Raw genomic sequence first — 144,179 nt, 5'->3', positions numbered from 1 at the left:
GAGAAATGTTATCGTTCGCTATCTTACGCTATCGTGGAAAGATGAGTGCTGTACATGACCAGGATTCCAGCTAAAACTATTAAAACGGCGGTCACGGATCCTAAATTCTCTAATGGAGTGACACATGAATTACGTGCATACATTCGGAATGTGGTGTGGTCGTGAAGCTCCGAATGAAGTCTGCTAAATTTCGGAGCGATTTGAATAATGAAAAATGACATGAATACTCCCTTCTCCTGAAGGCCTGAACATATTTCTCGAAAATCTCCAAACAACGATACAGCCCGTGAACCATCTCATCCATTTCATGGAACTGTCTGCGGATGGAACGAATCGCTCAATGTGAAATTAGACTGTCGCTTCCTGGGAACAATGATAAATGCGGAGCACACGTACAGGCGCGCTTATATACACACACACACACACACACACACACACATGAAGCCCTGCCAAAACGGTGGGCGATGCTCCCATCCCGAAGCAGCGTAATTGAACATTCCTTTTTTTCCCGCCAGGCTACAGAAGTAATAAATCTGATGCAGAATAATTGACGCGTGAGACATAAAAAAAGAATTACCCATAAATTTACACTTTCCCAAACTTCCCCACTTTCGCGGAGACTAAAAATAGGAACACTTGAAAATCACTTACTCGCAGGTCCGTATTTTTAGGGCTGGATGCGCTCCCGAAGAGCTGTTCCAAGAAGGGAATCAGTGTGTATATTTTATCATCTTCGTTGCCCCGTCCAAATTAATTATGTTTGTTTGTTGCTGTTTTCCACTAGGCAATGTTAAACATCACCAGCAACGAGAAAATATTGAGTCCGCGTGATGGTTGAAAATGAAATTTTCCACCGACCACGGCGGCTATTTCCCCGAACATTGGTTCAGTACTCGATGGGAGCCATCTGGTTTGTCGGTCCGCTGGTATCAAGGCAATGATATTTCACTGGAGAGTATCTGTTGCGGGACAGATGTCGAAGGTAGCAACTTCGATAGCAGTGAATCATCTCTCAGGGTTTCGTAATCAGAGCTCTGGGTCTCCCGGTTAGTAGCTCCTCAAGTGGATATTTTTCAAAGCGGACTTGCGGATTGGACAAAAACAGTGGTAATCAATAACCAGCCGAGATTAGGGCACCAATAAGCGGAGTAGATTTAGCTGGAAGATAACAACTCAGACATCTTTTGCTGTGTGAAAAACACGTGTATATATAAGCACTCCCACGAACGCGCCATTGCCTGGGGTGATAATGGCACCGTTATGACTTGGGTTTCTGCCAGTCGTCGATCGTTAGTATCGGTAGCCTATTTTTATCCATTCTTGGGATGCTGCACTGCGAAATGACGACGAGACAAACCTCCTACATCGCCATTCCAGACTTTCTACAGAATTTTTATTTATATGGGCTTCACGTAAACGTAAAACACATCGCTTCCCACTTATTCCACCTGTATTGCTATGCATGTCAACGACGGAGATTGTCTGCTTTGTATTCAATCCCGTTTGAAAGATAAGACAATCTCCTGTCGATGCTCGACATTGTGCATCGATAAACTCTACCTTGGGTGTGAGCAAGACACAATCGATACGATACATGTATATAAATATTTTCCAATAACCCACTCGCGGGGTTTATCTTTCCCACTCAGTGAACCGAGGCGGCGATAGGAAACAAACACAGCCGCCAGCTAGCGGCGTTAACGACAACCAATCAAATGTTGCTGCTTAATCGCGTTCAAAATTGCTCCCGCCAGGACTCGACCAACCGGAACTGGCGGGGGAAAAGGTATCATCATCCCGAGGCAGGATTTGTTGTTCGCGATGACTGAAAAATGGGCCAAATGGTAAAGTGAATTATAAGCCGAGTACCTCTGCGGAAAGAGTTTTCTTTCTATTTCTTTCTATTAGGAATTGTGTTTAGAAGTCAATTTCTCAATAATTTCAAGATAATTTAACAACATGTAAGTGTCTTGAATGATTATTTGAGTTACGAAAATAGTGTCAATCCACCTAGAAGTGCGATGGAAATGTTTATATACAGCCATTCCATGTCAAACCGATATAGTGGCTCTCAGATTTCCGTGAAAAGTGGTAGTTTTGTCCTTTATCGCATTGGACCCGTATTTTTTTATCATTTCCATTTTAGGGTTGCCCAAAAAATATTTTTTCCCCTTTTTTTCCAAAAATGACTTTTTTTAAATTCATTACTTTTGAACTACTGTACCGATTCGGATGATCTACATATCAAATTAAATAGGTAACTATTTCCATTTTAGGGTGGTCCGAAAGTTCATTTTTGAACTAATGCACCGATTCAGATGATGGACATATCAAATTAAAGGCAACTAGCTAGTCTCTTTTAGAAGAATGTTGGATTTTGGTCTCGTAATTATTGATTGTATTTTTTTATAGTTTACATGGTCTCGGGACCAAGGGCGCTATATTTTTTTATATTTTTTCTTGAAAGCTAAGATTTTTTTAGTAACATATCCAAATTTCAGAGATGCGTTATTTTGTGTTATTGAGTTATGATTTATCAAATTCAACCGATGGTCCGAAAAATCAGTTTTCCCTTCTTTTCCAAAAATGACTTTTTTTGAAACTCATAACTTCAAAACTACCGGGTCGACTCAGATGATCGATATACCAATTTGAAGCCACATGAAATACCATATATGCATAAAAATTGGATTCTAGTCTCACAGATGATGTCCAGTCTCATAGGAATATAGAACGAAAACTGAAAACATGTTAACTTTGTAAAATCACTAGAAAACGAAAAAAGCACTTCTCTGATATTCGGATATGTTATGTAAACCTCAGCTTTCAAGAAAAAGTATAAACCTTAGTTCCGAAACCATGTAAGCTATGAAAAACGATTACAATCAATAATTACGAAAACAAAATCTGGATCTTTTCCAAGTGTAATATCTTCCAAAAAAAACTCATTGGCTTTAATTGGATATATCGATCATCTCAATCGGTCCAGTAGTTCAAAAGTAATGAATTATTGAAAAAGGTCATTTTTGACAAAAAAGGACGAAAAGTTGATTTGAACCACCATAAAATGGAAATGGCCACCCTGGTGAAAAAACATAAAAAATACAGGTCTAACATTTTGCGATGAGGAATAAAACAACCAATTTTCATGAAAATCAGACAATCACTATATCGGTTTGGCATGAATCCAATTTTGTGCTTGGCCCATTCTCACCCCCACTCAGTGTAAATATGAGATTATGTCGAAACTATTTCAATTTGAATGGAAATTTTTTTTTGATGTTCAAATAAGTAAGGACTCATCTGGCAAAACTTTTAAGAATAATTCTATCCAATATTAACAATTTTAGTAGTTCTGTATAATGCTGGGCATGAGATTTTTTCTGAGGTATTATTTGATGACTTTTTACACATCAAACTTTGATGAATTATTAAATAATAACTATTTGTACTACAATTAAGTATTATACATTGGAAGTTATGGAAATATGTGTGAGAAATACGAATAATTAAAGGGAATGAAACTCGATTTTCGGACATCGACTAAATAAACGTGTGGTCAGTCTCAAGGCATACTGTACTATCACTCTTATTAATCTTTTCTTCTTATATATATGTGAGAAATCGGAAGAAGCAGCCGTTAACTGCCATAATATAGCGAAGCCTGTGGTTAATTACCACAGTTCGGACACCCAGATCAAAAGATGTTAAGATGTACTCATCTTAACAGTTTTATTCAAACTATAATTTATGGAAAAACTATTACTACAATTCACCGCTCATTTGGCTGCTCCTCTTCTTCCTCGGCATCTTCCCCGATTACTACAATTCACTGCTCATTTGGCTGCTACTCTTCTTCCTCGGCATCTTCACCGATTTCGTCAAGGTCAACGACAGAGCACCAGCGTTTCATCCGGTCGACTGAATATACTGTACGGAACTTCCGTCCAGCGTGGTCGCTTCCTGGAACGTCTCCGATTTGGTAGCGATTATTCTCCAACACATTCGTTACAATAAATGGTACCTTATAACGGGGCTCCAGCTTCCTGCTTCCATCGGGTGTAAACTAATCCTTCTTCACTAAAGCCAGATCATCAACCTTGTACCGCTCTGCGGCCGTCCTCCTCTTATCGAAATATTGCTTCTGTTCTTCTCTCTGCTTCTGCAGGATAGCGGCTTCTTCCATGTTCCGGATCTTTGCTGGTTCATGCCCGACATTTTCTCCTACATCGTGCAAGGCAACAACTAGCTCATTGAACGTATAATCCCTAGGATTGCATGCCAGCACCAGCGATATTGGTGTCACCCTTGTCGTCGAATTCAGCGAATTATTGATCGCCCATTGTACCTGCTAGACACTATCATCCCAATTTCTATTATCTGCGTCAATCATACTGCGCAGCTCCGTCAGAATCGTTTTGTTACTGCGTTCCACCTGGCCGTTACCACGGGGTGTTCCAACAGCAACCTTTAGATGCTCCAACCCGTTATCAATACAATACTTCTGGAATGCCATAGCCGTGAATGCCGTTCCTCTATCCGTGATCACACGAGCAGGCAAACCAAAAATGCACGCAATCTCCTCCATCATATTCAAAACTGGTCCTATTTGCGTCGATTTAACCGCCTTAATGGACCAAGATACACCGTATGGAACGGTATTGGCGTCTTGGGAATGGGATGTAGGAAACCTTCTTCGCGTCCAACCTTTCCTCTATGGAATGCGCACTTCGAACAAGCCGTGATGTATTCCCCTGATATATTTCTTCATCTTCATCTTTACTCCATCCACTAGTCGATAAAGACGATGGTTTTCCCAGAACGTATCACTGTTGCGTTTGGCGGTCTTCGTCCGTCAGTGGATCTCTGCACAGCTTGTCAATAGTCTCGGTCAGTTTTGTATCTTTTCGCTGTAGCTATTTCTGGGTTTCTGTTGAAGGCATCAGCATGCTTCATGCAGCTACCACTTCGATGTTCCAGCCGGAAGTCTTATTCCTGTAGCTTCAGGAAATATCTCGCCACTCGGTGATCCATCTCTCGCTTTCGATAAGCATCACGAACTGTAGAACAACCTGTAATACGGATGACAAAAAATCGTCCAAGCAGATACATACGAAATCGTCCCAAACTTGCCACGAATCGCCAGCATTTCCAGATCATAGCTATGGTCTTTCGCCTCAGTTCCACTGGTTTTCCGACTGAAGAATCCTATCGGCTTGAAACCTCCGTCTGTCTTCATCAGCAAAATTCCCGCTAGTCCACCGCTCGACGCATCGGTATGAAGCTCCAAATCCGCCGATGGGTCGTACAATACCAACAGTGGTCGAGTAGACAACATCCTTTATCTGCTTGAAATCTGCCTGAGATTGATGCACGTCCCAGCTGAACACAACATCTTTCTTCAGCAGTTGATATAGCGGAGATGCTATCAGACTGAAATTTTTAACGAACCGGCGGAAGAATCCCGCTAAACCTAAGAATTGTCGTACTTCATAAACCGTCTTAGGGTTGGGAATTTTTTTCACCGCCAGCGTTTTCGCTTCACCTGGCTTGACTCCCTCGCCAGTGACCTCAAATCCCAGGAACTCTACCTTCCGCATAAAGAAACATTTTTTCCTTAAATTGATTGTGAATCCCTCTCCTCGAAACACGTCTGGCAGAACCACAAATTTGTTGAGCACCTCCAACTCTTCTTGCTCGGCCACGATGAGGTCATCAATATAGACCACCACGACAACGCCGCGCTTACGAGCGTGTTCCACCATTTTATTCACTGCTCGCTGGAAAACAGCACTTCCATTGGCTAAACCGAAAGGCATGCGCAGGAACCGGTAGTGACCTTCCGTTGTCGAGAATGCAGTGTAATTCTGACTCTCTTCATCGAGAGGAATCTGGTAGTATCCACTGTATAAATCTACAGAGATGAACACCTGTGCCCCTTCCAGCTTATTTAAGCCTGTATCTGTATCAGACATTGGAAAACGATTTTTAACTGTCTTAGCGTTAAGCATACGATAATCCACGGCCATCCGGAACTGCTTATTCTTTTTTACGGGACTAATACCACTCGACTGTTAAATGGCGATTCTGTTTCCTGAATGATTCCCGCCTCCAGTAGCTCAATCGTAATCTCTGCAAGCGCTGATTCCTTAATCACTCGTACCACTTCCAAAAATTTCTGTGTGTTCTCCGTGCTCCCTTCACTATTTATCATCTCTTGATCAATGTTACGGTCTTCTGACCAATTTATTTTGTAGATGTTGGCTACTTTATGTTCCTCTTCGAATGAACTAATCGCATCAGTCGAATCTTCAACGTCCCACTCAAAACATGGTTTGTCTTTTCGCTTCACCATCATCAGATCGCCACGTTCGATAATGTCCTTCCCAATAATTATCGGAACATCCTGCGCCCAATCCGGTACTCAAGCCAGCGAAACTTCAAGCTCCAATACAGTGATACCGAGACTGATAGACGGAATTTACGAAAAACTTAACTTGTGTTGTTAGTATTCACAGAATGAATTTGGACCCACGATAACTATTGACATCTCGATTGCTGTTGGGTTCGGCTGGTTGATCGATGCGATGGGGTTCAGACACTGAACAGAGCCATCGCTTTAGGTAACAATAGTAAATCTCCCAGGAAACTACAGGGCGGACTCGATTATATACAGTTTTTGATTTCTTTTCACTGTATATAATCGAATCCTGTATATAGTCGAGTCAAAAAAAATATTTTGTCATGTTTTTTTTGCATGTATTCTTCGTTTTTTGAATATAAAAGAGGCATTTGATTTTTGATTCATCTATATCATTATGTATTCTTCGTTGTTTGAATATAAAAGAGGCATTTGATTTTTGATTCAGTCAGAAAACACCTTTCTCACATGAAAAAAATAAATTTATCTATATTCTCTCAGGAGGTGATAGACGTTTATATGCGACGGAAAAAAATCCTTCTACGCATATGTTCGAATTTCAACAATGACAGAGTTATAGTATAACTTTTTTTTTGTTTCGGACTCTGTTAGCTCAAACTGGCTCTACATTAAAAAGTACGCTATGGAAGACAAGTATGTTGCTTCCATTTGAAAGATGAGAAAATTTAGTACAGGATATAGTAATGGAACTACTAATTTAGTGGATTTTTATAACATTTTGGTAGTGAAAACCTTAAAAGTTAATAATTCTTAATGTGTTATTATTAATTTTATCCTAAAAATATGTATTAAACTAGATGGTTTCTATCAATTAAATTGAAGCTCTCTAACTGCTCTACAATTTGTTCTTTTACACCCAACTTCTATCTTTTCTTATTTAGCTGCAATACCAATATTAACAATTCCTGGTGAAAATTCAAGCAAAATCTTCAAAAATCACTATTTTTATCCCACTGTACATGTTAAAGCCACTTAAATTTCACCTTAACGTCGTAAGGTTTCATTTCTTCTTGAAAGCCATATTTGAATTATAAAAAAAATATTTTTTTCCAAACTGTATATAATCGAAAAATTGTATATATTCGAATCACATATAATCGAGTTTGTATATAATCGAGTCCGACATGTATCACATCCTGATTCCAATTTTGGCATCTGGTCGATGGTTCCGCATAATAAGTCCTTTCAACTACGCTTATAGAAGTCGAGTTACAACGCCATGGGTTATATTCATTAGCGTTACGAGGTTATACAACAGTTCGTATATTCCACTATCCTTCGCGTATATATTTTTCAGAGTAACTTCCATTGAAGCATGTAGCATTTCGCCGAACACTTATGAAAGGATTTTTTCTTCCCCCCAGGATGCTCAATCTTAATAAACAGCAAAAATAAGGGTAGCATCGCTCCCACCCATGGCGCCATTCAATTTATTCAGCATATAATCGAGCGCGCACACACACGCACCCTCGCTTCGATGTGATGCATGCAAATTTTGATGTTATTAATCTGCTCATAGCACACTTTTGCCACAAAATCACTGTCGCCTAACAACGTATTATATGTTTGCTCTCATCTGGGTTCACCTCCCTCTCCCCAAAGCACGCGTGCCTCATCGAAAGCGAAAGGTGGTTCTTAAAAAAAGCTTTTTTTTGCAAGCACACACACACACGTGCACATACTCACGTGAAAACAACCGCAGCATATCATCCGGCATCCGTCCTTCATAAATTTGGATTTAAAAATGGAAACGAGCTTTCCTCTTCAGTATCATTTTTCATCACCGCAGCTGCTATCAGTGGCAGGGGCAATCAACCGGCAGACAGCCACAGACAGGGAACTGATTTCCCGAGGAAAACAAAGCGTCATAAATCGTAATAATTTACGAGCGTGCTCAAGCAGTCCTTTTGTCCACACCGAGAATCTTGTCGCTCGTCCGTCGGAGCTGGGTCACAGCTTCTGCTGGACCGAAGAGCAATTATCTGGTTGTTCGTGCATGCGAAGGACCATGCTGAGGGACTGAGGAAAATAAGTTTCATTTTTTCTCTAATGGAGGAAACACAAAAACGAATGACACACATGAATGATAGCACATTGAGGACATCCAAGAACTGCTGAGAAGGCTGAAGTTGATGCTTTTGGAAATAATTAGTTTTGCAACTTCAAACTAACCTAAATGTGTCACGATGGTATCTTTCGGTCAGTTTGAAAAGTTGCGGAACTGGATGGAAGAGTGGCGTTATAATAGTTTTAAGTTGGGAAACTAATACTGATTACGACATTTTTGGCGGCAAAACATGCTCGATCAATTTCCCATTCATCGATCATTGCCACTTCCTACTTCAGATTAATTTTGTGTACGATCGAAATGATGGAGTATTGTGCGAAGCAGGGCCCGAAATCTTCGAAGATGAAAAATGAAAATCGACTCTCCTCCCAGCTTCGCTTCGAGTACAACTACTTCGGCATTCGCCGTCAACATGATTTGAATTGACTAGAAAATGAATTGACGAGCGTTAAGAGCGAGAATGGCTGATGAACCATTCTAGTCACTGGTTATTCTAATTGACGTGACTAATGAATACAAATCTGCCTCTTCATTCAACCTGACTTCAATCCACTACCCACCCATGACGTGAATCTTGTTACTCGCGTACCCAATCTTATTTTTACGTCCTTATAAAGTGGAAAGAAAACTTGATTTCTGATGCAAAAAGTAGTTATACTATAATTATAGTTATAGTAGTTAATGAACGCTTTATAGTCTACCCACCGTGAACTCGAACCAACGAACTTAGACAGTTATCAGGTATGATAGAAAGGTCCTCGTATTAGTATTAGTAAATAGCGTACATCTTGGGAGGAATTCTAAACAAAAATTTAGTTGAGGGGCTTAGAATGAAAGGGGTGTAAGTGATTTGAGCCCCTCAGTTCACTTTGTCTTCGAGTTCAATTTTGTGAAAAAAACATGCAAAATAACGGGTTCATGTCAACAATATTCACAAATTTTCCAGCACGCTATTTTATATGTATGAGTAATTTTCGTGTACGATACAAAAAAGACCTAGCTTACCTCTAGTATATGTCAAACCACGTTGAACTAAAAAATAGATACATACATACGTGATACATGAGAGCGAGAAACGAATTCATTTTGGGAGGAATCACTTCAACATGCGTTGAGGTCCATTTGACGGGGAAGAATGAAATGCGATAGTCGAGTCGTAGAATGAAATAGCAACTAAACGCCCGAATGACTGATGAGTTATGTTGACGGAGAATCTGCTGGAAGAAGCCAAAACTTATTTCCAATTGAATACGAAGGCTTTCTTCATAGTTCGCTGCGAAGTATATTCGTATTGGAAAACAAAATATGGTGTAGTAATTTTCAATATGAAGCATATATGGGAGAAACAAAACGATGTTCAAAATACGCACGGGTTCCAATGATTTTGATCCAAATTCCTCATGAAATAAACAACAAAAGTTTGTTGACGTAGGACTACGTCTTTCATTTCTATACTGGGGTGTAAGTTCAGTTCAAAATTTCGAAAACGAGAGCGTTACGTCGGAGAACGAGATTTTGAGCGTTAATAGTTCCTAAACAACTGAACAAAATGGTATGATAAACACTTCATTGAAAAGGTAGAATGTCCACGCGCTATATGCTTGTTTTCTGATCCAAAAACATTTTTCAATAGCCCTAAAATTGTTTTCAAAACAGGCTATTGAAATCACACCAATCGGTATATAAGCGAGTGCCGCTCGGAAATCCACTCAGCTACGATCGGTGGAATGGATGGATGTTTCCCTAACTCCGACTTCAGAACCATGGAGCCTGTGGAAATCGGCATAGCAAATTAGATGCAAGCTGCGGGTGCTTTTGTACTCGCTTGCGTTTCTGGAAATTGGGATGTTTCCCTAACACAGGTTTCAAAACCATGGAGGCTGAGGAAATCGACATGGCAAAATTGATGCAAGCTGTGGGTACTTTTGTACTCGCTTGCGTTTCTTGAAATCGGAAGACTTCAAAACCATGGAGCCTGTGGAAATCGGCATAGAAATTTAGATGCAAGCAGTGAGAAATTTCGTACTCGTTTACGTTTTTGCAAATTGGAATGTTTCCCTAACACAGACATCAAAACCATGAAGCCTGGGGAAAGATGCAAACTACGAGTACGTTTGTACTCGCTTGTATTTTTGCAAACCGGGATGTGTTTTCCCAATACAGATTCCGAAACCAAGAAGTTGGGAGAATCGGCATTGCAGATACATTTAAGTCGGCAATCTTTTTATCCCCCCAAACATTTTTACACTCCAGAATTCGTTTTGCTATCACGGTTTACAAAAGCGGGTACAAATGAAACGCATTGGTTCGATTATTCAAGACTGCATTGGAAGATATCCCTTCATGTTGCCAGCTCACTGAACTTCTACGCATACCGTTTGATGGTTAGGCAAAATGTTGATCACTATTTGCTGCGATAACTACTACCATAATGCATGAATTGACTTAAATTGAGATTTGTTTGCAATTGAATTCGTAAATAGTTCATTCACTATTTTAATCAATAATTTAATCAATACACAAAAGATAGCACTGCGCAGCGGTGATATCGTACCCAATGAGGAACATCCAAGGTGGGATTATCGCTAACTGAAGAAATGCAATTGATTACTAAGCTAACGGCAGTCCTACGTCAACCTTGCGGTAATATCATAGGTATAACCCATCCATAGTTTTTTACAATAGATGACAATTGCGAATGAGAGGCCGAAAAGAATATAAACATTCGATACCGAAAGTGATCATGACGTTTTGATTCGCATGCTAACCGGTTCGCTAAGTGCAAACCTAAACGGAATTGATATTAATTGTAGATTTGAAAGATTTCACCCAATTACATTAAATGAACTAAGAACTATTTGCTTTTCTTTAGGAAAAAACGGCTGGAGTGGATAATGTTAATGCTAGAGTTATTTAAGATTGCTTACTAATAAGTCTTTTTTAACTGGGCATGTGCCTCAGGTGTGGAAGGAATCTTTCATAGTTCCTACTCAAAAGGTTGCTGGAATGATTAAAGCCGAAGAGTTTCGTTCCATCAACATGTTGCACACATTAGAGAAAATATTAGAATTAGTTGTGAAAGGCCAGCTGTTGCAATATTTAAATCTCAACGCTTTGCTAATACCAAAACAATCGGGATATCGGGAAGGACATTTCTGTGAAACCGCATTGAACTTGGTGTTAGCAAAATGGAAAGAGAAATTAGAATGTAAAGATACCAGCATTGCTGTTTTCTTGGATCTAAAACGCGCTTTCGAGACAATTTCTAGGCCCTTGTCGTTGAATACGATTAAGCGCTTTGGAATTACGAGTACAGCGTATAAATGGTTTGAAAGTTATTTGTATGACAGAACTCAACGGACTATTTTTAATGATTCAATTTCCAGTCCTGTAGGGAATAATCTTGGAGTACCTCAGAGCAGTGTATTAGGGCCCTTTTATTTATTATGTACATCAACGACATACGACGAGTTTTACGATTTTGTGATATTAACCTTTTTGCAGATGATACTGTGTTATTCATTGCAGCTAATGATTTGAATCAGGTCGTTTTACATTTGAATGGAGATTTGCGTTCTTTAAGTAGATGGTTGAAGTATAAGCAATTGAAGTTGAATATAAATAAAACTAAATTTATGGTAATCTCGCGATATCGTTCTGATGAAAACATCTCAATTGTAATTGATGATGAGACCATTGATCGCTTTTCAGCCAATGATACACAATGAAATTACAGCGTTTGCAGAATAAAATAATGCGGTTGATTCTAAAATGTAATAGATTCACTTCCTCATCTTTGATGCTGGACGCTCTAAAATGGTTATCCGTGAGGCAAAGAATTGTCTATTTAACTATGGTGTTCATTTTTAAAGTAGTTAACGGTTTGCTGCCTCGATATTTATGTGATCGAGTTGAAAGAGGAAGTGACTTTCATAGTTATAACACTAGAAACGCGAATGAATTAAGAACACCTAATTTCTTGTCATGTGCTTCACAAAATTCGTTGTACTTCAAAGGAATAAATGTTCATAACTCGAGGCCAAGACATATTAAATTCGCAACAACACTTACAGAATTTAAGAGGCATTGTATTTCACACGTGAAAGCTGTTTTTAATATACAGTCAACGATTTTTTTAAATTTTATTACGAAGATTTTTATTGACGAAGTTTTATACGAACGGATAATTAATGTGGAAAATTTTTTGTAGTTTGTTTTAATATTTTCAATTAACCTGACGAAGTTTTTTAACGGATTATATTATGTAGACTATTTAATTAACGTAATAGCTAAACGTAAATCGAAGCTCTCTGACCGGGATAAGCGAGAAAAAGCAAGAACAAGTTCGAATGCCTCAAAATCGCATGTGTAACTAAAGCAATATTTCAACTACTCAACTGCTCGGGTGACAATTCGTCAATTTTTGGTAAAAAAAACTCACATAAAGAGGGCTTAAAAGGTGAAAACTCCTCATCTTACACCATCTCACATCGGGAGACGTCTGAGTTTTGCCAAAGCTCACATGAACCGAAAGTGGAACATGTTGTGATGTTGTGACAAAGAATTTTTCCAAATGAATACATTTTGCTATATACCGTAACTAAAAGTTCTTCAATGTATAGGTTATCTCCACTGCCGAAAAAAAGTTCAATTTGGATGGTCCTCATGGTTTCAACGGGTACTGGCGTGATTTACGGAAAAAGGAAGCTGCTGAAGAGCTCAAGGTCGCAATTTCGGAAAAATATCGACAAATCCGTTCAGCAGAATTTGGTAAATAGTATTCCAAAATGAATTTTCAAGGTTATTAGTCGAAATGGTTCGGGATCGATTCCCGTTCTGGCCGGGGGATATTTCGTTAAAGAATTTTTTTTCCGACATGCACTGTGATCACGCGTATTCTAGAGATTACCACTCCAGAAACATTCAAGGTGTGTTATCCGGCAAAGAAATCTCAACTAGGTACCGCTAATAAAATGACGCAAGTAATAGTTACGTTGAGAAGGCCAAAGTTCCACTGGGAACGTTAGTGCCATCCAAGAAGAAGTCGAAATGGCAAGGTTACTAATTATTGACATTTAAATCAGCCGATCATTTTGAATTTTTCATTGATAATACCTATGAATTCTAAAGTGGTCTTATAGAAACTGGACAGCTGAAATTATCATATTTAAGCACAATAAATAAACAAACAACTCTTTTGAACGAAATTGACGTTAAATATACTTTATTCTAAGTATTCAACAATGAATGAATGTATCTTGTTGAAATTCTAAGTGTTTGTGTTGCAACGAAATAGAATCAGGGTGGTCTTATAGAAGTTGGACAGAGTGTAGCTTCACGATAATCACCCCCAAATTCGGAACATAAACATTACACAAGTGACAGATTGAGATGCCATTTTATTTTTGACACTAGATGGCAGAATTGTCACAAGAGAAAAAGTATCTTTTTACCGAGCACGTTATTGTGAGCTTTTGGATGAATTCCAGAGTTATTGCTTGCTTACTCGGAGACTCATTTAGGGTGAATCGGTCCATGTGTCACGTCGAATAAAAACATTGGTCCAAGAAATGAACATCACTGCACGTGAATCACTCCTCGTAGCGTCGATCCAATTGAAAATTTGGACCATTCAAAAGCTTATGTCGATGGATGTCAGTTCGAAAACTTCAAAATCTCCTACATCTCGTTAACTCAACGCCGAGTTAACAAGTTAACAAGAGTTTTTGAAGTTATTTAGAACAGATAAAACGGCACCGAATGAGAATCGCGACAAAAATTGTACTTGTGCCTCGCCTTATATTCCCAGCTGAATGGTTCCAAACACGTAGACGCATGTAGATACTGATTCTTCTATGTAAAACAACATCCGTTGGTGTTTTCCATGAACATTTCAAATCCTATCTTTGGAAAGCAACCGGAGGGACACGCAATAAATATATTTTATTCAAACGAACCATTCCTTTACCTATTCTCGTGAAACGGTGCAATTCCTCTCAAACGCTGAAACCCTCCCATATTTTCTCAGGTTTCTCAGCAGCTCGAAAATTTAATACCGTGAAGTACCCATACACCGCTCAGCTAAGGCAATATTCAACGTTTGTGTACTCTAAAAATTACTGCCTCCGCGTATATAATTTTCTTAAATGTGCTACTTGCTTGGTATTTGTTCTACTACTGATAAGCATACGGATGAGAGCGTTGCTCGGGGGAAATGTTTCGTCAGAGAATTTCGTCACACAAATTGGCAGAACAAATGTATGGAAAAAAAGGAAATTCTTCCAGTTTTCATGAATTTAAACCGTTTAGAGATTAGCGAATTGTAATGTATAGCTTATCAAACAAATCATAGAGAATTTCCGATTCGATTGGTATGCCAATCATGAGAATTCGTTTTCAGTGAAAATTGTTATTAACGTTAACTTTATTTCATAAAAACGTGACCTGTTTTCTGATTTATACGTCAAAAAAATAATTTTTTTTTTATAAATTCGTTTATTTTTACAGGCTCAGTTGCATAAGTTTAAAGGAGCCGAAATCTTAAATATATTTTTAAAACTATATATATGAACAATTTTCTTAAATCTATGGTTAGTAATGTGGGAAACCGATTACTCGCGGTGAACTCGAGATTAGAAGGGTGACATATTTTTCTCGGGAAAAGGATGGGGTATAAGGAAATTATTACAATGTTGATAATCACACACACTCAATTCTTAAATCTATTCGTACATCTATTGTGAATTTACATTTCATTCTCCTGTTTATAGCAAGCGGACCAATTACTCATAAAGGAAGAAATGGAGGGTATAAGGATATAAGGATAATCACACACGAACATCGATAGATTTAAGGAAAACATATATTTGGGACATGTAATCAAGGTCTAACCGAGCCAACACATCTCTCACCGGCACATTGGGCTGCCTTCCTCTAGCCCGAAGGGAGTTCTCTAAATTCGATCTGGCAACAAGATACACCTCACACGACCAAACAACGTGTTCGATGTCGTGGTAGCCTCGGCCACAAACGCAGATATTGCTGCCGGCCAGATTGAAACGAAAGAGTAGCGCGTCTAACGAACAGTGATTGGACATGAGTCGGGAGAAGGTGCGAATAAAGTCCCGACTCAAGTCCAGACTTTTGAACCATGGTTTGAGGCTAACCTTAGGGATAATCGAGTGAAGCCACCGGCCCAATTCACCTTCGTTCCATTTGCGTTGCCAGTTAGCGATGGTATTTTTACGGACTAAAGAGTAAAATTCATTGAAGGCGATTTGACGCTGATAAATATCGCCTTCAATCGCACCTACCTTTGCTAATGAGTCAGCCCTCTCATTACCCGGAATTGAGCAATGAGAAGGGACCCACACAAAGGTAATGACATAACAGCGTCTGGATAAAGCACTCAAATTTTCTCGTATTCTCTCAAGGAAGTACGGCGAGTGCTTTTCCGGCCTCACTGAACGGATAGCTTCGACAGAGCTAAGACTATCCGTTACAATGTAATAGTGTTCAACAGGTCGTGAGGCGACGCTGTCCAGCGCCCAATGAATTGCTGCCAATTCAGCAATATACACTGAGCAAGGATTCTGAAGACTGTGTGAGGTGCTAAAAAATTCGTTGAACACTCCAAATCCTGTGGACTCGTTTATAGTGGACCCATCAGTAAAGTACATATTATCACAATTGATACCCCCATACTTTTCATCGAAGATCGTTGGAGCGATCCTCGATCGTTGGTAATCTGAATATCCATGGATATCTTGCTTCATGTACAGATCAAAATGCACAGAGGAATTGATGTAGTCAGGGAAACAAACACGGTTGGGAATATACGAAGAAGGATCAACCTGCATGGAGATGAATTCATGATATGAACTCATGAATCCGGAGTGAAAATTTAGCTCGATCAGCTGCTCAAAATTTCCGATCACCAATGGGTTCATGACCTTACACCGGATGAAGAACCGAAGAGATAATAAATTGAAGCGATCTTTTAGTGGGAGTAGGCCTGCCAAAACCTCGAGACTCATGGTATGCGTTGAGGGCATACATCCCAACGCGATACGGAGACAAAGATACTGAATTCGCTCGAGTTTAATGAGGTGTGTTTTGGCAGCTGATTGAAAGCAGAAACTGCCATACTCCATCACTGAGAGAATAGTTGTTCGATACAACATTATAAGATCTTCGGGATGGGCTCCCCACCAGGTGCCGGTAATTGTACGGAGAAAGTTTATTCTTTGTTGACATTTTTTACTCAGATACCTAATATGGGCCCCCCAAGTACATTTGGAGTCGAACCAGACCCCAAGATACTTGAATGACATAGCATGAGTGATCGGTTTACCCAAAAGTTGAAGCTTTGGTTTTGCTGGTCTATGCTTCCTAGAAAAAACCACCATCTCTGTTTTCTCCGTGGAGAATTCGATCCCTAGCCCAATGGCCCAGGTTGAAAAATTGTTCAAAGTATCTTGTAAGGGTCCTTGCAGGTCGGATTCGTTTGATCCTACGACAGACACCACTCCATCATCTGCAAGTTGTCTTAGGCTGCAATTTTGTGTAAGGCAATTGTCGATGTCGCTTACATAGAAGTTGTACAAAAGGGGGCTTAAACATGAGCCCTGGGGGAGTCCCATGTAAGAGACCCGACTTACTGCCGAATCTCCGTGAGAAAAGTTCAAATGCTTCTCACAAAGCAAGTTATATAAAATATTATTCAATAGAGGCGGAAGACCCCGAGAGTGTAATTTGTCTGACAAAACCTCTATTGAAACAGAATCAAAGGCCCCCTTTATGTCCAAGAATACTGAAGCCATTTGTTTTTTTCCGGCGTAAGCCATTTGAATTTCTGAAGAAAGCAACGCAAGACAATCATTCGTCCCCTTGCCCCTGCGGAACCCATATTGTGTATCTGAGAGTAGGCCATTCGTTTCAACCCATCGATCAAGGCGAAACAAGATCATTTTCTCCAACAATTTCCGTATACAAGACAGCATTGCTATTGGGCGGTACGAATTGAAGTCGGACGCGGGTTTTCCGGGTTTTTGAATAGCTATAACTCGTACTTGTCTCCAATCATCTGGAACAATATTATTCTCCAGAAACCGATTGAATAAATTCAACAAGCGATGTTTCGCCACATCAGGGAGGTTTTTCAGCAAGTTGAACTTAATTCTATCCGATCCCGGAGCAGAATTGTTACATGAAAGGAGAGCAAGAGAGAATTCTACCATCGAAAACTCGGAATCAAGATCGCACCTATCTTGTGGTATATCTCGAACAATTTTTTGCACAGGAGCGGAATCAGGACAAACCTTCCGTGCAAAATTAAAAATCCATCGATGTGAATATTCTTCGCTTTCATTCGTTGAAGAGCGATTTCTCATGTTTCGAGCCACTTTCCATAATTTTTTCATTGACGTTTCTCGTGACAAACCTCCCACGAAATTTCGCCAATAAGCACGTTTTTTCCCTTTGATTAAGTTTTTAAATTGATCTTCAAGGGCTAAATCCGTTTGAAAATTTTCAGGGGTTCCACGTTTCCGAAAAGCTTTAAATGCATTCGATTTTTCTACATAAAGCTTGGAACATTGGCTATCCCACCATAGATTGGGAGGCCTTCGGGAAATGGTGGAACCTGGGATGGGTTTCGTTTGAGCGCGAACCGCGCTGTCATAGATCAAACGAGAAAGGAAGTTATACTCCTCCAATGGAGGTAAACCATCTCTGGAATTGATGGCTAGAGCAATCGCGTCCGCATATTTTTTCCAGTCAATGTGTCTTGTGAGGTCATATGCCATGTTTATAGATTCAGAAGAATTTGACCCAATGGTGATGGAAATTTTGATTGGCAAGTGATCACTACCGTTGGGGTCCTGGATTACATTCCACTTGCAATCTAACGATAGTGAATTCGAGCAAAGCGAGAGGTCAAGAGCACTTGGGTTAGCAGGAGGTTTAGGTACACGTGTTGTTTCCCCAGTGTTCAAAAGTGTCATATTGAAGCTGTTACAAAGATCATATATCAACAGTGAACGATTGTCGTCGTACTGTTCCCCCCAGGCAGTTCCGTGAGAGTTGAAGTCTCCCAAGATCAATCGTGGCTCAGGAAGGAGTGAGCACATGTCAACAAGTTGCTTGCGGCTAACCGCAGCTCTCGGAGGCCAATACAAGCTGACAATACAGAGGTCTTTTCCTCTGATGTTTGCATGACAAGCAACAGCTTCAATCCCTCCAATAGGTGGAAGGTCAATTCGAAAAAATGAGTGGCACTTATTGATCCCCAATAGCACCCCTCCGTATCTGTCATCACGGTCCAAGCGTATAATATTAAAATCGTGGAAAGAGAGATCATCTCGCGAAGAAAGCCAAGTTTCGGACAGAGCAAAAACATCACAATTGAACTTATGAATTAAAAATTTGAATGTATCCAATTTAGGGATAAGACTACGACAATTCCACTGTAAAACAGTGATATCTCCGACCTCTCTATTTGAATTAGACATCAAGAGAGATAATCATTGCAAGGAGGGGCCATGTTTGCATCAATTGTTGCAAAATTGTCTTTAATACTGGAAGCATTGATATGACAATGGTTCTGATGGAGTCGGAAACATTAAAGCATGTGAAGATTTGAGCCACAAGGTCAGTCAACTTTATAAATCCCGATTGGGAAGTTGAACTTGACGGTAAAATAGGGACAGTTGGGGTTTTTGATGTTCCTTCGAGTGCTGGGTCGTTCGAAGGTGAATTATTCCCACGGAAGCCAGGAGGAACCTGATTTTGCTTGTCCGCTGCACTCGATTTTTTAGGCATGCTAACAGAGGGTATAACCGGAGGGGCTTGTACTTGAACTTTGGGAGTGGTCACATTTTTGCGCCGGGGATTCCCTTGGAAGATGTACGGTGTGCCCTCGTTAGCTGTATCCGCTTCCATTTCGTCAACTGGCAGCGAAGCGAAGACATTGTTTGCGGTTAAAGGTTGTTGCTGTTGGGCCAATGGAGAAGCGCCCTTTAAAATTTCCGCAAAAGTGCGCTTCGAGCGTTCCTTTAAAGAGCGCTTCTGCTTCTCCCAGCGACTCTTGTAAGTTTCACAAGCCGAGAGCACGTGCGGAGTTCCTCCGCAATATGGACACTTTTGCTCAATCGCACTGCAGGATTTGTCCACATGTTGCTCTCCGCAAGTGGCACAGCGCTCCTTGTTGGCGCAGTAAGCTGCTGTGTGACCAACTGACTTGCATTTCAGGCAAGTCATGGGCTTTGGCACGAAGAGTCGCAGCGGTAGCCTCAATTTGTCCACCATAACGTAGTCAGGGAGGGCCGAGCCAGCAAAAGTGACTCTAAACGAGTCGGACGGCGTAAATTTCGATTCTTTCCCTTCCTGGGAGACTTTGCCGAGTTGTCGGCATTCTAAGATTTTAACCTTAATCAAAGGCAGCTTTTTAAATCTGCCATCTCCTTCCATAATTGATTTGCACGTCAGACCCGTTTCGGTTATCACCCCCGAGATTTCTACGTCATGGGAAGGCACGTAGACACGATATTCCAGGGTAAACCTCTGGTCGACGACAATACCGTTTGCGTCTTTCCGATCAGCTACGACAACACGCAGTTTGGTCGGTCTAACCTTCGAAATTTCTGTCACGGAGGAGTATCTTGCCAGATCTTTCATGATCTGAATAACATTAAGTGCTTTTCCGTTTGGCTTAGGCCTGAAGAAAACAACCCACGGACCAGTTCCAGGTGCATCTTCAGGATAGACCTTGACACGTGGAGAGAAGACTACAGGACGAGAAGGAGATGACGAGGATTGAAGGGGATCGGGGACAACAGGATGGGGAGGCGAAATCTGAGCTGTTGTAGGAGCGAGGGGGGTTGGAGAGGAGGTATTTGCAGGTTTTTTAGAGGGGGGCTTGCTAGAGTTAGCAGACTCGTCCCCGGACGAAACATCCTCTGATGTAGGAACGCGTTTAAGTGTCTTCGCTGTTCCTTTATTAGAACTTTTTTCAACCAGAGGGGAGTCATCATCAGAGATCTCCATATCTGGAGATCCTCCCCCTCCTTCTGCCATTCACAATGCACCCCAGTGCTGATGAACTGGCAACCGCTGCTTGCTTCTCAATCGGAGCGCTTGAGCGCTCGGCACTATCACACACCACTAAGAAGTGATGCTCTCCTTCACACTGCTGTAAGTTAGCAGCGAATCGCGCTGGTATTGTGTGCGTGCAACTGACCACCGATGTCCGACTTCGACTGCGATGGCGACAAATCGGCGATAACTGAAAGCCGGCTGGCCTTGCCAGGCTTTGACGATTCAGCCTTTCTCACCAATTCCGAGTTCACACTGCGTTCCACGATATCTCGAACAATTCGAAAACGCGCGAAAAAAGCACACCCGGGCGACAAAAAAAAAATAATAACAGCCAACGGTAACCGAAAACAATGCTTCAACGGAGACGCTCACAGCACACGACCGGTTACTCGAAGCTTATGCCGAAGAATGCGTCAAAAAAATGACGCAAGTAATTCTACGTTGAGACGGCGAAGCCCTTCTAGGAACGTTAGTGCCATTTAAGAAAGAAGAGAGCGTTGCTGTATTCAGCCCACCTATAATGATGGAAAATATTTTGCATCTTTTGGTCCTAATTCCAACCGGCAAAAACGCCATTTTCCTAATTCCGTTAATTGGTGTTCCTAATTTCAATAATCAAATTGTCATAATAATGAATCCTTTTAAATAGCAGATTTGATAATGTTCTATGTTGTAAACAAGTCTAATGAGTCGAAATCAATGAACGAATGTATTACAGTAGTAATAATATGTCGTTTATGTATTAGCAACACAGCTTGGGATGAAGATGCTTTACTGGATTTTCCAATTTTTAATTAACAGCACCATGATCTTACGCATACAATACGTATACAAACCGTTGATCAATGTCGATCGATTGTAGGTTCGTCATTCTATCCACAGCTTTTGATTGTTCTGAAAAAGCTGACGTCCAGCGGCTAAATGATTCGAGTGGAATTTTGTGGAAGATAAACCAGTATTATGCTTTTTCTCCGTGCATAGCAGCAACGTCTCATAAGAGACATGTCACTTATATCAATCTTGAAAGAGAGTAATAGGGAACGATATTTTCTGCTGGACAAGCCAAAAACATCCTTGAAAAAACAAGAACATTTCGGGACATCCAACCCGATCCCGTTCTTGCTGCGCCCCAGCTTCCACTCAAGCTCTACCAGATTTCTTTTGGCACCCCGAATTTGTACGGGTATAGAATCAACGTTGCCGCTAACTACACGGTTGCGTTTCCACAAAACAGTGCAGTGTAAAGGCGCGTCCACATTATGCCGAATGATGCGGATCGGCCTGCACCAGGCGGCATATTCGGTTCGTTATTTAATGTGTCACGAACACACGAAGCACTATGTCGTCAACGCTAATTTACCTCGTTTTGTTTTGGTTCGACTTTCTCGACTTTCCGGACCCACTTGTTTCGGGTTGGGTTCAGTTTGATTCGAGTCGGTTTTCAGCACGTCGGCTTTACCGGGCGGCCAAGGCCGATTGGCGTAATGTGGACGCGTCTTAAGATTCTCGATCGGTCTTAACCAGGGCTCTGCATAGTCATAGTCAACTGAGGATAGTCGGGTGGCTATCTGACTGACTATACCCGTATTCAGTTAGTAATGACTTTTTCACGCAGTCTCTCCGCCAAAACGACTAAACAGCCAGTCGGGCGTTTGGTCGCTATCTCCCTCTACAGACTCGACTATATCATTTCATTCTTCCCAGTCAAATTGTCCTCATTGCATTTTGAAGTGGCTTCCCCCAAAACAAATTCGTTCCTCTCTTTCTCTCTCCCATGTACGTGTGCGTGCATTGATGTTCGAGTTCAACGTGATTTGACATACGCTACAGGTGAGCTAGATTATTTAGTATCGTACACGGAAATTACTCACACGTATAAAATAGGGTGCAGTGTGTGTGCGCGCTATTTTGCACGCTTTTTACTAATACTAACGCGAGGACCTTTATATCATACTTAATAAATGTCTAAGTTCATTGGTTTGAGTTCACTATGGGTAAACAATAAACCGTCCATTGAAAGGGGTAACTTCTTTTTTGCATCAGAAATCATGATTTCGTTCCTCTTTATATGGACGTAAAAATAATATCGCGTACGCGGGTATGAATTAGTATCAGGGGGAAATGGAAGTGTGGATTGAAGTCAGTTGAATGAAGAGGCAGATTTGTATTCATTAGCCGAGTCAGTTAAAATAATCACTGACTGGACTAGTTCACCAGTCTTCCTAGTCATCCATTCGGCTAGTCAATTCATTTTCTAGTCAAGTCACTTTTTGTTGTGGGTGACTGCCGAAGCAGTTCTAGTCGAAGCGAAGCTACTGAGAGTAGAGTCGGTCCTCATTTTTCACCTTCGAAGATTTCGGGCCCTGGTCTTAACTAACCTTTGCCGGGACGTTTATTTTTTTTTTTGGCCGGAACCAGCTCAAACCAGTTTCTTTGTAGGTATAGTACGTACTGCTGTTTCATCCAAATTGAACATCTGTTTCGTAAAATTTCAACGCATTGGCCAGCGCTTCTTCTTCGAAATACTCATGAATTCGTGATACAGGCTCCTGATGTGTTGCTTGGAAATAGCTGCACGATGCTTTGACAATACGCTTGGCACCCGTTTCAATATTCCAGGATGCCGTTCAATGAACCCATTGATCCAATTACGAGCCGGTACCTGTTTTTGTTACTTTCTGAAGATTTTCACTCGTTTACACTTTGTAAATTGATAACAACTGTGGACAATGCTCTTAGCCACTTTGCTAAGGAAAACAACAAAAATGGCGGATGACAGGTCGACGAACTATATTAAATGAAATTTATATCATTAAGCTTAACTAATAATTTATAAGCTTAACAAAATAATTTATCAGAAGAAATAAGATAGCTAGTGTGAGTATTTTATGTCAAGTCGGTGGAATTATGCACTGGCTGATATTAGGGAGCTTCACGGTACATTACAAAAAAAATCGCCAAGTTTCGCGGAACACAACAAGCGCTGTCATCGCATCCATCCTTACAATACAGCGCGTGACGCAGCGGGGAACTTTTCCTGAGAAAGAGAACTCCCGACAAATTGTCTCGGCACCAAGACCGATAAAACTATGACATTAACATCAAGAAAAATCCTCTACGCAAATCCTTGCCAAGTGCAACGATGAAATTGCTGTTGCATTTTTTTGTTATTTATCTATTTTTTCTCTCTATTATAGTGACTTTCACACATTTTGGCTGGTTCGTTACTTTTACTTCTATTTCTGGATGAATATCGGGAGTGAGAATTGAACTCGTGATTTCTAGCGTGAGAGGTATGAATGTTACCACTACGCCAGATCGCCTCCTCTTTGCTATTCATTGCCTATGGCAAGTTTTTTATTCCTGTCGAGGCGGAAATCCCGAGAACCGTCATTCAATCCCTCTCTTCCCACGCGCTCATTTCCTTCATCAGTATCAACGATTATTTACTTCGACATCCTCGTTGGCATGATTTGGTTAATAATGGAGTGATTTACGTACCGCCGTCTCTCTGGTGGGAGGTGGAGAAAAGCGTAAAAGGGGGATTAATCAGAAACGAAATAAACGTAAGAAGCTTTGTTCAGTCCAGTTCAGTTCAGTCTTGAGTAGGAAATTGTATATTTACAAAATTCCATCCTACAATCCGTGAAAACGTATAGAGTTTTTCCCCAGTGATAATAAAAATTAATCTCGTGCTCAGAATATAACCCCCCGGAAAAGAAGCCAGCTTGTGATGTAATAACGTTTGTATTTTTCCGGCTTATATTTCTCAGGTATGCCACTGGAGGTGTACGGCACCTGGTACCCGTACGCGTACCCCTTCAACCAGCTAGCCTGTATCATGACGGGTTTGCTTTCGGAAACGGCCACCAACGCTACGGTCCTAACCATAACGTCGTTCACCGTCGAGCGGTACATTGCGATTTGTCACCCGTTCCGGTAAGTCAATTAGTTGATTTCAGTTGGCCCAAACCAAAACTAATTGTGACATTCCTGTGTCCGTTTCTCCTTCTGTACAACCCCCACAGATCCCACACGATGTCGACGCTATCGCGCGCTGTCAAGTTCGTGATTGCCATCTGGCTGGTAGCGTTCGGATTGGCCACCCCACCGGCGCTCCAATTTGGGGTGGTGGAAAACGGTCCCTCGAGGCTCTGCACGGTGAGTATTGGAAGCTTTGGTGGCGGAACGCTGTCGGACAACGAGAGAATTGACTGCATATCTCACCTACGGTCGGTTAATTAGTGGGTCTATCATGGGCAGTGAACATTGAACGAGTAATTTGCGGAAATAGAAACGCCGGACCACATTTTGCGGTTAAAAAAAGAACGATCCGTGTTATGTTGATCCATCGAAAGACATTTGGCGATAAAAAAAATGAACTGCGAAACAATTCAATGCGACATTATGCTCAATATATTTACTTTTGGATTTACTACATTCATACCAAGAGTGGGGGTAAATTGAGAAATTTAGAAAATATTTAGTTGAGCTCAAACAATCGAACAATTGTTCAAGTTTGAAAATCTATATAGGGTGAATGGTTTTGGTTTGTCCATTTTTTTAAATGCCCTAGTTCAGCGCACCTGTGTCAAACCAGGTATTCAGATGTTTCCAAACATATAAATAGAATTGTCTTTTTCATGATTACAGTAGTTTTATTGGATATTTTTACGGATTCACATGTTTTGAAGGATCATAAAGACCACCTTTTATTGGTGTCAACACGCCCCTCATTTGAGCTAGCTTTCAATGAATCACCAGATGATTATTTGGCACGTATTCAAACCTTTTCTGGATTATAACAATTTCAAACATTGCAAACATTCAGCTCGCGCAGTCCGAAGACATCGGTCGCAAATTTGTTCGCGTCTATTATAAAGTGGAGATTATACCGTTATCAGTTCGTGGCTGGTGAAGTTATTTCGCCCTAACGGGGTTCTCTTTATTGCGCGAGTGAGGAGAGCAGCAATCACTACCAGCGTGAGGAAGAAGACGCGGTGCGTGTGCCGCATCATCGCTGTGTGTGCTTTAGCATCGTCATCGATTCCATCATCGTGTTGTGGTGCGATATACCGTTGCATCTGTGCCGAGCGATTGCCACGCGGTTCGATTGAGACACCGCTTCATTTCATTCGCATTGGTGTGCGATTTAGGTATAATATATATTAGGTTTAGAAATACAAAAAAAATAAGAATTATATTATTTTATATCTGCCGTAATGGCAGAAGGTCAAGTTGACATGGAGATTGAAACTACTGTTTCCTCCTCACTAGCTACAACGGGGGCTGGGAAGTCGCTTAAACGCGTTCCCCCCTCAGAAGATGTCTCTTCAGAGAAAGAGGTAATCTACCTTAACAAGCCCCCCTCAAGAAAATTGGCAAACTTTTCCTCTTCGCCCCCTCAATCTCCCGCTCTCGCTTCCGCTCTACTACCGAACTTGCCTCCCAGCCCTACTGATACCGCTCCCGTTCAACAATCGACCTCGTCCTCCCCCTCAATTGTTTCCTCTCCTCGTGTCAAGGTCTATCCAGACGATGCACTTGGAGCTGGTCCATGGGTTGTTTTTTTCCGGCCTAAACCAAAAGGAAAGGCAATTAATGTCATTCAGGTTTCGAAAGATCTGGCAAGATTATATTCCTCCGTGGTCGAAATCTCTAAGGTTAGACCGAACAAACTGCGTGTTGTCGTGAGTGATCGGAAACACGCGAATGCAATTGTGATCGACGAGAGATTCTCCCTAGAGTATCGCGTCTACGTGCCCTCCCATGACGTAGAAATCTCGGGGGTGGTAACTGAAACTGGTCTGACGTGCGAAATGATAAAAGAAGGAGTTGGTAAATTTAAAAGACTCCCGTTGGTGGGTGTTAAAATTTTGGACAGCCGCCAACTAGGAAAAGTATCCCAAGAAGAGGGAAAAACTAAATTCACGCCGTCAGATTCGTTTCGAGTAACTTTTGCTGGTTCCGCTCTACCTGACTACGTCATGGTGGGCAAATTGAGATTGCCTGTGCGACTCTTCGTGCCAAAGCCCATGACTTGCCAAAAATGCAAGTCAGTTGGTCACACTTCAGATTATTGTGCCAACAAGGAGCGCTGTGCCACTTGCGGAGAGCAACATGAGGGGAAATCCTGCAGTGCGACTGAGCATAAATGTCCATATTGCGGGGGTTCCCCACACGAGCTCTCAGTTTGTGAAACTTACAAGAGTCGCTGGGAGAAACAGAAGCGCTCTTTGAAGGAACGCTCGAAACGCACTTTTGCGGATATTTTAAAGGGCGCTTCTCCACTGGCCCAACAACAACAACCAATCAACACACAAAATGTCTTCGCCACGTTGCCCGTTGACGAAATAGAAGCGGACACAGCTAACGGGGGCACACCGTTCATTTTCCAAGGGAATCCCCGGCGCAAAAATGTGACCACTCCCAAAGTTCAAGGACAAGCCCCTCCGGTGATACCCCCTGTTAGCATGCCTAAAAAATCGAGTGCAGCGGACAAGCAAAATCAGGTTCCTCCTGGTTTCCGTGGGAATAATTCACCTTCGAATGGCCCAGCACTCGAGGGGACATCAAAAACCCCAACTGTCCCTGTTTTTCCGTCCAGTTCAACTTCCCAATCGGGATTTATAAAGTTGTCTGACCTTTTGGACCAAATCTTCAAGTGTTTTAATGTTTCCGACTCCATCAGAACCATTGTCATTTCAATGCTTCCAGTATTAAAGACAATTTTGCAACAATTGATGCAAACATGGCCCCTCCTTGCAATGATTATCTCTCTTGATGTCTAATTTAAATAGAGAGGTCGGAGATATCACTGTTTTACAGTGGAATTGTCGTAGTCTTATCCCTAAATTGGATACATTCAAATTTTTAATTCATAAGTTCAATTGTGATGTTTTTGCTCTGTCCGAAACTTGGCTTTCTTCGCGAGATGATCTCTCTTTCCACAATTTTAATATCATACGCTTGGACCGTGATGACAGATACGGAGGGGTGCTATTGGGTATCAATAAGTGCCACTCATTTTTTCGAATTGACCTTCCACCTATTGGAGGGATCGAAGCTGTTGCTTGTCATGCAAACATCAGAGGCAAAGACCTCTGTATTGTCAGCTTGTATTGGCCTCCGAGAGCTGCGGTTAGCCGCAATCAACTTGTTGACATGTGCTCACTCCTTCCTGAGCCACGATTGATCTTGGGAGACTTCAACTCTCACGGAACTGCCTGGGGGGAACAGTACGACGACAATCGTTCATTGTTGATATATGACCTTTGTAACAGCTTCAATATGACCGTTTTGAACACTGGGGAAACAACACGTGTACCTAAACCTCCTGCTAACCCAAGTGCTCTTGACCTCTCGCTTTGCTCGAATTCACTATCGTTAGATTGCAAGTGGAATGTAATCCAGGACCCCAACGGCAGTGACCACTTGCCAATCAAAATTTCCATCACCATTGGTTCGAATTCTTCTGAATCTATAAACATGGCATATGACCTCACAAGACACATTGACTGGAAAAAATATTCGGACGCAATTGCTCTAGCCATCAATTCCAGAGATGGTTTGCCTCCATTGGAGGAGTATAACTTCATTTCTCGTTTGATCTATGACAGCGCGGTTCGCGCTCAAACGAAACCCATCCCAGGCTCCACTTTTCGTCAAAGGCCTCCCAATCCATGGTGGGATAGCCAATGTTCCAAGCTTTATCAGGATAAATCGAACGCATTTAAAGCTTTTCGGAAACGTGGAACCATTGAGAATTTTCAAACGTATTTGGACCTTGAAAATCAATTCAAAAACTTGATCAAAGGGAAAAAACGTGCTTATTGGCGAAATTTCGTGGGAGGTTTGTCACGAGAAACGTCAATGAAAAAATTATGGAAAGTGGCTCGAAACATGAGAAATCGCTCTTCAACGAATGAAAGCGAAGAATATTCACATCGATGGATTTTTAATTTTGCACGGAAGGTTTGTCCCGATTCCGCTCCCGTGCAGAAAATTGTTCGAGATATACCACAAGATAGGTGCGATCTTGATTCTGAGTTTTCGATGGTAGAATTCTCTCTTGCTCTTCTTTCATGTAACAATTCTGCTCCAGGAACGGATAGAATTAAGTTCAACTTGTTAAAAAACCTCCCTGATGTGGCGAAACATCGCTTGTTGAATTTATTCAATCGGTTTCTGGAGCATAATATTGTTCCAGATGATTGGAGACAAGTGCGAATTATAGCTATTCAAAAACCCGGAAAACCCGCGTCCGACTTCAATTCGTACCGCCCAATAGCAATGCTGTCTTGTATACGGAAATTGTTGGAGAAAATGATCTTGTTTCGCCTTGATCATTGGGTTGAAACGAATGGCTTACTCTCAGATACACAATATGGGTTCCGCAGGGGCAAGGGGACGAATGATTGTCTTGCGTTGCTTTCTTCAGAAATTCAAATGGCTTACGCCGAAAAAAAACAAATGGCTTCAGTATTCTTGGACATAAAGGGGGCCTTTGATTCTGTTTCAATAGAGGTTTTGTCAGACAAATTACACTCTCGGGGTCTGCCGCCTCTGTTGAATAATATGTTATATAACTTGCTTTGTGAGAAACAGTTGAATTTTTCTCACGGGGATTCGACAGTAAATCGGGTCTCCTACATGGGCCTCCCCCAGGGCTCATGTTTAAGCCCCCTTTTGTACAACTTCTATGTAAGCGACATCGACAATTGTCTTACACAAAATTGCAGCCTAAGACAACTTGCAGATGACGGAGTGGTGTCTGTCGTAGGATCAAACGAATCCGACCTGCAAGGACCCTTACAAGATACTTTGAACATTTTTTCAACCTGGGCCATTGGGCTAGGGATCGAATTCTCCACGGAGAAAACAGAGATGGTGGTTTTTTCTAGGAAGCATAGACCTGCAAAACCAAAGCTTCAACTTTTGGGTAAACCGATCACTCATGCTATGTCATTCAAGTATCTTGGGGTCTGGTTCGACTCCAAATGTACTTGGGGGGCCCATATTAGGTATCTGAGTAAAAAATGCCAACAAAGAATAAACTTTCTCCGTACAATTACCGGCACCTGGTGGGGAGCCCATCCCGAAGATCTTATAATGTTGTATCGAACAACTATTCTCTCAGTGATGGAGTATGGCAGTTTCTGTTTTCAATCAGCTGCCAAAACACACTTAATTAAACTCGAGCGAATTCAGTATCTTTGTCTCCGTATTGCGTTGGGATGTATGCCCTCAACGCATACCATGAGTCTCGAGGTTTTGGCAGGCGTACTCCCACTAAAAGATCGCTTCAATTTATTATCTCTTCGGTTCCTCATCCGGTGTAAGGTTATGAACCCATTGGTGATCGGAAATTTTGAGCAGCTTATCGAGCTAAATTTTCATTCAGGATTCATGAGCTCATATCATGAATTCATCTCCATGCAGGTTGATCCTTCTTCGTATACTCCCAACCGTGTTTGTTTTCCTGACTACATCAATTCCTCTGTACATTTTGATCTGTTCATGAAGGAGAAAATCCATGGAATTCCAGATTATCATCGATCGGGGATCATTCCTACGATCTTCAATGCAAAGTATGGGCGTGTCAATTGTGATAATATGTACTTTACTGATGGTTCCTCTATGAATGAGTCCACAGGATTTGGAGTGTTCAACGAAATTTTTAGCACCTCCCACAGTCTTCAGAATCCTTGCTCTGTGTATATTGCTGAATTGGCAGCAATACATTGGGCGCTGGACAGCGTCGCCTCACGACCTGTTGAACACTATTACATTGTAACGGATAGTCTTAGCTCTGTCGAAGCTATCCGTTCAGTGAGGCCGGAAAAGCACTCGCCGTACTTCCTTGAGAGAATACGAGAAATTTTGAGTGCTTTATCCAGACGCTGTTATGTCATTACCTTTGTCTGGGTCCCTTCACATTGCTCAATTCCGGGTAACGAGAGGGCTGACTCATTGGCAAAGGTAGGTGCAATTGAAGGCGATATTTATCAGCGTCAAATCGCTTTCAATGAATTTTATTCTTTAGTCCGTAAAAATACCATCGCTAACTGGCAACGTAAATGGAACGAAGATGAATTGGGCCGGTGGTTTCACTCGATTATCCCTAAGGTTAGCCTCAAACCATGGTTCAAAAGTCTGGACTTAAGTCGGGACTTTATTCGCACCTTCTCTCGACTCATGTCCAATCACTGTTCGTTAGACGCGCTACTCTTTCGTTTTAATCTTGCCGATGGCAATATCTGTGCTTGTGGCCAAGGTTACCACGACATCGAACACGTTGTTTGGTCGTGCGAGGAGTATCTTGTTGCCAGATCGAATTTAGAAAACTCTCTTCGGGCTAGAGGAAGGCAGCCCAATGTGCCGGTGAGAGATGTGTTAGCTGGTTTAGACCTTGATTACATGTCCCAAATATATGTCTTCCTAAAAGCTATCAATCTTCGTGTGTGATTGTCCTTATATCCTTATATTCTCCTTTTCCTTTCCCTTCGCGAGAAATCAAATCCCTTCTTACTAACAATAGAATAAGGTGAAATGTAAATACATGTTAGATATAAGATAGGCTTAAGAATTGAGTATGATGAATGTGAGTGCGAATGTGAGTGTGAACATTGTCAACATATCCTTATATCCCATCCTTTTCCTGAAACAAAATGTCACCCTTCTAAACTCGAGCAAGCCGCGAGTAATCGGTTCTCTACTTCATTAACATTAGAATTAATAAAAAATGTTTATATATACTTGTAACTATACAAATAGGAGTTTGGCTCCTTTAAACTTATGTAACTGAGCCTGTAAAAATAAACGATTTAATAAAAAAAAAAAAACATTGCAAACATCATGCTTGCACACCATTTGTATCAGATTTGTACATCTAAATCATGTAGTTAATGCAACTCAATGCCCTCAATTATGACCATGGACAAAACCGGACAAACCATCATCAGAGGTGGTTAAATCATGATCATAATTTCGCTTTGAAGAAAATCGTTGAAAACATAAAAATTTGGATAATTTGAACGCCTTATAGTATTATTAGCAACTTGAGACTTGGGGCTTTTCAACAAATGACCCATTCTAGCGTAACGTGACAACGGTTGACTCACTAAAAACAGTTTTTTCCCGTTTTCATGTATAAATAATACGATTTCCAAATGGTAAACGATTTTAAAGTGAAATTGAGAAAATTTCCTACAAGAATCTTCAGTTGGAGAATATTTTGCAGTAGAATTCGCTTGTTGCCAACCCAATACTTTTGTGACGTGACAACACCTGTCTTTTTGCGGGTTCCGACTTTTGAACATTATTGTTTTATTTTCAGTTCCGTTTCAAAACATACAAAAAAACTTTGTTCTATGATTTGTCAATGAAAGAAGAACGAAAGAAGATTCCTATATACTCAGTTTTTCGAAAGAACTCGTAAGAACATGCATTTTGACGGCATGCATTTTGTGACGTAACAACGCGCTCTGTGCTAATAAACAGTCTCCACGAAGCGTTGTCACGTCACACAATCAATAAGTTGTATTAAATAAGAATTTCACCGTATTGTATCGAGCTATATACTATTTTTCATGTTTTTATTACACTGAATACCTCTCACATTCCTCTGAGATCTCCCCTTCCCCTTCCAAAGGTCCATCCTATAGGGGAATGTGGTCCTAACGTGACCGGTGATCCTGAACCTACCCCTCTTTGTATCTCAGTAACGGTACATCCTATCGAATTATCAGTAGTACCAAATGAAAGGTGTCGCTGATAATTTGATTGCAAGGTGACCTTTTTCTGGCTCTCTTCATTTTAGCGTTTTAGCGCCATTTTGCGTTTTAATTGCCTCAAAAACAGAGAAGAAACATTTTTGACCTGTATGCAAAATGAGTTCAATGTTCTTTCAGATTGTGAAACATTGCGAATCAAAGCAATTGTAGAAGCTTATGATAGTATGTTCATCAAAATAAACTATATAAATTGAATCTACATGTTACCTGTGATACATTTGGGAAAAGTCGGGGTGGTGCTAAACCGACCTCCAGTTTTTATATCGTGATTGTTTAACACGTTCACTCTGGCGCTTGCCATCAATGGCTAGTACAATCCTGGCTCATCGAGTGGCACTCACTACAGGGGGAACGCAACTTTTAATAAACTTTTTGTATACATCCGCGCACATACTTGTGCAAGGGCGTTTATGTTTGCGTGTTGAAGATGACTTTGACTTTGACGTTGACTTTCATCGTTGATGTTTGCGTGTGTATTTGTATGTGCACTTTCTTTGTATAACTCCACACACGTCGCTCTAAGGCCAAGTTCATGGATATATGCCAACCGTACCATTCACGATCGTATTGTGGGATTTCATGCCATTCCCGATCTTTTATATCCGTTTTTAACGAACCGGAAGTCACCATCCTCGATTCCAAAATGGCATCGGAATACGATATTCGACTTCCGCTGGTAAGCCCATTTCGTATGGGGTTTCCACATCAGCAAACCGGGAGTTGAAATAAGATTATATCGTATATTAAGGAATCTACGTTCATATATTGTTGATAGAACATAGGAGAAAGATGATTTGTATGTTTTGAAACGGAGCTGTAATTAATAAAATTAATCATTAATGTTCAACAGTCCGAAACAGCAAAAAGTCAGGTGTCGCCACGTCACAAAAGTATTTGACTGACAACAAGTCAATATAACTATAAAATATTCTCCAACTGATGATTCTTGTTGGAAATTTTCTCAATTTTACTATAACGTCGTTAAATTTAGTGTGCTTTATTCATAAAAACGCAAAAAAAGTGTTTGTAGTGAGTCAAAATGTTGTTACGTCACACTGGAATGGATCGAATACTATTTATTCGTGACGTGACAACAACTTCCAGAGACAGTTGATACTCCTCTGTTTGTGGACCGATCTCAACCAAATTTTTTGGTTTGTTGACCCTCATTGTTTGCTCAGAGAAACCCAAGTATAGAAATGTTTGAACCTATGTTCATCTGATAAACTAAAAAATGCTCTATTTTTGTGACGTGACAACGATTCAAAATACCTGTTTTTCAAATGCTTGTTTCTCATAAGGTACGAAATGAATCGTAGATCTACCCATGGCTCTTCAAACAAGCATTTAATCACCCATTCAATGGTATATAGACATTGAAGTTTGGTGAAGCATGTGCGGAGATATCTCAAGAAACATAAAAATAGTGAAAACCTAAAATATTTTTAATATATATTTATGTAGTTTTTTAAACTCGTCTCTCTCAAAGTTTGGTGCATAAAAATTAAATTTGTTACAAAAAAAATATGATATAACTAGTGCTTACTCAAATAACGTTTTCAATTTTCTCCTAATACGAGATCTGAAATTTGGTTCTCTGGTGCATAACCTCATGGAATGGGTCAAATCCAAACTTGATTATATGTTTTTTCAAGAAGAGAAATCGATTCACATTTACTAGTTACGTGAAAACACCCTAAATCTAACATCATTTACCCTATATACAAAAATTGATTTCTGTCTGTCTGTCTTTCTGTCTGATTCTTATGGACCTGGATCGGACTGAACTGAACCGATCGGCGTGAATATTTGTATGTAAGGGTTATAGGGTTATACATAAAAGCAGATTATTTGCGTAAGTAATACGTAGACCATTTTTCATTCCAGTATCGCTGATTTAAAACAAAAAATTACTTTTGTTCCTTAAAAGGTACTTTCAGGGTATAACATAAAAAATCATAGCATGAAAAATTAGCATTCCTATAGAATTAACATAATGCAAAAGGTGCTCTGGGGGGAAGACGGTCCACTTTCGATGGGGTAAAAGCGCCATACGTCGTGATATTGAATGATTTTCATATCAAATAAAATACCATCTTTTTGCTCATCTTTTCACATACAAATGCCCCAAAAGTACATAAGGAAGTCGTCGAATAATCTTTCTTATAGATTCCGATAATTTGGTAAATTTTCCACGAATATTTGCAAAGCTCTGCATGTGGAATATTGATGGCCTTTTCAGAAGTTTGTGTGTAGTTTATGAACAACCCTATACATTTAGTACCTTAGACAACACTGTTCCTGTTATTTTTACTAAACTAAACTGTTAGAAAATAACATCGCTCCGTCTTACATGGTCCGTTTTACCCCGCGGGTGGTCCTTATTACCCCGCTAGCGAAATAAAAAGCAAATTTTCTATCATTTGAAAAATTGATGAAAAAACGCGATGAAAAGTTATACAATCAACAGTTACACATTTTTTATTGGTATATTATTAGATACTCAATGATATGTAGTACAACAAATAGGGGAAATCTTGAAGGACGTTTAAATGAAAATTGGTTTTCTTAGGGAAATGGTCTTACCCCGTCCTCCCCTATAGCTTGCTGTATAAAAGCAGCAAACAGTTCGATTTAAGACAGCGAAGCGTAAGCAACAGCAACAAATTAAAGCGGAATTTGAAGGAAAAGCGAAGAACAATTTAGGTGGTCTGATTAGGCTGTATCATTTCATGTATATTTGTATTATAAAGTTAAGTAAAATACAATGTACATAGTATAGGTTTAATCGTGAGTTGTGTTTTGTATCAGAAGAAAAAAGTCCCTATATCTGCCATAGTAAAGTTTCCATGTGAATGGAAAATCCCCGCTGCATCACTGCAATGAAAGCAGTCTGTACCGCGCCCACAGGGGGAAATTGGTTCTCTTGCTGGGCAAGCTGCGTTAAGGCAGCTTTGGAATCGCGCAGCGGGATAAGTCAGTAGTTTTTACAGTCCACAGCATTTAAGATGCTACAGCTAGAAAATAATTAGGCATGCTTATTAACACTAGAAAGACTGAAATTTTATAAATACCTAGATTGCCCAAAAGCAGTCAAAATGACTGCTTTGAGAAAGAATAAATAATATGTAAAGAAATTGGTTTTAAATTAATGTTCAATACTTTTTATATTGTTTACAGTTATATGACAAGTTATTAGTAAATATCAACAATGACAAAAAAATGCATTATTATTTGTACATTTTTCTACAAAGGAAAGTAGGAATCTTTTTATGTGTGAATCTTCTGTAAGCATACTTTTGACATTTTTTATCATTATCATGTGAATTTTTGTTGTAGCAAAGTCGTATTTGACAATTTTAGCGTTTGTTAGAATGGTTTACATCTGATAATTTTGCAGTTGATCTTCGTGCGTCTTCATATTCAGAGGATTCTTTTCTGTTTTGCTGCTTTGTGTTCGGTAAAAAACTGTTCTGCGAATTGGAACAAGAACTCTTTCCGGTTTATTTGGCATATACATTGTAAACCTGTACCTGGCCTATGACGGGAATAATTGTTCATCAATTGTTCTATTTTAGTCGATAGCGAGCATGACTATTTTCAATGAAGATGTCCCATATTTCCGAAACCGAGGCGAATTTATTTGTTTGTAAGCGTCTACTTTATTAGTTATTTTGTTAAAGCGAATAAATCGTAGGATTTGCTAGAACTTTCCTGCGGCCATAATTTTTCTAAAAACATGGAATCCCGCTTTGGTAAGTAGAAATAAACCAGTTTTTTCAGTTTGTTAGTTCCACGTGCATACAAAACCCCAATATATGCATGTATTTCCGGTATTACTGTTGTAATGTAATGTTCTTTCTTGCGCAGCCTGACGACCCTTTCACACCCTTGAAAGTAGATGGTAGCCTTCCAGGAATATTAAGTTCGTCTTATTTTGACCACACTATCGGTTTCGGTCCTCTGAAAGGTGTTTTCAGATGGTTATAGAAAAATAATGAAAACTGTCATTTCAATACAAAGCCAAAGTGTTCATATAAGAAATTCGAGAGTCATTTGATTATCTAAAATTCCCAAGCATTAAAAATGACTACTCTTGGGCAATACAAGTATAACCCATTAGATGTACCGGAAATGAGAGAGGGGGAAGTAATTGCAGTTATGAATAAACTCGTTTATATGTTGTACAAAAAGTCACAACATTCTAAAAAACATGCGTCATTATATACAAAGTTGTTTTTCTAATTGAAATTTAAAAGCAATCAAAATGACTTCCTTGATAAATCTAGTGTTAATTATTTCACATTCCTCAGCATCGGTAGAATGACACAACTCAATCTTAATAAAACTTGATAATCTCAACAGAACAGATCAGAAACAGACTAGGAACGGAAAAAACGGGAGAAATATTTACCAACAAGAATTATGTATAGCTAATAAAGAAGATAGATGTTTCGTTATATAAACAAAGAAATGCAACAATACTGCAACAAGTATAGGACTTCCAGAATTAAGAACTTTGTTTTTTGAAGAAAACATATCAAGTTGTTCGGCAATTTCGTACGACCACTGATGATGACCAAATCGAGATGCTGATCGAAAAAAATCCTCGATATATAAGAATAAATGAGTAGATTCACTATTAATGCTATCCCACCAGCTAAACTAAACGGATATTGCTCCTACAGATTATCATAGGTTTAAGTTCCTGCAAAAATCTCTCAAGAGCAAGAATTTCGACTCTATGGTCAGTATGAAAAAAAATCCTTGAACAGTTTTCGGCGAGACCTTTTCTGAGAGGATATAATTTTTAATCTGCTTGAAAGATGGCGAAATGGCGAATGATTATGGAATAAAACTGTGCATTTAAATTGAATAAATGTATGTCTGCCTATAAAAATGACGCTTTTGTTTTTTCCAAAAATCTACATGAACTTTCCGGACAACATAATATGAGCTATCCTGATTTCATCCTGATTTTTATTTTCCTTCCTGAAAAAAAAAAGTTTTTTTTGAAAATAATAGTTGACAACCCTGGTTATCACACCTCTTCCTTCATTAATCTAAGGCATTGATGAGACTAAAATAAAATCGTGGGGCATGTGATGAAACAACAAACTGTAGATAATGGAAATCCTACGTAGCCCATTTTTGATTTGCATTTTCATAGATAACTCATATTGATGGGATTTTGAAAAAATATATATGGCGCCACTTTGTGGTGGCATCCATTTTGGATTTGTATTTTCCATCAATAACTATATGCTACTGGTCAATCCCTTTCGTTTGATACCCATATTGATGCAGTTTTGAAAAACATATATATGGCGCCATTTTGTGGTGGCGGCCATTTTTGGATTTGCATTTTTCATAAATAACTGTGTTCTACTAGTCAATCCCTTTCGTCAGATACCCGTATTGATGGGGTTTAGGAGAAATATGTAATCCGCCATTTTGTAGCGGGCGCCATTTTGGATTTTCAAGATAATGAAAAACGCAGTTTTATAATGACTGCAGAGATCATGGTGTGTTCCAAATTTCAGATCAGTCGGTCAACAGGAAGTGGGTTAAATTTCTATTAACTATTAATTTCTATCTATTATTACAAAGTTACCCACGTACATACAAACGGGTCTTATAATCCAGTCCGTATTTTTCAAGTTTGGAAACAAAAAAAAAAGTCGGACGGGGCCAAATCTGGAGAATACGGTGGATGAGGCAGCAGGTTGTAGTTCAATTCAACCAATTTGGCCGTGGCGACGACGGAATTTACATTTTTTCCATTTTTCTAAAATCTGCGGACACGCCCGCTTCCACGCACGGTCAAAAAAAAACTTCGAGCCCGATTCGGCTGAAATTTTGACAGTAGCCGTTTACGAGAATGTACTACACGATAAGTAATCTCTCAATCTTGGGTGGAACGAAGTTCGTCGGGTCATCTAGTAGTCTAATAAAATTTTCATTGGCTCACTCAGCGTGTGATGGCAACTGCGTGCGCCACTAGCCATTGCTTCACACCCAATGAGACACGGGCGCTCGTTTCCGGGGAATGTCTCCCAATAATAACCATCATCATCACTCTCGGACCATCTTTTCATTGGCATCACTGTGTAATCCAATGTTGTAACCCCGTACATTCAATTGGCTCCACATGTCTTTAATGGTTGTCGCGTTATTTTGAGAATCGCACCACTAAATACGAGATGGCTTCGCTGTGGTACATAAAGATCCCCCTCCCCTCCAAATCCTGGCGCTTCGTGTTCCACAAATAAGCGAACAAGCTGAGCGAAATGAAGATATGTGGCGATAATCAATTACCCAATAATGTCAAATAAATATCATTTTATCGCTGTTTTATGTTCTGTTTGCTGAGGTAAAACTGCGACAGTGGGTTCCTGGACTCGATGCTGTCCGAGTGGTCACTCATGGCATGGAAAGGGTGGGAAATATAACTTTCCCACATGTTTTAACCCCAGTCGAAGCCACTGCCAGGATGCAGAAGGGAGTGGGGCAGCACGGTTGAAATATGCTCCTGGCAGAAGCAGGGACAGTTTTTGTTCAACTATGGCATAGAAAATTGGGGGATCATGTGTGCGATATAAATGGTGCCAATATTGAACTTGAATCTTTTGAAAAGGTCCAACGAAATTCTCACCCATAGAAACGGTGATTCCATGAGCAAATAATGAAAGTTATGCTTTTTGACATATCACATCAAAAACGAACGCTGGGAACTGTAATTTCCAATTCCTTCTGCGACGCTCAACTGTGTTTGTTTATTTTCTGCTTGTTATCTACTGTTCTAACTATCTGCCCACTCGAACTTGACCTTCATTCTACCGTAGGAATAGAGCTCAGACGTCGAAACAGTGTTGATCCGACGGAATTCTTGTAATTGGCATGAGTTACGTTATTGGAGACTCTTCTATTGAAAGGTGTGTCTGCAAGGCGAAAACATGGTCGGGCGGTAGTTTGTTTATGTTTACGTTTGTTTGTTGACACTGTAGTAGTAGTGGACATGCAATGGAAGCGTAGCTGTCGGTTTCAATTCTCCATCACTGCTGTAAAATATTTATGAAGAGTCAGTCTATAGTTAAGATATTTTTTTTTCTTTTTCAGTTTTGTTAACTGTGAATCACCTCGTTTATCCGGTATCAAATTAATCGAGAAAAAAAACAAGATAATGAAGCAGTTGATTTCTTGAGCCTGATCTGATTTTGTTGTTTGTTGGAAAAGTTAATATTGAACAACAAAATCAGATCAGTTAGATGTTTCTATTAGTGTCTACTACCGATGCGTTTAAATATTCCTATAAATATTCATTCCTTCGGAAGCGGCATAGGTGTCGCTGTTTATTGAACCACGCAAAAATCGATGTGTTAAACGAATTAAAAATCAAAACAACAACTTCATATCATAATGTATGTGCGGAACGAGAGGGCGTTGGATACGATGCGATATTTATGCAGATATTTTCGAGACATCGAAACGCCGGAATGCGAACGAACCGTCAATTCTTTTTGGTCATTATACTTTGTCCACCATCCCTGCACATGCTCGTTTTCTGAAACTGTGAATTCCTTACGGAGTAATTTTATCTTTAGGATAGGGAAAATAATTCTCCACATCTTGTACATTCCCATTGAAGAATCGAATCTTTTTCTCAATTGCTTGATCAGCTCCATGAAAAAACAGCGACAAATATCCTATGAAATGACCTGCCTTTCACTGTCCATTGTTCTGATATATATATATTTTTTTGCTGCTATTCCAAACTAAAAAATCTTGCCGCTTTTCAAATGATTTTCATATTTAATAACATTGGACATTGAAACAACGTAAGATTCCTCGTAGATATTAGGGAGAATGATAAAATAAAAATCTTCCAACGCTTTTCATGTAGCTTTTCATGAATGAGCGTAGAAAGGCCAAATAGAACAAGATTTACGACCACGAATGGAAAGAACATAGAAAAAGTTCGAATAATCGCTCCCACGTTTCTACATACAACTCTACATAGCAAAGGGATGGGAACAATAAAAATCTAATTGCTGCTCTACGATCATAGCGTTGAAAGACCGCTAAACGAAAAGCAATAAATATGTTCTAGGAATTTGCATTGGGAAATTTATGATCATTCTAGGCAGGATCGGCCGCTTATCGGCCCGGGTAGATTATCGGTAGGTGAAAGGGAATATGTAGATTCCCACATGCATTAGGAGGTAGTTTTCGCAACTTAAGGTTCGTATATATAAGCCGAAAATTTACTAAATAAAGCACTTGCATTCGGTGTGTCCCGTTGGACACACTGGAATTTAGAAAACGACTTCGCCTCGATAATTCCTCTTTCCCTTAAAGAACTTGCGAACAACCAAGAGCTCTAGCGAGATACGTGCGATAAGTAGTCCTGAAGTCTACAGCCGACTTCTCCAGTCTAGAGATCTTTCTCTCTTCGATCTCTGCAAGTTCCCTGTTTCATCCCCCTTCGCCCCCCACGATTTTTGGACGCCACACATCTGCTCACTGAATTTCTACGCATTTCTACCATGCGATGATGAGGCAAAATGTTGATAACCTTTTGCTGCGATAACACCTATGGATCAATTAATATCCGTTCCGTTTCAAAACTCAGGGCCCACAATCACAATCATCAGCGATGGATATCGATCCACGATCGAAATAAGATCGATTCATCCATACAACTGCTCCGCACTGCAATCGGGCTGCTTTCCTATTAATAACTGAACAATGATCATATCAACTGTCTCCGCTGTCCGGTTATTTAACTAGATAATGGAAGAACAGAAGGAATACTCTTACGCCTAAATGGCTACTGTGTAATGTGCTAATTATAGTTATGATAAACATGTGACATGTACACGATTAAAACTCGGCACTGTTACAGCCAAAATGCTAATGAGTCTAAAATAAACAAAAGAAATGAAAATAAAACTCATCCGTTCACATGTTTTGTAAGTTCTAGGCATAAGACCAAACGTAAAAGGACTATCACATTACATGAACATGGCATTTGTTCAATCTTTTTACTCACAAAGCAAATATGTTGAATTCAATTGAATCCGGAAATTGTTTCATTCAATCAAAAATTTAATCAATACAAACTAATGATCACTAAGCTAAGGTAGTCCCACGTCACCCTTGCGGTTATGTCATAGATATAACCCTCCCATTTTCCATATGAAATATGATTTTTTAACTATTCCTGTGGTGCAATTCGAAATTTTTTTGCTGTGAAAATATCGAATTATTCAATAACGAAACGGCAAACTGAAAAGATTGGTGAAATCGGTAGCGCTTTGCGCTTTCTATGTTTTTGCAGTACATATTTAGTTTATTCCAGGCTGTAACGGTCTTCCGAATTCAATTTCACCCAACCCCTCAATAGCATGATCCTTAATCTACATTTAAACGGAGCCTGTGAACAGCTGTGGCATTAACATTCAGAACATCAAAGCTTCTGATCGGTATGCACATATGTGTACAACACATACCGGCTATCATCGTGTCATCATCGTTTTTTCCACCTGAAGGGAAATCAAACATTCATACATCGTCAATGCCAGATCGGATGTTGGACCGAATGAAAATATGTTCTGCTCATGATAAAACCGTGGCTACTCATCCACTGGGAACAGGTTGAATGCTGAAATGGATGCCGTTAGTGGGTGGCTTCAGCTTCGGCACTCTTCTGACCAGCGCGCCACCGCTGACCAAGCGATAAAATGCTGTCCTGGGTGGGTGAGCAGCGTTAGCTCTGCAATGCACACATATTTTTGCACCACCATCAATAAAGATCACAATCGTCATATCAGCGGAGTATCCTGCTGCTGTTACGAATTTTATTCGGTTTGTTTAATGTTTGTTTATCAGTGTAATGTTTGTTTATCTTCGGGAACGTTGATTTATCTGCTGTTTGGGAGACACGTGACATTTATGTTGTCTGCTTGCTTTCAAAACTACGCATCATTATTACCGAATGTAACAAATAGTCAGTTCTTTCGATTGTAACTAACAGGAGCTTGTTCTGAAAATTGTGCTTCGAATTTGCGCTCCCAGTGCCACCACGGAACGATATGAAAAAGATACGGAACCTTTAAACTTTATAGTTCATTCGTCTCTAGCCTTGAGAAAGGCCTTTTTGGAAAACTTAACCTGAACTCCGCTCAAGCCTTGAGAAAGGCAGCTTTTGCTCTCGCTCTAAGCACGCCGGCAACCAATGTTGATACGATAACACACCAAACCAGATGACCACCTGAAGCCGAATTCACCACACCGCTCCATTCTGACGTATGAATACGTCTTTCATTTATGTACCGGGGTGTGAGTTCAAAGTTTAAGAAACGAGAGAGTGACGCTTGTAATGCAAGGTTTTAAACGTTAATACCTCTTTACCGGCTGAACGGAGTGGTATGATAATAAAAACCATTCGGAAGACAAAATGTCCAAGAGTTATATGATTGTTGGTTGTTGACCCGAAAACTTGTTTTAATAGCTTTGAAAACAGGCTATCGAAATCATACAAATCAGTATAAAATCTGGCGCCCGCTCAGAAACCCATTTAATTGTTATTACGATGTGAGACGAGAATGGTCACGCTCACACACGAATTATGTCTTCCTCTCCCGATTCCATTTCGTTTCTGTAGCCAAACAGAACATTTAGCGAAAATCGAGGTATCGAAGATAGTTCGTTACCGATGGGTACCATCAACTATGGATTCGATTGTGAAGAATACGAAATGTTTGATATTGTGTAGTGGATATTTCACCATATCCAAGAAATCACATCGATGAAGGCGGCGTTATAAAATTATTTGTGTACGAATACCGCAATCGATCGTCGTTTCCATTTGTTGGGAAGCGGGTATTATTGTTTATTGTGTAATTTCGAGGAGAAATCCATTCCTTCTTCAAGCGTTCCGGTATGGTAAAAACAGTATGATAATCATTTCATACAAAAGATAAAATGTCCAAGAGATATATGGTTGGCACTTATTGACTCGAAATTGTTTCATGAGCTTCAAAATAGCTTTGGAAACAGGCTATTGAAATCACACAAATCCGTATATGAGCTGACGCCCGCTCTGAAATCCATTTAATCGTTATTCCGATGTGAGACGAGGATGGTCACGCCCGCACGCGTGTGCATTATGTTTCTCTCTTCCAATTCCATTTCGTTTCTGCAGTCGAACTGAACGGAGCCACATTGTTTGGAGAAAACAGAAGTTCTATCCACCGATGATTTCGGGGCTTGGGGAAGAGATATTATTTGCGCTGGGTATTTCCAAGGAGGAATCGTTTCCTTCTTTAAGCGTTAATAATTCCTTTAAAGCTAAACGAAGTGGTATGATAATCACTTTATTCTAAAGATGAATGGTCTATGAGTTATATGCTTGTTACTTATTGATTGAAAGCCAACGTTAGTTCTAAGTTCACCTTGCAGTTATATCACAAATATAACTCACTTTTAGTTTTATAGTCCGTATTAGGAGAACATATTTCGACCAGTACAAACGTATGCAAATTGTATTCTCTCGCTCGAGTAAAAAGCCGTTTGTTTGCAGTTTGCTTGTATCGTTACATTGACCGTTACATGTCATGTAATATGCACAAATGTATGAGAAATTAACGCTCTCATTTCAACGCCATTTTCACATACTAGCCATTGAAAAATAATAATTTTCTATGTTGCCATACATTGTTAGAGATTGTCCAAACCGATTGGTGCAAAGCTCTCATGAATTAATCGAAAAATTACTGTAAATATACGCTCTAAATTGGAAGATTTTCCATCCATTCTCTCAATATGTTACTGATAGACGTAATCCAACGTCAAAGAATCAATAAATAGATTAAAATCAATGTGAAAATGTCTTGATAGACCGCAAAGATATTTGTATCAATTGATGGGAAATATTTCTACGCATCTATCACAATTGAAAAAAAAACTTTTATAAACCAACAATTGAATAGTTGTAAATATCAAGCAACTTACTGCTTTATCGTTCTCGAGAATCGCGGAAGTTCTTCAAGAAACTAAACGCCTCGCACAAAGGCTTTGTGCCGCGGGCCGAAATGTGCAGAAACAAGGAAGGAGGCATCTTGACGAACGAACGCGAGGTGATCGAAAGGTGGAGGCAGCACTACGATGAACACCTGAACAGCGCGCAGACAGGAGACCTAGACGGCATTGAGAAGGACTACACCGGTGCAATGAACAACGACGACGTACCACCCCCGACGATGGGTGAAGTTAAGGAGGCCATTAATCAGCTCAAGAACCACAAAGCAGCTGGTAAGGATGGCCTCGTAGCGGAGCTCTTCAAGGGAGGTCCGAGAAAACTTGTAGAGTGTATGCACCGGTTGATAGTCAGGATCTGGGACACAGAACAGCTACCGGAGGAGTGGAAGGACGGGGTAATCTGCCCCATCTATAAAAAAGGCGACAAGTTGGATTGTGGGAACTATCGTGCCATCACAATCCTGAATGGTGCCTACAAAATTTTGTCTCAGATCCTCTTCCGCCGCCTATCGCCAATAGTAAGTAGATTTGTGGGAAGTTATCAGGCCGGATTCATGCCCGGTTGCTCGACGACGGACCAGATTTTTACACTGCGGCAGATCCTCCAAAAGTGCCGCGAGTATCAGGTCCCTACACATCACATCTTCGTCGACTTCAAGGCCGCATATGATACAATCGACCGACGACAGCTATGGAGGATCATGGACGAACACGGCTTTCCCCGTAAGCTGACAAGACTGATTCAGGCAACGATGAACGGTGTGCGGTGCAGTGTGCGGATCTCAGATGAGCTGTCGGAATCATTTGAGACTCACAGGGGACTTCGACAAGGCGATGGAATCTCCTGTCTGCTCTTCAACGTGGCGCTGGAAGGTGTTATGCGGAGAGCGGGCTTCAACATGCGGGGCACGATTTTCAACAAGTCTAGTCAGTTTATCTGCTTCGCCGACGACGTGGACATAATCGGAAGAACACATGCGACGGTAGCCGACTTGTATACCCGACTGAAACACGAAGCAGGGCTGATTGGGCTTGGGATCAATGCGTCTAAGTCTAAATACATGCTAGCTGGAGGGACTGATCGCAACAGAGTTCTTCTTGGTAGTAGTGTTGTGATCGACGGCGACGAGCTCGAGGTGGTAGAGGAATTTGTCTACCTTGGCTCGTTGATAACAACTGACAACAACAACAGCCGTGAAATTCGAAGACGCATTGTCAATGGAAGTCGTGCCTACTATGGGCTCCGCAAATCCTTGAGGTCCAACAAACTCCGACCCCGTACGAAGTGTACCATGTACAAATCCCTAATTCGACCGGTTGTTCTCTATGGGCACGAAGCATGGACGAAGCTTGAAGAGGACTCACAAGCGCTTGGAGTTTTCGAACGCCGAGTGCTCAGAACAATATACGGTAGTGTACAGGAAAGCGGAGTATGGAGAAGGAGAATGAACCACGAACTGGCGCAACTCTACGGCGAACCCAGCATCCAGAAAGTCGCCAAGGCTGGACGAGTGCGATGGGCAGGGCATGTTGCAAGATTGCCGGACAGCAGCCCTGCAAAGATGGTGTTCGCATCGAATCCGGTAGGAACAAGAAGGAGAGGAGCCCAGCGAGCGAGGTGGTTGGACCAGGTGGAGCAGGACTTGGCAAGAATCGGTGCAGCCGGGAGTTGGAGAACTGCAGCCATGGATCGGGACTATTGGCGAAAAATTGTGAAGAAGATCTAATCTCTCAATGGGATGTAGTATCATTATAAATAAAAATAAATAAATTAAAAAAAAATATCAAGCAATACCTAAATGCGCTAAGTCCCACGTTTTGATTGGCTCAATTGGTGTTTCTCACAATTACCATTACCGATCATAAAGAGCGACAAAATTAACAGCGAAATACATTTTCAATGCATCAATACTACTTCGATACAATCGTAACTATCCACCGTGCATACATTATATCCAGGGGCAATAAGAAAAATAAGAAAGCGAAACCACCATATAAACATTAGCTTCACTCTAGTCACTCTAGTCTTTTCCTCAACACCAACTTCGTAGGATATTCAACTAAAAATTTACCTACTAACATAAGATATTTGCAAAATTACAGAAGATTTTCTGAAATACTATAAAAAAACCTTTTCGGCACTTTGTAAAAGTCGATGCAAATATTAAAAAAAAAATCGCCAGAAACGAATGTCATGCCAACTCGTCATACTTGAAAAATTCAAAAATGGATTAGACTACTTTTTGAAAAGGGCTAAAGTTTCTTTTTCTTAATTTTTTACGAAAAATTATAACTCAAAAACTGCAATACCTACGAAATGTTGGTCAGAGAATTAAATGTGGGTTATATATTTTCATAAAAAATTTCATTTTCATAAAAAAATACCGAAAAAAATGAGAGAAAAATTTAAATTTTTTAAATATTTTTTTTCTCAGTGTAATTTCACACTGAGAAAAAAAATATTTAAAAAATTTAAATTTTTCTTTTTCTTTAATTCTCAAAAAAAAATTATATGAATAGCCCTTACAATTTCCAACAAGTCATCCATACATCGGAAGATGGGCACTTTCTTAGGGAAAAAGTTTTTCTAACAGAAACTTTTTTTGAAAGAAAACAACTAATCCTAATTTTGTTTAAAGTCAAGATAGCGATATAACGCATTCGACAAAGTTTTAGATGTTGTTAAAACAAGAACTTTCGTCGAGCACGTCAACTTTCTATCTTATATAGTTTCTGGAATATAAGGCTTTTTATGGAGACTCCTAGAACACTCCTCGTAACATTTACGCAAAGAAATCTCGCGTTCGACATGTTGTTGAAGTGTTGCTAAATAGAAAAAAATGTTCAGAATATGTCATTCGCGATAGTTTACACACTAAAATGTTACGAGCGGAACATTATAGTATTTTTTAATGAAAATTTTAAAAAGTTGTTGCTAGAAAAACTTTTCCCCTGTAAATGCGCCCATCTTCCAACGTATGGATGATTTGTTGGAGATTGCATGGGCTATTCATGTATATTTTATTCGGAATTGAAAAATAAAAATTTTCGAAGCATTTTTTTTCAATAATTTTTTATGTTTAAAATTGTTTCGGTATTATAGTATTTGAGTTCTAAGTTTTTGTAAAAAAAATTAAACTTTGTCTCTTTTCAAAAAGTAGTCTAACCTCTTTTCCAATATATATTGCTGCCAATGGACAGTCGAGTTGGTATGAGATTCGTCCAAAGCAAAGCAAGTTAGCTTTGTACAGAATTCACTGGAGCTTCCAAAACTACCTTTGCGATTCTTATTTATCGAATTATCCATCATCATAGACGAGGGGTTATTTTTCATTCGAACAGAAATATCTCTGCGTGAACGGTCCTACAGGAACGTTCTAGCAATGTTTGATAAGATTAATTGAATTGCGTTAAATTACAAAAAAAAAGAAAGAAATCTATTTTTTATTTCTTCCAGATATTTTTGTCCACTATTTCTACACAGAACCCAGATAAAAATGTGTTTGTAAAATATTCCAAAACATGGAAGATCAAGCATTTTTCATTTCAATTATCACCTAAAAATTTAGACTTCGCACTCTGCTCTTCTATTTTTTTTTTTTTTGTATCAATACCTTTGACACTTAGGGGAGATGGGGGTAAGACGGACATATTAAGGAAAACATCAATTGTATCTTTGGAAACTCATGTTTTTAAAAATTTAAACGCAGTTTCTTACAGTTCAATATACAGGTTTTCGAAATAACTGGCCAAATGTTTTATAAAAATGTGTTTTTCCATATTTTTTACTGAAATTAAAACAAGCCGAAAAGTACAACATTTTTGTCGGTGCGGGTATAATGGACATTCCACCGAAAAAGTACAAACATTTTGTTTTGAAAACAATTTGGTCTTTCTTTCATTAACAGATGGCCACTAATTACGTTTGCAAGTGCAATCAAATATCATGGACGAGTCAGCAGAGCGGTTTTATAACGAAATCCGAATTTGTCATTCCGAATGCCGGAAGCTATTTTAGACATGAGAAAATGAGAAAAATTATAAGCCCTTCTAGATGATTTCAATCTAGCATTTTTGTTAGATTATATTTAAGGCATATTTGAAGACCTCCAAAATTTATCGAGTACATAAACTTGAATTTTCAGTTAGTGTCACTCCAAGTGTCCATCTTTCCCGCCAAGTGTCCGTCTTTCCCGACTCAATCTTATTTTTTCAAATATGCCGGACACATACATTTTCCTGAATTTCTGCCTCAACGACAAATTTTATTATGGAAAGAGACCTAGACTATCATTTTATGGTGAGACAGTTATATATTTTTTTGTAAAATTCACGAAAAAAATCAATTTATATTTAAGGTGTCCGTCTTTACCACCCTTTCCCTAATTTCACGAAAGAATGTCGTTCGTGTCGTCAAAGAAGAAGAACTTGGTGCATTAAATACAGCATATCTACCCACGCGGAGCATCTTGAAACTATCCAAAACATGTTTCCATAAGTATGAGAAAATTCTATTACGAACTGCCACGCTTCGCAGTGAGTCAGGCAATCATTTCCAGAGAAGCAAAACTTTTAATGAAAATCTCCGTCTCCATCTCTCTATCTCATTCCCACTCATCGGTACAGTCTGTATTCAATTCACTGCTTTCAGATCAAAAACCGCCACTTTGCGTACGCCTTCGAAGTGTCCAGCTTCCTGTTCTTCGTCGGCCCAATGACAGTCATCGCGGCTCTCTACGTGCTGATCGGAATCAAACTGCGGAAAAGTAAACTGCTGCAAGTCGTCAAGCGGCAGGGGGCGAGCTGCGGCACCGACTGCTCCGGGGTGGTGACATCCGGTGGGATGGGCAGCTCCCGCGGAGTCACCGGTCAGACACGTGTGATACGAATGCTAGGTGAGTACCGTCCCCCGGATTAGATGCGGGCGAATTTCTGATGCTGATGTTTCAATTTTTTTTTCTTCCACCAGTGGCTGTCGTGACAACGTTCTTCTGCTGCTGGGCTCCCTTCCATGCACAGCGACTGATGGCCGTGTATGGGGCGGTAACAAACACGAACAATGTGTTCTTCTTCAAAATCTACACCATTCTGACGTACATCTCCGGTATATTGTACTATATGTCGACCTGCATCAACCCACTGCTGTACCACATCATGAGCCACAAATTCCGAGATGCATCGAGGGTAAGTGTTACGCTCGTACCGGAGCACAACCGGAAATTATTGTCCACACGCTGAATTATAGATTCGACTTGCAGTTTATGCTGCCATTAGTTCTCTGTTTGTCCTTGTCAACTTGGTTTTCTCTAATGAAACTCAATGCATTTAACTTTGACTCCGAAATACCAACTGGAAATATTTCCATTGACGGAATAAGATCAAACGAATAGTTTAGTGCCATCCATGTCCGATCTTGTTTGTGGCGTAATGAACAATTCATCTTATCAAACTCCCATTCAAAGGGGGAAAACCATTGGCCATTTATTAGTTCTTTGGAAAGGTCAACCGAAAACAAAGGAGACGAACTGTCGTTTTCGAGATTGGAATCCAAATGAGCTCTTCAGTTCATCTCTTGCTGGTGGAAAGTTTTCCCACCACGGAAAGCACAGCTTGGGATCAAAATGTGACGGCGCTTTTTCATCTGTGTCACATTTGTCATGACGGGCAAGCGGCAAAGCAGAAAAAAGTAGCATCAACTGGTTCCAATTTAGTGGCGATGATAAGACGCATTTTCTTGGCGAAATTGTTGCTCGATCAAGATATGCTTGGAACAAATGCTTTGACGCGTGTTGTGTTATTATGTTCAGTCTCCAGATCGCGTCAATATAAATATTCAAATGTCCGGAACAATAGGAAATGATGTGGACAGACCGAGGTGCCGTCAACGCGAATAAATTAGTTTCATTACCCAGAAAGTGATTTCTTTCCGCATTAACCAAAATCCAATCAGAAAAACGAATATTGTTTACATAATATAGACTTTCTATCAATCAATCAATGACACAAGTACATATGCTATAGTTTTTAGTTCTTGCAACCAAACCCCGCTACATTAGCAATAAGAAAAACTGATGAAGGTTAGTCCATTTCCATTAATCGAAATGAAACTTATGCTAGTGTATTAAACGTGTATTTCCCATTGTATACAAAGCGACAAAAAATCCGGACAATATCACGATTGGATAAGAGAAAATAAATAACAGCTGAATTCAATAATGAAACAAACGTAAACAAATGAGCTCCCTGTTCATCAGCGCGGTGACCACAATACCCTGAATTCCGGTCACCGAAAAATGTACGAGCAGGGATACCAACCTTCCTGATTTTTCAGGATGTTCCAGACTTTTTGGCACGTTCGCTGATATTCTGACAAGCACCCGTTTCTTCCTGATTTTTCCAAAATAATCCTACTTTTTTTATTTTTACTTTACCACAATGAAAATCAATTACAATGAGTTGATATTCCAATACTCTCCCTACCAAAGTTTTGTTGGTTGGACATTGTCAGGATATTCTTCTTCGATAGCACTGTCGTAGAAACGTAGGAACGTAGTATTACTTAAGTCGTTTTCAATATTTTTTTCTTTACAATTGGCTACAATTGAATGTATTATTGGCGATCTAACGCAAAACGTAAACGATCGGTGAGATATCTGGATTTTGTTTTTGAACTAAGAAAATGATGATGCGGTAACCTAAAACTCAAAATCAAATCACGTATATTTCACTTCCGGACTTTCCAAGGTAGTTCTCACATGCAGAAACCATGCATTTATCAACTTGTTTTTGATTGTGCTCTCGAATTTTCTTTTCTTGGTTCAACCATGGTCAACTTTTATACAATTTCACTACTGAAAGAGGTAAGAAAATAATATGTTACATATAAACTTGCGCAGAATTAAATTTCTTCCAAGCTCATCGCAATCAAATAATTTTTTAAGACTATAAGATTGTGATTTATGGAGAGAACTACAAACCTTCCATAAACTCACATTGCAAAATTTAAAACCATCATCATTTTCACCGCAGCGCCGCCTAGGTGTAGATTTGTACGTTAGATCGCCAATAGGTTTTGAAAAGAAATATGAACGATTGAAAGATACGGAGAAGTAGGGTACGGCGGGGCTAGTTGATCATTTTTGAATAAATTCGGTTATAACTTTGCAGTACGAAATTTTGCGTTAGAATGTTATGTATCACAATGAAGCTTACCAGAGAATCAATTAGATGACATTTTTCTTTTATTTAACGTCTTTATATTTTAGAATAAATTCACCAACTAACCCCACACACGGAGTAAATTGGTCAATAATTGGCGATCTAACGTACAAATCTACACCTAGGCGGCGCTGCGGTGAAAATGATGATGGTTTTAAATTTTGCCATGTGAGGTTATGGAAGGTTTGTAGTTCTTTCCATGAATTACAATGTTATAATCATAAAAGATTATTTGATTGCGATGAGTTTGTAAGAAATTTAATTCTGCGCAATTTTATATATAACATGTTATTTATTTACCTCTTTCAGTAGAGAAAACTATAAAAATGTTGACAATGGTTGAATTAAAGAAGGAAATTCGAGAGCACAATCAAACACAAGTAGAAAAATGTACGATTCCTGCATGTGAGAACTACCGTGGAAAGCCCGGAAGTAAAATATAGGTGATTTGTTTTTGAGTTTTAGGTTACATTAGCATTATTTTCTTAGTTCAAAAACAAAATCCAGATGTCTCACCGATCGTTTACGTTTTGCGTCAGATCGCCAATAGGCATGTTATTTTCGAGCAAATAATTCCCGTTTTTCCATTAGAAGTTTCCTTCATTATAAATTAGTTAATTAAATCGAAACAAAAACAGTTAACTAATATCATGTAGGAAGTAAAAAAAAACAATTTATAAAAATTTCAAATTATCATCGCTGAAAATTAGTCAGACAATCTTTTCTAGCGATTTCGTCTCTCTTCCACTTTGTGTCGAACCAGAGATGCCAGGTTTGAAGACATGTCTTCATTTAGAAAACATTTGATTTTGTGAAGACATTTTGAAGACATTATGAAATATATGAAGACATTTCAGTATGATAGCGTACGTGAATTTAAAAAAAATATTATTCCCATAAAATTCTAACTATTCGCCGAAAATATCGTATAGGGCTTTAGTCTCAGCGAACGGAGCGGTCTGAATGCATATTGTCTCTAGAAGACATTAGTTCATTTGCGCTCGAAAATTCGAATGATTATGACATGAATTTCAAGCAGCTTTCATTTGATTGCTGAAACGTTCCCGTAGGACCTTTCCAATCAGAAATATTTCTGTTCGAATGAAAAATTATCCCTTCGTCTTCGATGATGAATAATTCAATAAGTAATGATCGCACCGCGAACCCGAATTTTTTGCGTGATGTATCCCCTAAACCCATATGAACGTTTCATATTGGACCTGATTCTCGAATACACTTCACGGTGGAAACGAAATAAACGGTACGCCATTGAACTACGTTTTACGAGTTAGTGAAGTGTCGAAGATAATAGTGAGTTTCCAGGCAAATCATTAATGAAAATTAACTTCTTCGTTTCAAACTGGTGTTAAATGTGAATGGAAAACTTTGTTTTCTTCATGTGGTATAATAATCTCATACAAAAATTTCATCTGAAGATAATTTGATATTATAATGATAAGTTTTATTTGATATTATTATGATAAGTTTGAGAATCAGGCCCATCGATACGTTCAACCGTTTTGTTCTAGCCGATCGATCAAACTTTGGAGTAAATTAGAGAAACACTTCATCGCAAACTGTACCAAAACAACAAAACGCTATGCGTACCTTCGTAATGAACGATTCGTAACTTTCGTAACTCTCGATACACACCCAGACAAAAAATGTGTTCATAAAATATTCCACACCTTGAAGTTGAAGCTTCAAAATGATCTATATCCCATCATGATTTTTCAAAGCATTTCAAAAACCACCTGAAAAGTTCGACTTCGCACTCTATTGCTTGTTTTTTTGTTGAGTGTATATTCAAATTTACGATTCCATCTGAATTCGAATGCCGATTTTTTTTGGGGAAAAATAATTGTCGTATTTCTGATCGAAATTTGACGCTTTATTTAACATACTTAAAATGATCCTATTTAAGTCAAATATGCGCCGTTTTGTTCGCAAACTTGTGGCCATTTAGAAGGCAACTTCATTATTTCCCCCTTATAAAACCTCCCCTCTTTATTTGCAAAAAACTCAGACAGCCAGTTTTCGCAAGCCTCTTTAGAGGCCAACTTAGTATCACCAAGAGCGTTTTGCATGGACCAGAAGAGATGATAATTACTTGGAACCAGGTCCGGACTATACGGTGAGTGCAATAGGACATCCCATCCGAGCTTCCGTAGCTTCTGGCGGGTCATCAAAGATGTGTGAGGCCGAGCGTTGTCCTGGTGGAAAACAACACCATTCCTATTGATCATTTCTGGCCGCTTCTGGTCAATCGCCTGCTTCAAACGGTCAAACTGCTCACAGTAGAAAACCGAGTTGAGGGTCTGGCCATAGTTGAGCAGCTCATAGTGGATGATTCCATTCCAACCCCACCAAACACACAGCAAAACCTTCCTGGCCGTCAATCCGGGCTTGGCGATGGTTTGGGCTGGCTCACCGCGCTTCGACCACAGCTTTTTTCGCTTTAGGTTGTCGTACGTGATCCACTTTCCATCACCAGTCACCATCTTCTTCAAAAATGAGTCGAGTTCGTTCTGTTTCAGTAGTGCATCGCAGGCGTTGATTCGGTCCAAAAGATTTTTTTGCGTCAACTCGTGTGGCACCCATACATCCAGCTTTTTTTGGAATCCAATCTTCTGCAAATGGTTCCAAACGGTTTTATGGTCTATACCCAGTTCCTGGCCAATCGAACGAGTGCTCACGACGATTGACCTACCAGTACGGGGTGTATCTTCTACAGCCACTACACCAGAACGAAATCGATCAAACCAACGCTGTGCTGTGCGAATCGTTACAGTATCGGGTCCATAAACTACACGATTTTTTTCGGCCGCCTTCATTGCAGTTTTACCTCGAAAATGCGAAAAATTTCCATATTTTCTACAATTACAAATGAGTTGGTGTGCAAAACTCGAGAAAGGAATCGTTCGATTTGAGCTGTCTTTATTTTATTATGTTTTTATATCAAACATGTATTCCGTGAAACGGACAAACATGTTATTTGTGATTGAAGTGATTGAAGAATCTTGAACGATAATTGTGAATATTATACGAGAATATTATAATGACAAGTTTTGGTAGAAGTACCTACTAGGAAACTTATAGTAAAAGGAAATTGTAAAGGGTAAAGGGAACGTAAACCAACGTTCGTGAAAACGTGTATGTTTGAAAGTATTCATAACAAAAATCCACTCTGCGCGGGACGAAGTTTGCCGGGTCAGCTAGTATACATATAAACATTTAGCACCAATTTATTTTTATCTATTTATAGCGTTCTCCAACAGCATCCTTAACGTCCTTTGAATTATTTTTTTCTAAAATAAAACCTTCATTCCTCCATTCCAGCGCACCCTGAGACTTTGCTGCTACGGAGCCAGCTCGAAGCGGGCGGACGGTCAGAACCACACGTACAGTGCCCTCTCGCGGTACGGCATAACCGGCAATGGTGGTTCCCTCAAGCTTGCCTCCAATCTAACCTACAACAGCGGCACCCATCCAGTCCGTCCGAACTCGGAAGTGCAACTGTGCCACCAGGAGTCCGAAATGTCCCTGCTACGGAGCGACGGAGCGGGCCGATACAGCCAGAAACCCGATTCACACTGCGTCTCGAGCAGCAGCCAGTCCACAATTATCACCACCGTCAGCAATGGGGGACGATCTTCTTCAAACGAGAAAAAACATCCCAACGGCAAACTCAACCATCGCAGTTCGGGCAGCTTTGGGTCGCGGGGCAGCATCCGTATGCAAGCCCTCTCCTCATCCGGGGGAGTTCCTTCCCTGGAGAATGGTGACCCGAGTGGAAAACTGTCCACCATCGCGGAGAAACTTCGCCGCGGAACGAAGAAAGTACTCCAGTTCAGTAAGTCTCCGCCAATGTCCCCCACGATGACGGAGCCGGTGGCTCAAGAGGATAAGCGGCGCTGGCTGCGGAAGAAGGAAAGTGTCGATTCGGTTGACACCAACACGATAAGCAATTCAAGCCTAAAAGAGTACGACGAGGAGGAGTTTTCCAGCGCCGAGCTGGCCAGGTATATGGCCGAAGTTAACAACGAGATTCGTTGAGATTCGGAAATGGTAACCGCGCGTAGATCGACAGGGGCCAAATTTTTATGGTGAAAGGAAAACGAAACAATGCAAGGAACAGTACAAATTTTTCAGAGAAAAACGGAAATGCGGAAGCACAGCACACAGAATAAACCATTAATGTTAGGGGGGAAAACGGTAGTCAGCGATCGCTCGAAAACGGCTCAGGAAAAGTTGCAAGTCTTCGTTGTTGATATGGCCTGCATATAGTGATAAGATGTTAAGATTCTAAGCAGCAATTTCTAGAGGTGTGTTAGATCTTAGGGATATTGCGAAACACTTTATTTATTAATGTTGTTAATTAGACATCAAATGCTCGACAACTGTGAACGCCACGCGGAAGAATACTTTATTTTTATTGAGATATTCAAGTATTTGAATGAATGAAATTTCACCGTAAGCTAGCAGGTTAAATTGTGTTGAGGGTATATAAGGATTCGAAAAATATCATCAATTTCAAAGTATTAATAAAGCTGGTAAAATAATTACATTATATTTACAAAATCAGAGAACATGTTTTTATATGATTTTCAATGGTTTCACATCCCAGATAAGACGTTCTTCTATCTCTCTTGTTCTCAACGATTTCGATTTTTTCGCCACCGTAAATTACGTCATGCCCACGTTACTGATGTCATGCAGTAACTCAATCCTAAACTTTAACCCTTTGTAAGGCCGTGGCAACTATATTGCCACCCACTTAATTCAAAGTAAAACGTAAAATATAGTTTCGATCGTGTTGAATAGACTCGAAATGTCGATTTATACGATAAGATACGATGAAATACCCTATGCAAATCGTTTGTTGCTCTAACTCCACAGCGCGAGCACACTCTAAAAAAATATATAGGAGGTTGTGTCCAAGGCGCCTCTATATATACCAGGTGAAACAATCATATGAAATGCACTTTCAGTCATATTGGAATTGCTGTCGGTATTGTTTACAAATAGCATCAGAACGCTGCCGGCGTCTCTCTACAAACTGCTACAACGCTTATTCGAACGATGCCTACTATGTTCGGCTTTCGTGAATTTATGTGAAACAGAAGGGATGATTTTGTAGAATTTCATTCTCATTTCCACTACTCTCGCATGTGGAAATACAAAAATGGCGTATCCTAGCAATAACAGAACAAACAACCCCCGCTTCACAAACCGTAATCCCCTTCTTATTGAAGTGATGATGTTGCTTCACCTGTTATACATTGATATAAGCGCCTTGGTTGTGTCCAAGACACGACCACATTGTTGACGTTGAACTACGCTGTAGCTTAATTCAAGTCGCTTGTTTATAACTGCGAATGTTATTTTATAATGCTACGAAATTTTAGAAATAACCATTCTACCAGTTTAGTCGTCCTGAAATATTTTTTTCTTATGGAATCATTTGACGATTATTGTTCGATGATTCATTCTTGTCCTCACAGAAAGATACATGCTCGAGGTAAACGCAGCTATCATCCTTAGTGGAGAAAGTTTTGCTACTGACAAGCGAAACCAAATCACATACAAAATTCCAGAACGACATTTAATTTCTTGGTGACTGAATAAATCGAAATAAACTCTTTCTGTTAATCTCAACAACCTCGAAAAGAGTAGCACTGCTTCATTATGATCAAGATTAGCGCAAATGCAATCCTAGTTGAAGGCAGTTTTGCAACTGGCACGCGAACCCAAATAAATTAATAACTTATTATAACTTATTGAATAACTTGGTATTCCTCAAATAATTTTTTGGTGCACAACCTCAACACCTGCTTCACCATAGCGCCAGCTCAATGCATTGATGCAATGTTAAAGGCACCAACGAAGCCTTTATGATGACGGAAAACAAACAATGTCAATTGCTTCGAAAAAGGCTGAGTATCTCCCTTCCTTGTCGCCACGTTCAGAACGACATGTTCACCCGCAACAGCGCAATATGTTAAAACGCACGCACGTACGCACACAAATATCCTCATAATGATGGATTGAAGCAGTTAAATATACACACACTTATCTCCGTTTTGCGCTCTTCTCAACAGAAGCCCTTTTTGTTAATATTTCCGGTCTAGATCAGCTTAACTGCCGTCCTTTGTGGAGAGAGTTTTGATACCGTCATGCGAAACCAAATCACAGACAAAATTCCAGAACATTTATTTTCTTGGTGAGCTGACGATAGCCTAGCTTGATGATTCCCCACACAATTGTGTAGCTCAAAACCTTAATGGAGTGGCGTCAGTTTGATACAATGATTGCAATGCTAGATACATCAGCGAGTCAGTAATTTGGTCGCGTCCACAGCTCAATCATACGTCTCTAGCCTTCAAAAAGGTGCTTGGAAAACTTTACTTTTTCCTCGTATTACTCCTCCACCCCACCCGCCTTGAGAAAACCATTCGATCCATCGCCGTCCAGCTCGCCCAGCAACGGTGTTGTCCAGTCGGTGTCTTCACGAAGAATGAAGTTTGCATCAGCAAGATCCACTGTTTATACTGTAGGCAAATATTCTGCATCGTTCTTCTTCTTTTCCTTTGTTCACGGAGACATAAAATTTTACGATTTCCCCTTCGTTGGTCGTCGATAAGATGCCCGTTATTGACAGCTGTGTTCGGGAAAGCACACAAATGGACAGAACGAAAGTATGGGAAAATGGGAACGCCTAAAGTTTTCATGAATTTCAACTATTTACACACCATGGGATTGTAATGTATAGCATATCAAACAAATCTTAGGGAATTTCCGATTCGTTTGGTATGTAAATCGCCAAAGTCCGTTCGCGGAAAAAATAGTTATTAACGTTAACTTTATTTCATAAAAACGTGACCTGTTTTCTGATTTGGCAACCTTAATGAAAGACGTAGTTCTACGTCAAAATCTAAAAAACAAACATGCTTTATACGAGAAATGTTTAAATTCTTACCATAAGAGGACAAAGCTTCTTTAGGGTTTCGATTGCTCGAGTAAGACGATTTCACTAAAAATACACGTTCTTGTAAATTGTATATCTTGATACTAAAAACCATACGATCAGACTGAACGAGTAGCCGAATATTATCGTGGGGAATGCAGTGTTACCATCGACGGAACGAGAAAAAAAATTTAGAGGGAGCTACTCGATTTTTTTGCGTGAACGTTTAATCTGAAAGACCCTGTATAAACCCAATCGACATATGTGATGGTGGCTCCATCACGTTGACGGCATTGAGCTTCGTTTACAAGTTACTTAGGATAGCGTCAAAGATATTACGTGTACCGGTATGTTTCTTCGGTTTTACAACAGATGGCGTTACTTGATTGTTGTTTTTTTTTTTTTTTATCTTCGCTTATTTTTCGTCGGCCTATTTCCGCCACTTTAGTGCCAATCACCGACATCAGGGAGGCGACTCCACCTGTTCCTACCTATCAGACTCAACAACTCATGAGCCGGGCCAACTTCTTTTACTTCCGCTCCGAAGGAAGACGTAACCAGAGATTTTTCGCCTCAGAAAATCCCAACGACGCCAGCTGGGATTGAACCCAGGCCGATCGGATTGTGAGGCTGTTACGCTAACCATACAACCACTGGCGCCGTCTTGATTGTTGTTCCTGTGAATCAAATTTCCAGACATTCGTTGGAAAGCTACTGTCATTGCGCGTCTTTTTCAGTATATGTCAAAAAATTGAAGCGTAAACAACATAGTTTTTCAGCACTTCGAATATGTCGAATTTCGTACCAACGAGAGTGTTTTTGCGGAGAGTGTTACTTCATTACTTCAATATGAAGAAAACAGCTGCGGAAAGTCATCGCATTTTGGTGGAAGTTTATGGTGACCAGGCTCCAACTGAACGCCGTTTTTTTCACGTGCGAACAACAGCTCGAACGGCATTAAAGAAAGGGTTTTTTGCATCGAATCGTTACTGGCGATGAAAAGTGGGTCCATAACGACAATCATAAACGTCGGGCAACGTATGGATACCCCGGCCATGCATCAACATCGACAGCCACGAGGAATATTCACGGCCAGAAGGTTATACCGTCTATTTGGTGGGACCAGCTGGACTTGGTGTACTATGAGCTGCTAAAACCGAATGAAACCATAACGGGGGAACTCTACCGACGACAATTGATGCGTTTAAACCGTGCATTGAAGGAAAAACGGTCACAATACGAGACACGATTAAGTTATTTTGCAGCACGACAATGCTCGGCCGCATGACGCGAAACCGGTTAAAACATACTTGGAAACGCTGAAATGGGAGGTCTTATCACACCCGCCGTAATCTCCAGACATTGCTCCGTCCGATTACTACCTTTTTCGATCGACGCAACATGGCCTGGTTGACCAGCACTTCTCCAATTTTTATGAAGTCAAAAATTGGATCGAATCGTGGTTAGCCGACAAACCGCCCATTTGTTTCCGCAAAGAGATCCGTGAATTGCCAAAAAGATGGGAAAAAGATAGGCAATACATTGAATATTAAATTTGTAACCATTTTTTCGAAATGAAGCATTAATTTTTGAAAAAAAACGAAGAAACTTACCGGTAGTCCTATTAGTAATTGTTTTACAGGCGCCATGAACACCATTTCAAAATTAAAATTATGAATGAAAATTAATTTCAAATTTTCTTGCCAATAACTTTGCTGCTGCTCACTGTAACACACAACTTAGTGATCTGGCGACGTCGAGTGTAGTAACAGAATCCGTACGCCTAATCACTAGAACATTAGTCCCTGACAATGAGACTCCAGTTATTCAACCCAATGAGTTAAAACAAATCATCAAGCAAACGAAAGTAAGAAAGGCTCCTGGGAAAGATAATATTAGGCTGTCAAAAAAGTCCTGCGGTATTTCCGCGAGGTGTCGTTGTAAGCGCGTAGTTCTAGTTGTATTCATTGTATCGAGTCATACTATAGCTTGTTGGAAAGGTATTTTGCGCGCTATAATATAGTCCTTGACAGTGTTTTGTTTGGTTAAGTCGTTCGTGAGTTATAGTGTCGCAAACATGGAGCAAAATAAAGAGAAAATCCGACATATTTTACAGTACTACTATGACGAAGGCAAAAATGCATCTCAAGCTGCCAATAAAATTTGTGCAGTTTATGGACCAGATACAGTTTCCATTTCCACCGCACAACGATGGTTTCAACGTTTTCGTTCTGGTGTAGAGGTCGTCGAAGATGCGCCACGCTCCGGAAGGCCTGTCGTCGAAAATTGCGACAAAATCGCTGAATTAGCCGAGAAAGACCGGCATAGTAGCAGCCGTAGCATCGGCCAAGAGCTGGGGATAAATCATCAAACCGTTATTAACTATTTGAAGAAGCTTGGATTCACAAAGAAGCTCGATGTATGGGTGCCACACACGTTGACGCAAAAAACATCTCTGACCGTATCGACGCATGTGAATCGCTGCTGAATCGCAACAAAATCGACCCGTTTCTGAAGCGGATGGTGACTGGCGATGAAAAGTGGGTCACTTACGACAATGCAAACGGTCGTGGTCGAAGCCCGCTGAAGCGGCTCAGACGGTGGCCAAGCCCTCATTAACGGCCAGGAAGGTTCTGCTGTGTGTTTGGTGGGATTGTCAAGGAATAATCTATTATGAGCTGCTTCCCTATGGCCAAACGCTCAATTCGGACCTGTACTGCCAACAACTGGACCGCTTGAAGGTAGCACTCATGAAGAAAAGGCTATCTTTGATAAACAAAGGCCGCATTGTCTTCCATCAGGACAACGCCAGGCCACACACTTCTTTGGTGACGCGCCAGAAGCTCTGGGAGCTCGGATGGGAGGTTCTTTTGCATCCGCCGTATAGTCCGGACCTTGCACCAAGTGACTACACCTGTTTTTGTCCATGGCGAACGAGCTAGGTAGTCAGAAGTTAGCCACAAAAGAGGCCTGTGAAAATTGGCTATCCGAGTTTTTTGCCAATTAGGAAGCGAACTTCTATAACAGGGGTATTATGAAGTTGGCATCTCGTTGGGAACAAGTCATCGAACAAAACGGCGCTTATTTGACTTAAAACAGATGATTGTAACTAATTTTATGAACAAATGAAAATTCAAAAAAATACCCCAGGACTTTTTTGACAGCCTAATATAAACCTTAATACGTGTTATGTGTTATGTATGATTTTTTTTATCTCATTTGTTTATTTTAGGCTCATTAGCATTTTGCTGTAAACAGAGCCGAATTTTAATCGTGTACATGTCACATGTTTATCATATCTATAAATAGAACATTACACAGTTGCCACTTTTCGGCGTATTCCCTCTATACCATTGCATATGGTACATTGCACAGTAGCCATTTAGGCTTAAGTGTATCCCTTCTGTTCTTCCGTTATCCAAGTTAGACCACCGGACAGCGGAGACAGTTGACAAGATCATTGTTGAGTTATTAATAGAACAGTAGCCCGATGTTTCTTGCAGAGCAGAGCAGTTGTATGGATGAATCGATCTTTTTTCGACCGTGTATCGATCTCCATCGCTGATGATTGTTGCGTGGGCGTAGTTATTCTGTAACAACACAAAGATGGTCAATGAGGGCCCTGAGTTTTGAACTCACGATCGATCGCTTACTAAGCGAACGTTCAACCAATGTGGCTATAAAGACCCCTTTATGTGTGATTATGTGCCGTCTTTTTAACCCTTAAATAGCTATTTCATTTTAACCTGCCATTTCATTTTCATAAGGTGCTGCCATTCAAATGAAACACAAATTTCTGCATTACTCAAGAATTAATCAAGTAAATAAAACCAAATTTGGCATGTGGAGGTCCAAGGGTGCTTTTTGATATATTACTCAAGAATTAATCAAGCAAATGGAGTCGAATTTGGCATGTGGAGGTTCTAGGGGGCACGAAACGTTTCTATGGTAGATAGACACTCCTCCTCTATCTCTGATGGGGAGGGGGGCTTCCATACAAATGAAGCATACATTTCTACATAACTCAGGAACTAATCGAGCAAACGGAACCAAATTTGGTATGTGGAGGTTTTAGAGTGCAAGAAACATTTGTAAGGTGGCCCAACACTCCTCCAACCTTTCTAAGGTGAGGGGGTGACTGCCATAGAAATGAAACATAAATTTCTGCATAACTCGAGAACTAATCAAGCAAATCAAACCAAATTTGGCATATGGAGGTTTTAGGGAGCAATACATGTTTTTAAGGTGGTTTGACACTCCTTTCTTCTCTCTAAAGTGGAGGAGGGGAGGGTGCTGAACAACTCGAGAACTAATCAAACAAATGGAATTAAAATTAGCATATAGAGGTTTTAGGGATCGATGAACGTTTTCCTCCTCTGAACGAATTTTATAGTAAAATGTAATTTTAAAGAGTAGATTAGAAAATCAATCAATGAACAGTTCTGCGATTGGACCTATGAACGTGCGCTTAGTAAAAAAATGTAAATGTGATAACGAAAAATAAATTTTGTCGGGTCAGCTAGTTGTGTGTTTTCTCCCATTTTTTAGTTTTAATAATACAGTGGACGGAGGCAAGCTAGCAAGTGACTTGTTACAACTGTATTTAAACAAAAAACAAAATAATTTTTCTGAAGATATGAAACAAGCAAACGAAACAACTCGAAAAATTATGACAGTTGCATCGATAGCCTTCACTCGGTCGGCGCTATCGACTTCGTCTGATATTTATAATAGTAAAATAAAGCTAACGAGCAAAATTCTTATCGACTCGATTTCTACAATAGGGCCTGTGGTATTCCCGGCAACACTGGTCAACCTGGTGTTGGCTTTGAGAGAGAGAGAAAAAACAAGCTGCCATTGTTTAATCAACGCCACACACAGCGGCACGCGAATCATTATTTTCCTGATGAAATAAACGTTTTTCAAGTAGTTAAATTCATCTTCCGTCGTTTATTTTGTGTCCGATCACAACATTGGTGACCCCGACGTCGCGATTCGATAAGTTTCGGTTCGGTTACGTGCAAATAATCGTTCTTCCAGCTCAATAACGAAACTGAAGCCTAACCTAAAAAATGACGGAACCTGGAACCGGAAACGTGGCAGCATCTATTGCGGTGAAATTGCCGGATTTTTGGAAAACCGATCCGGTTATGTAGTTTTCGCAGGCGGAAGCGCAGTTTCACCTCGCGAAAATCGTAAACGACGAAACCAAGTTTTACCACATCGTGGCCAAAGTGGACCAATCAGTCGTTTGCCACATTGCTGATTTGGTAGCTGTTCCTCCTGCAGACAACAAATACAAGGCCGTAAAGGATCGTCTGATTGCCCGCTTCGCCCTGTCTGCCGAGAATCGTTTTGAGCAGCTGCTGGGAGCACACGATCTCGGCGATATGCGCCCAACGCATCTTTTGGCAAAGATGGGAGAGCTGTCGACCGGTTTGGGCATGGACAACAATCTGCTCAGAATGATTTTCATTCAACGTCTTCCGGCAAATATTCGCCAAATCCTCACGTGTCACGACGGTTCCATCGAAAAACTGGCTGAAATGGCAGACAAGATAACCGACGCTACAAACAATCATGCCTCTGCAGTTGCCGCTGTCAACAACGAATCAACATCCAACCCTAACGGTGATCGGAAGCTAGTGGAGCAGATCGAAATGCTGACAGCGGAAATTCGGCGTCTGAAAGTTCCCAAGTCGGACCGCGGTCGTTCGCTTTCGCGAAATCGAAGTGGTTCTCATTCGTCTTCACGATCCGGTATGTGCTGGTATCATCGGACATATGGAATTAATGCGCAGCGATGCCGAAAACCATGCTCATGGAGTTCAAAAAACTAGGACCCTCCCCACCATTATCGGCGGTGGTAGCCGGGGAGTCTGAAAGTCACCGACTGGTTTTTTTGGACAGAACGAATAATAGACGATTTCTCGTAGATACTGGGTCAGACGTCACAATATTGCCTGCTTCGAGGAGAGATCGTTTGGACGATGCTGTAGGGCAGCACCTTCACGCAGCCAACGGAAGTCAAATTCGGACATTTGGAACGAGATTCGTACCTGTTGATTTGGGATTGAGACGCAGATTCACGTGGAATTTCCTTATTGCTGACGTAACGATGCCAATAATCGGCGCAGATTTTTTGGCACACTTCGGAATACTTGTCGAAAAATCGTAAGCTGATAGATGGGCAAACAGGTTTGAAGTCTTCTGGCGGAATGATGAACGCTGCTCTGCATACTGTAACACTTATCGGTGCTGATCATCCGTTCCACGATTTGCTCATCGAGTACCGAGAAATAACATCTCCGTCGACACTTCAATCGGCCACACAGTGTGACGTAACGCACCACATAGTTACTCGTGGACCACCAGTGGCATCTAAAGTTCGGCGGATGCATCCGGACAAGCTTAAAGCAGCTAAGGAAGAGTTTCGTCTTATGTGTGACCTTGGAATCTGCAGACCATCTAGCAGCAGTTGGGCAAGTCCTTTGCACTGTGTACTAAAAAAAACGGACAATGGCGCTTCGTTGGTGACTATCGTCGCCTAAATCATGTCACTGCACCTGATCGCTACCCAGTGCCTCATATCCACGACCTACTACATTCGCTTCAGGGTAAGTCCGTTTTTACAACTCTAGATTTAGAGCGGGCGTATCATCAGGTTGCGGTGGAGGAAGCAGACATACCAAAAACGGCGGTCATCACTCCGTTTGGTTTGTTTGAGTTCACCCGTATGCAATTTGGGCTATGTAACGCAAGCCAGACGTTTCAACGTTACATGAATCGAATTTTTGGTGACGTTGATTTTGTTGTCGTCTTTATAGATGACATATGCATCGCTTCCTCATCACTCGCCGAACATCAGGAGCATCTACGCATCGTGTTCGATCGTCTACGTCAGCATGGGCTTGTCCTGAATTTGGAAAAATGCGTCTTTGCGAAAAACGAAGTAGAATTTTTGGGATATATGGTGAACAGCGATGGAGTTCGCCCTCTTCCAGCACGCGTCCAGGCTGTTGTAGACTTCGAGAAGCCGACTACAGTGAAGGAACTCCGTCGTTTTCTAGCACTCGCCAACGGATACAAACGCTTTGTTCATCACGCTTCCGAAATTCAAGCTGAGTTGCAGAAGATTATTCCTGGAAATAGAAAAAAACGACGGACGCAAATTACAGTGGACTGATGCAGCGTTATCTAGCTTTGAACAGTGTAAGAAATCTTTAGCAGATGCAGCATTACTTCATTATCCGGACTCGTCAAAACCGTTGTCTCTAATGATCGATGCCTCAAATATTGCAGCGGGGGCCGTCTTGCAACAGCTAAATGGCCAGTTTTGGGAACCACTCGGTTTTTATTCGGAGAAGTTCAGTAAGTCTCAGCAAAATTACTCTACTTTTGGACGTGAACTGACAGCGATGAAAATGTCTGTGAAATATTTTCGGCACTTTCTCGAAGGACGTACTTTCACGATCTTCACCGATCACCGTCCGTTAACGTACGCTTTGACAACCGAGTCAAATTCGCGGCTGCCCCATGAAGAACGTTATCTCCGCTTCATTTCGCAACTCACTACAGATATACAACATGTCAGTGGAAAGGAAAACTTTGTCGCCGATGCACTGTCTCGTGTGGAGAGTGTTCAAGCGCCTACTTCGATAAACTACGCAGAAATCGGACGAGAGCGGAAAACCGATGCGGAACTTCAGCAACTTATGCAGTCCCAGTCCACTTCGCTCAAATTTGAAGCAAAGCGGTTCAGCGGATGCTCTCAACAGATCTACTGTGACGTCTCTACTGGAAAACCTCGACCTTTTGTTCCAATCTCTCAGCGCAATGTTGTCATGAAATGTCTACACGGAATTTCTCATCCGGGAGCCCGAGGCAGCAGAAAACTGATTTCCGAACGATTCGTATGGCCTGCCATGAATCGTGACATCAACGAGTTCGTCAGACATTGTTTGGACTGTCAAAGGTCAAAGGTGCACCGCCATACCGTCTCCCCGTTAGGAAAATTCGAGTAACCTAGCGCTCGTTTCCATCACGTACACATTGATCTGGTAGGACCCTTGCCGCCTTCGCAAGGACATCGATACCTACTGACTATGATTGATCGCTTTACCAGATGGCCCGAAGCTGTTCCTCTTGTCGATATGACGACAACAACAGTGGCTCAAGCATTGTATTCAACATGGATATCAAGGTTTGGTGTTCCCGAAAATCTGACGACCGACCAGGGAAGACAATTCGAATCAGATCTTTTCCGTGAACTGAATCAAATTCTTGGAGTTCATCATATTCGCACGACGGCCTATCACCCTCAAGCAAACGGCATCGTAGAACGTTTTCATCGAACATTGAAAGCATCGATAATGTGCGTCAATTCGAAGAATTGGTATAACGAACTGCCAATGATTCTTTTGGGACTCCGAGTGGCATTCAGAGAGGACCTGCAGTGTTCGGTTGCGGATATGGTCTATGGTCAAGCTTTGCGGATCCCAGGTGAATTTTTTCAGTCTGCCACTGAAGATATCGACCGATCGGAATTCGCTAAACAGCTACATCGTACGTTCGACAATATAAAACCGCAAAACGCAAAACATCATGGACAACGTCAAGTCTTCATCAACGCAAATTTAAAAACTTGTACGCATGTATTTGTTCGAGTGGACTCGGTGAAACGATCGCTGCAGCATCCCTATGAAGGCCCGTACAAAGTGATTCGGCGAGATGACAAGTTCTTCGATATACTTATTTCTGGGAAGCAGCAGCGTATTTCTGTTGACCGAATTAAAGCGGCATTCACCTGCAACCCAGATTTACAAACACATCCTCCAGATGATCATCATACGAAAGTTACACCATCTGGACATCGCGTCAGATTCTTGGTGTAACTGGAGGGGCCCTGTGGTATTCCCGGCAACACTGGTCAACCTGGTGTTGGCTTTGAGAGAGAGAGAAAAAACAAGCTGCCATTGTTTAATCAACGCCACACACAGCGGCACGCGAATCATTATTTTCCTGATGAAATAAACGTTTTTCAAGTAGTTAAATTCATCTTCCGTCGTTTATTTTGTGTCCGATCACAACAGGCCCATACCGGGCCGTATACCGTAGTAGTCAAAATGTTAAACCTTCACCCATCTCGATGTCTTCCTCTTTTTTTTTGACTTTGAGATTTTCAATCCATTCAATGTCGAATAACTGACGGCATGTGTGGCCAGAGATTGTCCCTCTGGAAAACTACAGCTTAATGATTTCTTCCAAGTTCATCCAGCGCATCACCTTAGTGCTTTCTATCCTAAAGCCACTACTACGCTACGCACGTTATAATTATTTTTAAAATCTCCTTTTCTTCATTCAAATTCATCTATATGTTTCATCGCGAATTTCCATTAGGTAATTATAATTATATTTAGATTAGATTCCGTACAATCATAAAGGTAGCTGTTACAAAAACAAATCAGTCTAAATTGACCTTCAGAGCGAACAATTTTAGAAAAGACATTTCGCGGAAGGAGCATGGTCGTGAATCTTCTGTAAAGGTTATCGTTCGAATTTGAGGCGATGCAATATCTCCCACGCTGCTTTTGTTCCATTCAGAAGCATGTTAACTCAATAAGAAAACTTTTGCTTGGAGAGACGCAACCTTTCTTTTTGGGTTGTTCCCACACATCGATTCAACCTCTAAGAACAAATTTTCAGAAATTTTCGGATAATTAACCACACACAAACACACGCAATTTGTTTTGAGCTAAAGTTATTACAATTTATTAGCCTAATCATCTAATAGGGAAATGCAATTTAACGTCTCATCGATGCTGTGCCACTTCATTCTTCAACCAATCAGCCACGTTCTGCTGGTTCCGCTCAAGCCACTTAATGTTGTTGGAGATGTTCTCCAGCGCTTGAACTCTCGCGGTAGCCCCTGCTCCCGCTTCCGGATACCGCTTGAAGAAATCCTCCAGCTCATTGAGCCTCACCGACGACGAAAACCGTCCCGTGACGGATGGAATCATGCGGCCAAGGTTACGCTCGCTCAGAGTATATCGCTCTACGAGCCGGTCCCAGTTCATTCGAACGTGATCCCAGGCCACCTGTTCACCGTGTTTATTCGAAGCCACATTCTGGATACAGCTCAAGTGATCCTGCTCCCGGACTAGCGTAGGATCCCAGGATTCCTCAAGGAAGCGACGCAACACACCCGCATCGGGGAAGCCGGCCAGCGCACTCATCAATTTGGTCTTCTCATTGGCATCGATTTCATTGCGGAAGCGTTCCTTCACCTTCTCCCAGTCCGCCACATTGGCGGAACGCTGCATTCCATAGTAGTAGACTACAGTGCGAATGTCGGGATGGATAGTGGAGTTCGAGTCCAGCCAGGACCGGAATTTGCTCAACGCTTCGGAAAGGCACTGTTCGTGTCCGAAGGAACAGGCCAGGTCAAGGATGGTCGTACGTAGACGACTGGAAAGATTGAGTGTGAATAACATGAAATATATATTTACCAGCAGCTACAACTCACTTTTTCATGTGATCCTCCCCGACAACCTCCCACCCGACGGTTTCGTAAGCTTTCTGAACAAGATTACGAACGTAGGTCTGAAATAAACGAAACATTATTTTTCTACTCAATTGCTCGATAAAAAAAACAGCTAACTTACGATGATATCATTATACGATTCATAATCGTAAATCAAATTTCTTACGCCCTTCATCTTGCTCGCAACTGTCACCCAGGGCACGTATTCTGTTTCCTCCACCAGGAACTTAGTTAATCCAAGCGCCAGATCGTATCGCAACTGAGACGCGTCGGCAAGTGCAAATGCATCGTTGAGCAATCCAGTCCGATCTCCAATTGCGAATGTGTTCACATCATTCACCAGGGCTTCACTGAACATTCGCCACATATCCTCCGGATAATTCACCCGATAATAACCGACCTGCTTAGAGTTAAGCTTGATCCAGGTGGTGCCGGCCTCTACGTCGATGTTAACATTCGTCACGTTATTCGGGAACCACTTGCGCAAAACTTTGGACGGTTCTCCAGAAGCGATATAAGTTAATGGAACAAACCATTTGTAGCTGTAAAAAAAAAGAAAAATTATGAAACACAAACGTTAATGATCAGTAGCAATTTTCGCACTTGAATTCCGAAATCTCTGTCTCCTTCGCATCCGGATCAGCCAGGAATCTTGACTGAGAGCACCGATACTGGTTACCGAAGCGCTCCACCGTGATGACCGGGAAACCCTTCTGCTTTGTGAAGGTATCCATCACACGAGCTACGGTCACATCAGGTTCGTTGAACAATTTATCCAGCTCCTTCATCAGATCATCCGAAACCCCATTACTGTACTTAAGTTCGTTCAAATACGCCGTCACGCCCTGTTTGAAAACATCCACCCCAACAAAGTCCTCCAACATGCGGATCACCGAGGCACCCTTCGAGTAGGTGATTGTGTCAAAGATCTCCGTAATCTGGTTGGGACTTTCCACCTTCACCACAATCGGATGCGATCCAATGGTAGCATCCAGACTGAGCACACCGTGTAGATTGTCGATCGTGAACTGCTCCATTATACCCCAAGCGGGATAAGCGTGGTCCACACCCTTATACTCGATGTAACTAGCAAATCCTTCGTTCAGCCACAGCTCGTTCCACCACTTCATAGTGACCAGATTGCCGAACCACATGTGGGCCAACTCGTGCGCAATCACCTCCGCCACCCGTTGCTTATTTGCCGTGGAACTTGTTTCCTTGTTATAAAGGATGCTAGTCTCTCTGTAAGTGACCAGTCCCCACGTTTCCATCGCACCGGAGACAAAATCCGGAATGGCTGCCATGTCCAGCTTCGGCAGTGGATACTCAATCTGGAAGTAGTCGATGTAGTGTTGGATGATCGAGGCGGCCGTGTTACGCGCAAATTCCACGTTCGCCATCTGGAACGGAGTGGCGTACACCCGTAGTTCGAACTCTTTCCCGATGTTCGGCCGGATGGGTGTCATCTGATGGTGGAAGTCACTAACGATGAACACCACCAGGTAGGTACTCATCGGGACGCTCGGATTGAAAACGGTTGTGTTGAAACCGGCGGACGGACTGTCCACGATGGTTTCATACACGTCCATGTTGGACAGGGCATGATAGTTGTCCGTGTTCGGGTGGACCAGACTGATGGTGTACGTAGCTTTGAGCTGGGGTTCGTCGAAGCACGGGAACGCCTGTCTGGCGAACGTCGGCTCGAATTTGGACGTTGCAATTTTTCTGTGGCGAGAAGAGAAAGTTTCATTATTGATTTATATTCGATTTGATACACGTGTTACGTGTGGTACACAAATTACGTAACGCTAAAAATGCGGGATTTGGAACACCTCCCGCCACTTCAAACGCGGTTTTTTTCGAAACTGGCGTACACGTACACGTACAAATCGACTGGATCGTCTGGTCTGGAAAATCGAAAAAAATCGGATTTTCGTTTTTTTTTAATTTTTGGGAAGCTTATGCCCTCAGAAATGTTGTCCTAAAAGCATTTTTCGATATTTGATTTCGTTGGAAAGTTACAGCCAAAAGTATGAAGTCACCTTAAGGGATATACACTGCGTTTCACAACTATAGAACCACTCACAGAAGTTGGATGAATTGAAGTATACAGTAAAATCTATTTTTGTGCGAATTTTTTTTTGTGCGATTTTGTGCGATTTGTTCGGTATATGAAAAGAAGCATATTTGACGAAGTTATCGTCCATTTAGTTTTTTTCGATGGTTTATAAGCATTTCAGTGCCAAAAAAGCATATTTGCATCTCAATTATCGGCGTGGCGTGGATTTGAGTTATTCTCTTGGGAGAAACTTTTTTTATGTGTTTTTTTTTTCTACCATACAAAAAAGTTTTTTTTCAAAATGTGTACCGAACACGATTTTTGAAATTTTGCACGATTTTTTTATGTGGTCCCTAACCCTCGCACAAAGAAAAAGATTGCCTGTATAGTGTAGGACATAACAACTATCTTCATTCAAAAAATAAAAATTCCAGTGTTTCATAACAGTAGAAACAGATGGGAAAAAATTTGTATGGCAGGGCGGACTCGATTATACGCATATGTTCGAATTTCAACAATGACAGAGTTATAGAAATTGTTGTTTATTTCGGAATCTGTTGCCTCAAACTAGCTCTACATTTAAAAGTACGTTACGGAAGACGATTCTGTTGCTTTCTTTTGAAAGATGAGAAAATTTAGTACAGGATATAGTAGTGGAACATCTAAATTAGTGGGTTTGGATGTAAAAAACTTTAAAGTTAATAATTTTTAATGTGTTATTATTAATTTTGTCATAAAAATTACATTAAACTAGATTGTGAAGCTCTCTAACCACTCTACAATTTGTTCTTTGACACCCACCTTTTATGTATCTTAATTTGGCTGCAATATCGATATAAACAATTCCTGGTGAAAATTCAAGTAAAATCTTCAAAAATCACGATTTTTACCTCACTATACATGTAGTAGCTACTTAAATATCACCTAAACGTTGAAAGATTTTTTTTCTTGAAATTTCATACTTTAAATATAAAAAAAATATAAAAATATTTTTTCCAAACTGTATATAATAGAATCACATATAATCGAGTCCGACCTATACCCTAGCGTAAATAATTCCCTCCCGCTATCTCCCCTCCTTGTTTATATTTATCATTACAAATGGGGTTTCAGCATAGCGAAGATGCACTATTTTTACGTACGTTATGAAGGTTATGAAGCACGCACGTGAGCACACAAATATCCATATATCGATGGCTTGAAGCAATTAAATATACACACTTATCTTTGTTTTGCGCTCTTCTCAACAGAAGCCCTTTCTGTTCATATTGCCAGTCTAGATTAGCTTAGCTGTCATCCTTTGTGGAAAGAGTTTTCCTACCGTCTTGCGAAACCAAATTACTGACAAAATTCCAGAACACATATTTTTTGTGAGCTGACGATAGCATAGCTTGGTGATTCCCCACACAATTGTGTAGCTCAAAACATTAATGCAATGGCGTCAGTTTGATGCAATGATTGCAATGCCAGAAACATCAGCGAGTAAGTAATTTGGTCGCGCCCACAGCTCAGTCCGAAACGAAGAGATGTGATGGCGCAAAACAAGGAAGAACCTGCGATTTTCCGGATTCATTGTTTCGTATCTAGAACGATACTGAAAGTTTTTCTTACCTTCCTTTCCTTGTTGAATTACAGAGACTTTAAACTTCTTCAGTTCATTCGTCTCTAGCCTTCAAAAATTCAATTGCTTCCAATTTTCCATCAATTTAAACCATATACAGACTATGGGATTGTAATGTATAGCATATCAAACGAATCTTAGAAAATTCTTAGAGATTTATTTTTAAGATTTTTATAAAGAATTATAATGATTTTTATGAAAGTCCCCTATTGATCCGCAGGGACCAACGTGAGTTAAACGAAAAATTCATCTTTGATCCTCTAACTCGGTCAGGGCTTAACGTATTTAATAAGCCGGAAGAACTAGTGTATGCTGGACAGGAAGAGGCAGGGTTGTTTGATGAAGTATCGCAAATGAAGCAAATGTTGGCCGGAACCTCAATCATGTCTGATGAAAAGATGTATGTCGACATGTTCTTTTACCTTTCTGTGGCTTTGGTAGTCAGCTATCTCTCCATGTTGTTAAAAAAAATTATGATTTCGGTCATTTTGCCCATTCGCTTAAAAGTTTTCCATAGGCCGCAGCTGGGGTATGTTGGGAAGGTTGGCGGTCTATGCGACAATGTTTATTTCCAGCCGATCCATTATCCTTTCTCCAGTGATCTTTTGGCACAATAGGCTGATCCCAGTTTCGGCATAGAGACCAGATCACCTTCGCAAGTTTCGACAAGCACTTCGTACTCGTTCCCCGTTCACCATATGACTCGAAAAAAGAGCGGCTTGGACATTCCCTTTCTCGTCTGGCAGAGAAGGACCTTCTTCAAGAACTTGATGTGGATGATATATTCGACGTCATCGCTTACCTGGGGAACGTAAAGTACCCGGTCCCCGGCCATTCGTTGAATTCTAGCATCAAACACGTCTCGTCGTCCATTATGAGCACGAAACGAAGTTTTTCACTTCTTTCGCCGGAAAGAAGTTTTTCACCAGCACCTGAAGATACTCCTTGTGGGCGATTGCCTGCTGCTCAGATACAGCCGGTCTCGTCTGACGCTTCCGCATAAAAATGTCCATTTTGGCCAGATTCTTCTCCACCGTTTGGCCGGTTGTTTCGATCTCCTGGCTTAAGGAGCGACAGGGAGAGGATGTTGTAAATACCAGATCGGCTATGTCTGGCGGACACAAAGTGTCTCAAGATGTCCAACTCTTTTGTTGTGGGGTGAAGCTGATAGTATGAAAAAATCATGAAGTCTCTTGACAGTGCTGCTGCCGCTTATCAACAGCCTTGAATAATTTTTATTGTAGGCTTAATAAACGTTATATTTAAGGAAAATTTGTTCCATTAAATTATTTTTTGGAGTTTTTGACGTGGGACTACGTCTAACCGGAATATATGGAGGGTAAAATGAAAACCTAAACACAGAACATGCAGGAAAAAATGAAAGATTTCGAATGATTATAGCTCGAACATTTCGTACTGGATAGGAGAGATGTTTGCATCACTTGATAGGGAATATTTCTACGCATCTATCGCAACTAGCAAAATGTAGTTTTTCATTAGATAAACAATTGAATAACTGTAAAATATTAGGCGTTATCTAAACGCCCTAACTGCATCGTTTTGATTGGCCCGATTTACGGTTTCCCTAACACAGCCATCAAAACCAAGCAGCCTTGGGGAAATCGGCATTGCAAATACATGAAAGTAGGGGGACTTTTGTTCTCATCGAAAAATGTTCCCTAACACAGACTTTAAAACCAAGCAGCGAAATCGGCATTGCAAACACACGAAAGAGCCTAGAGGCGAGTGAACTGAAAAGTTTAAACCCTCTTAAATCCAAAAAGAAGAAAAAGAACACACGAAAGTAGGGGGAGCTTTTGTTCCCACCGAAATGTGTTCCCTAATAGAGATTTCTAAAACAAAGGTGCCTGGAGAAATCGGTATTTCAAATTCATGCAAGTCGGGGGTATTTTTGTTCCGACTAGAATGTGTTTCCCTAACACAGACTTCAAATCAATGAAGCGTGGGGAAATCGGCATTGCGAATTCATACAAATCGGGGGTATTTTTATTCCGATTGAAATGTGTTTCCCTAACACAGACTTCAAAACCGAGGTTTCTGGGGAAATCGGCTCTGCAAATAAATGCAAACTGCGAGTACTTTTGTCCTCGCTTGCCTTTGTGCAGAGTGGAATATGTCTGTCCTAACATGATCTTCTAAACTTAGGAACCTGGGAAAATCGTGCAGCCACTAGAAGCGAATGAACTTCCCAGTTTCAAGCAAATTCGAGATTCGAGAAGTATGTACACTTTTGGGATGTAAACTTCAGAGGGAAATGTAAAATAAAATAATCGTTTGATATTTTTTTTTATCTTTATTGGAAAGATTTTCAGCCTTAGGCTGGTTCATCAAACGTTTGATAATTCTTCCGTACATATATTTTGTTCTAGTCATCATACCAAACGTAAAAGGTCCGTCATTAAATTTACTTGTAACGAAGAACAATCAATCACAACAAATGAATTGACTTTACACGGCATTTGTTCATTTTTTTCACTCACAGAGCAAATATATTGAACTCAATTGAATTTGGAAACTGTTTCATTCAATCAAGAATTTAATCAATACAAACGAATAATTGCTAAGCTAAGGTAGTTCCACGTGAACCTTGCGGTTATATCATAGATATAACCCACTCATTTTTTTCATCGCCATCCTAAAATAGGCAATTTTTTTAATGCATACGTTAACACTAAATTGGATGAAAAATGGATTGAAATTTTCGAGCATTCCATTCGTTAATTTGAAGAAAATTGTTGAATTCGAATCGTGCTTGCCAGGCTTTCATGCTCTAACTGATCGAGTGATTTTCAGGCGTAAACAAAATCTAAACCACCGAAAAATCACAACTGAATGACGATACTTAGAAAGAAATAATACAGATCAGGTTTAATTGCAAGAACACATGTTAAGTGTTTCACGAATGAATGAGAATCGCTAAACTATGGTTTATTTTCACATAACGTATATACATAACGTTTTGTTTTTTGTGTCCCGCGTTAGACCTTTGACCATCTGGTCACTTTATATTAACGTTAACTTTATTTCATTAAAACGTGACCTGTTATCTGATTTGACACCCTTAATGAAAGACGCAGTTCTACGTCAAAAACAATTTAGAGCCCCATAACCAGCTGTTGCTCTGGTCTCTCGCGCCAACCCACACAAAACAATCACTCACAGTAACTCATTCTCCGACCGGCGAATGAATGCCGGTAAAGCAAAACCATTACCCCGCATATCTGCACCGGCAATGAAACAAAAAAAACTATTCACAAGTATACCATACCTGGTAGTATTGCTGCCCTTGTCCTTGTACGAACTGCTGTAGAACCCAACGATTCGATTCGCCAAACTACCGCTAAAATTCATGCTCAACCGATACTCGCCCGACTCAATATCCTCAGTCTCAATGACCCAATACTGGTGAGGTTCATACGCGTATGTCTGCTTCACTGCCACCACCCGCTCAGACCGGTCCGGAAGCAAACGCTTCAGCAGCGTATCAGTGATTAGCAACTGCTTGCTGTGCAACACTATATAATCCGTCGGTTCACTTATTATGATATCGATTCCCACCCGCCCAGCGAAAGTTTGCTGGTCCAGATCGGGATGCAGAAGCAACTCATAGTGGCGTGGCGTAATGTGCCGTGGTAACCGGAACGATAACTTTTCAATCACTTTCGAACCCATCTTTAGCACATTCATCCCGTCCGAAGCACCCGAGTACACTGAATTCGGCAAAAAGATTGTGGTTTTATTGTTACCAGACGCGTTCTCCTCCTCGGCCCTATCAGGTGTTCCCTTATCTTCCTCAAACAACGATGGCCGATTAAAGTGATCGATGCTCTTGCCGGTCTTTTTAGAATTCGCTGCCGCTGTTGCTGCAGCAGCTGATGACATTTGACTGATATACGGAGAAAACAGCGGTGGCGACGATTGTACCGACAGGTTTTTGCCGACCAGCACCAGGGCACTCAACAAACACAAGCACAGTACGAACAGAAACACGCACGTCGCTATCAGCGAGAGAATGAGAATCGAGCGTCGCTTGCTCTCGCTGACCGCATCCAGCGAGGCGCAAGAGGACATCATGGTGCTGCGCTGGGAGTTTGCCGAGAAATGGGACGGCGGTCGAATCGCTGATGGACCACCGCTTTCGATTTTGACCGTCATGGCCGGTATAGTTCGTTATGGCACTACGCTACAGGAAAAAAAACTTATCACTCAGAGCAAACGAAACAGCTACTCATGTTGTTTTTGTTCACTGACTTTGTCGCGCGCAATTTATCACGCTGTTTGGATGATGTCGATTCGATACGCGCGATACGCTACGTGATGAAGTATTTCTCTAATTACAATGCTGTTGCAGTTCTCTGTCTGTCACACCGAAACCGAGTGCAGAATTAGTAAAACATCGGCATAATGCAGCCCAAGGACGGTGAGTTAGAAAATTATAGAGCCTTGTTGAACGACTGGCAATGAAGGGAACTCGGTTCCGCTGTGGTTTCGAGAAACTGTGGGGCATACTTTATTGACAGCTATTCGAGAAGAATGCGGGGAGCGCTGGAATGATTCAACGAGGAGACCCAACCCGATATCGTGTTACAATGTTTACAGAAGCGAGCTGCTTGGTGTCGATGTTAACGCATTGCACTGCACAACGGTGAGTTTCACTCACTATCTTGATTTTCATGAACAATTGAGGAAAAAAAAATTAAGCTGTGGGCGATTTTGGTTCAGAACGCATCAAAATCTCTCAATCAAATTTTGTAGCTCTCAAAAGAATTTTTTTTATGGGTGGATTTGACCGATTACTCGCGGTTTTCCCAAGGTTCGCATGATCTATTTGTCATAATCATAATGTCATAATCATCAAACTTTTGTTCATGCAAATAAGGAGAAATGATTGAGATATTGCCTATATTGTTCGTTAAATGCAGTATAAGGTCAATCAAAAAACGTTTATTCTACTCCAAGGGATGGTGGAAACGTTTATTTGACCATATTTTGATTTGTTTAGCTCTACTTTGACTGAGCTGTCAAAGAATATGATGTTTATTTGACTGCATTATTTTCTTTTACAAAATTTCTATACTTTCTTTTATATTTATTTTCTTTTATAACTTTTCTAGAAATAGAACTCGTTTTGAACTCCTTCCCGTATTATTCCGTAATTATTAATTCGTCACACATCAAGTGATTTCACTACTCTGCTGAGTGTCCTAGCGCCCTATGTTATGCAAGTACACCACGAGTGAGACTCGATGTTGTACGGGAAATCGTTAAGCACCATAACTGACGCTTGTTGGAGTATTTCACAGCTACTAGACAAAACTTGTTCAGCATTTTATGAGCTTTTAAAAAAGTCAATTAAATGGCCGAGACTCAAACTCGTGACCTTTGTATCGATGATCCTCTATTTTATTTATTTTACGTATTTTTTATTTTTATAACGGGTATTTTAATAGGGGGGTCTCTTGACATTTCTCTTCAGTAAGGTTTGCCATTTCATAATGGAAAGATATACGATCTAACAACGAGTCGAGATTATTAAAATTTACTACCGAAATTCGGAGTCAATGGCCTCAACTTTAAGAGCGCTACGTCCAATTTTTGGTCGTCATAATCGTCCGTGACGTGACAACAACTTCTGGAGACAGTTGATACTCCTCTATTTGTGGACCGATCTCAACCACATTTTGTGGGTTGTTGACTTTCACTGTTTGCTCAGAGAAACCCAAGTATAAAAATGTTTGAATCTATGTTCATTTAATAAACTAGAAAAATGCTCTATTTTTGTGACGTGACAACGCTTCAAAATACCTGTTTTTCAAATGCTTGTTTCTCATAAATTACAAAATGAAACATAGGTCTACCCACGGCTCTTCAAACAAGCATTTAATCACCCATTCAATGGTATATATACATTGAAGTTTGGTTAAGCATGTGCAGAGATATCTCAAGAAACACAAAAATAGTGAAAACCAAAAATATTTTAAATATAATTAAGTAGTTTTTTAAACTCACCTCTCTCAAAGGTTGGTGCATAAAAATTAAATTTGTTGCAAAAAAATATGATATAATTAGTGCTTATTCTAATAGCGTTTCCAATTTTCTCCTAAAACTAGATTTGAAATTTGGTTTTCTGGTGCATAACCTCATGGAATGGGTCAATTGACCGTCTAGTGGGAAAAATTTAATCCACAGGTACAGTACAACATGTTCCTGTGCCAGTGAGACAAAAAAGTGCCCGTAGTGTCGAGCATATTGCTGCCGCTAGCGCATCAACTGAGGAAGACCCAAATCAGTCTCTCACACGTCGTTCTCAAGCGTTGGGCATCTCTGTGACGTCGTTGTGGCGAATTTTGCGAAAAGATCTTGGCCTACATCCTTACAAGATCAAATTGACGCAAGAACTGAAGCCGCTTGACCACCAGAAGCGTCGGATGTTTGTAAATTGGGCTGAGCAACAACTTAAAAATGATCCGGATTTTCATCGAAAAATCATCTTCAGCGATGAGGCTCATTTCTGGCTGAATGGCTTCGTCAATAAGCAAAATATGAGTTATTGATCAGGCAGCAATCCACACGTACTCCATGAGTCACTATTGCATCCCGAAAGAAATACGGTTTGGTGCGGTTTATGGTCCGGCGGCGTCATTGGGCCGTACTTCTTCCGAGACGTTGGGTTCAGCACAAGCGTGGCCGTGGTCATGCAAAATAAATCGAGTTCCATACATAATGGCATCAAATGTACTTTCACATGAATAAAGAATTTCATTGATATCCAAAGCCGTTTTTGTTTTATTAAAAAAATAAACTTTTGTTCGTTCCTTTTATTGAAAAACCCTTTAGTTCTAAAGTTTGAAATTTAAAAAAAAGTTTTTTTGGAAAAATGAGAAAAAAAATGATTTCTCGTATCACCCCAAATTCGAAATGGTCACCCTTACAAAAAATTTTAGCTGTCCTCATTTTATTATATTTTTGGAATCAGACATGTATACAATGTAACGGAGAAACATTAATCATCTGCAAGTGATTGAAAAATCTTGAACGAAAATTGTATCTGAAAATAATTTTATATTATAATGACGAATTTTGGTAAAAGTACTAGGAAATTCAGAGCAAAAGAAAATTCTAAAAGGACAATTAGACGATCAATCATTGAATAGTTCGGCGATTGGACCCATGAACGTTTGCCACGATGCCTCCCTTACTCGATGGGTTTTTGTGCATTATTGATTGTATTTTCAATTGCTCTTGAAAGTGAAGATGAAGTGTTCGTACCATCAAGGAATTTCTTTTCAAGTATGGAAAACCACGAAAAACCATTCAACCGAACGATTAAAACGCTAACCCTTGTGCAACGTTTGAGCATCGAGCAGGTTGAAAAGTATGGACGGAAGGGGTCTGAAGATGCAGAAAAATTCAGTATTGCACAAAGTGCGGTATCAATATTCTTCAAGCTATAGGAAAAATGAAATCGGAAGGGAAAATTGAATCTAGACAAAAAGCATATAAGGTTGGTCGAAATCTAAAAGCTGGAGCGGTCAATGGATTTTTTTGTCTTATCAAGCCAGAGAGAATAATTTACCTCTCTCTGGTTCTATTCTTCAGAATAAAGCTTGCGAATTTCTCCAGAGACTGGGAATTCTCAACTTTAAGCCACAACCAACACGGACGGAAGGCTACCGTTGCTGATCAATGGAAAGAGTAAAAATTCGTTTAAAAAAAAAGAAGTCATAACCAGTGATATACGAGTGCAACACCAAGCCCTAGATGTCCTTAATGCTGTTTGAGAAATGGATAATGCATCTTGACGAAAAAAATTTCAAAGAAAATAAAAGGGTATCAATTCTGGAATTATGTGTAATGGTGATATATCATACTTATATCTATTTCTACTCAAAGGTGGTCATGTTCGTTGATAACTGTACAGCGCACCCAAAATCTCTCCGACCAAAACTCAAATCGATAAGCTTACAATTTTTCCACAAATCATCAATCCGGTAGCTCAGCAGCTGGACTTCGACATAATCAAGAACCTGAATCAGTATCATCGCCATTTTAGATTAATTAGTTCGATTAGTTAAACGAAGACTACAAGAAATGGAGGATTCGACGGTATTTTTGCCCTTTTTAACCTTCATGTTATTCAGCATTCTTACTGTATTAAAATGCACTCTAGGGCCCTTCAGATATACCGGTATTGGATGCAATTGAAATAATTCCACCCTCTAAGATCAATAAGGTTAAATCTGAGACTATTTAAAATTGTGTCAGGAAAACCGAATTTTCCTTCAATGATGATGATGATATTCCGCTGGCAGAAATAATGCGTCGTGAGCTTGCTGATGTCGACAGAACAGCACCGTTTAATTACTCAACGTCCTTGAATAATTAGCACGAAAAGGACCAAAACGTGATTTGCTGTGATCTGATGCCAGATATCGATATACTGGAAAAAGCTGTTGAAAAAGCTGAGGAAAACACTGATAGATAGAACTCCAATCGAGTTGGAGAATATTCAGGAAGGTTCAGATGATTGTGTCGAAATTACACCTTCGAACGTTAAATCAAACCTGAAGAATATGTCCGGAATATTGAAATCAACCGAAAATGTTCCTGTGAACTATTTCAACATTTATTTCTGATTGAACAGTTTCTGCATGATCGTTACAATTTAGTTTGAATAACATATTTAATCAATATTTTCTTTGTTAACCTAGTTCCTTATACAGGTCGGACTCGATTATATACAGTTTGAAAAAAAAAGTTTTGTTTTATAATTCAAATATCATCTTTACTGATTCAGAATCTGTTGGTTTTTTTTCTGTTTCAGATAACCAGAAGGGCTGGAATCGTGTACGCCATGGCACAACTTTTTTTTGAACCCTCTTACTTCATCAGCTCTTAGCTATAGCTATGAATATTTTTTCTCCGTTAAATTTTTGTTCTATTATTGAAAGATAGATGAACAAATAATGATATAAAGGATACTAAAAATATTCTTCGGTTTATTTTTACGATGCTTAAAAATGTCCGAAATACGTGTCTCTACACTAGAATACCCCCTTAAAAGAAATAGAAATTGTGTGTCAAGGAACAAATTGTAGAGCGGTTAGAGAGTTTTAACTTGATCGACAGAAACAATCAAGTTTAGTACGAATTTTTGGGATAAAATTAATAATTATACATTAAGATTTACTAATTTTTTAAATTAAAAAAAAAGATTTATAACTCTGTCATCGTTGGAATTCGAACATATGCGAAGCATTTTTTCGTCAAATATAACCTAATATAATCTATCACCTCCTGAGAGATTCTGGAAACTAAAAAAATTTTCATGTTAAAAAGGTGTTTTCTGACTTTAAGGGGATGAATCAAAAATTCAAATTCATACCATAATGGAGACACTTACCCTAATATAATATATTTGCCATTAATGACATAAAAAACAATTATGAAAATAATGTTCTGTATCTCGATACCTCCCTTACTCGATGGTCCTCTTGGATATCGAGTCAGGGAGAATTGGCTGTATAATCTATCAACGCGACATGACGTTTAACGCGATATTCTGACTGAAAAAGTACGAGTTTATTTATCCCTGTATTTTAACATTAAGCTACTTTCGCTCTAACGAGGAATTTCAGAAAAAAAAACTGAGCTTCCACGCTTGTAGGGAATATTACGAAAATATTATTTTCTCCTACGTTCAGCATTCGCACGGACAAGGTGTTGTTGAAAATGCAGACATAACGAACTTCATGAGAAAACATTTCAACACAAATTGTAATGAGGTCGATGACACAGATTTGATCTATGGAGATCAAATGTGAGAAGTAAACTCACATTCAACCCACGTTTGACGATTCGGGCGATGATTTAAATTTCTATCGACTCACAAACAAGTTTTCTACCATCCTCAAACTGATGATCGGAGATAGTATTCCCCGTTATCCAAATGCACTTCCAAAAATGCCAAAAGTTCAATGTCGTGATGGCCAGTGATGCAACGCATCGGGTTTATAGTTTACAACAAACGTTATGCAATCATCACGTGAGTGATAACGCCATAACAAGTCTGCTTGTTTTTCACTGCGATTGGCACGTTTGACGCATTCGTTGGCCGAAATTTTGGCCAACTGCTAACGGTCAATGGATATTACTTTGAGTCACGATAATATACTGAACGATTACCAAACTATTTCTAGCTCCATAATACCGATGATGTAGCGAATTCAATATTAACGGTGAGGGTAGAAGTATACCAATAATTTGCAGCATTACATGGTGAGCTACCTATTTTATGTTGAATAATATTCTAGTCAATTGAGGATCTGACAATGGGTAGTTAATGATCTAACTGTCAAACCAAATGAGATTCTATAATTCGCGATTTTTGTTCCAAAAATAGACTATAAATCACCCGGATGGATATCTGATTTGGCAAGCGTTAATTCTCATCATTCATGCAATTAGCATAAGCTATACACGGACGTCTCAACCAACCAAGTGTCTGGGAGCATCTTCCACGGTAGCGGGAATAACGCGCCCCCCTATCGTTTGACCGACTTTAGCTGCTGCGGGCAGTCATTATCAATAAGGCAGCGTCGTGATCGGAATCCATAACAAGACATATATAGAAGTCTACCTGGAATTCATTTGGTTTTTTTCAGCACCGCGAGGACCTTGATTACTCGAGTTTCACAGATATGACACATGCGCGATATGCCTTTTGCGTTTCGTTTGTTTTAATTGTTTCGATGATCCTATGGGGGATCCAATTTTGCGCTTCGCTAGCGACGCATTTGGTATCGTTTTTGCGACCCCGAAACGCACCACGGCACCGGTTCAGTAGGGGAGTGGGGGTAAAACGGACATGTTAAGAAGAACTTCAATTATATCTTTGGAAACTCATGTTTCCCAAAACTTTGATACAGTTTCTTGCAATTCAATATACTGTTTTTCTACCTAATTGACCAAATATTTTACAAAAAAATGTTGAAATCAAAACAGACGGAAAAGTACAAAAAAAACAGGAAGTGGGTTATATCTATGGTATAACCGCAAGGGTGACGTAGGACTATCGTTGATTTAGAGATCATTTGTTTGAAGTTGAATCTGAATTCATTCTGAATGAATGAATATTTGGAGAACTTCGAAAACGAGAGCGTTACGTTGGAGCCACAAGGTTTTATGCATCCAATATTGGATACGGAAATATCCTACTGATGGGGAAGAATAATCTTCAGAAGCTATCCTGTTAATTGCGATTGATTGAAAAATCACAAAACCAAATGTATTTGGTCACAGTGTTTCTTGGATAGAAAACATTAAAATAAACTCTTTCACATGAATGTAATTTTAAATTCCCAGAGGAACTGGCAGATTATTTTCAGTAACGATTAGATATTTCCACATTTTCCTCGATACTGGAAGCCCACCAGTGGTTAATGCTAACTCGATAACCATCTGTTAATAGCACTTGATTGAAACATATTTGGTCACAGTGTTACATGGATAGAAAACATTCAATTAAACTCTTTCACATGAATATATTTTGAAAATTCCCAGAGGAACTGGCAGATTATTTTCAGTAACGATTAGTTATTTCCACATTTTCCTCGATACTGGAAGCCCACCAGTGGTTAATGCCAACTCGATAACCACCTGTTAATAGCACTTGATTGAAACATATTTGGTCACAGTGTAACATGGATAGAAAACATTCAATTAAACTCTTTCACATGAATATATTTTGAAAATTCCCAGAGGAACTGGCAGATTATTTTCCAGCAATGATTAGATCTTTCCGGAACTTTCCCGATGCTGAATGGCATCCTAACGGAAAGAGTTCTGCGCGTGTATGTGTCGATCCTTTGCCGTCCACCTCCTCCAGCACGTTAGGCAACGATGTTGTCTTGTCGATGTCCTCACGAAAAATGAATGTGTCTCACCACCAGAATATCGCTTAAGTATGCTTTTTGTGTGTGATTGAATCGAGAGAAGGTGTGGTTTACGATGGCAATTTGGAAGGCAAACTAGAGGGGAATGAACTCTCTGAGCTCGGAACTTTCGGCGACTGAGCAATAATCGCTTGCGGGCGCATACAATATTGGATACGGAAATATCCTACTGATGGGGAAGAATAATCTTCTGAAGCTATCCTATTAATTGCGATTGATTGAAAAACCACAAAACCAAATGTATTTGGTCACAGTGTTACATGGATAGAAAACATTCAATTAAACTCTTTCACATGAATATATTTTGAAAATTCCCAAAGGAACTGGCAGATTATTTTCAGTAACGATTAGATATTTCCACATTTTCCTCGATACTGGAAGCCCACCAGTGGTTAATGCCAACTCGATAACCACCTGTTAATAGCACTTGATTGAAACATATTTGGTCACAGTGTAACATGGATAGAAAACATTCAATTAAACTCTTTCACATGAATATATTTTGAAAATTCCCAGAGGAACTGGCAGATTATTTTCCAGCAATGATTAGATCTTTCCGGAACTTTCCTGATGCTGAATGGCATCCTAACGGAAAGAGTTCTGCGCGTGTATGTGTCGATCCTTCGCCGTCCACCTCCTCCAGCACGTTAGGCAACGATGTTGTCTTGTCGATGTCCTCACGAAAAATGAATGTGTCTCACCACCAGAATATCGCTTAAGTATGCTTTTTGTGTGTGATTGAATCGAGAGAAGGTGTGGTTTACGATGGCAATTTGGAAGGCAAACTAGAGGGGAATGAACTCTCTGAGCTCGGAACTTTCGGCGACTGAGCAATAATCGATTGCGGGCGCATACAATATTGGATACGGAAATATCCTACTGATGGGGAAGAATAATCTTCTGAAGCTATCCTGTTAATTGCGATTGATTGAAAAACCACAAAACCAAATGTATTTGGTCACAGTGTTACATGGATAGAAAACATTCAATTAAACTCTTTCACATGAATATATTTTGAAAATTCCCAAAGGAACTGGCAGATTATTTTCAGTAACGATTAGATATTTCCACATTTTCCTCGATACTGTGGTTAACCAGTTATACCAGGATACCAGTGGTTAATGCCAACTCGATAACCACCTGTTAATAGCACTTGATTGAAACATATTTGGTCACAGTGTAACATGGATAGAAAACATTCAATTAAACTCTTTCACATGAATATATTTTGAAAATTCCCAGAGGAACTGGCAGATTATTTTCCAGCAATGATTAGATCTTTCCGGAACTTTTCCGATGCTGAATGGCATCCTAACGGAAAGAGTTCTGCGCGTTTATGTGTCGATCCTTCGCCGTCCACCTCCTCCAGCACGTTAGGCAACGATGTTGTCTTGTCGATGTCCTCACGAAAAATGAATGTGTCTCACCACCAGAATATCGCCTCAGTATGCTTCTTGTGTGTGATTGAATCGAGAGAAGGTGTGGTTTACGATGGCAATTTGGAAGGCAAACTAGAGGGGAATGAACTCTCTGAGCTCGGAACTTTCGGCGACTGAGCAATAATCGATTGCGGGCGCATGCAATATTGGATACGGAAATATCCTACTGATGGGGAAGAATAATCTTCTGAAGCTATCCTGTTAATTGCGATTGATTGAAAAACCACAAAACCAAATGTATTTGGTCACAGTGTTACATGGATAGAAAACATTCAATTAAACTCTTTCACATGAATATATTTTGAAAATTCCCAAAGGAACTGGCAGATTATTTTCAGTAACGATTAGTTATTTCCACATTTTCCTCGATACTGGAAGCCCACCAGTGGTTAATGCTAACTCGATAACCACCTGTTAATAGCACTTGATTGAAACATATTTGGTCACAGTGTAACATGGATAGAAAACATTCAATTAAACTCTTTCACATGAATATATTTTGAAAATTCCCAAAGGAACTGGCAGATTATATTCAGTAACGATTAGATATTTCCACATTTTCCTCGATACTGGAAGCCCACCAGTGGTTAATGCCAACTCGATAACCACCTGTTAATAGCACTTGATTGAAACATATTTGGTCACAGTGTAACATGGATAGAAAACTTCAATTAAACTCTTTCACATGAATATATTTTGAAAATTCCCAAAGGAACTGCCAGATTATTTTCCAGCAATGATTAGATCTTTCCGGAACTTTCTCGATGCTGAATGGCATCCTAACGGAAAGAGTTCTGCGCGTGTGTGTGTCGATCCTTCGCCGTCCACCTCCTCCAGCACGTTAGGCAACGATGTTGTCTTGTCGATGTCCTCACGAAAAATGAATGTGTCTCACCACCAGAATATCGCTTAAGTATGCTTTTTGTGTGTGATTGAATCGAGAGAAGGTGTGGTTTACGATGGCAATTTGGAAGGCAAACTAGAGGGGAATGAACTCTCTGAGCTTGGAACTTTCGGCGACTGAGCAATAATCGATTGCGGGCGCATACAATATTGGATACGGAAATATCCTACTGATGGGGAAGAATAATCTTCTGAAGCTATCCTGTTAATTGCGATTGATTGAAAAACCACAAAACCAAATGTATTTGGTCACAGTGTTACATGGATAGAAAACATTCAATTAAACTCTTTCACATGAATATATTTTGAAAATTCCCAAAGGAACTGGCAGATTATTTTCAGTAACGATTAGATATTTCCATATTTTCCTCGATACTGGAAGCCCACCAGTGGTTAATGCCAACTCGATAACCACCTGTTAATAGCACTTGATTGAAACATATTTGGTCACAGTGTTACATGGATAGAAAACATTCAATTAAACTCTTTCACATGAATATATTTTGAAAATTCCCAAAGGAACTGGCAAATTATTTTCAGTAACGATTAGATATTTCCACATTTTCCTCGATACTGGAAGCCCACCAGTGGTTAATGCCAACTCGATAACCACCTGTTAATAGCCGCGCGTGTATGTGTGTGTAGCGATGTCTTCCCAGGGAACCGTTTGTGGCATCACTCTCCTCCTGATAGATTCCCTTCTGGCCTAGGGTGCACAAACAGGCTCTTGGTGACACCGTTCATCCGCGCTTTCATGATAAATAAAGAGCTTCACCGCAACAGCGACAACATGCTCCAATCGCTGTTCAATTAGAACTGAGTGGATTTCCGAGCGCCGCTCGCTTATATACCGATTGGTGATTTCAATAGCCTGTTTTGAAAGCAATTTTAAGACTATTGAAACAAGTTTTTGGATCAAAAAGTAACAAGTATATAACGCGTAGACATTTTATCTTTCGAATGAAGTGTTTATCATACCATTTCGTTCAGTTGTTTAGGAGCTATTAACGCTCAAAATCTCGGTCTCCGGCGTAACGCTTTCGTTTTCGAAACTTTGATTTTACACCCCGGTATAGAAATGAAAGACGTAGTCCTACGTCAAAAATCCGAAGCTGGTAATATGAACATATAGTGGAGGTAATATGGACAGGTTTGTAATATGTGAAGCGTAGAGGTTTATCGATCGTGAGAGTAATAATTTTATTCAACCAAGGTCTCATCACGAATTTCCGTTGAATGCTGAAAAATCTAATTAATCCACCTAGAAGTGATATCGTGCTTTTCAGCAGTATAAACGAACAGACCCTCAACTATTTTGCTATTGGTTCCAGTCAGCTTCTAAACAGTCCACATTTGGCGATTTCATTTCCATTTGTAGATGCAGGGCATTCCTTAGGAACAGTTTAATCAGACTTTTCACAGTCCATCTCACTCCCTCTGGCAACTGTCCGTTTTTCCCCACCAGTACAATTATTTCAACAATTTAAATTTTCCACTCAAAGATGAATTTACTTTCCCGTATATACCTAATATCTCTTCTCTGTTAACTCACAAACCAAAATATAACCATCAACGAATTGAATTTTGATATTGAACCACTCCAAACGCTTACTATCGAAGCAGCTAAAATTACATCCACACGCGGATTCATGTATGATTTTCGGTTTTCGTTTCCCTTTTCCACTTTTTATCAGTATTCATTGCCATAGGGGGGCTTAAACATTATAGAATAACATGTAGAAGGTGTTCTCATTAACAGAAACCTGAAATTCGAAATGTAACTATACAACTCAACCACCTGTCCATATTACCCCCACTGTCCGTATTAACCGCGGTTCCCCTACTTATGTTTTGCTCATACCTAATGAGCCCCAAAATCGGGCAGCCAAGACAAGACAGAGACAATGGAAGAAAATTGTTTTTCTCAATTTTTTGGCGATTGTCATCCATCGGGGTTGCGACTTGTGCGATGAATTTAAAAGCGATGGATTTCGATGGCATTCCCAGACTGGGTACCATCTCGCAACGATTTGTTCCACTTGCTCGGTTTGCAAACGTTGCCGCTGCTCTTGGCTTCGTTTCGCTTCTTCTGGCGGGGGGCAACAAAACATTTGCAACATAATTTTGCAATGGAGCAATAAATTGGCAAATTGATGGTGATGCAAGTTCAATTTCGCTTAAAAAAATAACTTCAATATCCGTGGATCATCAATGGAATGAACTTCTGAAGTCGGGTACAGGAACATCTAATTCTACTTGAGCGGATAGTGTTCGCCAGGGTTCGAAGTGGCACAACGTTGATAGCATCCGTTCCATCAAAACAGAGCAGAGCATTAGTTTTTGCTTGTGCAGTCAGCACTCAGTTTTAATGTTGAGACATCGAACTATTGATGGCATTAGGCGGCTCGCACACCGCAGCAATAAGCAACTAGCAAACTGCAGTACACAATATGCAACAGGAAACATATTTTGTTGTTCTTCGCATACCAGAGCAATAAAAACCCCTGACATTATGCAAACAATCGCCTTAATGTACGAAACTTGTCAAAATATGAGCGATAAGTTGCTATTCAACCGACACGCCGTGTTGCTAGCGACATGTGTTGCTCTGTAAGGCGGCTCGCACACCGCAGCAATAAGCAACTAGCAAACTGCAGTACACAATATGCAACAGGAAACATATTTTGTTGTTCTTCGCATACCAGAGCAATAAAAACCCCTGACATTATGCAAACAATCGCCTTAATGTACGAAACTTGTCAAAATATGAGCGATAAGTTGCTATTCAACCGACACGCCGTGTTGCTAGCGACATGTGTTGCTCTGTAAAGGCGACAGCGATATCGTATTGCGTCGGTGTGCGAGATCAACAAAGATTAAATGGAAAAATCCATTGGTGATAATATTGCTTATTGCATGTTGACAGTTGCTAGTTGCTCATTGCTCCGGTGTGCGAGCCGCCTAAAGGCGACAGCGATATCGTATTGCGTCGGTGTGCGAGATCAACAAAGATTAAATGGAAAAATCCATTGGTGATAATATTGCTTATTGCATGTTGACAGTTGCTAGTTGCACATTGCTCCGGTGTGCGAGCCGCCTTAGACTCACACCTGCTTCAATATCAATCACGAGTTGAAATTTTGAACAAGAAGGTTTTTGTAGTCACTCATCTCGAGAAGGAAAGAAGAATGTCTCCCAATTACCCACACGGTGGATTCCTACATATAAACTTTCCAACCAGGATTGTCCCAAAACAAACCGGTGCTGCCGGTAGTCGTCCCTTTCTTCTTGTTCCTTTCCTTCGGGATATATTTCGACTTCGATGAACCACAACACAACGCACAGCCCAAAACCACAAATAATGAAACTGGTTCCATCTCATTGCACAGTTCTTTGGATCATTGAGAGAAGAATAATGCCAAAATATGGACCTCAGAAATTAGCACATATTCCCTTTTCCGATCCCGAGGCAGTACTCGCGTTCATTTTCGCGTTATTTTCTCACAAGTAAACATTCAGAAATATCTTTCACGATAAGCATGTGCTTGCTCAGCTTTTGCAAACATAAACACAGGTATATTACTGGCAAAACAGCACTGTAATTAGAGCTTAGAGCGCTAAGAGTAGACCCAAACCGACCGTAAACAATGAATGCGCCAAAACGATCGCGCCCGAGTCCAGTTCAATACTAATCGTGGCTGACTGGCGCAGCTCGATCGTTGCGAAGGGGTTGACTGATGTCGGGTGGAAGAGAAATAAAAGTTTGTGCCGAATCGGACGAAGGAGAGCACGAGCTCTTATCCTTCGGCCCCGCACAGCTGATGACGTTGGATGAAAGTGACGAGGAGTTGCTCAGAACTTAGACGCTAGGGGTGTTCGAAAAAATCGTAATTAAAATTGTTATAATGTGCCGTATTTTATCCACCAATCTTAAATGGTCCACAGCACGACATGATAGTCATGTCATTGATTTATCAGTACAGTAGGTTTACTGCACTCCTTTATTCAGAAAAACCGTTCATAGCACGAAAATTCTTGTTAAGACTCACGGCGCTCTGTGAGAACACATCATGGATTTGACGCATAAGAACCAATGCGTTTAATGTTGAAATGAAGAACGCTCTGCACGCCAAAAATGGTAGAAAAAAAGCTTCTTATACCAAATACAATCATCATCCCGCTATCAACTACACAACAAAGTGTTTTTATAACACGACAACGATTGGGCACATATTGCAAAAGTCCGAGAAAACCAACTTGAAAGCGACTAGTTTTTTTTTTTTTTTATCCCATTTATTTATTTAAGCTCATTAGCATTTTAGCTGTAACAGAGCCGAATTTTAATCGTGTACATGTCACATGGTTATCATATCTATAATTAGCACATTACACAGTTGCCTTTCGCCAGTATTCCTTCTATACCATTACATATGGTTCATTCACATAGTAGCCATTTAGGCGTAAGGGTATTCTTTCTGTTCTTCCATTATCCAGTTGGACCACCGGACAGCGGAGACAGTTGTCATTGTTGAGTTATTTATAGAACAGTAGCCCGATGTGTCTTGCAGAGCAGAGCAGTTGTATGGATGAATCGATCTTATTTCGACCGTGGATCGATCTCCATCGCTGATGATTGTTGCGTGGACGTAGCTATTCTGTAACAACACAAAGATGGTCAATGAGGGCCCTGAGTTTTGAACTCACGATCGATCGCTTACTAAGCGAACGCGCAACCAATGTGGCTACGGAGACCCCCTTAAAGCGACTAGTTGGAAAGCCGTAATTCACCAGATATTGCCCCTTTCGGTTATTACTTGTTCCGATCAGTGGCACCTATCCTGGCTAAGAAAAGCTTCTACTTATTTGAAGATATTTTTCTCTACATCATTTGTTTCAATTGCCCTGAAACAAGGGCGCACCGGAGGCATTCCAACAAATCAGGGAGCCGATGTTAGCTGGTATCGAATGAACGTAGCCTTACCTGTGATCAGAGATGGCAACCTTCCTGATTTTTCAGGATTTCCCAGACCTTTTGGCATGTTCCCTAATATCCTGACCAACACTCAATTTTGCCTGATTTTTCTGATATGATCCTGATTTTCATAATTCCTACATTCATAATAACCAACATTAAAAAACTCTCCGGTATCGTATACTTTTACTCTCTCTTACTTTTGCCCACTCTTTTTTTTTATTATAATCTATCTATCTAAGCGATTTGCGTTATCAAAAGTACAGTGTCGATATTTAATAATTTTAAGTTGGCGTACTTTAAGGCCGAAGGCAGTTTCAAATGGTTGTATTTTGAATAAATATAATTGCTTGATGTTTTCTTAATGCTTAAAATACGTAGTCGTGACTCTTACTTAACCATTTGTTTTTCCCGATATTTGCGCAGAAACTTATCATTATAACATTTTTTTTATCGAATACAGTTTTTGTCCATATCAATTATGATTTTAGCATCTAGTAGCATCGACAAGTTTCATAAACGTAATGAAAATGCCATTTCGAAGCATATCTTGATGGTTAATAAAGAGGTATAATTCACAACAATGTTGAATAACAAAAAAATTGAGATACGCGGAATGAACTTAGCCACCATTAGTTAACCCCAAAGCCGGCCTTCTCCTGAAGAAAGGCATATTCTGGGTTTGGTAGGATTGGAACGGAATTCTGTTTAATGAGCTTCTACCAAGCAATCAGTCGATACATTCCCACGGGTACTGCTCGCAACTGGTCAAATTAAAAGCAAAAATCCAGGACACACTTCCAGAATTACTTGATCATAAATTCAGGTTCTGCAAAATACTCTCAGGGGCAAGAACTTCGACGCGTAGGACAGCATGAAAATCACTTTGAACAGTTTTCGACGAGAAAGCAAAAATATTCTGCGAGGATAGAATTTTTCAGCTGCTTGAAAGATGACAAAACATTGTGGAACCTGATTTGAATGTGGAATTTTTCCTGATTTTTATTTTCTTTTTTCCTGAATTTTCCAAATTATAGTTGGCGACCCTGCCTGTGATTGTAACGTGGAGGAACAGAAAAGTGAGGTTCTAGAAGTGTCAATTTTCATGCAGCATATGCTCCGGGAGATACGGAAACATCGCCAAACTCTGTACAATCCAGTTCAATCTAGTTGCCAATAATATTTAAAAAACTGGAAGATTGCTCTGAAAAAAAAATGAAAGAAAACAGGATTCTTAAAAATCGTTTTATTTTAAGAAATTCGTCTTGGATTTATCTAAAATAACTTTTTTACCTATTCCAGTACTTGATAAATCTTCGTGGAGTATTCATATGTAATTCACGAAAAAAAAATCCATTTGAGCAGATCAAAATAACATTTACCGCCATTCAAACATTACTGTGAAACAATATTAGAGGATCATCTTTTCTAGAACCTCTAGGAAATACGGTTTTATTTGGATAAAACTTGAAAAATCTTGTTTTCATTGCTCGATAGTTTGATTAACTGAGGTGCTTGAGGACACGGTTTCTGGTTAAGGGTAACTGCATCACTGCCCATGTTTGTATAGGATTGAAACGCTGCTCATATATATATCCATATTTATGCGATTGATCGTGATATCGGTAAATCATGTTGCTAAAATTACCAACATTGCTGATTGCCTTTACAAATTCGATTAATTGAAAAAACACGAACCTGCTGTTCTTATCATATCCCAGAGTATTCTTCAGGAAAAAAGTACTATCATAGACTCGCAACAAATCAAGAGCACCTTTTCCAGACATTTCACTAATTTTTTTCCAAACCTTTTCGATTTTATCCGATAACAACTGAAACTACCGACGGAGACGTTTTGACTATTATCGGAATTGTAAATACTAACGCTACAAACAGAGCAACCTGAAAAAAATATGTTATAATCCGCAAAATCACCTAGGCCCTCTTTTTGGCGATAATATCCTCAAACTGGACAGATTATTTCATCGGAAATTTTCATGGTTATGCTTGTAGGCCAAAAAAACAACAAAAATGCGTTTTCCCAACACTAAACTGCCGTTCTACGCATAGTTGTCCCATGTTACTTTTTGTCAATTTTCACTTTTCTTCATGAAACGATGTTTTCATGCCTAATCTTCCGGAAAAACACATAAAAAGTTATTGTTTGTTCCCAGCTTTTAAAAAAAACAACATCAAGCTATAGTGTCCCATGTTGATATTCCTTGTCGCAACAAGCAACAATAATATGCTTGCATAATTGTCGCGCCATGTATTTTTTGTAGATCCATAATAAATAGATCGGTTCAAGTACAAGAATTTTATGTCAGGCTTTCAGCAAAGCTATTGCACTCATTTCTGGTTCGAAAGAACGAATTAATTCTCAAACAAATAAAAACAAGTTTAGCAGAACATATGTGCACCTTGTTAGCGAATGCCTAATAACAATGCGATTTATATTCTGCAAAGGTATTGCAGATCACTCCCTTCTTCATAAAACGATGTTTTTATGCATAATCTTTCGGAAAAACACAAAAAGAACTTATTGCTTGTTCCAAGTATATCAAAAAACAACATCAAATTCAATTGTCCCATGTTGATATTCTAGGCATAACTGTTCCCCATGAGCCCGTAACTAAGATTGATTGATTCAAGTGAGAGAATCTGTTCACATTTCATTAAATAATAGTTTTCTGCCTATAAAAAAAAAATCAGTGTATTGCTAAACTGAAATGCTTTAAGCTTCTGGTAGCCAAAAATGGTAGAATACTTTGATGACGTTTTTCTCAGTTGCCGATTTTGTAACATGGGACAACTATGCGTAGAACGGCAGTAAAGGTGTTGTCGATTACGTCTCCTATGCAATCATGGGCAGATCAAACCCAACCTCAATCCTCTGTTTTTTTCGTTGTAACTCGAATGTTGACAGTTCTGTAGTGTTTCTTTTGACCTTTTTCTTTGCTATCATTTTCACACTCCCGAAGAATGTGGAATTAAAAAAAAAGCTTTTTTTCGAGATAACACCAGTTCTCGCCGTTTCGTGCCATTTGAAGAAATTTGGCATCAAAATATTTTTTTCGAAAACCCCGATTTAATGTCGCCACCAGAGGTTGACACTGTACCACTGTCATCGTAAATGTCCAATTACAAGTCACAATCGCCTCTAATGCGACACTGAGTGGTGCATCGGAATGTCGAATTACGTGTGCCCTGGATGTCACCCGTTCACGCTGAGCCACTGCATTTGACGTTTATTGTTATGGCTGTACTACATTAGATACCGAATCTCTAAAATGACAATAACTCGGTAAATAATGGGTTTTTCGAAAAGTCCTCTCTAGGGTTTATTTTTGAATGCTTCAGAAATATGAAGAAAGAAAATTTTGTTTTTTTTTTAATTTCTAGACTAGAATACTGCCTTAAGCATATTTAACTACATAATAGCTGTCTTATAATCCTTTAAATGAAATGTGCTTAATTTTTTTATAAGCATATTAATAATAAACGAGCCATGTAGGACACTATCGCTAAGAATCTACCAAGCAAATATTTTCAAACGCACCTCGAGCACCCCTAAAGCAATCCACCTAAACCAGCGCTCGCATTGAGCTGCGCTACAGCACAAAAAGGTGGCCCTGAGTAAATGAGCGAAAGAATTGAGGTAATGATCGACTAGAGTTACTAAAGTGACTAACTAATAGCGTTCGTTGGAGGAATAGTTCCAGTTCCACACACTACAATTTACACGTGATTCGCGATAGACTTGAAAGCACTTGCTGCTCGGCGCACATTCTTAAACACAGCCAGTAAACAAAGTGATGGATATGGAAAGTAGGGTTCGGTTTCATAACTCATAACTTTATCTATATTGTATGACGTGCGGTTGGTCGTTGACATTCTTTCAATTTCATGAGGTACAATGTACATTTTGTGACGCAATCTGGGATAAAAAAAACTCCACTGTGGATATGGACATTCGAACGCGCTGATGTCCAGTTCATACTGATACCAAACTAAAAATACCAAGTCGTAACTATTTTTAATTCATGCTCATTAGGTTATGCACCAGTTTAATCAACATCACGGAAGGCGACCGATCCCCGTCAGATAAGCATCATTAGCTTCAATCACTTCCGACCCTTGCCTACGACGAGACTGTCCACTGCATGTCGTTAACGCCACCAGATGCTCACTGTAAGACGCCCCACACGCCCTAGCAAGTACTCCCTACCACCCTTCGTTCCACTTGAGCAAACTTAATGAATGAAAGTGAAAAGTTAACTGCACACAGCGTACGTAATAATACCTTTCGAATGCCAGTGCAAGGAAAATTGTATTGCAAGTATTGTAATTTGAGCTTCTCTATGCTGTCTGTTACGTGACGTGTTGAACTATTGACAATCGACATGTCAATATTACATCCAATATGTCAACTATAGTCCTAGAAAATTAACGACATCCACTACACCATGGCTTGATCTTTTTCATTCGAGTTCGGACAGTTTTTTGCTTCTCGTCTACTAACCTATTAATACACACGTGCGCTATTTTTATAAACAACTTCTTCTCCGTCTCCAACATCCCGCCTTCATCTGCCACAGCAGCTGGACCAATTCACTTTCCGCGTGTTTATGTTTATGTTTACTTGGTAGACAACCACAGAAAAGGGGGAAAGGAAGTCCACCAGGTGGTTGAAATACATGCACTGGTAGTGTCTGTTGGTCAGATTGGTTTCACGATTGTACAGTTTTGCGAGAAGCCGATAAACTCGGCTTCGAAATGCTTCGGAAATTGTTTGTTGTGCTCTGGTTTGATCTTATGCAACTGTGGCACAACACTTTCATGGCTACTTCTCTCTCAAACGATGGAATGCTGAATGAGTCAGATTGATCCGTGTTCCGAAAAAGTGTTAGAATCTTATGTTGGACTTGAGGTTGTGCTCCAAACCATGGAAATTGTGCAAAGTTCACATTAATTGGTACTTTGGAATAGCATTTTATACTCGTCGCACCAATTTCGATGATTCGAACTTTGAACAGTCAATAACGATTCTGAACACGTCCCGTTATCATCAAAGTGCCGGGTGTGCCAACTTTTGGCTGCTTCTGGATCATCTTCTTTAAGCGACACGCAAAAAATCCTGAGGAACTTCACCGTCTCAACGTAGCATTACTCGCGTCATTTTATTAGTACAGTAAAACCTGTTTTTGTGCGGTTTTTATGCGATTTTTTTTGTGCGATTTTCTGTTCTTGTGCGATTTTTGACGTAGGACTACGTCTTTCATTTCTATACTGGGGTGTAAGTTCAAACTTTCGAAAACGAAAGCGTTACGCCGGAGAACGAGATTTTGAGCGTTAATAGCTCCTAAACAACTGAACGAAATAGTATGATAAACAATTCATTCGACAGGTAAAATGTCTACGCGTTATATGCTTGTTACTTGTTGATCCAAAAATTTGTTTCAATAGCCCTAAAATTAGTTTCAAAACAGGTTATTGAAATCACACCAATCGGCTCGCCGTTCGCTTATATACACTCAGTTATAATTCACAACGATTGAGGTAGGATCGCTGGAATGGATGGATGTTTCCCTAACACAGATTTCAAAACCATGGAGCCAGGGAAAATCGGCATTGCAAAATAGATGCAAGCAGTGGGTACTTTTGTACTCGCTTGCGTATCTGGAAATTGGAATGTTTCCCTAACACAGACTTCGGAACCATGGAGCCTGGGGGAAATCAACATTGCAAAACAGATTCAAGCTGCTGGTACTTTTGTACTCGTTTGCATTTCTGGAAATCGGAATGTTTCCCTAACACAGACTTCAAAACCATGGAGCCAGGGGAAATTGGCATTGCAAAAATAGATTTGAGCTGCGGGTACTTTTGTACTCGCATGCGTTTCTGCAAATCGGAATGTTTCCCTAACACAGATTTCAAAACCAAGGAGTCAGGGGAAATCGGCATAGAAAATTAAATGCAAGCAGCGAGTACTATTGTACTCGGATTGACTATGGATTTGATATGGTATGATACGGTGTAGTGGATATGATCAAAGTGGATATTATATTACATATCGAAGAAATAACATTTATAAAAGCAGTGTTATAAAATCATTTGTTTATGAATGCTGCAATAGGGAAGATGGAATTGATGGGAAGGGGGTCTTATTTTCGCTGTGTAATTCCGAGGAGGAATCCATTCCTTCTCATGCGTTAATAATCCTGCTCCGGATCAACGATGATTCCAATTGTCGGGATTCGGGGAGTGGGTACTATTTGCGCTGGGTATTTCTGAGGATGAATCGATTCCCTCTTTGAACGTTAATAATTCTTTTCCGGCTAAACGAAGTGGTATGATAATCACTTTATTCGAATGATGAAACGTCTAAGATTTATACGCTTGCTACTTGTTGATTGCTAAGTCAACGTTAGTCCTACGTCCACCTTGCGGTTATATCAAAGATATAATCCACTTCTAGTTTTTTTGTGCGGTGTATAAAAAGAGGCATATTTGACGAAGTTATCGTCCATTTAGTTTTTTTTTTCGATGGTGTATATGCATTTCAGTGCGAAAAAAGCATATTTGCGTCTCAATTATCCACTTCTGAAATCATTCCTCTCCTCTCATCAAATGCTCTAAGTTTTTGCATGACATGATTTCTAACAGCTAAGGAAATCTAAGGAAATTGAACGGTGAATGGCGTGGATTTGAGTTATTTTTTTGGGGGAAAACTTTTTTTATGCGGCCCCTATCTACCGCACAAAAAAAAATGTTTTTTTCAAAATGTGTACCGAACATGATTTTTTAAAGCTGCTGACGAAGTTTTACACGATTTTTGTTATGCGACTTTTTTTGTGCGGTCCCTATCCCCCGCACAAAAAATGGTTTGCCCGTACTTAGTAGAGATTTTTGTGCCAATAACACGCCTTGAAAGTATGGCAAATTCGAGAATACGCGTATACCAATGTAGGTCGGGAAAAAATCTATAAGGAAAAATTTCTCGGCCACAACGAGAATCGAACCCACAATTCCCAATACGGTGTGCATTAGGCTAACCACAAGGCCACAAAAGTCACCTGCTGTTTCTGGTTGTTTACATCCAATACATGTTATCTTTCATGACGTCCACGTATTGGTTTAGGTTGTAAGCTCAGAAAACATGTCACGTTTTAATGAAATAGTCTTTTTCTTTACAACCTTTTTTGCTACGAACGAATTTCGATGACGATTAGCATACCAACCAATTCGGAGATTCTCTAGAGTTTGTTCGATATGCTGTACATTACAACAATCTATTCCGTAGATGGTTAAAATTGACGATAATTGGAAGCATTCCCATTTTCGCACATAGTTGTTCTGTGAATTTAGGCGCTTACCTAGCCGTGCAATCATTAATGAGTAACTAACATAGCGGTAAGGCACAATATTTAGATTCAACTGCGAAAGAGTCATTCGTGAATCGCTGGCTCGAAATACAGTGCTTGTTCTATGGACACTGATGAGAAAAATAATAGTAGCATAAGCTCCATCCATTACAGACTTTTTTACACAGGCAAGGGTACAAAAAAGTCATTTTCGATTTTTGTTATAAAAATTTACGATCCATCAGTCACCCGGCTAGCGACCAGACGGCAGTGATCATCTGGACTTTCCAAATGACTTTTCTCAAGGCCGAATGATTTTATTTTCTTAATTGGACTTTTTAAGACTGTTTAAAAGCTTGAAGTCTCTAAAATTCAACTACTACTAATACTTTCATTATAAGGTCTCGTTTCTATGCCACGCGTACAATGTTTAACCAGGAAGCTGTCCGAAATACATTTTTACGTGAGTTTCATCGTCATAGGATGAGCAGGCATCCTATGACCTCCTAGCGCGACTTATGTTGATGAATTTTTTGAACTGTAGGAGAGGTGGGGGTAAGACGGACAGTCTTACCCATTCAAAAACTACATCCATTCCGCGTGTGGATGTAATTTTTGTGGCTTCCATATTAAGCTCAAAATGCTTTGATTTTAAAATTGAATTCACCTATGGTTATAATTCGGTTCGTGAGTTAACAAAGAAGCGATATTAGGTATGTACGGAAAAGCAGACTTCCTGTGCGTGCGCTTTATTTCCGAGAGACGAGTATCGATTTTCTCCTCCTCACAACCCCTTCATGTGCAAGCGATGAGACCGGGCTTTAGCACACGAGCCTGGGTTCGGCTCCTTCTTTTCTCTTTCGTAAAATATTGAGATGTGCTCAAGAATACCTCGTTGCACCTCAACATGAGTGGTGCACATGTGTTGGTGCTCGCGAGACTTTCTCGTGTGCTTGCCTCAAAGTGACATCTGGTGCTGTCAGGGGAAGTTGTGCTTCTGGTGTTAAAATTTTAATCTTCGTAATATGGCACGTAGAACAATTAGTGACGAAGAACTGTTTCACATGAATATCGCTGCTAAAGTCATCCAATCAATTCATTCATTTGTTGCATTCAGCTCGCAATGATTGTGTGAGATATGAGGCTGAATAGGGCAAAGCACATTGTCTCTTCTACGTGCTGTGCGAGATCTCAGAAGGACTAACCAAATGTCACTTTGAGGCAGGTACACGAGAAAGTCTCGCGAGCACTAATGCACGAGCATCTCTTTGTGTACACAACACATGTGCATCGTTCGCATCGAAACGCGACGTGGCTTTTCCTGAACACATCACAAAATTTTACGTAAGAGAAGAGAAAGAGCCAATTTCAAGCTCGCGATACTCGCCTCTCGGAATTTCAGCGCGCACAGAAAGTCTGCTCGCTCGGCTGCCTTCTACCTCGCTCATTTGTTGCAGACAGCTTCCAATGACTTTGTGAGATGCGAGACTGGATAACGCAAAGCACTCTGTCTCTTTTGCGTGCTGTGCGAGATCTCGGAAAGTCTACGGAAAAGTAAATTCATTTGTGAGTGAAAATTAAAATTATTGAAATAATTGTACTGGACTGAAATAGATAGAGAAATATTGAGATCACATCCAATGCCTGATGGAAAGTGATGGGAATAGTATTCAACTCTTTTTTCTATTGCTTTCTCTGTTTGTTCTAAATATTTCGATTGCAGGACACACAAACACTGAGAGAGAGCGAAATTATTTCTCTCGCGAGCGATAAACTTCTACACTTCGTATATTATAAACCTGCCCAAACTCCCCCACACTACATGTCCATATCACCCGCATCGAAAAAAAAGTTCTACTTTTCGGATTGTTTTAGTTTCAGTAGAAAACATTCAAAAACACTTTTTTATTAAACATTTGGCCAATTATTTCGAAAAGCAGTATATTGAATTTTAAGAAACTTAACTTAAGAAACTTAAGAAAGTTTTGGGAAACATGAGATTCCAAAAATAGAATTGAAGCTCTTCTTAAGATGTCCATCTTATCCCCTCCTCCCCTACTACGGGCGGCAGAGTATGCTACTGAGACTTCATTATCTGATAGTCTAATGAATATTTCGAGGCCAAAGTCAAACGAAGAATTACAATGTTTCTGATGGTGTTGATCTCTAAGTTGATTTCTCTGAATGATCTAAATATGATGACTTCCAGTAAATATTACAAATATTTCCATAGCCTCAACATTTCTAGAAATCTCAGAGACACAAAAAATGCAAAATAACTAAATAGTAGACAATCCAAAAAAAAAAGAATCGAAATAATTTTCATGCTTATTCTCTTACCGAAATTTATTTCAATAATCGGGGTACCGCGAATACTCTGAATATTCTGAATTCGTCGAACTTACGAAGACTCTAAAATCTTCGAAAACCTGAGTTGTCATTTCCTAAACCTAAGGAAAATCAATAACTGCAGTGGAACCCCGTTTGTCCGCGAGCGGATGATCTGCGGTGCGGATTATTCGCGACGGCAAGCTCCATAGTAAATCTATAGGCAATCCCAGAATTTGTCATTGTGAGGTAGGGGCATGCTTTTTCGTTGTAGTCATAGCTTTCACATTATGTGACCACTGGTGTACATAACCTTGTAGATGGATACTTTAATGATTTTTATATTGATAAAACATAGTTTTCATGCTGGGATACCTTTTATTCGTGTTTGGACCTCATTTTTTTACATTTATTGCGTTATCCGCGTTTTTTTCGTTATTCGCGGTTACCTTACCACGCTATTCCGTGGATAATCGGGGTTCCACTGAACTCTGATGAGCAAAATAAAGTGCCCATCTCTTCATTTTTAGAATCTCTTTCATTTATTTGGTTCGATCTAATGTACTGTAGACTGTAATCATTTTCGATATCACATTTCTTATATCCTTTTGAATTTTAAAAAATAGTTTTACTTAATACATTCGAAAACACAAAAATCAATATGTATTAAAAGTGCGCACTTTGAAAATCGATATATTTTCGATAACTTTCCATCGAAGACCCCTCGATTGTTTATAGTCCGACATTTCGACATGTTTCGAATCAAACGGCTCAACATGATGCATTTGTACTTGTGATCGCATTTGATTTAGTTGAAAAAATGGAGTTCGTATTTCAAATGATTCCGAAGGCAATTCTCTTGTCTATCCGAAAACTGGTGGTTCGTGATGTGAAAAACGGTAAATCGCACTGGGAAGTACAGTATCAGCAAGACAGCTTGGGAAACAGGTTCGGAAAATTATTCTGAAGCTGAAACGCTCGGATCAGTTGTAGATCGCCCTGGCAGACACAGGAAGCGTAAAACAAATGCGAGAACGGACACCAATATCATGCGAAAATCAAGAAGGACCCCCTGAAGGTAGCTATCCGTGAGTTCCAGGAAATCCTTCAGCTATTTGTTTTAAAGTTGCCCGGAAGTGCCCCATTTACCAGCAAGGCAAACATTAACCTAAATGGTCTAAGTTTCAACCGAATACGTTAGGTTCAGATGAGGAGCTTCAGGAGCGCCATATCCAAGCCAAAATTAAGCTTGAAGGAGGCAATGTGATGGTTTGTAGAAGCGAATGAACTGCAAAATGTAAATCCTCTCTAATACAAACAAGTTATGTTAAGTATTTAATGGGATGTTTTTCGTGGGATGTAGTGAAGAGCCTCAAGAAAATCAACGGGCCTTGAAGAAAGACAACGGACCCAAAACATATTACCAAGAATACCAATCTTGTCGGATCAAACCGCTAGAATTTCCTTCGCGAAACCCGGACTCGTGTGGATTTGTGTAACGATTCTCGATATCAGGGTTGACAAAATTAGTGTATCCAATAAGAATAACTATTTTGAAGCACCGAAGCGCGCATCGGAAGCCTGGTTCACAGCTGAGAGAGAGGAGCCAGCTCGCGTTTGTTGTGATCACCCTTATGTCAGCGCGAACCAGTCACGGTGAACCAAGGGGAAGTATTGAAATATGTAGAAAATTTCAACATGACATTTTTTTGCAAGACGTTTTATGTGAAAATAATGTTGACGTCGGACTACATCTTTCATTTCTATACTGGGGTGTAAGTTCAAAGCTTCGAAAACGAGAGTGTTACATTGGAGAAACAGGATTTTGAGCAATAAACCCTCTTCGCCGGTTGAAAGAAATGGTATGATAACCGCTTCATTCGAAAGATAAAATGTCTACGCGTTATATGTGTGTTACTTATTGATCCAAAAACTTGTTTCAATAGCTTAAAAATTGTTTTGAAAGCAAGCTATTGAAATCACAAAAATCTGTATATAAGTAGGTGCCAGCTCCACTCAATTATAATTGTACAGCGGTTAGATCATTTTGGAACAGTTACTGCTGCAAAAAAAAACAAACTTGCTGCTGTGAAGAAGGCGACCAGCAAGAAGAAAGCTGCTGCTACTGCTGGTGTGGCTGCCCGAAAGCAAAAGTCAAACAAATCCTCAAAAATCGTTGCATGCAAGCCGAAAACGCCGAACTCATAGAAATCAGTAGCAGCTTCGAAAAAACCTACCATCGCCACACATAACGCACAACACGAGAGAAAACAAGATAGTGTTTTCAGCAAATCAAATCCAGTTCTTTTCAGAAAGAGTTTATCAAATACTGCGGTCAAATACATTCTTTTTTAATTTCTTCGATCAAGTGCGATCAACGTAAGATTACATCTTTCGAGCACTTATTAGGAGTACAGTGAATCTGGAGAAAGACAATTCATTCCTGCTCGACACTCGCACAAAAAATGTTCACTCATCAATGTCACAAACGGGAAGTGGGTGTTGTGAGGGAGGGCAGAGTGAGCGCAACATTTATGCAGACTGATTGGAAGCGACAGATATGTTGTATATGGGAAATGGTATACAAATTATATCACACATAAAGGGGAGAAAGAATCTTGACCCTTTTAGTTTTTTGGACAAGACTATTGGTTCACCTTCACTATCGGTCAATTCGATTGGATCTTCAGTGATACTAGTGCCTTGATTAAACCTACATGTCAAATTTGAATATTGCATATGAATGTGAATATCATGGCAAAGATGACGAGAGACTGGTAGTATAATTCTCATCTTCATCCGAATGCCTGTTAAAAATGCAGACACAGCATCCTTTTTAGTCAACCTAGTATTATTTCCATCGGACACAAACAAAATTCCCTCAAAATACACCTGAGAGAAATCAATGTTGGCTATTTTCATTGGAAGATTAGCTCTTATTTTATGTATTCCACATACACACAGGTTTTTTTTTACGCGGGGGATACGTATCTCGTAAAAAAACCGCGTTAATTGTAAAATCCGCGTAAAAAAACCTGGGTGTACGCTGCATATTCAAATTGCATCGGAGATAGACAATCATCGCCCACATTGCAAAAATCGATTCGTCGAGCTTGCAGTAATAGATCAACCTGGAACCAGTGAAAGAATACAAGAATTCGCGAAAACTGAATGTACGATCGGAAAAAGTCACAAATGGGCCCAAAACACCCATAAATTCACACAAGATCTCCACCGACAAACAAATCATAAAAGTCAGTTTGCTTCTAATTTTGGATTTTGTTTTAGAAATCATCGAAATAATTCTTTAGGACAACTATATCGAAATTATCAAAAGTAAAAAATGTTTGAATGGGCCGATGCCGCAAGAAGCCATGATGTGGGCTGACCTGGTACATCTTTTATTATTTCCTACGTGATCAGTGTTCAAATTTTTACCCCCATATATTCCTGTTAGACGCAGTCCTATGTCAAAAATCAAATCGGGAATAAAACGCACAAATGTACTCACTAACAAAGGTTCACGTCAAGTTTGAACACTTTTCTCATAAATGAATGACAACAACTTGCTTGATTGAAATTGTCAGTTTGGAATTTTCTTGATGAGAATGCGTAAAAAGAATAAGAAGAAAACAAACTATCTGTCATTCAGCTGGCTCCTCTCTCTCAGGTTCACAGCACCCAAAAAACCTAGTGGAGAGTATGCCGAAGCGTTTTCAGCAGGTCCTGCCAACAGAGGACATATTAATTATTAAAATGCTTTTTCTTTACCTTTTGGGAGCCAAAATGAAATGGGTACTTTTAGTCACTGTTTTTCTTTCTCAATACAAATTGTACTTTTCGAAGTTTTTCTTTTTTTCAGCATTCTATAAATGAAACTTCTAAGGAAGTTATAAATAAGATATTGTCATAGACTACAGTATGTTTACTTTATTTGAACCAAATGAATTACAAAAATTCAAAAAATTATGACACTTTATTTTGTCTATCAGTGTATTTATAACGACACTCTGAATGCCTTATACCATTTATACACCCGTGTTTTTGACGTAGTTGAGTCAACAAATGTATTCTGCAACATTTTCAACATTTCGACACAAGAAAATTTGTTTACAACACGAAATTACACACAATATATTATGCAGAGCAAAGCATATACAAAATCGCCAAGAAAAAAAAGAAAAAGTTGTTTTGAATGACGCTGTAAACAAACTAAATGACAGATCGCGCTCAAAATTGGCATTCAGAACACTGACAGTAGTACCAACTTTAGAAAAATATAAATTTGAAAAATGTTCTCTCGGAATATTTAAAATTAGTATGTGGAAATGCATTTTTATGGAGAAAAATTCTTTCGGAATTCCGGTTGTTTGCGAACACGCTAATCAATAGTTTTTTGTAACGTTAAGTATCTGTAAAACATTACCATGCCTTAACAGCCCTTACAAGAGCTCCTGGATGTCTTAGCACGATTTTCGTTTGCTTCTGAAGAAATCCGTGAAATCCGATGATGTGCTTTTTAACACATGGTACACAAGAACAACGAAATAGAATACAACAAAATTACGTAGAGTAACCAGAAATATGCTTATAAAAACATAGTTTGATGGAAAGATTTCACCCCACGATCACCCCACCACATAAAAAAACATTCAATTATGAATACAGTCAATTCTCCGAGCTCAAATGCTTGCATAAACTATTTTCGATAAAATTCTTACATCTCTGGAAAGCTTTACTTACATTCTCTTGCCGTCGTTGCCCGTGTACGTGCTAGAGTACAGTCCCACAATTTTACCGTCCATTTGGCCCGTGAACTCAATCGTTACCTTCGTCACGAACCCAGGCTTGAGGGTACCAATAATTTTAAACGTAAGAAAGTCCCTTTCTTCGTCCATCTCGAATCCCTGCAACGAAACAGCACAGCCATCAGTGCTAGCATTCAATAACCATACTGCCAAACTGGCCGATACCTACCCCGTATCCACAGGTCCCGTTCAAACAGTTGATTGAAACCCTGGTCACGTTCAGCAGATAGCTGTGCATCACTATACGGTCGGTTTCCTTTTTGGTTTCTACATCGATGGTAACCTTCCCCAGGAACGTGCCGGCTTCCAGCTGTGGGTAAAGCCACAGATCATAGTGCAGTGGGGCGTTGTCCTCTGGCAGGCGATAGTCGATCTACGCAACAACAACAACATCCGATTCGTCAGTCAAGTGGATAGTTTGATATCAATCTATCTTACCGGCGGTGCTTCTGTCGTAGTAACGAGGGCCGTGGTCGTCGGTATGGTTGTTGTAGAGGTCTCCATCGACGGGGTGGTTGTTGTTGTTGTCAAGGTGTTCTCTTCCGCTGTCGTCGACGAAGACTCCTCGGTGGTCGAAGGTCCACCGTTGGTCGGTGAATTCAGTGCGTCAGCCAGCTGGGAACGGAGTTCCTCGATTTCGGCAGCCTTGTCATTATTTTGTACCGCCAGCACAATAGTGGAGATAACGAAAGCGGTTAGTGCCAACCCGAGGAGAGCCGCAAGCTTGTTTCTGATGATGGCATCTGTGGTGAGGATAATTGTCGAATTCCAAGACAAGAAAAAACAACCGATAATTGACGTTGATAAACAGCTAAGGATGATTGGCGATTAAATTTTATCAACTGCCTTTATTGAGCAATCAACAGCTTTTGGAAACAGTATGACGCTAATCAGATAACTTCTTTTGTGAGAAGTGGCATTTAACTGTTATCTGGCTTCTTGTTCCCATCATTTTCGGTCCTTGAAAATTTAGTTTTTTTAAACCGTATCCACGTGCTCCCGTGGCCGAGTGGTTAGCGTCATAACTAACATGCCGGGTGTTCGGGTTCGATTCCCGTTCTGGTCGGGGGAATTTTTCGTCAAAGAAATTTCCTCCGACTTGCACTGTGATCACGCGTATTCTAGAGCTTGCACTCAGAATGCATTCAAGGCGTGTTATTTGGCATAGAAATCTCAACTAAGTACTAATAAAAATGACGCAAGTAATACTACGTTGAGACGGCGAAGTTCCTCTAGGAACGTTAGTGCCATTGAAGAAGAAGAAACCGTATCCACACATTTTCCAGAGCTGATAATCTGATAAACATTTATAGAATAAAAAAACAAAATCATTTATATTGAGATATGTGTGCATTTGAAAAACCCGATAAAAATGAAACGACAGATCGTTTGAATCTATCAGTTTTGATTTTTTGTGTACGTAGTTTTGGGAACAACGCTGGTATTCATCATTTTTATTGTACTTCGATGAAAATGACCAGATGAATAGATGAATATAAGATATTACACACATTTAGGCCAAAAATAGCCGTCCTTCTCGAACCGATAGAGTACACATCGAATTACAATAATAAAAATATCTCAAACAAAATCCTTCAGAGTAGAAAAGCGATAAATTTCCATATATATCCAGAGCATGGGTCCGGCATTAGGGCAAAGTACATTGAATTCAACGTCCTAATATTTAGATCCCAAGCTTTAAAGAAACTCGAAATTCATGGAATTTCAGAGCATCGATGTTGTAACATTACCATTACTTTGAGTGACCACCAGACCACGAGACAAGATACAATCCTGAATTACAAATAAGGGTACTCATACACTGTTTAACCGAAGCCAAATATTTGATTATTTTTGACAGACAAAATTTGATCAACGTGTATTGATCTAATATTTCCGACACAAAACACGACAAGCAAATATTGGTGTTATTGGATGCCTAAAATATTTTTTCGGTCTGTTCCTCGAACTTGTCGGTTCATGGTTAGGTTACCTTAAGTATTTCAGTCATTTTTTCCGTATTCGATGTTTTACATTTGACGTTTACCACTTGATAATTCATAATTGAAGAGTGACAAACAAAGTAGTATTTGTACAAATTTCAAACCAAATCAAAATCTGTCAAAAAGTGTCAAATAATTGACTATACGGCCACCTTAAGTTTAGTTTCTAATTAGCTGTTGTGTATACAATTCTCGGCCGTCACACCAATCTGAGAAAAAAACGGCTCACTAGAGATGTTCATCAATCGCGACACGCAGGCGAAGGTTTTGTATTTTAGGCGAAAAATTATTCGTTCTGCAACGGATCATGTCATTTTACCAAAAATTACCGCACTCATCCATCGAAAAAGGCGTCGATGTCTGCGTCATATGCTCCCGAGCGAAAGTTTTGGGGAAGGTTATCAATTCAAGTATACCTTTGATGGGTACTATTGTTTTTCCGGCCCTCTCACAAATTTCGTTTGAAACTGCTGCAGGGAAAGTTTTTCTAGCTCAAATCTAAAAAACAATATCTCCTCAACCACCAGATTATTTGTAGTTCTGCTTGATATATAAAACAGGTTCCAGATACATTATCCTGATCCTGATTGTTTCTAAAAATTCAACTCAAGGCTTAGCGGAAAGAACTTTTTCTGAAGATTGCTTTTTTGAGAATGACGCGTCCGGCAAAAGGAATTAGAATTTCAACGCATCCAAAACATCCTCTGTGTTATTCTAGGTTTTAATTCTATATACATATTCGGTTAAAATCTACTGCTTTCACATTTCTCATCCAATGAAAAACTTACTGAGTATGCTCATTTCTATCACCTAATCTGTCCTCTATTAGAGCCCACTTCATAAACCACGAACACCCGAACACACGATCTGGTCTACCTGCGACGCGATAATAAACTAACTTCTGTGCGAATTGTATTTCAAACCGTTACGAATCAATTCTCAATGACCCCGTCATGGAATATTTGATTGATCATACCGAACAATGTAAAATCCCTACAGTGTGGTCCATAACTATTGACACGCAAAAGTTTCTAGACTGATTACATTCAATGGAAACTCACCCTAGACCATCAACACAAGCGGCGGAACAGACAGCTCATAGCCATCCCCAAGAAAAAGGATATCCGATATTTGTCGTCTCGGATAGTTCCTCCTACACTTGTTAATCGTTGAAATTTTGTTAGTCCGTTGAACAGGCAAAAATCAACGTAACAATATTTACGCTAATTACTGTAAATGCAATTTGCTAATTTGCTTCGGTCCTGGCTGGTTATCACGAGTCGCTCTCGATAGTGGTATCTCGCTCGCCAGATACCTGAGGTGACAGACGGTAGACGGGAAAGCAATACAATTAAGCAGTAAAGATGTGATAATTTCAAAAGCTTGAACACCACAGACGGGAACGTCATGTTGTCAATGAGTGGCGCTTGTCACGAGCAGTGGTTGGTTGATTACAGGTGAGAAAAATCACTTCTCCTTAGACCCAGCAGCAGTAATCTAGGCTCGGCGGCGTTTTGTGCTCGGCATTAGACGATTAAATCCCCATTCTGATTGTGGTTCGGTGAAGAAATATGACGGATATTTGATACCAAATCTCAACGTTTGTATAACATTAATGTCCCGGAAAAACATGATTTTCTCACACGCTTCATACATTGAATTGACATTGTTCTATTGAAATTATCGAACTGATTATCCTTAACTAACAATAAAATTGAAATGATAAACAGGCAATTGATTCGAGAGGATGCTCAAATACTCAGTCATTGAAGTAATTTTAAAAACAGACACGTTTGGAGACGGATTCTGCTTGTCGGAATCTTAATACTACATTTGTTGCATAACGATAGGCGACTATAAAACAATTATTTTCTCCACGAAGCTCGTGGATCAAGTCCAGCCATAGACATAAACAGACGAAATAGAAATGTGCAAAATGTTTTTTTTTCTTCGTTTGCATTCATTTGTGTAATGTGTAAATAAAGGCAACTTAGCATTGAGAATTTTGTTCAAGATTTTGAACACAACGCGTTGCTATATTTTCGTGTTTCGGGAATTACACGTGATCTATTATGAAACCGCAGGATACTAAAGTAGCACATATACCATGTCCAATATATTCTATATATTGTTTTATGAAATCTGAGGGCATATATTATTATGTTTTCCTCACAGAATCATTGTCATAATAACCAATATCAGGGCTTTTAAACAGTCATTTTTCATGTTACAGTTGACTTTTCAACTAGCATGAAATCGGAGTTCACAGGGGGGGGGGGGGTTTGGGTAAGACCATCATCTCAATTTATCAATAAATATACAAAATACATACTTTATTAACAGCTGAACTAGTTTGAATTTGGCAACCGTCAAATGGAAGGTATTCTAATTCTAGATGTCGTTGTCAAATATGGTTCAAATCGCTCAGCCTACTCCGGTGAGCATGGAATATGGGGAAAAAGGTATTCGAAATTAGGCAAATCAATCATGCGATATCTCAAACTTCAATTCAATTACTAATTTGATGTTATCTAGAACCACATTGAACACTTCCGGGAATGTTCAATGTACCCCCAAGCGGACATTTTTTTACTTAAATCAATATCCGCCATACGACAGACGCCTCTAATCACACTAGGATTGGACCTTAAATCACAGAAAAGATTCAGTTCACGACCGTAGGTAAATTTATTCGGGTTTTTGTGATTATGATGACAATATAACTAATCAAATTCTTTTTACTTGAAATTATTTATTACTCTTGTTAAGACCATAAAATGGCCATTATTTTTAATTTAATTATGAAGGTATCAATCCAATTAATCTTATCAAACAACTTAAATCCAACATTAAATTCACATCAGCTCAATAGTTCAATTCATTGAAAAAACAACTTCAGAAATAAATGCATATCAGTTAATCAGTTCAGTTAGTGTCAACGAACAACTTAAGAACAATAAATGCACGTCATATCGAAATCCGTGTAGCATGTCTCATGAACTCATTTCTTGCATCCGATACACGTAGCCTTGGCCGTCCACAGAATCTGAGAAACAACTGCGAGGCATCTGAAATAGATGAAAAATATATCTCAATTACTATTTCTATTATTACTATTATAAGACCATTTCTATTAATTTATGAGAACTAGGCAAGAGATCGACTTCTACTTCAGAGAACATAATCCTCACATTAGAAACATATTAACCTTTGAAAAAAATTGACTATTGAAACAGTTGAAAAAAATGGTGGCAACATAGTTGCCACTGCCCGTTAACCCCAAAAACACTTCACTTTATTGCGTCTTTGGTTATAAACGAACGAACGTGATTTTCTTTATCCCATTTGTTTATTTATTAGGCTCATTAGCATTTTAGCTGTAACAGAGCCGGATTTTAATCGTGTACATGTACATATGTTTATGGTTCATTATTGTAAATTACACAGTAGTAGTAGCCATTTAGGCGTTAGGTTTTTCTGTTCCATTATATTATGGTAAATTACACAATATTAGCTATTTAGGCGTAATGGTACTCTTTCTGTTCTTCCATTGTTCAGCAGACCGGACAGCGGAGACAGTTGATATTGATCATTATTGGGTTATTAATAGAACAGCAGCCCGATGTTTCTTGCAGAGCAGAGCAGTTGTATGGATGAATCGATCTTTGTTCCTCCGTGGATCGATATCTCCATCGCTGATGATGGTTGCGTGGACGTAGTTATTCTATAACAACACAAAGATGGTCAATTGAGGGAATGCGCAACCAAGTGGCTACGAAGACCCCCAAACGAACGTGATGAATTATAGAGGTTTTTTTTGTACTAAATTTATTTTCAAATGGCTCAGCAACATTAAGTAACAATGAGCCGAGTTAATGAATAGGGAAAAGCCTATTTGAGTAGAACAATTCCAATGTTCTTTCTCAAAAAGGCATAAAAACCCTATTATCTTTTCGTAAAATGTTACAATATGGATAATGACAAAATTCACAATAACATAATATTATAGGCTTCTTGTTTAAGCTTCTTGTTACAGAGATGTCCATCTCCTAGGAACTTGCTATCTCCTTGGGACTGAGGAAGGGATGAAAATCTGCTCACTTTTCGAATTCTGAAGAAGAAAGTTGCAATAGAGAAAAGGAAACGCCAATAATAAAAATCAAAACAATAAAGGAAAACTAAACATATATTCATATTTGAAAGTGTATGGATTTGAGAAAATCATAAATTAAAGAAATAGCATCAATATTACGAGTAGCCAGAACGTCGCGAATCGGAAAATTAAGTGGCATTCCCTTATTGCGAAAATTTTCTATTAAAGATAACCTGTCATTTTGAAACTCAGAACAAAACCACACAATATGATCAATATCCTGATATCCTATACCACACACGCATAGGTTACTATCACTGATGTTAATTCGAAAAAGATGTGCATTCGAAGAATAATGGTTAGACATGAGTCTGCACACTACCCGTATAAAATCACGAGAAAAATTATACCCTTTAAACCATGGTTTGAGAGAAACCCTAGGAATGATAGAATATAGCCATCGGCCTTTATCACTACTATTCCAACTTGACTGCCAAGATACAAGTGCCCGTTCACGAGGAAAATGAAGATATTCATCGAAAGTAATAGGCCTATAGAATAAGTCTCCTTCCAAAGCGCCCTTCTTAGCAAGAAAGTCTGCTTTCTCATTTCCTGGTATCGAACAATGAGACGGAATCCATACAAAAGTGATATTAAATGAACTAGTTATCAGAGCACTTAAAAGTTGATGGATTTCAGATAAGAAATACGACGCATATCTAGTTCTCACTGAACGGAGTACCTCTAAAGAGCTGAGACTATCAGAAAAAATAAAAAAGTGATCTGGGGTCAAGGTCTGAATATGGAGTAAGGCCATGTATATTGCAGCCAATTCTGCAACAAACACCGAACAAGGTAAACTAAGCCTACGGAAAGTGAAGAAGTTGATAGTGAATATACCAAAGCCTGTGGATCCATTAAGACAAGATCCATCAGTAAAAAAAGATTTGGTTGGGTCAATATGTTTATACCTTGACTGGAATATCGCAGGTATAACTAAATGGCGGAGATCATCTGAAATATTATGCACATAATCCTTCATTGACAGGTCAATAGTAAAGGGTGTGTCACATCAAATTGCATCACGGAAAAAACGCTGTAGAAATTTAATTTTTAGGAATTATACCTTCTGCCTTCGCTTATAACCAGATAAGAGTGTATAAATCACGTTGGCCATGCTTCACTGTCAATTTTTCGTAAATTTGGAAAAATGTCGTCGAACGAAAAAGAGCGTCGTGAATTAATCCTGTGCACTCATTTCGAGAATCCGGAGTTGTCACATCGGGACATCGGTAAGATGCTGGGAATCGTCCAATCCACGGTCAGCAGAGTACTAAAACGATACTTCGAGAACCTAACCATCGACCGGAAGGTGAAGAACGGCAAAAATGAATGCTCCGTCAGTGAGAAAGATCACAAGCGCGTAGTTAAGCAATTTAGACGTGATCCGAGAAGTTCGGTCCGGGATGTCGCCAATAAGCTGAATTTGTCAAGTTCATTCGTCCAGCAGACCAAGCAGCGGGAGGGCCTGCGTACATACAAGGTTCAGAAGGCTCCTAACCGCGACGAAAGGCAAAAAATGGTGGGGAAGACACGAGCCCGGAAGCTGTACACCGAAATGCTGACGAAGCCGCATTGCCTGGTAATGGACGACGAAACCTACGTCAAAGCGGACTTTCGTCAGCTGCCGGGCCTGTTGTTCTTCTCCGCAGAGGACATATTCAGCGTTCCGGAGGAGATTCGTAAGCAGAAACTATCCAAGTTCGCCAAAAAGTACATGGTGTGGCAAGCGATCTGCTCCTGCGGAAAGCGGAGCGCCCCCTTCGTGATGACCGGCACGGTAAACGGGCAAGTTTACCTTAAGGAGTGCCTACAGAAGCGCTTACTACCACTATTGAAGCAGCACGAGGGCCCGACCATCTTCTGGCCGGATCTCGCTTCGTGCCACCATTCAAAGGACCTGTAGGAGTGGTACGAAGCCAACGGGATCACCTTCGTGCCAAAGGAAATGAACCCGCCCAACGCGCCGGAGCTTCGCCCAATAGAGAAATATTGGGCGATTATGAAGCAGGTCCTCCGGAAGAACCCAAAAGTTGTCAAATCGGAGGCGGACTCCAAGAGAAAATGGATTTCTGTTCAAAAAAAACTACAACCTGACGTTGTACAGAACCTTATGGACGGGGTAAAGAGGAAGGTGCGAGCATACGGGCTTGGGCTCGAAGTATGAATAAAAAGAAAATGTCAAAAGTTGTTTAATAGTTTTTATTTTACTGTCTAAAATTTTCAAAAGGATCGGTCTACTGGGTGAATTTCTACAGCATTTTTCGGGGATGCAATTTGATGTGACACACCCTTTAATAGAGGAATTGAACAAAATTGAAGGAATGATCTGGAAACCAGATAAAGTAGATGGACTTTCCAAAGTCATAAATTCATGATATAGAGACATAGATCGAAAGCCTGAGTTCAACATTTTTTCAAAGTTTGCTATCACCTTCGGATTAAGTGTTTCACACCGTATTAAAAAACGGAATGATAACTCGAAAAAACGTACGGAAAGAGGAAGTATGCCAGCTAGAATTTGTAGGCTCATTGTATGTGTTGACTGCATACAACCTAGAGCAATACGCAAACAGCGATATTGAATCCTTTCCAGATGCAAAATATGGGAACAGGCAGCGGACCTGAAGCAAAAACTACCATACTCCATAACAGATAAAATGGTTGTTTTATACAACCTAATCAAATCCTCAGGATGAGCTCCCCACCAAGTTCCTGTTATGGATCGAAGAAAATTTATTCTTTTCTGACATTTTTGTTTCAAGTAGCCTATGTGTTTACCCTATGTTCCTTTGGAGTCAAACACAACACCTAAATACTTGAATGACATCGAGCGACGAATGGGTCTATCCAAAAGTTTAAGCTTTATTGTGCAGTATTATGTTTTCTTGAGAATACAACCATCTCTGTCTTCTCAGTAGAAAATTCAATACCCAATCTACAGGCCCAATCAACCAAATTGTTAAGAGAATCTTGCAAAGGATTATGAAGATCGGTGCTGTCTTTGCCCATTACCGATACTACACAATCATCTGCAAACTGTCTCAAAGTACAATTTCCCGATAAACAAACATCAATATCATTTACATAGAAGTTGTAAAGAATTGGACTAAGACATGAGCTTTGAGGAAGACCCATGTAGCTAATGCGTAAAACTGACGAAGAACCATGAGAAAAACTCATATGTTTTTCACGCATTAGGTTAAACAGAAAACTATTTAATTTCTGGGAAAACCCATTACGACGAAGTTTTTTGAAAAGAACTTCAATGGAAACAGAATCAAACGCACCTTTGATATCTAGGAACACTGATGCCATTTGTTGCTTACTACACAAGGCAAAGTCAACCTCTGATGAAAGAAGCGCAAGACAATCATTGGTTCCTTTGCCTCTACGAAACCCGAACTGCGAAGGCGAGAGAAGATTATTAGATTCAACCCAGCTGTCTAAACGATGGAGAATCATTTTTTTCTAGTAATTTGCGAATGCAAGATAGCATTGCAATTAGTCTATAAGAATTATAATCAGACGCAGGTTTACCAGGTGTCAGAATAGCTATAACTTTAATTTGTCGCCACTCATGCGGAACAATATTCTGCTCAAGGAAAGCATTGAACAGTTTCAACAAACGTCTCTTCGCATTATCAGGTAGATTTTTCAACAAATTAAATTTGATCCTATCTGACCCTGGAGCCGTGTTGTTGCAAGAAAGAAGAGCAAGAGAAAAATCAATCATACTGAACGGAGGCTCAACATCATCAGATGTCTCTAAGAAAGGAGAAGGTGCGGGGGCTGAGTCTGGACATATCTTCTTGGCAAAGTCAAAAATCCACCTTTCTGAATATTCAACTTCTTCATTTGAATGAGATGAATTTCTCATTTGTCTGGCAACTCTCCAAAGAGTGCTCAAGGAAGTCTCTCGTGAAAGCCCATTTACAAAATGACGCCAATAGCCTCTCTTTTTAGCTTTAATGAAGCTTTTGAATTTACGCTCCAGATAAATGTAGTTATCATAACGTTCAAGGGTGCCCAATTTTCGCCAATCCTTGAACGCATTCGATTTATCTTTATAGAGATTTGTACATTCTTGGTCCCACCATAGATTAGGAGGACGTCTACGAAACGAATTACCAGGAAAGCGCTTCGTCTGAGCATCAATAGCACTGTCAAGAATTAAACCAGTTAGAAAATTATATTCTTCCAGCGGGGGTAACTCATGAACTAATGCCACCGATTCTGAAATAATTGAAGAAAATCTCTTCCAATCAATGTTTCTAGATAAATCATGCTAAATATTTGTTGTTTCAGACGATTTTGAATTATTTGAAATGGAAATAGTGATTGGCAAATGATCACTTCCATGTGGATCTTGGATGACATTCCAATAACAATCTAAAGAAAAAGAGGAAGAACACAGGGACAAATCTAAGCAACTAGTGCGGCCTGAAGATGGAGCAATTCTTGTTACATCACCTGTATTCAAAATTGCCATGTTGAAGTCCTCACAAAGATCATGAATCAAATTGGCCCTTCGATCATCAAAAGACTCACCCCATCCAATTCCATGAGAGTTGAAATCTCCCAAAATAAGATTAGGTTGCGGTAAAAGTTCAACAATATTCACAAGATTTCTATAATTAAGCATAGTTCTTGGAGGAATATAAATAGAAGCAATGCATAAATCTTTACCCTTGATACGTGCCTGACACGCAAGAATTTCAATTCCTGTGACTAAAGGCAGGGGAATCCTGTAAAATGGGTAGCATTTTCTATTACCTATGAGAACTCCTCCATAGGAATCATTGCGGTCTAAACGGATAATATTGAAATCATGGATGTTTAACACATTGTCCGAACGAAGCCATGTCTCAGAAAGAGCAAACGCATCACAATTCAAAAAATGGAGCATTTGCTTGAAAGAATCAAGTTTAGGAAGAATACTTCTACAATTCCACTGCAAAATAGAGGATTTTCCTGGCTCATCCAATAAATTAGACATCGAAATTAATGATCGAGAGGAGGGGCCATTTTGAAGTCATTTGTTTAGCTATCTAGCTGATAGAAGTAAGCCAAGCAAAAATTAAACCTTTCATTGAATCTGATATTCCGAAAAAATCAAGAATCCATTGAACAATTGATGAAAAGGATATACCTCCTGAAAAAGATGAAGATTCAGGAACCGATTGAGAAGTAAATTGAGAATGGCTTGACAATTCAGGGAAATGAACGTCATAATTTGAAGATCTCCAATCAGGAGGGTTATTCTTGGGTGGAGCAGAATAATTAGAAGATTCTGGATTATTAGAGATCAATCCTCTTTTTTTAGATGGCTTAGATGAAGAAGCAATTTTTCTCTTCCTGACTCTTCCTGTGATTACTGGATCAAATTGAGAATCCGAATCATCATCCTCTGATGAAACAGAGAATAGATTTTCTGAAGCCTCGGGTACCTGAAGTGAAGCTGCCTTAAGCATATCAGCGAAGGATCGATTAGAACGATCCTTAAGTGATTGCTTGAGTTTCATCGAACGTAATTTGTATTTCGGACAATCCTTAATTGTATGAGGAACATCTCCACAAAAAATACATTTATCAACATCTTTGTTACAAGTGACTTCGTCATGGTCGTCTCCACATTTTGAGCATTTCGTTTTATTACAACAGTAGGTTTTAGTGTGACCTAACTGATTGCAATATAAGCAAGTCATTATTTTAGGAATATATAACCGAACTGGAAGACGAAGTTTGTCAATAAGCACATAATTTGGAAGTGCTGTGCCTTCGAAGGAAATTCTAAAAGAGCCAGAAGGATAATACTTTTTTTCTGTACCCTCAGAGCTCATTTCAGCATCGGAGGGTTCATTACCCTCCATTTTCAAAAAAAAAAAGAGTCGAAAGAGTCGTAAAAATGAGAGAGAAGATTCTTTAGAACACGTAAATATTAAATGATATATATAATATTTCATTTTATTAAAAAATTAATAAAATGAAATATGTGTATGTATATGTATATGTATACGTATGCGTGAAAGAAAAATAAAACGAAAACTTATCTTAAATGTATCTAGATGAATGATATAGAACTTCTAAAATCCTTGAAGCGGGTCCAATGGCAACTTCACACTCCAAAAAAACACTTGAAAAATAATTCCGACTTCAAGAAAATTCCTTTCTTCTCAGTATATCGTCCCGGCTTCTTTCGAAATACCGTCAAAAATAGTCTTGAATATAACTGAAAATCACAGAAAAAAAGGAACGGAAAATACGTTTTTATTCGTGATGATTTGAAATATACGTCACCTTATTCCCAAGGCTTGCTGCTATATGAAGAAAGTTTTTACTAAGCAAAATATTGAAAGAATATTTCAAGTGCCGAAAAAGGATATTTCTGTTGGAGGAAATATAGTTGCCAGTACCCGTAAAAAGGTTAACTTACCTCAACTCGAATTCCAGTGATAGTTAACAATCCAAGGGACAAAAACCAACGAAAAAGGAAGGAAGCTTAAATTCTACATCTGGTTGCGCATCATCGGCACTAGCGTATGTTTTGATTGATATTTTGACATACGACGGATCACGGTAGGTTCGATGTGATTTAAAACGTCTAGAATAATAAATACTAACATGTACAGTGTTCAAAATCAGAGTTCTCTCGTAAAACTCAAGGGGAATCGGTCTTATCCCTAGTGCCGGACTCACCCCCAGTTCCCCTGCAGTTTTTGACGTAGGACTACGTCTTGCATTAAGGGTGCCAAATCAGAAAACAGGTCACGTATTTATGAAATAAAGTTAACGTTAATAACTATTTTTACTGCGAACGGATTTTAACGATTTACATACCAATCGAATCGAAAATTTTCTAAGTTTTGTTGGATATGCTATATATTATAATCCCATAGTTCGTATATGTTTAAATTGATGAAAATTGGACGCATTCCCATTTCCCCATACATTTGTTCTGTCCATTTGTGTGCTTTCCCTGTCAATAACGGGCAGCTTATATATAGAATAGATTAGAAACAATAAATGGGATTGGCGAAACGAGAATATTTGCGAAGTGAACTCCACCCTTGCATAGTAAGTAAGCTGTCACTAGCGTATAAGTATTGCCACGCAATGTACAATGTGCACAAACATGACCTAGGATGCCAAGATTTCGAGAAATGTAGAGTTAGTTCATGGAGTTTCGGAAGCTCCGTAGAAAAAAAGGTTTGGAGGAGCATATTTTTTACTATCACAGCACGGTGGACAAGACTTTGTCTTTTCGGATGGAAATTTATTTGTGTTGCAACATTCTCACAATGTCCACAACGACAGACTGTGGGCCTACAGTTCGAGGAATATCTCAGATAGTGGCAAAAACATTCCACGGTTCCAAAGCGTCGCATTCGTGATGATTTGGGTAGGTATTTGCAAACATGGCAAACTACCACTCAGTTTAACGTAGGACTACGTGTTACGTGATTTCTATATAGCAGGGTCACTCTACGAAAAATGTCACGAAAAATTAAGGAAAATTTTGAACAATTTATTCAACAATCTTTTTGCTTAAAACACAATCAGTGAAGGTAGTAAAACAAGTAAGCAATTTAACGAATAAAGGAGGCATATATGTTTCTTAGATTTTACTCGCTGCTGTGGGGGAAGAGAACAAAGAGAACACTAATGAGTTGGGCACCTATAACGTTGAAGCCGTTGGACTCTTTTCTGTAGGGGTATGTCAAATGTCTTGTTCAAGTCTATAAACCAGCATCGGTTCACTAAAAGACAACATCACACGTTTTATCGGTGAGATATCAGCCGATATGCTCGAAAAAGTAACTCAAAATTAGACTTCACGTATGGATCACCTAAAACGTAGTTGATGCCAACATTTACTTGGAATAATCCTTAAAAACTAAATGGCAAGTATTGATGTTTAACCCCCAGCATTATATATTATATTTTTTACGATTTTCCTGTGTTTTTCCTATAAATTAAAAAACAAACCTTTAACCTTCCTATACTCGCGTATAGGTCTGACAGACCGAGCATCAATGAGGTGGCTGAATTAGATGTCTATTACAACTGATTGAAGTTAAAGAAAAAAATATTTTTGGAGTTTTTTTTTCACTCAATCATATCTTTTTCTTTTAATTAATACCAATAACGCCTAAAAATACACAATAGCAATATTACAGAGACGCGCATAGTCCAGAGTACACAAATTACGATTTTTCGCGCGAGTATAGAAGTGTTAAAAAAATCACTCCTACGATAGAGTTCACTTCACTTGCATGAACGGAAAATACAATCAATTGCAAAGTTATGATATCGAATATGTTTTGGAGTAATATCCAAAGGAACTTCAGCTCTTTCATGAACATTTTATTGACACCGATGTTCTTCAACCAGCTCAACGCAACTGTCGCATATAACCTGGCAGCACCAATTGAATCTGCAGTTACACTTTCGCTGCTCCACTTTCGTCTGCTTCCGCACCTTCAAACCACACTGCCGGCAGAGATTCCGACAAGATTTCCGCTCGCCCGCTCTAACGTTTGCTCCTCTGGCCATAGAACACTGTCGATTGTACGTGCCGAGCCATCCTGGAATCACATCCCGCTGGCAGTAATCCGGCGATGCTGGAACGAATCACTCTTCAGTAACAAAATAGGATTCATCTATTCATCACCACAGTGTACTCACGGTGAATGTAAACCAGCTGATCGGGTCGTATCTTCCCGCTGTTCAGCTTCCCCGAGTTGTCCACAAAAAGTCTCACACCTTCGACGTACATTTGTTTCACTCCGGCTGCAATCTCCGCAAACGTCCGCATTGTACTCCAACAAGTTCTCATAGCACACGATCCAGAGATCCCGTGACAACGGCAATGCTTCCTAACAGCATTCTGGACGGCTACCCAGCCAGCCCGTCTATTGTGTGCATTTCCATACCCCTTCGCATCCAGTCGCGAGCTGCTGTCCCCAGGATCCAATTCCAGTTGTTCCTCAACACTACAGTGACTTCTACCATCGGAAGCGCGACAACCACACCGCTCGAAGGTTGTTCCACGCGAGCAGTTTCGCGCATACGTGTAAATCATGGAAGCGGTGCTGATTGCCCGAACGAAAGCTGCTTCCCGATCCAAATTAGTTGCCGATTTTCGCTTGGCAAGGAACTGCATAGTCGGACAATTCCATCGTTCCCATCGAAATTGACTGCGGCAGCTACTCATCGCGAGCTCAATGCTATCCGACAGGAGAGCCGAGGCGGAGGAGTAGCTCTACAAAACAGGGAATTGACACTCTTGGAACAACTTTCGGACCCCGTTTGATTATTACTTACATTCTCAGTTCCACGGGCCGCGTAAAACTGTAAAAAGAATACCATCCACACCCTTCTATCCATGGGAACCTTGACGAGACGTCTTCACGTCAGGAGCCGCTGAACCTGACTGACTACAACCTGCAGGGATCTCTTCCCGAAAAAAGGAATCCTCCCACCCCATAGAGACAATAACCGTTCCGATTAACTGCTGCTGCTCTCTTAATTTTGAGGAGACCTGTCATCATTGTCAAAACTCCCGATGTCCTGTCGAGCGTTACGCCGGTGTGTGAGTGTTATAACTCCATTTAGAGTCATTAATGCGGAGAATGCGATGGGTTTGTTTTTGAAGCGGAGCCGTTTATCTCTTCGGCGAGGGGGTCGGTTCATCGGAAAACCCGGTTGGTCGTTCTGTTGTTCGTTATAACTCTACTGAAACGGGACGATCATTTTAATGGGGATTTGATTTAATTAAAGCGATTGCCACTGGAATTTCCCCGCCAGGAGGGAAAATAGATAAACGGTGGGTGATTATTGTTCGGGTTCATCGTTTCGAGCAGGTCGTTTGTTTTGAAACGTTTTTGGTCGGATAATCAATAAGCACAGATATTTGGAGAATGATTCGTCGGTAATAACTGAGAAAAAAATGGATACCATGGTTACATCATCGTATCGTTTCTAGTTCCGTTTCTTCCGTGTTGATAAGCTTAACTAATTCTAAAACAGTTTTGACTATGAGATGCTATGGAATGTGATAAGTGAATGTGATAATTTCATACATCAAATTATACCCCAGGATTATCACTTCAGAAGCTGTTTTCAAAACAAAATAAAATGCGACAGCTCTACTGATTCTTGTTACCTATATATTCTTTTATTCCTTTTTAATGATAACATGATCATGACAGAACATTCAGTATATTCAACGTAATAATAGGAAATAAGAAGATAAATTGAATGATTTTGTCATATGACTCGGAAGATGTACAACAAGGTTTTGACGAAATATGTAGGATATATGCTGATCGATGACGAAACGCACGTGCAGATGGATTTTGGACAGATTCCAGACCTGAAATTAATCCATTCCCAGAGAAGATGTGCCCAGCAAATTTAAAGTTCGTTTTTACTGATAATTTACCAGGAAGTTCTTAATTCGGCAAGGAATTCGGCGCTGTGAATAAAAAATCAAGATTTTCGTAACAAACAAGACAATGGACTCAAAAATATATAGGGAAGAGTGCCAGCAGAAACGTCTCCGTCCGTTTATTAAAGCTCACAAAGGTCCGGTGATGTTTTGGCCAGATTGGACAAGCTGCCACCACAGTCGCGAGGTGCTTCAGGTGTACCGTGACAATGGGGTCGATTATATTGAAAAAGACCTCAATCCTCTCAATTGTCCCCAATTCCGCCTAATCGAAAAATATTGGGCAATTATCAAGCGGAAATTGAAGAAGGGTGCCAAAGTGACCCGGGATTGTGCAGACATGAAGACATAGCCGCTGAGGTTGACCAACAAGCTCTAGATCTAAATGTCGCACGCCGAGCGTTGATGCGTCTCATCCAGTAATTTGTAACAATCGCTCACCCAATCCTGTCTGGTTTCTGTGATGACATTAATAAGATCAGTCTTGAAATGACCTTAAAGAAACCATCTTTCTTAGAGTACAGAAATATTTTTTGTTGTTTTTGAACTGCCGGATATACCGCTAATATCCTCAAATACATTGACTTCGCCAATATCCAAAACAAACTGATTTTCTCCATCATCGTAAATACATATGAGGACGGCGCCAGTGGTTGTATGGTTAGCGTAACAGCCTCACAATCCGATCGGCCTGGGTTCAATCCCAGCTGGCGTCGTTGGGATTTTCTGAGGCGAAAAATCTCTGGTTACGTCTTCCTTCGGAGCGGAAGTAAAAGAAGTTGGCCCGGCTCATGAGTTGTTGAGTCTGATAGGTAGGAACAGGTGGAGTCGCCTCCCTGATGTCGGTGATTGGCACTAAAGTGGCGGAAATAGGCCGACGAAAAATAAGCGAAGATAATAAAAAAAATAAATAGTAAATACATATTACACCAGCATAAATAATATTGGATTGGGGAATAAGTTCGTAGCGTAATAAGGTAATCAATTATATATTCGCCGCAGTTCATTTCCGTTGTCCTTCCAAAGTGATTTGAGACGTTCTCCGTCGTATTCAGAAAGGGCGTGTAATCGACGTCAAAGTCGTCATTTTTTAACTTTGCAAATCATTTCTGTGCTATAAACCTTCTCCATACACGTCACAAATGTCCCGGGCTGCGTCGGTAGCTTTTGACCTCGAAGAAAAGCAAAGAAGAGCAGGTGTCGAAAATATTGATTTTTGCCGCCTGAGTATTTCATTTATAAGTCTCAAAACTAATAAAAAATTAAATAACTCAAATATACTGTCAACATAGTTTTGTAAAGCAGAAAGAGTTCAATCGAATGAACCCTTTGCCAAACAGCAACAAATCTTTTGTATGCAAGAAAATATAACAATAAAATATTTCAATAATTCGAAACTTGAAATCAAGGTAAAATATGATGTATGACAAAGTTGATGGAAATAGCCTAGGGGGTCTCAGTAGCCACATTGGTTGCGCGTTCGCTTAGTAAGCGATCGATCGTGAATTCAAAACTCAGGGCTCTCATTGATCATCTTTGTGTTGTGTTACAGAATAACTACATCCACGCAACAATCATCAGCGATGGAGATCGATCCACGGTCGAAATAAGATCAATTCATCGATCGACGCATCGAGCTGCTGTTCTATAAATAACTCAACAATTGATCAATCAACTGTCTCCGCTGTCCGGTAATCTAACTGGATAATGGGAAGATCAGGAGGAATACTCTTACGCCTAAATGGCTACTGTGTAAATGTACCATATGCAATGGTATAGAAGGAAATACTCTTACGCTGAAAAATGATAACTGTGTAATGTGCTAATTATAGATATGATAAACATGTAAATGTGACATGTACACGATTAAAATTCGGCTCTGTTACAGCTAAAATGCTAATGAGCCTAAAATAAATAAATAGGACGAACAAAAATGATGGAAAATCATGGAAACATAGGTTGGACTTGATTATCCGGAGACTCGATTATCCGGGATTCGATTAACCGGAATTTTAGACTCGATTATCCGGAGTATTTTATTTTTGATTTTCGGAAATTTTGAATAATTTGTATAATAATTCTATATTGAATAGCTCATATAGGTATCAAAAGAAAGGGCTTGACCAGTAGAATGCAGTTATTCATGGAAAATGCAAATCTAAGATGGCGGCCACTACAAAATGGCGGATTACCTATTTTCTCAGAACCCCATCAATGTGGGTATCAAATGAAAAGGCTTGACTAGTAGAATACAGTTATTTATGAAAAATGCCCAAAAATGTATCAAAAGAAAGTTCTCGACTAGTAGAACATAGCAGATAATGAAAAATCCAATTTCAATATGGCCGCAGTTCCCAAACAACTAATTACTTTTTGAATGGTTTCATTCAGCTTGACCTGTTTCTGTGTATGTTTGAATGTTTGTTGGGTTGTCCCACATTGATAGAAAATTGACCCCGTTCCTGTTGAATGATTAATCTGAAATTTGGAACATACATTTAATTCTACTGTCATTATAAAACTGCGTATTCCATGATCATGAAAAATTAAATTTGGCCGCCGCAAAAAAATTGCTGAATGGCTTGATTTGGAGAATACACTACACTATGAACAACATAAATTCGAAAAGATCGCCGCCACAAAATGGTCGACTATGTATTTTTTGCAATCCCCTCAATTTTAGTATCAAATGAAATGATTTGACTAATAGAATACAGTACAGGTCGGACTCGATTATATACAGACTCGTTTACATGTGATTCGATTATATACAATTTTGGACTCGATCATATTCAGTTTGGAATTAATTTTTTTATATTTCAAATATGGCTTATGTCATGAAGAAATGTAACCTTTCAACGACAAGGTGAAGTTTAAGAGGCTATTACATGTGCAGTGGGGTAAAAATTGTGATTTTTGAAGATTTTGCTTGAATTTTCACCAGGAATTGTTTATATCGATATTGCAGCCAAATTAAGAAAGATAGAAGTTGTGCGTCAAAGAAAAAATTGTGGAGCGGTTAAAGAACTTCATTTTAATTGATAGAAACAATCCAGTTTACTATAACTTTTTAGGATAAAATTAATAATAACACATTCAAAATTAATAACTTTTAAGTGTTTCACTTCCAAAATGTTATTAAAATTAACCAATTTAGTTGTTCCACTACTATATTCTGTACTAAATTTTCTCATCTTTCAAATGAAAGCATCAGAATCGTCTTCCGTGGCGTACTTTTTAATGTAGAGCCAGTTTGAAGCAACAGAGTCCGAAACAACAAAAAAAAGTTCTGTAACTCTGTCATTGTTGAAATTCGAACATATGCGTAGGAGGATTTTTTTCATCAAATATGATCGTATATCACCTCCTGAGAGAATCTGGATAATTTTTTTTTTTCGTGTGAGATGTTTTCTGACTTTAACGGGATGAATCAAAAATCAAAAAAAAAACCTCTTTTATTTTCGAAAAAACGAAAAATACATGCAAAAAAAAACAAATAAAGAAAAAAATTGTTTTGCCTCGATTATCCGGAGGATTCGATTATCCGGAGTGAAAAAAAAAATCAATACTCCGGATAATCGAGTCAGACCTGTATTTAGAAAAAATAATATTTTTAATACACTTTTCTAGTTAAAAGATTTTTTTTCTTGCAAATTTTCCGATGTCCTTTATACACACTCGCCATCTCTCAAGTTTCGAGTCACCCTACAGCTGCTAAAGTCGTGTTTCAGTCAAAACAAACAACAAAACCAAACCGATCAGCAAACAGTCCGCGTAAAATTTCGCTAGTGAAATCAATATTTTTTTTTGTCAGATAATTTTTAAAAATTCGATATTTTTTGTGAGCCCAATCCATATTAGACCATGTATCAGTATATTCTGTAAGAGAGCGGGTGGTGTTTGTTGCTTATCGATACTCAACAGTTTTGTTTTGAATTTTCAAGTTAATTCGTAGTAAAACAGACACCTGGTTTGTGTCTCACGTGAAATGCGATCCTTTTTTTATGAATGCCTCGTGTTTATGTTATGAAGATAAAACGGCAGAGCCGGACTGCTGTTCAGATGAAAACAGCCGAACGTTGAATAGGGCATGCCAACAAAAAAAGGGTTGCTAGAGCTCATGGTATCGCTCGATCAACGCTCATCGGCCACATATCAGTTGGATGCTCACCCAAGCTGGGATCAAAAGCAGATTGTCCTGCATCCGCTTGATCTTAAGAACCGTTTCTATGACTTATGACTATGACTACTTATTATCGATGTCCGTCGTTCTCAAAAGCCTATGAATCCCACATTTGTTTCAGACCCTGTTCCTAGAAAAGTTATTTGCTTATCCGTGTTGTAAACAACGTTTTAAGGTTATGGATGCAGGTGCATTTTTGTTTTCGTACTACACCGCAATATCAGATTTCTGAATCCTAATAATATTTGTTACAGCATTTTCATTGAATCAACAACTGCACAGAGCTTGGTTGATTCGGCGTGTAGAATTGTAGCTAAAGTTTTTTTTACTGCAGTAGAAATCTTAAACAATTATAGGACTCATCTCCCACCAAATCTCAAAACATTTTACTCTCCTCAATACGGAATCCTTCAGTTGCCACCATGGAGTAGCTGGAATGCATCAAATTGCTCAAATCAATTCAAAGCCCCATTTCGAACTGGCGTTTCGATTCCGCCAAATATTCATTATCAAAAATATTCATTACTATTAACGCTTTTGATTTATTTTCACTGAAATTTCATGAAATAATATAAATTATTATAATTCAATATCAATAAATTTATTTTAATAATTTAGTAACAATAAACTTAATGCACAGTGCAGTCTATTGCTGAACACAGTGATACTATTACTGCCTTAATCGAATCACCTAATGCTACCTATCGTTTAGTGTAATAACTTACTAAAGTAGAAAACAATTTCTTACAACAAGAAGGATTTGGATTTTTCTACGAGCATAGCTGCGATGCTACCTTTATTCCCTGTCCCATCACCATGTTCCACTTGTCGTGAGACTATCAGTTGGCCCAACTGGGTCTCGACTCCGAGGAGGAATGGTACGGATAGGGCAACTCATTGTACGGCTCATAACGCCTTTCGGGAATATCCTTCACGTACACTTCCCGTTCCTTTTTCTGGGTAAAATTCTTGAACGCGCCCAGTAGCAACAAGAAGATCGCCAGCTTCCCCGCCAGAAGTGACTTCACCAGGAACAACTTCACCGTCGTTAGCAGAAATGGAATGATGGCCGATTGGATGAGGAAAGGTAGTATGAACAGTGGCAGTGCATATTTCCACATTTTCTTGCTACCGCCCCCACCGCCACCCCCTCTTGAGCGACCTGCAATGCGATTGGTACAATTATCGGGCACTTGAATTATTGTTTATCCACGGAGACTTACCAGTGAAAATTTCGCGAAGCACTCTCTCGTTTATCTTCACTTTCACAATGTTATTTGGTTCATCAATGGTCATATTTAGCAATGGTCCAAAATCATACTGTTTAGAATCGTTAGATACCGATGGTTTGACCTGCTCTTCCTCCTGTCCTTTGGCTGCCTCATCTCGTTCGGCAGCATCTTTTACCTCCTCCAATATACTTTCTATAAGTTTGTAGTCGTCGGAATACTTGCTTCCGTTCGCGGAGAATTCCTCGTGCGCTATCTGGTTATCATCGTATAGCTCCTCTTCGGTTTCGTTCGCAGAAAAGTCATCGATTTGAATTTCCGGCTCATGATCCTCGACAAAAGGAGCAGTTTTTGCACTTTCTCGGATAGCGTTGAACAGCGATACGGCCCCTTTGACGACATATGTGCTCCTGAGACGACTTTTCGGCTGACTTGTGGCTGTTGTTGGAGCTTTTTGCGTGACATCCTGCTGCAAACTGTCGTTTTGTTTCACCGCATCCAGACCGAATAGTTTCAGATCGCTTTGGACAGATCCGATTCCAGCCGGTTCTGTCACCACAGTAGTGTCATCGGGGGTGAAATCCAATGCCCCGCTCAGAGTATTCACAGAATTACTTTTCATTTTCCATGACTTCTTCATTTCACTGTGCACACACGTAAACCCACTCAGCAGGATCACACAACAGGTCCAAAGAACACGTCCTCGCTCGCGTTCCATGTCAAGATGATCCTAAACTGTCGTTAATTGTCCTTTTATCGTATTTGCTACGTTCAAATAACAGACCAGGCACTGGGAGCCAAATAACAAATCTAGCGCGAACCGTTCAACCGTTGACGATGGACTGAGCTTCGGGGCCACCGGCAGTCAAGTTGCAATCACCAGCTGAGACCAGGGAATGAGAAGAACCGTTGCACGACGTGCGATTATATTTTTCAAGCAAGCTTGCACTTGGCTGCCGTTTGCGGCAGGTGTACAACCCGCCACCTCTACACCTCCCCCCCCCTCTGATGGCGTTGTTTTGTGTGTTTGCAGCAGCCAGCCGTTTGTTGTGATCGGACTAGTCGGGCTCACATACCGCGCCGGTTACAACTGCATCCGCAGATGATTTTATTCCCAGCTCTCAGATGCAGTAGCTTTCTTCTTTCCCCCTGAAGGGTTTGAGCGGTGAGTAAGCTATGCAGTGGGGAAAACTGCAGTACCTGTTGCATTAGGACAGACGCGTATTGATTTAGTGCACCTTTCGGCATGCGAAATTCGTTGCATTGGAAAGCTTTGGAGTGTGATACAAACATTTCCGAAACTTTTATTCCATTTTAGATGCCAATTGGATTTGGGAATCTTTGGCATAATTTATTTCTCGAGATGAAAATTAAATTACTCGATAGGTTATATTTGGTTTTCAATAAGATTGGTCGATCGATCAGAATTAACGCACATGCTGCTGCATGGACAGATTCAAAAAATCCTGAACCAAACCAACAACCAACCAACGGTGTTCTTTCTAATCCCATGTGTGTTATATTGTTTGGACCATTGAGCTCTCTACAGACACTATGTTATGCCATGAAAGTAAAACAGATGAACATTTATACTTTGGTTGGAATGCTGAAACTTTACTCTCCAATCCAATACTTGTATATCATTTGTATAATATACATGCTTTTTCAATATAAGATCAATTCGAGCGAGCGAGACAGGAGGCACATTGCAAATAAGCTTTTCGCATAATTTTTCAAAATACACGGCCAAGACCGAAAAGAATATAGGTCTCCTTTTTATTCGTACAAAACACGTGGTGTAATATTATCACACATTTATGCAACAGCACCAGTAGCTATGTGGATAGCGCGGTCGTGTTAAACAGTCTTGCATTCCATCTGGCCTTGGTTCGATTCCCGTTTACATTGTATGGACTTTTTTTGGTACAATCCCAAAAAAGACGAAAAAAGAAAAAAGAAAGAGATGCCTGCTCCCATACAAACAAATTTTTTAAAGATTTTAAAACAACTCATTCTGCCGAAGATGAAATGTTTTCTGTCAACGCTAGTTTGAGCGTAATAATCACTATATTAGCATCCAAAAAATAGAAATACATATTCAAATATACCCTAATTAATCACCAAAAGTTCACAACACCAAATCAAATTTCAACATTCGAAAAAGAAATTACGAAAATCCGTTATTTTTCGACCTTCCACTTAATATCGGAGCCGCCAAAATTATATGCGTACGCAGAATCTCTCATAAGTGATTTTTTTGGTTTTTGTTTCCATATTTGGCCAGACGTCAATGTTAATTTTGCTCATTTACAGTTATCAACAGGTTAAATTAGAACCCTAATGAGAACCGCACTTCCCTTGCCTATTGTGATATCTTATTTGCAGCGTAATTGCATGAAGAACACAAACAAACTAAATTCCAAACAAGAAAATCGAATCATATTCGGCACACAACTGTTGTACTGAGCAGTGTGCTTTGCTTCGAGCTCAAGTGATTCAGTTGACCAGTTCATACCGGGCGTAATGTTGTCTGCGTCCATGTTACAGTTATCCCAAGTGACTCTTTGGTCCTAACGGTTCTTTGAATTGTACGTGACTAACCGGAAGGACGCAAATGAGATTATTGCTGATAAGCATTTCACTCTCAAATATAGCTTTTTTATTCCCTCCCATGACGGGAGGTGATAACTGAAACGGGTATGACGAACGAAGAAATAAAAAGTAAAGGAGCTGGCAAGTTCAAAAAGCTCCCCTCTTTGAAAGTCAAAGTCTTGGACTGCCGCCAACTCGGAAAAGTCTCCAAGGAAGGATAAAAAAAGAAAATTCAGGCTGTCCGATTCATTTCGATTCACTTTTGCTGGGATTACATCATGGTGGAAAAACTGAGGCTACCGGTGCGATTCCCGTGCCAAAGTTCATGGCTGGCCAAAAAGTTCACCTTCGAATGATCCAGCACTCGAGGGGACATCAAAAACCCCAACTGTACCCTGTTTTACCGTCCAGTACAACTTCCCAATCGGGATTTATGAAGTTGTCTGACCTCATGAATCAAATCTTCACGTGTTTTAATGTTTCCGACTCCATCAGATCCATTGTCACCGCATTGCTTCCAAAAGTAAAAACACTTTTGCAGCTTTTGATGCAAACATGGCCTCTCCTTGCAATGATTATCTCTCTCGACGGCTATTTTTAATAGAGATGTCGGAGATATCACTGTTTTACAGTGGAATTGTCGTAGTCTTATCCCTAAAATAGATACGTTCACTTTTTTCATTCATAACATTAATTTAACGTTTTTGCTCTGTCCGAGACGAGGTTCGCTTTCCACGATTTTAACATTATACGCTTGGACCGTGAAGACAGATACGGAGGAAGGATATTTGAGATCAACAAGAGCTATTCATTTTTTCGAATTGACCTTCCACCTATTGAAGGGATCGAAGCTGTTGCTTGACATGCAAACATCGGAGGCAAAGACCCCTGTATTGTCAGCTTGTATTGGCCTCCGAGAGTTACAGCAGCTCGCCGACATGTGCTCATTCTTTCCCGAGCCACGGCTGATCTTGGGAGACTTCAACTCTCACGGAACCGGCTGGGGAGGAACAGTTAGGCAACAACCGTTCATTGTTGATATATGTCCTTCGCAACAGCTGCAATATGACCGTTTCGAAAACTGGGGAAACAACACGTGTACCTAAACCTCCTGCTAACCCAAGTGCTTTTGACCTTTAGCTTTGCTCGATTTCACTATCGTTAGATTGCAGTGGAATGTAATGCAGGATCCCAACGGTGGAGATCACTTGCCAATCACAATTTCTATCACCAGTGGGTTGAGTTCTTCTGAATCTATAAGCATGACATATGACCTCACAAGACACATTGACTGGAAAGACGCGATTGCTCTAGCCATCATTTCCAGAGATGGTTTATCTCCATTGGAGGAGAATGCCGCATTTTGCGCTCAAACGCAATGGTGGGATAGCCAGTGTTCCAAGCCCTATGTAGAGAAATCAAATGCATTTTAAGCTTTTCGGAAACATGGAACCACTAACAATTTTCAATCGTATTTAGACTTTGAGAATCAATTTTCGTGGGAGGTTTGTCACGAGAAACGTAAATGAATAAAATATGGAAAGTAGCTCGAAACATAAGAAATAACTCCTCAACGAATGAAAGCGAATTGTTCCAGATATATCAGAAGATAGGTGCGATCTTGATTTCGAGGTTGCGTTTTCGAATTCTCTCTTGCTCTCCTTTCTTGTAACAATTCAATGCTCCAGGATCGGATAGAATTAAGTTCAACTTGTTGAAAAACCTCCCTGATGTGGCGAAAAATCGCTTGTTGAATTTCTTCAATCAGCAAAATTATTGTTCAAATATTGTTCCAGATGATTGGAGACAAGCAAGAATTATAGCTATTCAAAAACCCGGAAAGCCCTCGTCCGACTTCAATTCGTACCGCCCAATAGCAATGCTGTCTTGTATACGGATATTGTTGGTGAAAATGATCTTGTTTCGCCTTGATCGATGAGTTGAAAAAATGGCCCACTCTCAGATACACAATATGGGTTCCGCAGGGGCAAGGGGATGTTGCTTTCTTCAGAAATTCAAACGGCTTACCCCCCAAAAAAAGCAAATGGCTTTAGTACGAGGTGTCTTCAAAAAGTATAGTGAATTTTGTGTTTTTAAAAAAAATATTTATTTATTAATGAATATCTATTTTGTCCCCTTCAAAGTAAACCCCATGAGATATTATACGCTTGTGCCAACGTTTTTTCCAATCTTCGGAGCACTTCAAAAAATCTTCTCCTCCTTCGATGGCGTCTTCATCTCGTCAATCATAGCGTAGCGTCGTACTTGCATGGGCCTTTCATGGGCATATCTCTCCGGTGAAAGGTTATGAACCGATTGGCGATCGAAAAGTTTGGGCAGCTGGTCGCTCTGGATTCAATGTAATTTTTTAGCTCTTTATTGCGTTATCCGCGATTTTCGTTATACGCGGTGATGTTGCCCGACTACTTCGTGGATAATCGGTGTTCTACTGTATATGTTTTCCTCGAAGCTATCGATCTTCGTGTGTAATTGTCCCTATATTCTTATACCTTCTATTTCTTCCTTTGCGAGTAATTGGACCTCTTGCTGTGAACAGTACCATAAGTTGAAATGTAAATACACAATAGATATACGAATAGATTTGAGAATTGAGTGTGTTCATCAAAATTGTTACAATCTCCTTATGTCCCATCCTTTTCCTGAAGAAAATATGTCACCCTTCTAAACTCGAGTCGGCCACGAGTAATCGGTTTTCTACCATACTAATCATAGAATTAAGAAAATTGTTTATATATAGTTATATAGATATAGTTAAGAATCCTTAAAACTTATGTAAATGAGCATGTAAAAATAAATTAATTATAAAAAAAAAATTTAAATTGGATTTTTATTCTCCAATTCTTACCCGCACAGATTGCCCCAAACACTCCGAAATTTGTTCATTTGTTTGTGCGCAGGAGAAAAACAATACAGCAAAAAAAAAACTACCTAGCAGCAATATCTGCGTCTGCAAAAAGTGCTTCACACGTCTTTAGCAACAATAATTATTAAACTAATTTCGCAACCAATGAAGCGTACTGAATTCCACATTGCAGAGACAGATTTCCATCTTTCACTATCATCGTTGCCGCAGCAACTTTATCAAGAAATTGAAAGATCGTTACTTGTTTGCATCGTGATTGATAAACAATTGTATTAATTGCTAACTACGAAAAGTTATGCTTCCTATCCAAACTACTACCTTGCTTACTTTCTTTCCTTATCAGACGACTGCTCCCGATCCAGTGTCAGGTCCCCTTTTAGTCATACCATAACTTGTTGCCCAGCATACCGTTTTCACATTTTCCCCATGCAACCAATCACAAATGATCAGTTTATAGACTGATAACGAACAAGCCGGTAGGCAATTAAGATGTCATCAAATCGTGCGTAAAAGGCAATGGTGACAATTATCGCTGAATGTGTGCCCCACTGGACTAGATCGGCGAGGAAGAAAACTCTCCCTTTTCCGTGCCGAACCTTATGGTTGATCAAAATATGTGCAGCTATTGGTGAGGAGAAGGAAGTGGAAGAAATGGGCAAACCGTGACGACTGATGCGTCACGACGCTCCTCCGTAGTTTGCATTGGATCCGGAGGTGCCTTCGGAAGCGAGGAAAACCAAAACAATTCACAACGATTTACGCGCGTGGGGCGCATGTGGAATTAGTCGAAAGCAAAGTTTATTTCTCTGTTTTCGTGACCCCCCCGTAGTTGCCCTCACAGGGCAATCCATTGTTGTTCACAATACAGATTACTCATTCACTCGTGACTCGATTGGCGGGAGAAATAAATAATAATAAATAAAACAATAAATTATCTTAAAATTACTCGCACATCCGAGATCGCGTACTCCTGCAGTTCATTATGTATTACCAGTCCTTGTGGTAGACGATCGGGATGGGTCCTGGGTGAGCCGGCGCTGCATAGGCAATCGGTGGCGGCGGGAGGGCGGCCGGGAAATTTCTTGCCAGGAATTGCGAGATGGCAAGTACTAGAAGGATGATCTGCCGAAGACAGGAAAGGTACAAATCAGTCCCAATCGAAACACGCACGATTACCGCAGAGACTTACCCCAACACCCAAACCCTTCATGGAGACAACGGTCAGCGCGGACAGCAGCGTGGTGATTACTCCAACAACGAACGCCGTGGGGATGATGGCGAAGCTGATACGTTTCAAAAAGTGGTGACCAAAGGTTCGCGCCTCTGAAAGAGAGAAGGAGTACCATTATACACTTCTGTGAGAATACATACAAACGATTTGGATACAAGTAGGTAATTAGTTAGGTATTTGAGCGAATATAAGTTAAAACCCGTTAAGATAGGTTTCGCTTACAGAATGCAAAAATTCGAACTTTTCGGATGATTCTGATAGAAAACAGGTGAGTAGTTGATCAGTAAACGGATTTTGAATTTCCGAAGAAATTACCCTATCGATTTCCTCAGTGCGAATTTTTCCACTATCCGAACTAAAAATGCGGTAATCCGCTTGTTTCCGTTCAACCGGATACATCCAATGTGGGACTGATGTAATGTAGCAATGAAGATCATTAAAGACTTGTTTGACTTTATTTAAACCCGCGTGCTGTAATGTCGTGCATTGCGTTTTGGTCTGACAATAGTAAAGGCTGTGTCGGCATTGCTCATGATAGCGCCTCGCGAGTAAATGTATTCTTCTTCACGCCGCTCCTGTTTATTTTGTCGTAGGAATCGCAGCCGTTCGCTCTCTACCTTGGTACTTCTCAGGTTGTCCTGGCCGCATCGAATCATCATACGATACGCATAAACATCCATCAAGCTCCCTCCACTTTCTTTTTTATTTCGTCTCCTCTAATCGTATGTTCATAAACATTGATTCAAAATGAGAATGATGTTCATAACAAATGAAGTAGCTATGGCGAGGTCTCGATGTTTAATGTTTATGCAATATCCGTTGTGTTTTCTTCAGAACGGCTGGGGGATTTTTCTTCAAAACCCTTCTAACTTGCACTATAGTCAGAATATATTCAAGGCTTATCAAAAATGACTAAAGTAATAATACGTTGAGAAGAGGAATGTTGGGAACGTTGCACAGTGTGGCCGTTCTGAAAAAAAGACGGTCAAACATCTTTTCTCGTCTTACCTTACGTTTCAGAGCTTGTGTATCTTCAGAAAAGTTGTTCAGAATGTTGATTCGGATAACTTGACGGTTTCATTTAAACTCTTACTAAGTTAAAGTAAAAATTATTTTATTTTATTTTTATACTTACGAGATAGTTGAGTTATGTCTTCAGCAACATTGTAGAGCTATAAATTTCATGAAACTTTTCTGAAGATACATAATATCTATCTATTTCCTTCAGAGATATAACTGTTTTTATGGAGAGACTATCTCAAAACTAGTTTTTTGACTTAAGTTATACCTAAATTACATTATATCAACTCAACATGTTCCACAAAAAATTAGATAATATAAGAATACATAACTTTGCTGAAGACACTATTAGTGTTAAATAACACCATTGCAATGTACAGTGGTTACAAAGCAAAAATATGTCACTTTTATTCATTAATAATTTAAAAAAAACTTGCAACTTGCAGAGAGGTCAGCAATCAGGATGTTTTTGTAAGATTGCTTATGACATCCGACCCTCTGATAAGGTGCTTGCGGAAACGAAAATCGAAAAAGGTCCAATTGCTATCACCAACTGCAATAAAACTACTGCAAAATAACTCAAATTTGAGGTCTGATAGTGAGACAGAATCAGATATTGATTTATAGATTATATTAATAAATTAATATAATACATATAGTAGTAGATAAAGTAGGAAGAAAACTGAGTAAAATTGAGTAAATTGCGCTGTAAAAATTGGTATAAAAAGTGATGTTCCCGAGTTAGAAAAGTAGTTTGCCCTAAACTCCAAAGCCTGACGAACAAAATGACGTTGAGTATTGATGCACAGACGTGCACATTTTTGAATAATTTAATGAATAAAAATGACATATTTTTGCTTTGCAACCACTGTACATCGCAATTGTGTTTTAACACTAATAGTGTCTTCAGCAAAGTTATATATTTTTATATTATCTAGAACTTTGTGAAACATGTCGAGTTGATATAGTGTAATGTAGGTATAACTCAAGTCAAAAAAAACTAGTTTTGAGATAGTCTCCCCATAAAAACAGTTATATCTCTGAAGGATTGATAGATAGATATTATGTATGTTCAGAAAAGTTTCATGAAATGTATAGCTCTATAATGTTGCTCAAGACATAACTCACATATTTCGTAGGTATAAAAAGTTATTTTTTTTCTAAATTTTACTGTAACTTAGTAAGAGTTTGAATGACACCGTCAAATTATCCGAATCAACATTCTGAAAAACTTTTCTGAAGACACCCAAGCTCTAAAATGTAAGGTAAACAAGAAAAGATTTTTGACCGTCTTTTTTCAGACCCAACCCACTGGGCGTTGGTGGCCTTGAAGAAGATCATGGAGTGAGTCGTATGGACGGTGTGTTTCAACGATGAATTCCAGATCCTCGGCATGTCGAATTAGATTTTACTTACTGTATATAGAAGAAGAGGATTGTAAAAAAACTAGTATACAACTCCTTTTTTCCAGAAAATGAATACAATCGATTCTATAATAATAATAATAATAATAATAATGAATAGATGAATAAGAAAAAAAATTTTCTCGTCCTCAGATTATGTCGGACAGTAGTAGAAAGTATCAGCAAGTTTTTTAACGTTCATGGATTAACTGACAATACATTCGTTATTCAAAAACTATGGGAAAATGTAATCTTCGAACGCTTTTGATAGACAAAATGTCCATAGGCTTATAATAATCGATTGGAGATACACTCTGTCCAACTTCTATAAGAGCACTCTGATTCTAATTCGTTGCAACACAAACAGTTAGAATTTCAACAGGATACATTCATAAATTGTTGAATGCTTAGAATAAAGTATATTTAACGTCAATTTCGTTCAAAAGAGTTGTTTTTTTATTTATTGTGCTTAATTATGATAATTTCAGCTGTCCAGTTTCTATAAGACCATTTCAAAATTCATAAGTATTATCAATGAAAAAATCAAAACGATCGGCTGATTCACATGTCAATAAATGTGAACCTTGTCATTTCGACTAATAACCTGGAGAATTCGTGTTGGAATACTATTTACCTAATTCTGCTGAACGGATTTCTCGATATATTTCCATGTTTCCGAAATTGCGACCTTGAACTCGTCAATCGAGGTGTGCCGTTTTCCCTCAGTGTAGATCCTGCGTACAAGGATCCTTCTAAGATTTTCAACAGGATTCAAATCTGGAGAGCGAGCCGGCCAGTCCAAAAAAATAAGTTGTTGGTCCATAATCCATTGCTTAGTTTCCTTGCTGGTAGTAGCATTGTTTTGCTGGAATGTGAATTTTTTGTGACGATATCCACGCAAAAATGGTAGGAGAAAGGATTCCAAAACATATATGTAATTCTTGAATGATGTGAAAGCTATATTGAGCTCTCCGGTTCCACAGAATCCCGCCCAAACAATGCACGAGCCTCCACCAAAATTTCTGGTTGAAAAATACTGTTCATTCTTCCGTAAATCACGACAGTACCCGTTGAAAACACCAGGACCATCCAAATTGAACTATTTTCCGTCACTGAAGATAACCTATACATTGAAGAACTTTTCGTTATGGTATATAGCAAAAAGTATTCTTTTGTAAACTTTCTTGGTCACAACATACCATGTCCCACTGTCGGTTCATGTGAGCTTTGGCAAAACTCAGACGTCTTCCGATGTGAGATGCTGTAAGATTAGGGGCTTTAACCTTTCCAGCCCTCTTTATGTTAAAATTTTTTACCAAAACTTGACGAATTGTCTCCCGAGTAACATTTAAAATTGAAATATTCCTTTATTTTCATAAGCGATTTTGAAGTATTCGAAGCTGTTCTAACTATTTCTAGCTTATCCTGGTCAGAGAGCTACGATTTACATCTATTTACCATATCCTTGAGGATTAGGCAAATAGTAGATAACTAATTGATGGGATCGTCCAATCCGACGCGCAATTTCTCTAATTCCAACATTTTTTGGTGAAATGCATCGATTTGTCCTTTTTTCTATCCGTAAGCACTTTTCCCCTCGGCATTTTGCAGATTTATTAATCAAACTAACTTAAAACAACGGAAAACGTAACTTGTCTTATAGAAACTTGACACTTAAGAAATACAAAAAAAAATTGTTTACGCTCAACGCTTGCACACACATTTGAAAATCATGCAGTGTATGATAGTTACCAATACAAATACACTAGAATATAAATTGAAGCGTTGTTTGTTTACAATGACACAAAGCAGCAAGATCATCACCTGGTCTTATAGAAGTTGGACAGAGTGTATTCCTACGCATTTATTGCGATAGCCGAATGTGTTGTATATCGCTTACTAAGCGAACGTCCGTGGATTCAATCCCAGGGCAAACCATTGAGAACCTTCCAAAAAAAGGCATTTTTCAAGGCTAGGAGCAAATGAATTTGGTCGCTGAAAGCCTCCGAAACATAAAAGAACAAGAAGCTCAATTCAGTAGACGAGAGTATAGAAGATTTATTTTTTTATTAGGCTAGCGACAAGACGACAGCGGTTCGCAAGGCTCTCCAAATTGCCTTTCTCAAGGCTGAAAATTAGAGTTTTAGTATTCATGATTGGACGTTTTTGAAGTAATAGGCGGAAGGACTGAAAAACACAAATCACTATTTATAGGGACAGTAAATCATCGGCGGGATCAGTGAATCTGGGTGTGCCTCAAGGAAGTGTTCTGGGGCCGTTACTTTTCTTGCTTTATATCAATGACATCAAACAGGTGTTAAATGACAGCGACGTGAATTTGTTCGCTGACGACACAGCGATATTTGTTGGAGCAGATACATTGCAAGACTGTTACAGAAAAATGAATTGAACTACAAAACTTAGATGACAGGTTAAAATGGAAAAAATTGAAATTAAATATAAGTAAAACGAAATACATGGTAGTGTCGACACGCAGTCTTGATAGTGGCAATCTAAGTATAAGTATAGATGGGCAACCCGTAGAAAGAGTATCATCAATCAAATATCTTGGCGTTATTCTAGACGAAACGCTGCTTTTTGAAGAGAATATTAATTATACTATAAAGAAGGCAGCTCAAAAATATGGAGTGCTTTGTAGAATAAATCGTTTCTTGACTTTTGAAAGCAAAATAACGATCTACAAAGCGCTGATCGCTCCACATTTTGATTATTGTGCATCTGTACTATTTCTTGCAAATAAGAGACAGATGCAAAGAATGCAAATGATGCAAAACAAGGCTATGCGCCTGATATTGAGATGTGATCGACGAACTCCGCGGAGATTCATGCTAGAATGCCTACAATGGATGTCAGTCAGTCAGCGTATTAAATATTGCACGCTCACGTTTATATACAAAATGACTAATAATATGACGCCGAATTACCTACGAAACACTATAATGTATGGAAGAGACATGCATCGATATAATACAAGACAAGCAAGCGACCTCAGAACCATGAACTTCCGAATGCCGTGTACCCAAAATTCAATTTTTTATAAGGGATATCGACTGTATAATACCTTACCCAATGAGGCAAAGACAGCAACAAGCCTTCGAATGTTTCGTAGTATTTGTAAAGAGTTTTTGAAGCATGATTTAAATATTTGACCTGGTGTGTAATCAATGTTAGTATGTAAGATGACGAAGCTATAAGATTAATTTTTTTTTGTGCTTTTGTCTTTTTTATCATTAGACTATGATGATGGTGGTATTTTATTTGTTTGTACTCGTTTTTAATTTATTTTTTTTTTTTTTATACATTTCGAGTAGTCTACAACAGTTTGAGCATCGTGCACGTGAAACGGCATAGAGAAGCTTAACATTGAGCATTGGCTAAAAAAATTATTCTGTTTTTAAGAAAATCATATTCTAAGGGATTGAAAGTGGAAATTGCGAACAAGCTAGGGATAGCTCAACCGGAATTCTTGTAAATTTTTCTTTTTTACAGATGATTGACGAGATCTTTCTGTGCTGTGGCAGATCTCATTGCAGATTCTGATTGAAGCGATTAACCCCAGTTTGAATGAAGAGCCTGAAGTATCGGCTGTAATTAGGCTTAGGTTTGCTCAGCTGTCTGGTCTCGAAAACGATTAACAGATCGTTGTCGGGTATCCAGTAAAGCGGGATTTCCTTTGTAAATTCAAAGCTGGTATGGATATAGGTATTAGGTTCGATTCCTGATCGGTCAAGGGTCTTCCCGGATTGGAAATTCTCTTGACATGCCTTGGAATATCTAGCGTTCATATAATGCCTTTACTTGCTCTTTCGAGTGACAATCTATGTATATGCTCTTAACTAATATACTGGTTTTGTTTGTATTATAAAAGAAATCCATATATATATAGTTATCAAAGAAAGGGATAGCTCAACCGGAATACTTGTAAATTTATCCTTTTGACAGATGATTGACGAGATCTTTCTGTGTTGTGGCAGATCTCATTGCAGATTCAGATTGACGCGATTATACCCCAGGTTGAATGAAGGGCCTGAAGTATCGGCTGGAATTAGGCTTAGGTTTGCTCAGCTGTCTGGTCTCGAAAACGATTAACAGATCGTTGTCGGGTATCCAGTAAAGCGGGATTTCCTTTGTAAATTCAAGGCTGGTACTGACATAGGTATTAGGTTCAATTCCTGATCGGTCAAGGGTCTTCCCGGGTTGGAAATTCTCTTGACATGCCTTGGGAGAGTTACTGGGCCTGAAGTGTCGGCTAGAATTAGGCTCGGGGTTGCTCAGCTGTCTGGACTCGAAAGCGATCGCATTAGTAGATCGTTCTCGGGAATCTAGTAAAGCGGGAAATCCCTTGTAAATTCATGGCTAATGCTGATATAGGCATTGGGTTCGATTCCCGATCGGTCAAGTGTCTTCCCGGATTGGAAATTCTCTTGACATGCCATGGAATATTTAGCGTTTAGATAATGCCCTTACTTGTTCTTTTGATAAACAATCTATGCCAGTGGTACAACCGTACCGTTTTTTGTTTTTAACTAGCTTACTGGTTGATTTGATATTACAAAGAAACTCCTCCATATAATTATCCACAAGATAACTCGTCCAGCTCAAACCTATGTAGGGGAAAGAGGTGGGACCATCATCATTAAAAAAAAAAAAAAAGTTTGAACTATCCTTAATTCAACACTACTAATGCTTCTATTGCAATCTCGCTCTAGACAGCGAGGAATCAATACAATATGTTGAGATATGATTAAATCATAACGGCTTTCTGTTGCTTTGCCACTGAGCGAGTCGTTCGCGCCGCTCAGTGCAAGCACTTAGTGTGCTTGTTTAGCATAGAAATAGCTGAAGAATTAACTATTTAATAATATCTTCCAAATATAATAACAAGAAAGTGAAATTAGATTAAAACAACACAAAAAACAGCTCTCATTGAATAAAGGAGATGATATTACTATCTCATATGTCAAATAAAAAAAAATATAAATGATTATTAGACATCAGTACTGGAGCTAGCTTTATAAAGCCACGAGAAAAGTTATATCCGTTGACCCAAGGTTCGAGTGAAACTTTAAGCATGATAGAATACAACCACCGACCATTATCACTACCATTCCGTCTCGACTGTCAAAAATCGAGTTCAAGTTAAAAGTTATTCAAAATCAGTTTTTTTCAATCTATACTATTTGATCACCGTCGAGATGATGAAGATCCTGTCCAAGCGAAAAACAACATGCCATAATATTGGTGAGTTTTTTTGCCAAATGCATGTCGGTATGTTGTGAAAAACAAGTATTTTAGCGTATGTGCTGATGAAATTTAAATTTTTCGAATCTGGTGCCATTTAAACTTCGAAAGATTGTGAATTCTATTAGTATGGCTATCTGATGTAGTATGATGTAGTATGATCATACAACAGTTCGGAAGGCTGTTGTTATTATCCCCATGCATTTCGTTCACGAGGCCCAGCGCTACAGCTGTATGTTCTGTTGGCTCAGCATTGACCCGCTTCTGAAACCGCACAAATAATTGAAATAGAAATTTAATGTACTCACAAGAAAGTTCACTCCACAACTTTCTACAAAAAAAAATTAAACCAATAATTTGTTACCACAACATTGCTCTTGGAAACAATACAGTCATTATTTTTCCAATGCTCCATTTTTTTCATCTTCAACACACTCTAGCAAAACCGAGACCACAAATCACTTGATCAGCAGAAAAGTTCCATTCGACTGATTATTCCCTCCCCTCCAACTGGATCCACTAACTGACCTGCCACATTTTGATCCTCGTCTTCACAATGCACCAGGCAGAAGAAACAGCACAAAACAACACACGCCAGGAGCACTTTCTCATACTTAGAAGCCATATTTAATATTTCTAGAAATCCGGTTTTATCACTGTTCTAAATATGAACCGTTTAACGAGCGACTTATCACGACACCCAAACTTCGACTGCGATCCAAAAATCGTCCAGCGGGGTCTTTTAAATAATTGAAATCACACCTCACGCGTGCATTGTTTGGGGGCCATATTTTGGGAAGCAACTTTGCAACCCCACGACTTCGACGCGCTTCCGTTTAGTGTTGTGCATAGCTAACAGCGGATGCCCAAATCGTGTGTGTGCGTGTGTAAACGCAACGGTTGCAAGCAGCGGATGGTCAGAATCGAATATGGAGTGCCAATTTCACTACTCTGTACAGTTGACAACCACGATCGACATTGATCAAGACATTGCAACGTAGAAATTCTTTGGCCCACGAATGGGGGCGGAAATGAATTGCAACATTTTCGGTGGGACAGCGGAACATGGGTGACTTTCCGTTTCGTTGGAATGTGCCAATTTGACGTATGTTTCCGTATTAGATGC

The 144,179-nt window shown here is 39.6% G+C and overlaps 6 protein-coding genes across 12 annotated transcripts in view; 2 read left to right on the top strand and 4 right to left on the bottom strand.

The window, feature by feature from the left end:
- LOC129762147 (pyrokinin-1 receptor-like) overlaps positions 1-56,210 on the top strand; it is a 164,713-nt gene extending 108,503 nt beyond the window's left edge. For all 3 annotated transcript variants that reach the window (XM_055760141.1, XM_055760139.1, XM_055760140.1), the window contains 5 exons: positions 24,380-24,545; positions 24,635-24,767; positions 49,095-49,338; positions 49,413-49,627; positions 55,001-56,210. In XM_055760141.1, coding sequence (XP_055616116.1) covers positions 24,380-24,545; positions 24,635-24,767; positions 49,095-49,338; positions 49,413-49,627; positions 55,001-55,717 — 1,475 coding nt within the window. In that variant the 3' untranslated portion in view covers positions 55,718-56,210. The remainder of the gene's footprint in view (positions 1-24,379; positions 24,546-24,634; positions 24,768-49,094; positions 49,339-49,412; positions 49,628-55,000) is intronic.
- Positions 56,211-66,733: 10,523 nt separating this feature from the next.
- On the top strand, positions 66,734-67,522 carry LOC129779965 (uncharacterized). Its single transcript, XM_055787777.1, has one exon. The coding sequence runs from the start codon at positions 66,734-66,736 to the stop codon at positions 67,520-67,522; it is 789 nt and encodes a 262-aa protein (XP_055643752.1).
- An 849-nt stretch (positions 67,523-68,371) lies between these two features.
- On the bottom strand, positions 68,372-109,527 carry LOC129761236 (aminopeptidase A). 5 transcript variants are annotated; one of them, XM_055758953.1, is made up of 8 exons: positions 109,432-109,527; positions 107,079-107,383; positions 106,810-107,013; positions 106,576-106,739; positions 69,775-70,896; positions 69,293-69,713; positions 69,154-69,230; positions 68,372-69,095 (listed from the first exon to the last, which is right to left on the bottom strand). In XM_055758953.1, the coding sequence occupies exons 1-8, from the start codon at positions 109,442-109,444 to the stop codon at positions 68,441-68,443; spliced, it is 2,961 nt and encodes a 986-aa protein (XP_055614928.1). In that variant the 5' UTR covers positions 109,445-109,527; the 3' UTR covers positions 68,372-68,440. The 5 variants fall into 5 exon arrangements, with proteins under 5 accessions (XP_055614928.1, XP_055614925.1, XP_055614926.1 ...); XM_055758950.1 differs by lacking the exons at positions 106,576-106,739; positions 106,810-107,013; positions 107,079-107,383; positions 109,432-109,527 and adding exons at positions 76,141-77,055; positions 77,124-77,231; positions 90,600-90,833; XM_055758951.1 differs by lacking the exons at positions 106,576-106,739; positions 106,810-107,013; positions 107,079-107,383; positions 109,432-109,527 and adding exons at positions 76,141-77,055; positions 77,124-77,182; positions 90,600-90,833.
- An 11,636-nt stretch (positions 109,528-121,163) lies between these two features.
- On the bottom strand, positions 121,164-121,962 carry LOC129779956 (protein Wnt-8). The gene is made up of 2 exons (XM_055787766.1): positions 121,485-121,962; positions 121,164-121,420 (listed from the first exon to the last, which is right to left on the bottom strand). The coding sequence occupies exons 1-2, from the start codon at positions 121,960-121,962 to the stop codon at positions 121,164-121,166; spliced, it is 735 nt and encodes a 244-aa protein (XP_055643741.1).
- A 6,023-nt stretch (positions 121,963-127,985) lies between these two features.
- LOC129761726 (uncharacterized) lies at positions 127,986-129,570 on the bottom strand. Its single transcript, XM_055759464.1, has 2 exons — positions 128,656-129,570; positions 127,986-128,594 (listed from the first exon to the last, which is right to left on the bottom strand). Exons 1-2 carry the CDS (start codon positions 129,377-129,379, stop codon positions 128,272-128,274), a joined length of 1,047 nt encoding a protein of 348 aa, XP_055615439.1. The 5' UTR covers positions 129,380-129,570; the 3' UTR covers positions 127,986-128,271.
- A 5,393-nt stretch (positions 129,571-134,963) lies between these two features.
- Positions 134,964-143,777, bottom strand: LOC129762984 (protein apnoia). The gene is made up of 3 exons (XM_055761632.1): positions 143,582-143,777; positions 135,327-135,460; positions 134,964-135,259 (listed from the first exon to the last, which is right to left on the bottom strand). The coding sequence occupies exons 1-3, from the start codon at positions 143,676-143,678 to the stop codon at positions 135,125-135,127; spliced, it is 366 nt and encodes a 121-aa protein (XP_055617607.1). The 5' UTR covers positions 143,679-143,777; the 3' UTR covers positions 134,964-135,124.
- Positions 143,778-144,179: the final 402 nt, after the last annotated feature.

This window comes from Toxorhynchites rutilus, chromosome 1 (assembly GCF_029784135.1).
Source record: "Toxorhynchites rutilus septentrionalis strain SRP chromosome 1, ASM2978413v1, whole genome shotgun sequence".
Classification (NCBI taxonomy): domain Eukaryota; kingdom Metazoa; phylum Arthropoda; class Insecta; order Diptera; family Culicidae; genus Toxorhynchites; species Toxorhynchites rutilus.
This window is presented reverse-complemented; position numbering and strand designations above follow the sequence as displayed.

Bases quoted from the DNA above. Each gene is read 5' to 3' on its own strand.
- LOC129779965 (XM_055787777.1), top strand. From the start codon at position 66,734: ATGATTGATCGCTTTACCAGATGGCCCGAAGCTGTTCCTCTTGTCGAT.
- LOC129761236 (XM_055758952.1), bottom strand. From the start codon at position 77,027: ATGACGGTCAAAATCGAAAGCGGTGGTCCATCAGCGATTCGACCGCCG. The intron at 69,714-69,774 runs GTGCGAAAATTG...TTTTTTTTACAG, and splicing joins ACAGAGATTTCGGAATTCAA to CTACAAATGGTTTGTTCCAT. The intron at 69,096-69,153 runs GTGAGTTGTAGC...CAATCTTTCCAG, and splicing joins GGGGAGGATCACATGAAAAA to TCGTCTACGTACGACCATCC.
- LOC129779956 (XM_055787766.1), bottom strand. From the start codon at position 121,962: ATGCAGTTCCTTGCCAAGCGAAAATCGGCAACTAATTTGGATCGGGAA. The intron at 121,421-121,484 runs GTGAGTACACTG...GATTCGTTCCAG, and splicing joins TCAGCTGGTTTACATTCACC to CATCGCCGGATTACTGCCAG.
- LOC129761726 (XM_055759464.1), bottom strand. From the start codon at position 129,379: ATGGAACGCGAGCGAGGACGTGTTCTTTGGACCTGTTGTGTGATCCTG. The intron at 128,595-128,655 runs GTAAGTCTCCGT...ATCGCATTGCAG, and splicing joins GCTTCGCGAAATTTTCACTG to GTCGCTCAAGAGGGGGTGGC.
- LOC129762984 (XM_055761632.1), bottom strand. From the start codon at position 143,678: ATGGCTTCTAAGTATGAGAAAGTGCTCCTGGCGTGTGTTGTTTTGTGC. The intron at 135,461-143,581 runs GTCAGTTAGTGG...TCTCTCTTTCAG, and splicing joins CGAGGATCAAAATGTGGCAG to AGGCGCGAACCTTTGGTCAC. The intron at 135,260-135,326 runs GTAAGTCTCTGC...TGTCTTCGGCAG, and splicing joins TGAAGGGTTTGGGTGTTGGG to ATCATCCTTCTAGTACTTGC.